The 144179-nt window shown below is 41.4% G+C and overlaps 2 protein-coding genes and 1 long non-coding RNA gene across 3 annotated transcripts; 2 read left to right on the top strand and 1 right to left on the bottom strand.

Annotated features, from left to right (window-relative positions):
* Nucleotides 1–53243: 53243 nt before the first annotated feature.
* LOC108583251 lies at nucleotides 53244–55842 on the bottom strand. Its single transcript, XR_001897662.3, has 2 exons — nucleotides 55673–55842; nucleotides 53244–54580 (listed from the first exon to the last, which is right to left on the bottom strand). It is a non-coding gene; the product is annotated as an uncharacterized LOC108583251 (long non-coding RNA).
* Nucleotides 55843–55859: 17 nt separating this feature from the next.
* LOC110741910 (cyclin-Y-like protein 2) lies at nucleotides 55860–74071 on the top strand. The gene is made up of 2 exons (XM_021930948.1): nucleotides 55860–56475; nucleotides 73600–74071. The coding sequence occupies exons 1-2, from the start codon at nucleotides 56265–56267 to the stop codon at nucleotides 73710–73712; spliced, it is 324 nt and encodes a 107-aa protein (XP_021786640.1). The 5' UTR covers nucleotides 55860–56264; the 3' UTR covers nucleotides 73713–74071.
* Nucleotides 74072–75872: 1801 nt separating this feature from the next.
* On the top strand, nucleotides 75873–106129 carry LOC103880014 (cyclin-Y-like protein 2). The gene is made up of 9 exons (XM_021930949.2): nucleotides 75873–75895; nucleotides 80745–80845; nucleotides 83651–83686; nucleotides 86876–86927; nucleotides 87721–87840; nucleotides 92269–92435; nucleotides 102236–102398; nucleotides 103483–103816; nucleotides 103995–106129. Exons 3-8 carry the CDS (start codon nucleotides 83676–83678, stop codon nucleotides 103591–103593), a joined length of 624 nt encoding a protein of 207 aa, XP_021786641.1. The 5' UTR covers nucleotides 75873–75895; nucleotides 80745–80845; nucleotides 83651–83675; the 3' UTR covers nucleotides 103594–103816; nucleotides 103995–106129.
* Nucleotides 106130–144179: the final 38050 nt, after the last annotated feature.

Raw genomic sequence — 144179 nt, 5'->3', positions numbered from 1 at the left:
TGGCTTGAAAGGTTATGCCAACGGTCATGGGCAGCACATTTAATAAGGTACTGGAACCCAGGAATCAGGAAGAGAAAATAGTTGGGGGGAATGCCCCCACTGTTTTCTCCACCCTGGGCCACATAGGGAAAGGCAGGAGACTAAAAGAACCCTTTTGTTCTCACTTCTCTTTCTAGATTGGTAACAAATCATCTTCAGCATGCACTCTCCCAGAGTGTGTATTTTAAAGCACTGGGACTCCTCTGACCCCGAGACTCTGAAGAAAAGGCACCTCATATTCTGTTGCACAAGGCATGGCTTTCTTACCATCTTGGGAACAGACAAACTTGGCCTGCTGGGTGGAGCCTTAATTTTAATATTATCTAACAGTTAAATCTTTTCTGCTGACAGAAGGGCAAATGGAATGACATCCCCTATGTGCAAACTTTCTTTGCCCTGGAAGGCTAGACCTTTACAAGTTCTGTACAATTGATCTAGTTCTTTTAGCATCCATGGCAGGTAAGTCCAGGGAATAGTTCCCCAGAGGAAAGGAAAGTTTCAGAAGAGCAATCTAAGACAGTTATTGAATGTCCCAACCCTTCCAGTGTCCCTCCAATTGTACCATCAGCTCCTCCAGCTCCACCATCTCCAGTATATCCTGCTCTTCCTCCTTCACTTTTACCTCTGTAAGAAATGTCTGATGGGAATGGTGCCATGAGGGTTCAAGTTCCCTTCTCATTACAGAACATTAAGCAAATAAAGGGAGACTCAGGCCAATTTTCTGACAACCCTGATAGGTACATAGAAATTTTCCAAAATTTAACTCAGGTGTTTGACCTCACATAGAGGGATATTATGTTGCTGATAAGTCAGACTCTCATTGCTGCTAAAAAGCAGACTGTTCTGTAGGCAGCAGAAAAAAAAAATACAGAGTTGAGCAACATGCCTCCTATAGCTGACCAAGGAGAAAAAGAAGAGATAGGGAAGGTGGGAAAGAGGTGGGAACTCCAATCCCATTAGAAATGGAAGCAGTTCCAGTAAATAACCCTAACTGGAACATCAATAACTCAGGAGATAACGGGAAAAGGAAATACTTTTTAAGGTGCATATTAGAGGGACTATGGAAAACCAGGGCCAAATCTCTCAATTACACTAAGCTGTCCACAATAGACCAAAGACCAAATGAGAATCCCACAGCCTTTGTGGAAAGGCTGAGAGAAGCACTAATAAAACACATCTCTTTTACTCCTAATTTAGTCAAGGGACAGCTCACCCTGAAGGAGAAGTTTATTACACAGCCAGCTCATGATATTAGAAGGAAACTACAGAAGCAAGCTACAGAACAAGATAGCACCCTAAAGAACCTCCTGAGAATAGCCACTTTTGTTTTTTTTACAATAGGGATCAAGAAGAGGCCCAAGACAAAATAAAGGAAATACAAAAGAAGAACAGAGCCTCTAGTAGCAGCGTTGCAAGCTTGCAAAGTCCAGGATCCCCAAGTTGCATCCATTCGCTGTTACTGATGTAGCAAGTCAGGGCATTTTTAAAAGGAATGCCCTGGAAGCAAGACCAAGCCACTTCAACCCTGTCTAGCCTGTGACAGAGACCACTGGAGATGGATCTACCCTTGAAGACAGAGGTCACTGGGTTCAGAACCAGTTTCACAGATGGTCCAGCTGGACTGACAGGTCCTGCGGCTCAAACATCTGGTTCCGGTGACTCAGACTGCCATTACAGCATGGGAGCTCTGGGTAAATCTGGAAATTGAAGGAAGGAAGGTAAATCTCCTTCTAGATACTGAAGCCAGTCTCTCTCTTCTCCTCTCTAATCCAGGCCTCCCCTCTTCCCATAGCATGACCATAGTGGCGTCTCAGGAAAACTTCTAACCCAGTATTTTTTTCAACCCCTTAGCTGCAGATGGGGGGACCTACTATTTACACATGGCTTTCAATCATGCCTGAAAGTCCCACTCCTTTATTAGGTAGAGATATTCTAGCTCACATGGGGGCCAGGAATCACTTAATGCCCCAGGACAAATTTTTGTCTTCCCCAATGGAAGCTAACATGAATCCATAAGTGTCGGCAACTCAAGGAAAAATAGGTCGAGCAGTAACTGTTATGCCAGTACAGATCTACCTTAAGGATCCCACTTCTCTTCCTAACCAGAGACAGTATCCCCTAAGGTCAGAGGTTAGGAAAAAGCTAGAAGCCATTATTAATAACCTAAAGATGCAGGGCCTCCTCAAACCCTGTAATAGCCCCTGCAACACCCCAATATTAGGAGTGAAGAAACCCAATGGGGAATGGAGACTACTTCAGGACCTTCACCTCATTAATGAAGCTGTAGTTCCAATCCATCCAGTGGTACCTAATCTTTATATCCTGTTAACTCAAATACCTGAGGGAACTAAACGGTTTACAGTCCTAGATTTGAAGGATACCTTTTTCTGCATACTGTTACATCCTGACTCTCAATACCTGTTTGACTTCAAAGATCCAGCCAGTCCACCCAGTTAACATGGATGCTGCCTCAGGGATTTTGAGATAGTCCTTATCTGGACAGGCACTGTCAAAAGACATCTCTGAGTTCTCTCATCCTTAAGTTAGGGTGTTGCCATAAGTTGATGATATTCTGCTCTGTGCCCCAACTGAGGAAGCTTCTCTGGAAGGCAGTGAAGCTCTTTTCGACTTCTTAGCTAACAGAGGACATAAGGTTTCAAAACCCAATGCCCAGCTCTGCAAAACCTCATTGAAGTACCTAGGTTTAGTGCTGTCCAAGAGGACCAGAGCATTAGAAGAAGAAAGGATTAAGCCTATTTCCCCCTTTTCCCTCCCCCAAACCCTCCAGAAACCAGGAGGATTTTTGGGCAATATAGAATTTTGTAGACTATGGATACCTGGGTATTGTGAAGTAGCCCGTCTGTTATATAACCTCATGAAAGAAACTCAGGGAGCTAAAACTTATCTTTTAACCTGAGAACCTGAAACTCAAAAGATCTTCGACCAACTAAACCAAGCCTTGCTTAAGGCACCAACTCTCAGCTTTCCTGTAGGGAAGGCCTTCAATCTATGTATCAGAAAGGAAGGGAATGGCCCTAGGAGTTTTAACACAGGCTTGAGGACCAGTTCAACAGCCAGTGGTTTACCTAAGTAAGGAACTTGATTTGGTGGCTAAAGTATGGCCAGCATGCCTCTGGGCCATTGCTTCAGTGACTCTGATGGTCCCAGAAGCCTCCAAAGTAATCCTGGGAAATGATTTAACTGTTTACACCTCACATAACATGGCAGGACTACTGCATTCTACGGGGAGCCTTTGGCTAATAGATAGCTGACTCCTTAAATATCAAGCCCTGCTGTTAGAAGGTTCCAACATCCAATTAAAAACTTGTTCTCTCCTAAATCCAGCCACCTTCCTCCCTAAGGAAACTGGGTAACCTGAGCATGACTGTGAACAAGTTACAGTACAGACATATGCCGCCAAGGAATATCTCAGGGAAACTCCCCTAGATAACCCAGACTGGACCCTCTTCACAGATGGGAGCTCTTTGCAGAACAAGGGACCCATAAAGCAGGATATGCAGTAATCACTCTAAATGACATCATTGAAAGTGCATCTCTCCCTGCAGGCACAAGCGCTCAATTAGCTGAGCTAATAGCTCTTTCAAGAGCAATTGAATTAGGCAAAGGAAAGGTAGCTAACATTTACACTGACTCCAAGTATGCTTTCTTGGTTCTCCATGCTTATGCTGCCATTTGGAAGGAAAGGCATTTTCTTGCCACCAATGGATCTCCTATAAAATATCACCATGAAATTAACAGGTTATTACCCTCAGTTTTCTTTCCATGAGAAATAGTAGTGATGCATTGTAGGGGACATCAAAAGGGAACAGATGAAGTAGCTGAAGGAAATAGAATAGCTGATCAGGCAGCTAAATCAGCAGCAAGGAGGCCTCAAGACATCAACCTGCTTCAAAACCCTCTAATCTGAGAAGGCTCCATAAGAGAAATTAAACCTCAGTACTCCCCTCCAGAAATAGAATGGGCCACTTCTCAAGGGTATATATTTCGTCTCTCAGGATGGCCACAGTCAGATGGCTACAGTAGCCAGTGGATGGCTACTCCTTCCATTGACTGGAGACTGGCAAACTCCACTTGCCAGCCTCCAGCCAGTGGAAAATCATTTAAATTCTTCACCAAGCTTTGTACTTGGAAAAAGATAAAACTTATCAATGTGCCCAGAAATTGTTTTCAGGAGAGGACTTACTAAAAACAGTCAAACAAATTGTTAATGCTTGTGAAGTCTGTCTTAAAAATAATCCCCTGAACAGGTGACTCCTTCTTCCTCAAACTCAAAGAATAGGAAATTGTCCAGGTGAAGACTGGCAGATAGACTTCATCCACATGTCCAGGACAAAAGGCACTCAATACCTGCTGGTATGAGTAGATACCTTCACTAACTAGAAGCATTTCCATGCCATACAGAAAAAGCCTCTAAGGTAATAAATGTGTTAGTTAATTACATAACTCCCCACTTTGGTCTACCTAAGTAGCTTTAAAGTGACAATGGGCCCTTGTTTAAGGCAGGTGTCACTCAAAGGGTCTCAAAAGCACTAGTCATAGAATATCATCTCCATTGTGCTTGGAGACCCTAATCCTCAGGAAAGGAAAACTAAAGATATTATGAAGAGACATTTCAGAAAATTATCCCAAGAAACTCATCTTCCTTGGGTCACTCTTCTTCCCATGGCCTTACTATGAATAGCAAATACCCCTTCAAAATTAGGTCTTAACCCTTTTGAGATATTGTACAGATGGACTTTTTCCCCCAATAATTTTCTATTAGATTGGGAAGACTCTGAGCTAGTTAAGCATGTAACCTCTCTGGCCCACTTCCAACAGGAATTAGCAGTTAGTAAAAGCCCAACCCCAGGAAATTGGACCACCTCTAACCCAGGAGATTTGGTACTGGTAAAGGCTCTCCCTTCTCTCTCTCCCTCCCTAAGCCCAAGCTGGGAAGGGCTTTACACTGTTGTTCTTTCAACCCTCTTGGTAATAAAAGTTACAGGAATCAATGCCTGGATACATCACACTCGAGTCAAAGCCTGGAGAGCTGAGAAAACAACCCCTGACAGCCCAGATGAATATCCTGAATATCAATGTGAAGAAATAGGAGCTCTTAAGCTGAAAATCACAAAATATAAGTAACTGAGTAAGATCTACTCATCTTACTTAGTCTCACCCCTACCTCATCAAATACTTTTTGTTGTTTCTACCTCTCCTTTCAGATTTGTTGCCAAATATTAGAACTTATTTTGATGGAATTTATTTACTATGCCACTCTTGCAAGAATTGCTATACTCATACTACTACTTGCAGTAGGACTATACACTGTACCACTCTCTGGGTGAAATATCAGACAGTAATCTCAATTACTGTAGTATTTTGCTAAATTATTATTCTCATAGCAGGAATAACAGTTCCTAACAGGAAGTAAACATGAGCATTTTACTATCACTAAGTGTTAAAACTTTTTACTGGATTTAGTAATACATCACACCCTTTAGCTCCTACAATATTCACTATGGCCCATTTGTACAACAAGACTAATTGTTGGGTCTGTCCTAAGTGGTTCACTCAGTTCAATGATGCTAAGGAATCTTAAAATGACCCAGAACTCACCATCTTAAGATTTCCTTTGTTGGCTTACCTTTAACCTTTAAAGACTTATCAGGCATAAATGGGACATGGTATGGGAGCACTTTCAACTGGGTAACTAATTCCTCTCAGGAGAACATTCTGCCCCCAGTGTCAAAGAACACTTTCCCTAAAACTCCACTTCACTCCTTCAGGTTGGGAAAAGTTGGCCTAGTAACAGCAAATGCCTCCCTCTGCTTTGAAAGCAGTGGGGAAAGCCCATACTTGGGCTCAAATATTGTAACATCACACTTGTAATTGTTGGTAGTTCAAAGATGTGGGGAGGAGAGTGCAACAAGGGGGATCTAACAGAATCAGAAGCCCTAGTGGGGGGCTTTCAGAATCTAGCCTCTCCTTCTGGTTGGAAGTCCCATGATGGGAGTGACATGCTCTAAACAACCACCTTGACTATAATGTAAAGAAAAACACATGGGCCTTTTCAAACATGCCTGCTTATGGAATTCCAGATCCTTGCATGATGTTTGCTAATAGTAGTGGCTTACATATCTGTGGGCAAACTGGAGATATCTGGACTGACAGCCCTTGCCACAAGAATCATCTGAGATATTGGCCAGAATACAAAATGTCTAATTTTTTGAAACTCCATTTGTCAGGTGGACCCTTCTCACTTGGCATGTCAAATTCCAATTGGCATCATAAATGACTGTCTTAAATATGGTTATCCTTATCCCAAGGATGCCCATATTATGTGTAAAGAAGGGGAATTTCTAAGACATGAGAAAAGTCTGCCACTGTCTCTCACAAACCACAACTTGGAACCATCCCTTCAAGAAACAGGACTAGATATTCCTTGTGGCTCCTAGATACACTTAATTCTCCCAAGGCATTAGAAGGGAACTTGTATTACAGTAGCAGTAGCTCCCAACTTATTTTTAAATTCTACCGAGATGGCAGCATCGTCATGGAACATACCTAACTTAGGCTCTTTTCCAGAAACTGCTATCTCAAATACACTGGACAAAGAGATCTATCATTTCTAAGCCCTCATATGGAGATTTAACTGAAAGGGCAGATTGGAGAAGGGCATGCACATGACAATCCCAACTTGAAAAGAAACATGGATGGGAAATTCTATAGCTGGAGGCCTATTCTGGTTTACAGGCATCCCTCTCCTTGAAAGATCAATATTTAGTATCTCTATTATGATGCAACAAGAATGGAAGGTAACTATAGGTGTAATAGAGGCACAACAACAATCTATAGACTCTTCATCCTCAGTAGTAGCACAAAAGAGACAGGCCTTAGATGTCCTCACAGCTGAAGTAGGAGGTACTGGTGTGCACTTTTAAATGAAACATGCTGCTTCTGGATTAACATCTCTAGTAGAGGAAAATCTACAGGTACATAAAGATTAAATCAAAAGTATTAACAGGCTAAGAGAATATGCAGACTTCAGTCCCAGGTGGCTATAATCCCTCTTTAATAAATTCCATTCTTCTTTATGGAATTGGTTAGCTCCTATATTAAGCCCCCTCTTGCTTATATGTCCTGTATTAACATTTGAACCTGTATACTCAATACTATAACTTGAATTATTTCCTCTGAAATCAAACTCCAAATGGTGCTGCAAACAGAACCATGCAGGAACACGCCATTCTTCCAAGGACCCTTAGATCGACTCCCGGAGGAGCCCTAACTGCAGTTCTCCAATTAACACCCCTTTTCAGCAGGAAGTAACCAGAAAGAGTTGTTGCCCAAATCCCCCTAACAGCAGTCAGGGTAACATCTCCTCAGGGGCTAATATTATATGAGTTATTAAGAAATTATTTTAGGCAGATAAGATAAGGGGTCCTTGGTAAGTTTTTTTCTTAGAAGCAACTCCCAAATGTTTCTTTTCTAGCAGAAAAATGACTTGAAGGGCCAGGCCAGCAAGCTTTGATATACAAATGCCATTCATTAGAAAGTGAGTCTATCCAATATGGGGATTCCCATCCTCTTCTCCTTGTCACCATGAGTGCCAAGCATCAGCCCCCCTCTCGCCCCCACCCCTGCCCCCGCCCAGAGATCTCCGTCTGCAGAACATCATGGCGGCCTGCATTTGCATATTAAAGGGTTAGTGTGAAAGGGCCAGGTTTTTCATGGTCTACATAAATGACATGCCTGGTCAAACCAATCCCCTGGGTCGTAGTCAAATCAGACACTGCCTCCTCCAGCCTCCTAATATAACCTACTATTTTCCGCTGCTCTGGTGGTTTCCTCTCTCCACTTGGGGCCCCCCTCCCTCTGTCTCCCTACAAGGGAGTTTCTTCCTTCTTTTTTGCCTACTAAACTCTCTGCTCCTTAAAACCACTCCATGTGTGTTTGTGTCATTTTATATAAATTCGTGCAGGACAAAGGACCCTGGTGTTCCTCCAGTCATCGAAGCCGTATCATTGGGGTCAAGAAAACCTGCGTTTAAAACTCTGCTTCTGTTGTGTGACCTTAGTTAAGTAACTCATCCACTCTGGATGTTAACTTGTCTATCAAATAGATAAGCCTCAAGTTCCAGTCTTTCAGAAACAGTCTCTGAGTTTCTTTTTTATTTATTTTTAATTTTTGTGGGTACAGAGTAGGTGTATATACTTGTGGAGCATATGAGATATTTTTATACAGCATGAAAATGCATCAAAATTACATCAGGGTAAATGGGATATCCATTCCCTCAAGCATTTATTGTTTGTGTTATAAACAATCCAATTATATACTTCTAGATATTTTAAATATATGATTAATTTATTTTTGACCCTAGTCACCCTGTTGTGCTAGCAAATACTAGGTTTTTTTCTAACTACGTTTTTGTACCAATTAATCCTCCCCACTTCTCCCTCCACTCCAATACCCCTTCCAGCCTCTGGTAACCATCCTTCTACTCTCTATCTTCATGAGTTCAATCGTTTTGATTATTAGCTCCCACAAATAAGTGAGAACATGATGTTTGTCTTGAGGAACACCAACCCCACCCCTCAGTCCTTGTCCCAAACACTCAGCTCTGATCTTCCTAAACTTGCCACTTTTAGCCCACCAGGAGAGGAGGGTGACAGGCTGGGAGAAGTGGAAGGGAAAGGCAAAAGGTAGATGGCAGCAGGCAACTTGATCCTCTTTGATTCCTCTTTTGCCTGAGAGAAAAATAATGTGTCTGGTAAGACAAGGGCCAGAGGAAGAATTTGGGAGGGCAGTGGTTTCTCAGCTGCACCAAGCCAGGGATGTTCTTTGGAACTCCTTACACACAAGCCAACCCTCTCCCCAAACAGTCCTTAACCTGCTGAGGAGAAGTTGAAAAATCAAGGGACACTTTCTCTACCACTCCTAGGCACAGAGCAAGCCCTGTCTCTAGGAGTGTGTTGGGACAAAGGTCACATTTGCATGGACCCAGGCTTAACCCTCTCCTGCCAAAAAGCTAGACACATACCTCATGGAAGGCTCTCCTAGTGAGGCCTTTCCTCACCAGTCTCAAGTACTGCTCAGTTCAGGCTTTTCTCTCAGGAGGGAATGGTTCTGAGATAGGGAAATCAAATGGAATCCATGTGTCAGCCTGGAGAGGCACTCCAGTTGTCCTTGCCTGCTGCTGCACATTTAGTCTTTCCCAATGGTTACAAGACAGTTTCTGAGTTCCTGTCATTAAGAATATGACCACAGGGACTCATGTGACTGATTTGGCTGCAGTCTCTGTTCTCTGGAGCTCAGGAAGATTCTACCTGGAAAGGTTTCGATGGTCCTTGGCCTGGAGTGCAGAGGATGGACAAAGCAATTTGGGGGAGTCCCTGTTACTTAGAGCTTCGTTGTGTTTATAGCAGGCAGAGAACTAGCAAACATCTAGTTTACACTACAGATGAGAACATTGAGGTTCAGCCAGGGGAAATGACTTACCCAAGAGCATACAACATCTTTAGTAGCAGATTCAGGACTCCAACCCTAGTCTCCAATTGCTATCACGGAGTTCACTCTGCTCTACTGCACTAATCTTGGAGCCTGTATTAGTCCATTTTCACAGGACTCTAAAGAACTACCTGAGACTGGGTTAATTATAAAGAGCCTTAATTGACTCACAGTTCTGCATGGCTGGGGGGGACTCAGGAAACTTACAATCATGGCAGAAATTGAAGGGGAAGCAAGGCACTTCTTACGTGGCAGTAGAAGAAGGAAGTGCCCTCTGTCTCTACTAAAAAATACAAAAAAAAAAAAAAAATTAGCCGGGTGTGGTGGCAGGTGCCTGTAGTCCCAGCTACTCAGGAGGCTGAGGCAGGAGAATGGCGTGAACCCAGGAGGCGGAGCTTGCAGTGAGCCGAAATCGTGCCACTGCACCCCAGCCTGGGCGACAGAGCAAGACTCTGTCAAAAAAAAAAAAAAAAAAAAGAGGGAAGTGCCACACTCTTAAACCATCAGATCTCATAAGAACTCACTATCATGAGAACAGCATGGGGAAAACCACCCCCTGATCCAATTACCTCCCACCAGGACCCTCCTTTGACATGTGGGGATTACAATTCAAGATGAGATTTGGGTGGGGGACACAGGGCCAAACCATATCAGAGCCCAACCATGACAACACCTTCTCTGAAGTGTGGCCTCCTCCAGGAGGGACCATGGATTTCTGTAGATATAGGTGAACTCTGGGTAAAGGTGCCAGGGCCAAAGATCCTCATGTCTCCCCCTCTACTCTCTCTTTCCTTCCCCAGAGCCCTGCCCCAGACTTATATAAGATCAGCAGTTGCTGACAGATCCTGCTCAACCTCAGCAGGGAGTGGGTGAGGGCAAGGGCTGGAGAGGGCTTGAAGCAGACCTTTGGGATGGAGCCTGGTGAGCCAGCCTTGTGTCAGGAAGAATGTGTGGCAGCGGACGGGCAGAATGGGCAAATGGCGGTGGGGGATGTTGGCTATTTTGGCAGGTGCAGGAGCAAAACTACAGGAACATGTGCCCCATGCCATAAATGCCCATGTGGCCCTCCAGGTGCTCAGATAAGCTATTTGAAACCAGAACAGACACACAGGGAACAAGCACACAAAGTAAACCCTTTTGAAAGTCCTGATAAAGCAGAGGCCACCCAGGCATGGGATTGCAGGCTGAGAGCAGAGTTTGGGGGCAGAAGGCAACTTCCAAGACGTTCCTTAATCTGTGTGCCAGGATCTTGGAAGTCAGAGGGTAAGAGCACACCTGCAGCTGCATTTGAGCTGATACTGTGGATACAAACTCCTAAATCTATGTGGAGACAGTTTTGTCTACTAGGAAAGGTCACCCCATGACCAGGCTACTTGCTCCTTTTAATGGGCTGAGCAGTGTTGGCAGGCTGCTGGCTCTGCAGGGCTCAGTGAGAATATCTGCAGGATGAATCTTCTCCATGACCCCCAAGGCCATGTGGCAAGCCCTCCTCCCAGGGAATGGACTTAAAGTGCTACAAGAGGTCAGATACAAAGCAGAGTTTTCATTCAAAAACCTAAAACAGGAAGCTGTTTGAGCGGGGGAGAGTGAGGACTGATAAAGATCATTTCTCAATGGTTTTAAAATCAAACAATGTAAGACCATAATCTGCCAAAGCTACCAGATTATAAATCCATAGTTCAGGACCCAGGCAGTCCATTGGCTTGCACGTGGATGTCTATGCATGTGTATGTTTGTGTTCATTGCTGGCACATTGTAGGTTCAGTACGTAATGAAAATGAGAGAGGAGGAAAGCAAGTCTGGTGGCAGCCGAGCTGACTTTTCCACTTGATCTATCTCTGAATCCTCACAGCCCAGGTCCTGCTTGGCTCTGAAGGAGAAATGGTCCTCTGGACCAGGTCTTCCCCTTCCCCATGAGTCCCCTGAAACCTGCAGATCTTGCCTACTTGTGATCCGCACTCTTCTGTGTGTGGACAAAGAATGAAGTCTTGCCATTATCTGCTCCCTTCTCCAATCACTCCACCACATGTCCTGCCTTTCAAGTCCTCAAATTCTTCTCTCAATCCTGCTGCCTTGGGAACTACTGTGTTGTATCTACTGCTTCTGTCCTTGAAAGAATCCTCTGCACATGGGACTTCCATTTGCTCCACACCATTCAGGACCCCATCCCCTCCACAGTCCCTGGTGGCCTCTGAGTCCTGTGGCCTTGATTCCCCAGCCAGGCGTATCTTCCTCCATGTGGGCCTCCACACTACTAGCAGATCCACAGCAGGGCCAGCTGAAGCCACATGCCTGCCAGCCAGCATCCTGAGAAGGAGGAGATAACAGGAAAGCAAGGGGCTTGACATAGAGAGACAAATGGGGTGGGGGATGAAGTGGAGAGTGTGAAAGATGCCAGGCTGCTCAGAGAAAAATCAGGGAATCTTTAATCTCTCTTTCCCATTCTAGCCCACCAGGGCCCAGGCTTGCTTTGTGTCCTGGCCTGGAATAACCTAGAATTTAGGAATTGCTTTTCCTAAACCCTCCCTTAACTTAAGGGTGGCTTATTGTTCCTTGTAAGCTGAACAGCCCTTCAAACAGACTACAGCTTATTTGTCTGGATGCCTGGAAGAGGGATCTGGGCATCTAGAGCCCTACAGAGCCCAATGGACAAACCCCAGTAGATCCTGAGTATCATGGACTGCATGTATGAGGCTTCTACTGACTGTTCCAAGGCAGGAGCTCTGTTCAGGAAGCTATGAGACAGTCACTTAGCTAGTGAGGAAATCCAGCCACCATCCAGCAGCCACTGCTCAACACCAAAGAGTTACTCCCAGCCCATTGTGGATATCCCTGTCCTTGCAAAGTGATGTAACAAAAGTCACCTTTCAGTACAACAATCGATGGCAAGAGAAATCCAAGCTGCAGCGGCAGGAGAAATCATGTGCTGAAACAGTACTTGCAAATTTCAGGAGCCACAAGAGGACAGGCCACTTATGGGGTCACAGGGCCACTGTGACAGTAGAGCAGGTGAGCAGGTCAAAGACTGGTGAGTGGGAGTCCTGTTCTGTCTCCAGAGGGTGCTCAATGTCATCCTCCTCTAAAGAGGTCTCCCGACCCACCTGCCTACCCAGTGGCTACTACTCATCTAACTCCCAAATGAAGTCATCTTGGACACATGCTGGTCTCTTTATTAGCTGTGTCCCCAACAGGAATGAGGGCAGGGACCTCATGTGTTGGATTCACACATACAAATAAGAGGGAGCTGTGGAGCGGTGCCCCTGACATTTCCCCAGCAGCCTGCCCTCAATAGGTACCCCAGGGAGAGTGTGTAGGCATGAAGGGCCCCACCCCTGGATCTGAAGCTGCAGGAAAAGCCCCCAGTGTCCTCTCAGGCTCTTACTCCAGGGTAGTCGGGCTCCACTACCTGAGAAAGGCTTTTAGGAGCCTCTCCTAAGTCTGTGTGGGGAGAATTTTGCTTACTAAGAAAGTTTATGTGTGAGGGGGACTTTCCAAAGTTTAGAACATGACCATGTGAAGGTTATCTGCTAGAGGCTCAGAGGGAAATGTATCAGGGTCACATTGGAGGTTCTGGTGGAGCCAGAGCTGTTGAAATCACCCAAAGCTCTGGGCCGGACTGACCCCATTCCTCTGTCCTGTCCTCGATTTGTCCTTCAACTCTCAGCTGTGGAATTGGAATACTCACTAAGCTTTGGCCCTGGCAGTGGGTGAGGTTTGCTTGGGGCAGGGCCCTTAGGTCCTGGTACTCCTAACTCGGCGCAGGCACAGGGGACAAGGCACAGGAGACTCACTGGTTGGAGGTGGGCCAGCCCAGGGGCACTGGGAATCCTGCACAGATGGGGTTCTGAGGTCCTCTGTTTCCTGGACCCTGGATCTGAGACAGGAGCCCTCATCCAGAATCATGGAGCCAGGGCAGGGCTCCTGCCCCACATGCTTGTGGGGAGTAGGCAGGGCTCTGCATGTGGTCTCATCCCCTCTGGTTATGGGTAGCACCAGAGTAGTCAATCAACAGTTAGAGTTCTAATGATTGAAAGAAAAGCATTAAACTACAGTCTGAAGGGGCTGAGGGGCGACAGGCTGACTGTCTTAGGGTGGTTGGTCCTAGAGTCTCTGACAGCTCATCATTCTACAAGCTCACACAGCCCATGTGAAGAGAAGAGGAGGGACAAGTGGCTGGGAGCAGATCAGGACCTCAGTGATGGGGACATCACAGACACATGGAGGCACATGCTGAAGCTGATGAGATAGATGACCCTGGAGTTCTTGAGGGACACCGCACCTGACTCTAGAAGTGACCTGGAAGGGGTGGACATCTTCAGATAGGGTGCTGAGCCCCCATAGTGCTGATGTGCACCAGCACAGATTCCAGTATCTGCTGTGCCTGCAGTGAGACAAGGTGTCAGGGTACACCCACTCCCAGAGGCTAGGCTGGGAAGAAATTGGCTGAGTCTCACCAATATCCCTGAGCCCTAGAGGCCCTGGCCAGACAGGTCCATAGGCAGACAGGGGGCAGAGGCAATGAGACACAGGGGTGCTTCTGCAAGAGTCATGGCTCTGGCATGAGGGAGACCTCTTGAGATGCAGACTCGAAGGTCTGTCTTGGCAGGGTTTGTCACACCTGTGGGGCAAAGAGCTAGGAAAAGGAAAGGCTGGGAGAGGAAGGGGCCACTGGATAGGAAGGCAACTGATAGAGTTTGGCTTTGCCCCTACCCAAAATCTCATCTTAAATTGTAATTCCCAAAATCCCCACGTGACAAGGGAGAGACCAGGTGGAGGTAAGTGAATCATGGGTGCATTTCCCCCATGCAGTTTTCATGATAGTGAGTGAGTTCTAATGAGACCTGATTATTTTATAAGTGTTTAGGTAAGTTTCTTCTTTGGTCATTCTCCTTTCTGCCACCTTGTGAAGAAGCTGGCTTGCTTCCCCTTTGCCTTCCACCATGATTGTAAGTTTCCCGAGGCCTTCCAAGCCATGTGGAATTGAGTATATTAAAACTCTTTCCTTTATAAATTACCCAGCCTTGGGTATTTCCTTAGAGCAATGTGAGAACAGACTAATAAAGCACATTCCTTTGCATGAATGATATGCCCAGAATGGGTCAGAGCCCTGCAATCTGTTGGCTGAAGGGGCAGGGGCTCTGTAGAGCTGCAGGGAAGCAAAGTCAGCTGAGGGTTCTCCTATGTTCCTGTGTTTGGTTCAGACCAGCCTGTGTGAGCAGGTATGGGGCATTCTCGGTGGTTGGACTGTGCAATTGCAGGCACATTAGTGTGTGCACACAGGGGAGTATGTGAGGATCTCCCACCGTGCACCTGTGGCCCTCTCCCTCAGAGCCAGGCCCCTCCCTGCCCCCCAGTGTCTAGTTAGGGATCAGATTTCTTTTCCCACTGAGTCCGTTTTGGTTGCTGATTCTTCATGCCTCCTGATTGAGAGAATCAAGGTGGAGATCAGGGACTAAGGCAGGACAGTGAGGGGCTCAAGATCCCCCAGGCCCAGCCCCCATGCCCAGCGTATTCTCCCTCTTCCTGAAAGGAAGCGACCCAGACCTACCCCTTCCCTCTGCTATAATCTGACCCACAGGCCTGTCCATTGCTCCCTTACCTCCCCTGTATCTACCCCTGAAATGACTCATTGCTCTGGGGGCTGTTCCTTCTCTGCTCCAGATCATCCCACCACAAATGGGCCCAGAGTAAAAGACATCAGGGAAGAAAATGGTATCTGGGAGTCTTGATCTCCAGACTCCTGGGCCCTTTTGATCCACATGTTGAGCCTGACGTCACCACCCCTAACAGCCTCAAGATCTCCTAAAAAGAGAGCCTTCCATCCTAGGGTTTACGGCCACTTGCAGCAGCAAGGCATTTTCAGAGGCCCTGGATTGAGGATAGACTCTGCCTCACTCCTGTTACATCCAGAGTATGCTATAGACACCTGAAAAAGCTCCCTCACTGTCCCTAGGGAGCTATGTGCTCAGCTAAGGAGATGGGCTCAGAAACATGATGGTAATTCAAAGTTCTGCCAACATTACTTGACATATGAAAATGCAGAGTTTTCTAGCACTGCCATGGCCAGGATTTTGGTTTTGGAGACCTCAGAGCTAATCAGCCTGAAGATCCCTTGCAGGCCCCGAGCCCCCCACCTTCTGGCTGTAGGTCGATCTGCCAGTTCCTTCTCCAAGAGGTGGTGCTTGCTGACTATACCCATATGAGCAGTGAAGGGCTCAGTGTGAGAGGAACTCAGAAACTTAATGGATTCTGATCTCTGGGAACCAAGAACACAAAATGCTCCCTGACCCATACAGGTGAAGTGCACAGGCCATGCTCAGCACATCAGGTATCCTCCACACCTCTGGAGGTGTGCTGACCGGGAGCCTCATGTTGGCACTGCAGAATGGAAGACAGGACAGACAAGTCACAAGAGACACCCCCACCTCAGGAAGGGAGACCAGGCCTGTCCCTAGGACTGGAGGCCTAGTCCCCAGCACCAAAGAGAACATGGTCCTCCATCACAGAGTGTACTATGTTGACTTGGCCAAAGTGAAGAACTTCCAGATTCCAGGAATTTTTCTCCATTCCTGAGAAACATCCCACTCAGTAGGACATCCCCAGGATCAGAACATCTTCCACTCCTTCCTTCTCTTCTCTTCCCACATCTATCACTTTCACCTCAAAGACACCTCCTGAGTTAGGTCCTTCCTTTCCATCTTCCCCACCTAAACAATCAACATCTATCTGCTCCCCAGCCTGCCACCCAGAGCTCTTCACCAGGCTGCTTATATCTGACATAAATCTGGTCCTGTCCTTCCAGCTCTGACCCCTCAGACTGCAGAACGGGGGCCAAACTCCTTGGCACAGCACACAAGGCTCTCATCATCTGGTCCCTCCCCCTGCCCACACCCCATGCCTATGTGCCAGCCAACAGAACACCCATGCTCTTCACTGTGCCCTTCCACATGGTGTTCCTTCTATTGGAAATGCCATTCCTCCAGTTTTCCACCTGAAAACATCCCACTAGTTCTTCAAGTTCCATGTTGAATGTCAATTGCTTCATAATACCTTCCCCAGCTCTCACAGGCTGAGAGGTTGCAGCTACTCCTGAGCTCCTAACCCTGGGTTTGATATTGCTGTCCCTGCTTGAGTGGTCTGTGTGTGTTTTATGGTCTCATGTGAGTTGCTTTGGGGCACCAACTCTGCCATTCATCATTGTACTCATCCTTTTCCATCCCCACCCCAACCCCCAGGCCTAGCCTAGCACAGTCAGCTTCAGTGAATGTTTAGAGGGCAGATAAATACAGCACGAGTGGATTAAATTCCTAACACATACGTGCAACTGCTTTTCAGATCTGATATATTTTTTCCCAAAGCATGGTCCTTAAACTCCTTGCATCAATGTTACAGAGCATGGGGACCCTTATTAATCCCACAGATCCACAGGCCCCCACACAGGACCTGCTGAGGCAGAGGCTTTCCCTCCCTATGCTGTTCCTGGTCTCCCTCCTGAAAAGCTTCCTCCTCCTTCCCACCTCAAGACTAAACCCTCCTCCTTCTTTGGTGTCCCATCCAAGCCCTGCCTCCTCCAAGGAGCTCTCCCTGATCCTACTTCCCTGTACCATCTAATCCAGCTATAGTCTCTCCTATCAATCCCATCCCTCACCAGATCTGGAGCCCTGGGCAAGGAATGCATGTTCCTTTTGTGTATCATAGGATACAACCTGGCACAAGGGGCATGGGTGGCAGATACTCAGAAAACAATTTGAACAGGACCAACAGGAAAGAGCTGGGGCTTCCAGGCCCCCTGGCCCCCACCTGCAGGTTAAAGTGGTTTCTCAGTTGTCTTTCCTGGGGCTCATCTGAAGGGGCAGGAAAAGCGGTGGCTTGTGAGAGTCCTGGGGAGGTTGGTGATCCCCTCAAGCCCTCAAGTCAGGATGCTTCCTCCTCCTTGGATATCCTACCCCTTCCAACAAGCATCAACTGTGACCAAAGAAGTCTGTGGATAAGCCTTCATTAAAGACCCTTGTCTTGTCTGGTAAACATACCTGTGAAATCCCATACACTAGTCAGGGTCACAAGCCCTTCTCCAGGCTTCCTTCTAGGGAACCTGTAACTAGCTGTTTTCCTATCTGCCTCCTCACTTCCTGCCAGCCCTGTGGGGCACCGATCAACATTGGGCTTTCAGCCTTCTCGATAGGGCCTGGCACACATTAGAGACACAATGCCCAGTGAATGAATGAGTGACGCTGTGAACCAAATAATTAAGAATAAACACTAGGACAAGGCAATATGAGATTTCTCCACCCCGCATACTTTGTACTGTTGGGGCAGTGGCCTAGCAGAGAGCAGTGGGAGAGCCCTGTTGCTCTCCACCTCTCCCCCCTGCTCCTGTGCAAGCCTCCTAAGTGAGGCCAGGAACCAATGAAGGAAGGTGTAGGTCTCCTAAAGCCCAGCGCCATCCTGGCCTGTACCGTCATCTGCAGCTCTGACCTTGTCCACTACGTGGGGCTGCTCATGCTTACTGGCACCCAGTTCCTGGGTCACTAACCTACTCTCCTTTATTTAGCACAGCCTTGTCTGCTTGGGGCCACCCATGGGAACCCAAAGCCCTACTCTATCCAGAGCATTGCCCTATCTAATCCAAAGCTCCTATGCTGTGATGGGTGCCGGATTCCTCAGTTTACCTTGCAGTGGATTCAAGACAAGGGTGTGCTGTGCTCTCACCTGAAAGGAGGTGGTCCTGGGCTGGAGTATTTGAGGGAGCTACTCAGGTGCATCGAGTGGATGAAGGGGTCTGCCTCTTCCTCCTTACTGGGGATTTTCACCCAGATGGGGCAGGGGGAGCATCACACAGAGGTCTAGAGCCCAGTGGTCTCAGGCAGCTACAGACCCCACGACTCATCCCAGGAGCTGCAGAAGAAGGGGAAAGTGAGACAGTCCTCTGCCTCTCTCTCCTGCCTCCTTCACCTTCTGCAAGAGTGGTTGGTGGATGCATTTCCTTGGGGCCAGGCCACCAGGCAGAGCTTCCTAGGGGAGCTTCAGGAAAAATCTGAGGCTTCCCAAGAGTCTGCTGGAGCCCTGGAGTCCAGGCCTGGATGAGGATGTGATAGGGGGTACCAGGTCTCCCTGCCCCATGGCTGGTGCCCCTTCAAGTCCAGCAGCCTGCCCCATCTTAGTCCCTGTTCTGACCATGGCTGGAAGGAGACAGTGGGGAAGAGACTGCGAAGACCAGCCTGCCTTAGTGGGGTGGATGGGAGACAGAGAGGGAGCCAGAGACAACCTGGGTGGAAATAGGAGGGAGCCCTCCAGGGTGGGAGGTAAAAGGGTAGGAGGGAGGGGACACTGCTAACCTGGAGTGTGACTAGTGATAGGCAGGAGACCACAGTCAGAGGGCCAACACACCCTGCTCTGCAGAGGATGGCAGTTTCTTCCAAGGGAGGGCCCTTGCTGTCTGCCTCTCAGTGGTGGCTTGGCCTCCCCTGAGAGGCCGGCTGTCCTGGGCCTGGACTGCGCTGAGGCTGTGGTCCTTTTTGGAGCCAGCTTGATGTCTGGTCAGGCTCTTCTTTAGCACCGGTGGCCTTTCTCAGACACCAGTCTCCTTTATGAGCCTGGTGTGTTTTCTGAGACACTTGTCTTTTCTAGAACTGACTTCTCTGAGATGGACCTTTGCTCTCTCACTGCTGTCTTCTCCGACAATGATGCCTTTCTTGGGGCCAGTGTCTTCTCTGAGACACTTGTCTTTTCTGGAACCAGATTCTTCTCTGAGCTGTCTTTTCTGATACCACTGTCTTCTCAGATAGTTTTCTCCAAGGCTAGCACCTTCTTGGAGATGGAGGTTTCTTCTGAGACCAGTCTCTCATCCAGTGCTGTCTTCTCTAGGATGGAGGATTTCTCTGAGACTGGAGACTTCTCTGTTTTTTTCCCTCCCTCTTGGTTCCCTGCTCACCAAACTCTCCTCCTCCAGGGCCCAGGGACTCCGCTGCTCCTGGCTTTGTCTCTGGTGAGGTGGGGTCTCCAGTTCCTTCTTGGGGACTAGGAGATGCTGCATGGCCTGCCAGGGTCTCAGCTGTCCCTTCCCTCCTCTGCCTCCTGCCTCTCCCAGATGGGGGCCTATGCAGCCTTCACCACCTGCTCCCTCTGCCTCTTCTGGCAGGTTATGATAGCTTGGATGTCCTCATCCTCATCTTGGGAGGCTGGGGGCAGCGGCTTGGAAACCTCTGCTTCTTCCATGCTTGAGAGTCTGAGTAGGGAGGTGGAGTTGGAAATATAATCACAGGATATCAGAAATGGAAGGGACCTTGGGTGTACCTAACCAATGGAGATGACTTCAGGATCACCATGGGGAATACAAGAATGTCAGGCCCTGGCCTCCTCCCGACCACCACTTAAATAAGGATTATCTTTACCTACTCTACATATTGGGCTTCCAGGGGGTCATTAGAACAAAGCACTCCATGTTTTTTAAAAAAGTTAATAAACACCTAATAAGGACCAACTATTCCATGTTTAGACATAGTCAACAAAAATTAAGCAACTATATTATATGTGCCAGATCCTGTGCTAGGCATTGAGAGTCAAAAGAAATAAACACAGCTCCTGCCCCTTAGATCTTAGATCAAAACTAGAAGTATTCAGGGATTTGTCAAAGGTCTCACAGCTAATTGACAGGAGAGCTTGGAGTGAAACCGAGGGCTTCTGACGCACCATTCCACTTTCCTGTCAGTCATATGGGTACAGTTCAGACTAAGTGATAGCTACAGGTATGGCTGCGGCCTAGGCACACACCTTGTTCTCCATTCTCTGGGGGACCCAGGGAAACAACAGCATGAAAGGATTGTCAAAAACCCACAGCACTCGGCCTCCAGCAGAAGGAGATTCTTTTCCTTCCTCAACTCCCTCTTCTCCATGTGATTTCAGGCAGGTTAACTCACTTTCAAAGCCTCAGTTTTCAAATCTGCAAACAGGGCTTGCAAGGAAGTAAAATGAGACTCATCTCATGAGAGTGCCCAGCACAGTCCTGGCATGCGAGTGGCATTCAGTAAATTCTTGGCCCTTCTCTTCCTTTCCTTATAATCTCAACGTCTAGATAGCGAAACCAGTTCCAGTGTTCCTCCCCTCAGAACTAAATTACGGGGGTCAGGATTAGAGAGAGGCAGCCTGGCTAAGAGGAAGAGGTGTGCCCCAGAGCTGGACAGATCTGGATATAAACTCTGGCCCTGTTGCTTTGTAGGTATATGATCTTAGCAAATCCCCTACATATCCTTCAGCACAGTTTCCCTTTCTGTAAAATGGGTTCACAATACCTCCCTCTCAGGGATATTGTGAGAACTCAGTGAGCTACGGCCACAAAATGTCCCACAAAGTTTTGACTCATAGATGATCTCAATAGTGGCAATCATTGTTATGAAGAGGGTGGAACCTAGCTGGGCTGAGGGGTGTGGAGAAGGTGAGGAATTTGAAATTTATCTTTACATCCTTCAACCTCATTCCTTGGGCTTCAGTGCTTGACCAGCTGAACACGCTGCACGAAATCTGGGGCAGTTAATTCATCCCCACCACCCAGGATACCATGACGATGCCCTGGACCCTACCCTGACCTGAGCACTTGATGGTCTCCATCTGGCTGAGCCTGGGAGCCTCGTTCTCTGTGGTGCAGCTCTGGCTGCAGTGGCACCATCTGAGCTTCTGCTCCTCCTTATCTTCCAGAGACCACTACCAGGCAAGGCTCACGGACGGGAGGAGAAGGTCAACACAGCACAGAGAAACACAAGACCCTCCCCATTGCCTACTCCTATGGGGCTGAAAGAAGAGACCACATATCCTTCTGGCCTGCATTGAACACAAGAGGCTATCAAGTGTCTGAAATGTGGCTGGTCTGAACCGAAACATGCTGTGTGGAATACACACTGGATTCTGAATACCAGTTAAAACTCTCATTAAGAATTGTGTATACTAATTACATGGTGAAATGGTAATATTTTGGATATATTGGGGTAAGTGAGCTATCATATTAACATAATTTTACTTTTTACTTTTTTAATGTGACCACTCAAAATTTTAACATTTTAAACGTAGTTCACATTATATGTCTATTAAATCTCTACCAAAGCTGCAGGCAATTGGTTTAAACCAGGGTTTCTCCACCTCAGCATCACTGACACGTTGACAAGTTAATCCCGTGTATGAGGCTGACCTGGATTGTAGGATGTTGAGCAGCAAACTTAGCCAATATCTGCTGGGTGCCAGCAGTAGCATCCCCCAGCTGTGACAATGAAAATGCTTTCTAACATTGCTGAATGTCCCTGGGGGTCAAAATCACCTCAGATGAGAATCCCTGGGTTGGACATTACTCTGGACTTCAGGGTGGGAATGTGAGGCCTCCCTGCCTGGGGATGACTAGGAATGTGGAAGGGTGGGCATGGTTCTCCCTGAAGGAAGTAGATGAGCTTGCCAAGTGCCTCTTTCTTTTTGGTCCTGGGATTCTTAGATAATATTTCTCGGTGAACAGTCAGGGAGAGATTTCCTCAGAGTTACTCAGTTCCCCAGGGAATTTCTTAGCTTTGGGGAGGGGGAGACTTGCAAATAAAACCAATTATACCTGAAAAACCCCAATATCATCTCCCCTTTGCTTCCCAGGGGCTCTTGGGGTCTCTGTCACTTTCTAGATGAAAAGAGCTGAGTCAGAGAGCTTGACAGATGGTGATGAAAACTCGGACAACTTGTACTTGTCTGAGGAGCAAGGGGACCCCACGCACCATACTTTTGGCTCCTGCCCCAGTGACCGTTAATTCACATGGTTATCCAAGTACTCTTGTAGCCAGCCAGCCAAGCCCCACCAATTTATCCATCTACCACTCACTCACACATCTGTGTACCCAGCTACCCACCCCTTTCAATCATCCTTGTCCCACCTTCCCTACCACACACTCACCCCCTGCCCCCCAGCCCATCCTCCCTTCCAACCACCACACCTCTTCCAATCCAATCAAGGAGCAAATGCATACTTGCTGAGCAACTGTGACAAGCCAGCACCATTTCAGGAACTGCAGTGGAGGCGGGAGGGGGGGTCAAAGAACATAGCAGGGTACCTGCCCTGGAGACACTAACAATCTAGTAAGAAACAGAAGAACGTCCACCAACAACTCCCCCAACCAAAGTGCACAAGTCAGTCTGCAGAGTGAGAACACAAATGTTACAAGCCAAGATTATCCGGAGAGGCTCAAGGAAGAGATTGAACCTAGGCTGGACTCAGTGAGCAACCAGGCCTCGGATGTGGTCACTGGCAGTCCAGGCAAAGGAGAGGTACTGAGCACTCCAGGAGGCCAGAAGGTTTGTGGTTTGCTGAGGACAAGAGGCTGTACTTCCCTAGGAAGGCAAGAGAGGGCTTGAACAGGGGAGTAGCAGACTGTGAGAGTCAATCAGGTGAGCACCTCCTGGAACCCCCCTCTGTCTCCCCAGTGCTTACACCTGGGTTGGAAAAGGCCTTTTTCTTCCCTTCCAGAGTTACAGCAATGACTATAAGGCCTACTCTTGCCACTCCTGGGTGCCAAACTCTCCCTTCTCTTTGCTCTCCAGCCTCTCTTGCTGCCCACCTCTAGTTCCTACTGAGCCTCTTCCCTCCTGGATGGTATAAAATGGTGCCACAGGGAGTCTTAGAAAAGACAGTCAGGTGATCTGGTTTCTAGTCCTCCTGCCCTTGGGTAAGTCATTTCCTTTTCTCTTTTTCCATTTTCCCTCCTAAAATCAGAAGGTTCAACCACAAGACAGCTCTCATTTTTTTCTAGGTCCAGCATCACATGTATTGAGCCAATATTCACTAAATGAATACTTCTGAGCATCTACTGTGTACCAGGCATGCTTCCAGGGACTAAAATCAACAAGATCCTCCCCTTCATGGAGCACAAATCCAGAGTGGAGGAGAGTCAGACCATGAGTGAGGAAAACAAGCTCATGAACAAAATGTGCTAAGTGTCACTGGGACAACAGAACGAAGTAAGCAATGTGGGAGAGGGTGGCTGGGTGATGAAATCCTCTGAGAAACCTGATTCATGAGGGGGAGGCAGAGCCGGATCTGGCAGCTAGAGTCCCAGGAGGAGGGCACAGCGAGTACAGAGCCTGGATGTGAGGAGGTAGGTATCCAGGGGAAGAGGGTAAGTGTGGGCCAGGGAGTGGCCTTAAAGGAAGTTGGACAGGGTGGCAGGGCTAAAGCATGGGGTCTTGAAGACCAAGGAAGGACCTTGGGTTTTAATCAAAGTGTGCTAGAGAGCCCTGGAGAGTTGTACACAGAGAAGTGACAGGGTGGGATTTCTGTAGTTTCAATCTCTCTGGCTGATGTGTGGGACAAGAATGGAAAGGGCAGGGGAAAGGGGAAACAGGAGACCTGTTATGAGGCACCTGCAATTGTACAGGTGAGAACTATCATGACTTGAAGTGACAGAGAGATATGGGAAAGGGATGGATTCGGGGCACATTCTGAAGAAAGAGACACCAGGTTTGCGATTGGATTGGATGTTGGATGGGGGGTGGGTGAGGAAAGAAGAATTAAGAACGAGATTTTTGGCCTGAGCCATTCCTGGAGCTACCATCAGCAGGACGGGAAGACCAGGGGAGCAAGGAGTGCGGGGGATGTTGGGTGGTAGAGTAGAGGGGCAGGAAGGAAATAAAGACCTGTGTTTCTGGCTTGCTCCAAATGAGATGTAAGTAGTGAAAAGCAAAGGAGATCAAGATGCTGCAGTCAAGAAGCTGGAAAAATATCAAGCAAGGGCATTGGCATAGACAAAGGAGCAAGGGCCTCAGTCAAATGCTGCTGTGAGGGAGAATGAGACCAGGTGGAGCAGTGAGTACAGGGGTGCCAGGCTTCCTGGAAAGGGCAGCTTCGGTGGATGTGCCAAAGCCTGACCCAGCTGGTGAGCATGAATGGGAATGAAGAAAGGAATTAGTGATTAGCAGTACTCTTTTGAGAAGTATTACTGAGAAGAAAAGCAAATAGAAGGGGACAGTAAGTACCTAGAAGAGGATGTGAGATCACAGGATGCTTTTTTAAGTTGAGGTATAATTTATATAAATGTACAGATCTTAAGTTTTGCTTTTCTTAAAAAAAAATTAGCAAATGCAGGAGAGGAGAGAGGGGCTGAAAAGAAAGGGTGATTAAGATGTCCTGCAGTGAGGGAAACAACTGCAGCATACGGCATCTTTCTTCTCTAGTACCCAGCATGGCACCTGGCACCCAAAAAGTGCAGATCAATGTGGAAGAGCAAGGCAATGTCAATTTCAGCAGTGCAGGGCTCTTCTCCTCCCTAGGAACTACTCAACCTCTGCCTTGATACTGAAGAGCACAAAGCAGGAGAAAACTCTATGTCTTTCCCAAAGGCAATCAGTCTGTCTCTCTTCCCGGGAAGGTGAGTGCCTGCCAATCACTCTACAGGAAAGGATGTACCTTTGAAGAGGAACTTTCCGGACCCTCTTAATTCTGCCATCAGTGCAGCTCTTCCAGGTTAGAACCTCAGTCCCTCTGTCAGTCTTACCTCCACTTCCTCATGCAGAATGGCCCCAGTCAAATGTTTCTCCCCATGGCCTTCATCACGGAACTTAAGCGAGGTTCCCCCGGGCCTCTACATGACTCCTGTGGGCTCTGGGTTGTCTGTAGAATGATCATTCATCATTCATTCACTGCATACAAACTGATGATCTCTTATGAGGTAGGATTCAATGTCCCACCTCTCCTTGGTTTTCTTGTTCAAAATTAGAAATGCCAACTTCTGCTGTCTTTCATCTGATACCACATCCCCAGCCCCCACACCTCCACTTCTCTGGATGCACCCGTGTCCCTTGCACATAGTCTGGGAACAGCTCTTGCCCTCCAAAGCTGAGGGATTCATATACTGGGGAAAGTGACCTACACAGTTCAAAGCACCTCTTCCCTGAGCTGGCGGGGCTGGAGCCTCCAGGACCCCTGAATCGTGAGCAATCCAGTTTCCACATGCTGCCCTCAGCCCTTGCGGAAGTGGTCTATTTGTTTATCCTCCAGTGAAGCCTTATATGGTATCTGATCAGAGCCTGATCTCCTTGGAACTGACTCATTCCCCAGGCTGGATCTGGTCCTGAGAGGTCTCCAGGGGGCTGGGCTGTAGGAGGTGGGGCCCAGGCATCTTTTGAGTGTCCCTGAGCTTTACACCAAGACCCCACAGCTCACTCGAGGTGATGTGGCTACCACTCCTCCTGCTTGGGAATCATGGGGCCACCTTCAACCCCTGACACTGGCAAAACCTGAGTCCCTTGAGCATCACCACCCAAGCCTGGGAAGAAAAAGAAGTGGTGCTTGTATAAAGTTCTTGTATATAAGGAGAATAAGGAGAAAAAACTATCAAAAATATGGAATATATAGCAGACCTGTTTTCTGAAGATAGTTCCTGTATTTCTAAAGTGCTGGGAGGATGGAGTGCAGAAGAGAGGTGGTGGGAGAATGAGATTTGCTACAGTACACATCCATATTTGGGGCATCATGGCAAGTTCCTGTTCCCTATGCCACAGTGGTACAGTTGACAAATTCTTCAATAAAATCCACTCTCAAACATCAACTTTATAAATTATCTGAAAATATAAAATTATAAAAGAAAAAAAATCCCAAAGCATTTATTTCAAAGACAAGCTAAATAAAATTTGCTTCTGACTTACTTCAAATCTTGCATAGCAATGAGTAACTTTCTTTCCTTAGATATTCATCCTCTTTAAGCCAGGATTTAGATTACCGTAACTATATCTTATGATTAACTGAATAGCTTCATTAGCAATTTCTTCATCAGGTAATTTCATGGCTATTTTCCAAACGAAATCTATTCCTATCAACTTCAGCTTTTCTACATTCTGTTCAAAAGATAAAACAAATTATATGGCACACCAGGATCACAAAATTACAGACCATTATTTTCTGTTACATCTTGAGTCCACAACACTTCAGTTCAACATCAATCAAGGCTTCAGGACCTCAGCTATATATGAAAACACTATAATACTGATATGGACCTTGAAAACAAAAACCCACCAACCACAGAAGCACCGGCAACCTCTGTGGGAGCTAGAGTAAGTATGGAGAGTTTTCTTCATATGTCCCTAAACCCATAGTGGACATATACATCAACAGGCTATTGAAGCAAAAACACAGAAGGAATAAGGTGGGCCCCATCTTCATAACTTTTCTTCAAATGGAAATGGAGTCAGGCTAGAAACAGCTACTAATTCTTGGGGTTCAAGCTAGTTTCTCCAGAGCTCTGTTAGAAATACCAGAATGGGCCAGGTGTGGTGGGGCTCACGCCTGTGATCCCAGTACTTTGGGAGGCTAAGACCAGGAGTTCAAGACAAACCTAAGCAACAGAGCGACACCCATCTCTACAAAAATAAATAAAAACAAATAACAGGATATAGGCTTTACAAGAGCTTGTAAAACTTTTTACCACCCAAAGAAGTCAGATACTGAATAAAAGGGAGCTTGAAAGCCAGCTCTCACTTGGGTCCAAGGTGTCCAGAAACTGGGGGCCCCTGGGGAAAAGACCGCAGACACCTGTGGGCCGGCTCCGTGGGTGGCCCTGAACTTGGATGGTGGTCCCGCGGCTCCGGGAACCACGCAGACTGCTGTGCCCACTGGGGTTGGGCTCACCAGGAAGTAAGATCAGCAGAAACAGGGGCGCTCACAACTGGTGCTGGGTTCGGGTTCCTTAGGCCTCTACCCGCAGGGCCCCGTCCCTCCGGTGCCTGGTGGATGCTTCCTCAAATGCTGCTCTCCCCACGACGGGGCTGCTCTTTTGCCCAGGGACTCTGGGGTGGTCCCGGCCCCCGAGTGCGCGAGGTCGCAGGTCCCAGTACTCATGCCGGAGGCCCTGACGTGCTCGGGCTGCCCACGTGGACCTGGGTCCCCACATCTGGCTCTGTCACCGGCAGAGGGAGGGCGCCCTCCGGAGTGGGCGCCCTCTGCTGCGCTGCTGCCAACCCTGCCGCTGGAGGTCAGCTCCTCTCCCCAGTCATCCAGGCCTCAGTTCTGCCCTGCCCCGTGGCCACTCCGCTGTCCTACCCCCTGGCCACCACCAGAGGAAGACCCCTTCTTTCACAAGCTGTGCCCGAACGGTGCGGCCCTACCCGCGGGCAGCCTCCGCCCGCTGCTGCCCCAGCGCTGTCCTACCCCTGGTGGCGTCGCCGAGGCAGCCGCCACAGCGCAATGCTACCTTCTGGGCACGGAAGGAGGGACCTCTCCTTTCCCCAGCCATTCTGCCCCACTGTCCTGTTCTACCCAATAGCCGCCTACCTCTAACCATCTCGCCCCCTGGTCTCCCTGCTTCCACTACCTCCCGCCCGCTGCCTGCTGCCACAGTCCCTTCCACCGTGGCAGCCACTGCCACCGTCCAGATAGTGCAACATCCTACAGCGGTCACCTTAGCGCCCGCAAGTTCCAGCCTTGGAGGAGGACGCTGGCGGATGGCGTCAGCGCCAACTCCTCCTGCTCTGGCAGAACACAGTACAGCCCTGTGCAAAATCCACAGGCGAATCAAACGCTGGACCAGGCCCTCAGCAGGCTTTTATACCAGCTTTATGCAAATAAAGGCTCCTGGAACACGTGTTCTGATTGAATGAGAGCAAGTCTACAGGACAACTCTGATTGGATAATTAATCCAATCAGATTAGGCCCAAAGGTTCCTCCTCATCCAATCAGAACATGTGTCCTAGGAGGCTGCACTTGCGGAAGGTGGGTAAAAAGGCTGTTGAGGTGGGGCGGTCTTCTCGTTTGACACTCCTCTGGGTCTGTGTGCTCTGCTGTCCTATTCTGGCAAAAGGAGGAGGAGCTGGCCTATGTGCTGTGTGGCTTTATTGGAGGCTGGAGTCTGCAGATGGCTGCAGTGAGATGGCAGCCGCTAGGAGGGGGAGCTAGGACAACAGGAGGTTGGTTGGTGGGCGGATGGCACGGGAGGTAGTATCGCACTGCTGGAGGTGGCCTAGCTTCAGCATCAGCGGAATCGATGCAACCACACTACCAGGGGATGAGGGATGTGACTTTGGAGTTGGTGGCTGGGGGAACAGAACACTGCTGGGGCCGGGGGAGGAGGGTGGTACAGTATTGAAGCAGGTGGCGGGGCCAGGGAAAATAGGGTTCGTATTTCCAGCCAGGCGTGGGGGACAGCATGCCCATGCAGATAGCCTGGGAATGTCAGGATTCCTGCCATGGATTCCCAGGTTTGCATCCTTGCACTTTGTGTGGCCAGGACTGCCTAGGAGCCACTGGGCAGGGAGAAGCCCCATTATGGGAGAGAAGCAGGGAAGGAAGAACCCAGGGGGCATGGGAGGGTCGGGCCTTGTAGGTAGCTGCATCAAGAACCGGGAACTCGCACCTGGATGAAAAGGGGTCACCAGGTGTGCATGGCACTGAGGGACTGGTTCCCAGTTTCTGCTGCTCCTAATTCCACCACATCATAGCTCCAGTGGTTATGATAGTGTGCGTGGTGCCCTGAGCCTCAGGACCTCCACTCAAGTGCAGAAACACCGCCAGGAGCCAGGGACTGTGTTGTCCACAGCCCTCACCCCCACGGCCCCAGTTTCTACAAAGAGAGGCTGTACTTTGCAGGGTGGGTGGGCATGAGTGCGTCAGCTGAAACCTGGCCCCTTATCCTGAGTGGCCAGCATAACAAGGTGACACAACTTAGTATCACCACTCTCCTCACCCTACTCAAGTCAGATGGTCTAAGGGGCCTGACCCTGGTGGAGTGTGTTCAACCGCAGGAAGGGGCAAATGTGAGATGGTGGTGGGGTAACACCCAGGTTGGCAGTCAAGGTCTGGTGGGATGTGGAGGGTCTTCTAGGAGAAGTGGAGGGGCCATGGGGCTATGGGGTCAGGAGAGGGGTGGGTACGCCCACTCTGCACAAGCACCATAGTCCTCCAGCCAAGCCGGCCCCAGCAAGCCGGGTGCCATCCTACCCCTGTATCTGCTGTTAGGCACCAGGCGGCCTGGCACAGAGCAGGAGCCTGCCTCCTGGGGAAATCCAGCTCCCATACCTAGCCTGGCAGCTGCACACACAGAGGCCATTGACCAGTGAGCAAGTGGTTTTGGGGGAGGGTGGTCGGCCCAGCCAGCAAGATAATGAGCTGGGAGTAGAGCCACCTCTGCCTGGGCTTTAAGGTGGAGTCTTTCCAGACCTCCAGCACTCCAGGTTGCCAGCTGCCTGCTGAGGTTCTGGGTTTACTTCTTAGCCCTCAGTTTCTTCACCTGACCAGGAGGACCTATATGGCAGTGTTTAGATTATTAGACTTGTTACTTTGGGAAACCCTCAGCCTACTGACTGAATATTCACAAGTCTGAATTTGTTGCCTGTTGTCTGGGATTGACCCAAGGTCTTCTCATATGAGATGGGGATCCCAGGACCCCTGCATTTAGGATCCAACCACCAGCCTCCCTTGTGGGCCCACCTGGGCCTTTTCACTCCACTTGTGTACAAGAGCCAAACGTCCAGACCTGGTGTCCTATTGGTAGCTCTGTTTTTCTCAGTGTATGTTTGCTATAATGGCAATGATATGGCATTTCCATATAAGCTTCAGGATACGGAATGTTTCCCACCCCAGAAAGTCCCTCCCCCAGCAAGCCCTGATTCCAGCCCCCTTTGGGCTGGCTGTGCATGTGCTCAGCTTGATGAAAACAAAAATGGCCTATGCAAGCTACACTGCTGAGTGTGATCTGTGGACATGGCTTCCTGATCCTGCATCTCCTTCCCCCTCATTACTGAGGTCTATTCTGTCTCTCACTTTTCACCTGAACTGCTCCTGAAGCCAAGATGAGGAATGGGGAGGGGTTACTGAGAGGGTCTTCTCCTGGGGTAAATCTTTGCTCTGAAAAGCCTGGGCTTGCCCCACTCTGTTAACCCCTCCTCTGAGCTCCATTTCTGCCAAAGGTTGGCAAGATGCAGCCTATCCCTGTTTGATCTTGTGCCTCCTATAAGCCAAGAAATAGCTTTTTATTTTCAAATGGTAGAATTCGTCAAAAGAGTAATGATACTTAAGGACATTTTGAAGTTTTCCATGTCCAGAAGAAAACTTTCGTGGAGGTGCAGTCATGCCTGTTCTTTTACAGGGTGTCTGCAGAAAGCTCCTGTCCTGCTACAGTGGCAAAGTTGAGTCTTTGGGATGGAGATCAGTAGGAAAACCTGAAAATACTGACCTCAGGCCCTTTACGGACCATTTTTAGTTCTTGATTTGAGAGTTATATGGAGGGACTGGAGGCTTTGCACCGAATCTTTTATCACCCCCACTGCTGTAGTCTCTGCTGGTGTGTCTGTCAAGTTAGGGTGCCATGGTGCCTCCCTTGAGGGTATTGAGCTCCAGTGTGCTAGTTTTGGGGGTGCCTGCTTCATGGTTGCTCATCCCACCTACAGAGGTCCTGGACCTAATCCGGGCCAGCAGGATGAGTTGGTCATTGGAGGCTGGAGCCTGCAGGTGGCAGAGGCACTATGGAAGCTGGTGTTGCTGCAGTTTGTGGCTCTGGGGGTGGTGGCTCCGGCTCCCTGGACACCCAGGATGCATCTTTCTGAATTTGGAAACCTTCCTTAAACCTCCAGCCTCAGAACCCAGCCTGATAATCCCCAACAATCACATGTAAGTGTGCATTCAATACATGTAGTGTATTTGCAGAGTTATGGAACTATAGGCACAGTATAATTGAAGTGCATTTCCATTTACCCCAAAAAAGGTGATGCTTTGTGGCCAGTCCCTATTCCCTTCTAGCACTAGACCACTGTATGTCTCCCCTCTGTCTCCAGAGGTTTGCCTTTTCTGGACATGCCTTGCCAGTGGAATCACAGAATGTGGTCATTTGTTGCTGGTTTCTTTCTGTCAGCTTAATGTGTTTGAGTTCCATTCCTTTTGTAATGGAATTTGGTAAAGTATTATTACTTTTGTAAAGTAATAATTTTGTAAAGTATTATTACTTTATTTTGATTGACAAAAAGTATAATAAAGATATACCACCCATGTTTTTCCTTTCATTCCTTGAAATGTATTCAGGTAGTTTTCATCATGAATGTGCTGCAGTGAATCTTGGTGTGCACATAGGCTTTCATAGCTTATAGGCGCATAACTGGGAGTGGAATTGCTGTGTCAAAATAGTAGTTCCTTCTTAAACATTTTGAGAAACTGCCTCATTGTGTCTTAACTGGCTGCATTATTTTACACTCCCACCAGCAGTGTGAGATTTTCCTATTTTTCTCACTGATGACAACACTGTTGTTGTTGTTGGATTACAAGGTGTAAAGTGGTATCTCTCTGAGGTTTTGATTATAATTTCCCTAATGGATTAATATTAAATACATTTATACATACTTATTTACAATTTGTATGTATTTTGGCAATGGTAAAAATTTATATTAAAATCTCATTTTTAAAATTGTATTTTTGTCTCTTTTTATAGTTCGTATTTTTTAGTTTAAAGTTACCGTTTTAAAAAATTAGTTTAAAAAAAGTCTTAAAAAACATTTTAGTTTAAAGTTACAGTTTTAAAAAAAGTTACAGTTTTAAAAAAATGTCCTTCCCTATGCGTTTTTTGGGGGGTTGTATTTTGAATAGTATTGTTTCTTTAATTATATTTTGAGAATGTTGGTAGTGCACAGAAATGCAATTGATATTTCTATCTTGATCTCAATTGTCTGCAATATTGCTAAACTTATTACTTTGAGTGAGTTTTTAGTAAATTACTCAGGGTTATTATTATTATTATTGAGACAGTATCTCAGTCTGTTGCCAAGGCTGGAGTGCAGTAGCATGAACACAGTTCACTCCTTCCACCTCAGCCTCCAGAGTTGCTGGTTCTACAGGCATATTGCCACCCTGCCCGACTAATTTTTGTTTATTTTTTGTAGAAATGAGATCTCACTATGTTGCCCAGGCTGATCTCAAACTCTTGGACTCAAGTGATTCCCCCACTTTACCTCCCAAAGTTCAGGGGTTACAGGCATGAACCACTGTGCCTGGCTAGGACTTCTTATATATGAGATCATGTTTTGGATATGAAAAGGCAATTTTACACTTTCCTTTGGAATCTGCAGTCCTTTTCTTCATTTGTTCTTGCATGATTTTTTAAATTATACTTTAAGTTCTGGGATACATGTGCAGAATGTACAGGTTTGTTACACAGGTATACACGTGCCATGGGGTTTGCTGCACCCATCAACCCGTCATCTACGTTAGGTATTTCTCCTAATGCTATCTCTCCCTTATCCCCCCAACCCCCCAACAGGCCCTGGTGTGTGACGTTCCCCTCCTTGTGATTTTTTTTTAACAATGTCGTCAAGGACAATGTTGAACAGAAGTGGCAAAAGCGAATATTTGTGCACCTTGTTCCCAGTCTTATGTGGAAAACATTCTTTCCACTAAGTGTGATGTTTTCTGTAGGTTTTCTATATTACCTTTATCAGGCTGTGGAAATTCTCTTCAATTATTGGTTTGGTTAAAATTTTGGTTATATGTTAGGTATAGTGAATTTTTTTTCAGTGTCAATCTGATAAACACATCTTGGTCTTCCTTCACTTTTACAATATGGTATATTACATTAATTGTTTTAGCCACTTTATTGACATATAATCGGTGTACAGAAAACTGAATGTTTATTATATTCAATATGACAGGTGTGGAAAAACACTTGTGATATAGAACCACAATCAAGATAATAAATATATCTATGTTAATTGTAATGACCACAGGGCCCACACATTCAGGGACTTGAGGAATCATTTAGAAGAATAGATACAAATGGATACATCAAGTTGTTTTAGTTGCCATATAAACTATGTATCAGTGCACATTTCCTCTTGGTGTAAGGGTCCTTAATTATTTTTAAAAATTGGGTTCACTTTGCTAGTATTGAGAACTTATTTTGCCAAATTCAACAGGGGTAGTGTTCTGCAGTTTTTTCTTTTCTTCTGTGGTTTTTGTGTTACAGTAATTTTGGCCTAGCATAATTAATTGGGAAGTTTTTCCTTCTCCTTTTTTTGTATTTGTAAAGGATTGGTTATAATTGTTCATCAAAAATTGGCAAAATACACATCACTGATGCCATCGAGATTGGGAATATTCTTGGCCTGAAGATTTTTATTATTTTTATTTTAGATTCAGGGAAAACATACGCTTGTTTGTTACAAGGGTATATAGCATGATGCTGAGGTTTGGGCTTTGACTGAATGCATCACATATGCAGTGAACATCATACCCAATAGGTACTTTTTCAACCCTTGTCTCCTTCCTCTCCCCACATTTTGGAGTCTCCATTATCTTTTGATTCCCATCATTAATTCCATGAGGACCCAATATTTAGCTCCCATGTATAAGTGAGCACATGTGGTATTTGTTTTTCTTTTTCTCTGTTAATTTGCTTGGGGGAAAAGGCCTCTGACTGCATCCATATTGTGGCAAATTGCATGCATCTAGCTCTGCTATACATAATTAACACCAGAGGCCTCAATATTTTTTCTTTTGCAAAGATAGGGGATTGGATTAAATGTATCCAACGGATGTTTTTAAGCAGTTTAAATACGGAGCCAGTTAGATCACTTGTTCATTTTGCTAAAATATATTTGGGGAGAGAGAAGGAGCATTTGAGGATTTTAGGCTATGGATGGCCCCACATTCTCATCTAAATCGTCATGGGACCATCGGCTAACATTAAAGCATTTTACCCAAGAAAATGCCTACTTTCCTCACAAGAGAATATTTGCATCTGCTACAGAATTTTCTTTTATCCTTGATTATCATTTCTAGTTTTCTGGGTCCTTTAAGGCTGTTTTAAGCTTTGTGTGGACTGATAGACAAGATGTAATTTAACTCTTAGAGAATCAACCTATAGCAAATTTCAGAGGACATTTCATGTGATCCCTTGATTCCATTCCTATCCGGTGACTTCCCCTATGTGGGAAAGATTTCCAAAGATTCACCAAGCAATAATATATAACTTTCTTTTGAATTATTTTTCCTGGGATTTTTGAGCTTGAATCTTCAAGAAGAAATCATTTATATAACGTATTTTATTTAGATACTTTGTAGCTGCAATTTGGCATGCAAAACTATTTTTAACAGGTATAATTTTCTAAGTATATCAAATAGAAAATATTCACTTCTAGATACAGCATTTGTGCATATTAGAAGCTGTTTACTGAATAAAATAAAATGTATGATTCTATTTATATGGAGTACCTAGAATGGGCAAATTCATAGAGGTAAAAACAGAATAGACTTTACCGGAGGTAGAAGCGAGAGTTGTTTAGTGAGTACAGAATTTCTGTTGGGGAAGATGAAAAAGTTTGGGGCATAGGTAGTTGTGATAGGTACATAGCATTGTAATTGCATTTAATGTCACTGGATTGTACACTTACAAATGGTTAAGATGATAAATATGGCATGTATATACACAATAAAAACCTGTAACTTCTAAGACGATATATATATACACACACATATATTATACATATGTACATGTATACATATACACGTGTACATGCATCCATAGGCTTCAGATTAAATTTGCCTCTTCTCCTTAATTTATTATAGAAGGCCAAGTTAGGTAGGGAACGAAAAGTAGATTAATTTGGTCCTGGGAATTTTTTTGTTTTTGAATTTTATTTGGCTTACCACTAAGAGTAGAAACTCAATTTGAATGTGGGTGCCACTCTTCTTTATAATTCAGAAAATATTTCACTATTTTGTTTATTTGCTGTAAGGGCAAGGACTCTATTTTTTTTTCACTGTGGTACAAGAATATTTTTAGGACTGAATAGTTATAAGATGCAGAGGAAGGTAACCTTGAAGCTCAATTCTCAAATTAAAGTGTTTTGTATAAAATTTCTTACCATTTTTGTAGTGTTGACCTTAGGGAATTTTCTAAGCTCACCTATTTGGCTTCAATAAACTATAATATAATGTGCAATTTCTTTTCTTGTAGGCCAAGAAGTAGCCATGTGAACAGTTGGGATTTGCTTCCATAAAATTCTTCTCAGGTCAAACAGGTCAGAGAAGAAACTAAAAATAAATTTGTGGAAGTCAGCATTCATTTACGACTAACAAAGAAGAGGAAAATTCCAAGAGAAATAGCAAGCACAGAGCTGCTTCCTTAATAAAAATCTACCAATCTACTTCAAATTTAAACCCAGTTGTTAATTAAAAGAGACACATAAAATACATTGGCATTAAAATAACCTCAGGAAAAGGAAACCTGTTATCACCTCTCTTTTTGAACATCATTCTTGAAGTGCTAGCCCACGCAGACAGGGAGAACTGAACAATCATGTATATAGGAAAGAAAATGGAAAACTTGTCATTTTTGGATGATATAATTGTCCACCACGGAAACCCAGAATAGTCAACAGTAACTTAGAACTAGTAAGAGGTTGGTTACAATTGGATATTCATTTACAAAAGTCAGGAAGTTGGGCATGTCTTCTACCTGCAGGTCTGGGAATGCATCAACAAGGGAGGTGGAACACAGGTTCCAGCTGGGTCTTATGAAAGTGAGGAGGAAGCACGTGGGCAAGGCAGGACTCCAGAGGCACCAGAGGGCTTATGGATTCTCTTTGTTCTCCCCACCACTTTGGCTGGGGCCCAGGAGCTGAGTTCCAAGACTTGGGGAATAGTGAGCTTCTGGGGTGAAGTGGTTGATGCACCAAAACATCTTTTAAAGAACAGATAAAGAACAGAAGAGTACCTGGGAGAGCTGGCTGAAACCAGGACACAGTGGGACCATTGGAAAGGACTCTGAACCACAGCAGCAGAAGGAGATCTAGACTTGCAGGGACCCAGGCTCCACGCTAGGGACCTCGACCTTGTCCTGCAGGGAGTGGAGACCCATGAATGGATGTTAGGTGAGTTTGGTTTGCACATAGCCTTGGTATATGTTGATAGAGTTGTAACTGATGACTAATCCAGCCTCACATTTGCAGCCCACAGTCCCTTGCATATAGAAGATCATCATTCTTCTGTCCTGTGCCATGTGATTGTTACTGAGGAGGATGGAGATGACATCATCTACCATGACTTCTCCTCAGGTGAGGGCTGTGGTGAGATGCGCCCTGCCGGACCCTCCTCAGGAGACAAGGGTATTGGCAGTTATTCGTGAATGATGTAATGGTGCCACCTCTGCCACAGACTCGGCTGTCTGCCCCTGCCCTCATAGCATGACCAGGCTGTGACTACAGGTGTTAGAGCTGTAGAGAACTGGGACTGCTCTCCCGACTCTCCTAACACTGACAGCAGAGGGAGGACCCAGGCTGTCTTGCTTTTCCCAGCAGAGGCTATTGGGCTAGGCAAGTCTCTGAAGAGAGAGCAGGGCCAGCTTCTCTTATCCCCTAGCCCCCAGGGGCTTTCCAACTGCTGTGGAAGATGTGTATGAAGTACTCTCCCCACTTTCTGGGGCTCTGGCAGTCCCACAGCACACAAATAAACATGGCCTTGCTCAGAGGTGACGTTTGGTCAGAAAGTTGTGGGAATACCACTTAGGTTAATTAGAGAGACCTTGCCTGTGAAAGTAGCAGGAATGTAAATCACTCTCCTGGTGAATTAGCTCTAGATCCATGTGTTCCCATCTAACAGAAGTGTTTATTTCAGGACCCCAGTGGTAGGAAGTGTGAGTGCTGCTATACCCTGAGTCCTTACTACTATGCAGATAATGCCAGGCCTCTTTAACTAGAGTGAGTTTCGCTAATTTGAAAAATGACACTAAACAGAATTTTACCATTTTGAGTGATGGTCAATGTTTCACCAACTCTTTATTGACAGATGAAGCTGCTTTGGTGGAAGGTGCTAAAAAGCTGGGCTTTGTGCAGTGAGAACACCATACTCGGTCATCATGGAAGCAGTAAGGGGCAAACTTGTGCACATTTTAGAACAGCTACTCTCTTGACGATTGTGTATTGGACATAGCATGTCTATTGCAAGAATGATAGCTATATGTTTATTTTTCTATCTGTGAAAAAACAGAACTGTTGAAAAGTTGTTAATGTAATTATATTATTAGTGTTATTTGCATTACAATACTTGTTCGCTCTTTAAGATGCTTCCCCACACATCTTTTTGCATTGGTATGAAAATATTAGTAGCAAAGAACTTCAAAAGTCTAGTTTTCATTCTACGATAGTTGGAAAATTAATTTTGTGTTGCACATAAGGGCATATTCTATGTCTCTTATAGCCTCAGCACCTAAGATTTCTTATACAGTGAAGCCTCACAGTCCTCGGCTTCTGGCTGGCTGGCTGAGAGAGAAGAGGTCAAAGTTTAATATCTCTAAGCTATATAGGAGGGTTTTTCTTCACTAAAATAAAGGGAGGTCATGTATTTTCTGATTTTTTTTTTTTTTAGTTTTGCTCCCTATGGTCCAGAGGAAGAAACTTAGTGATAGAAAAAAGATTATATTAAGAAGAAGATCAAATAGGGACCCTTGAGATGGGCAACAGGGTAAAATGATGATGAGGACAAGCAGGGCAGGGAAGTTTGTCATGATGACCAGTTAGAAGGGCTATAATGCATTCGAAGTTCACTTCCAAGAGCTATAATAGAGTGATATTGTTTCTGACTGTTTAGTACTGTAGTCCGCTTTTGCCTTTGCTTCTGTGCAAAACCTGTGAAATATCAGACCTTGTACAAAGTGCTTATTTCTTAGCATCTGCAGTTTCTTTTCTTATGGAGTACAAAGATCAGATTGTGTTTATTTTTATTTTAACCAACAGAGGGAATTTAGCTTAGGGAAGTGTGCAAAAATAAAACAAAGTACTGATTGAGTATAATATTTCCTTTACAGAAGCTTTTTAAAAAATGAGCCCTTTCCCTCTTCCATTTGAGGCTTCTAACCTTAACTGGAGAACTTTCCATTGTATGGGTGCTGCAACGTTTATCTGCATTGAAAAAATGGAGATTGGGGGTGGTGGGCATGGACTAGTCAACCATAAGTGGGAGAGACAGACAAGAATAGCGGCTTCTGCCTCACTCACATGCCAAAGAAAGACGAGCATCTCGAGAGCCTGTTGATACCGTCCTCTTGGTGTTAGATGCCAGATTGGTACCACATTGTTATTTCATTGAAGTTTTTAGGTCATATTTCTGGGAGTAAAAAAAAAAAAATACCCTATTCATTAGGACTTGTAAATAATCATAATAAATATAATCCTATTAAACCATTAATACCAGGATGCCGTGGAACCACAAATTGTCAGATTAGATACCAGGTATTTACCAAGTATTATGATGACCTTGCTGGTCATCATAAGAGCTGAGTCCATGGATGCACGTGGGGGTGGTTAACATAGCCATGGTACCAAGAGACGTGGCTCCTGGGAGCGGAAGCCCTGCTGCTAGACAGTGGATAGTAGCACTGAGGACCTTTATGAACAAGGATCTGAGAGAAGATGAGACAGGCTGAGGAGAAAGGGAACTGATGGATCCAGAGAGAGGTGAATAAAGATGGGTGAAGGCTGGATGAAGTAGATTATTAGTTGTATTTTAGGATGCAGTGAGGAGTAAAGAGTTGTGAAGATGATTATTCAGTCATGTACTTGGTCATTCAAACACATTACTTCACTGATTATTTCTCTCATCCCAAGAGGTGAGTGCTATCACTATTCATCAGTAAGTCAAACACTTAGTGGAAGAAACTGAATTTAAATTCACATCTACTGGGCTCCAAAGGCTACATTCTTTCCACTGTGATGTGTTAGGGAAATACCAGATTAGATTAAAAATTTTGAAAGCAGGCCTGGTATGGTGGCTCACACCTGTAATGCCAGAAATTGGGAGGCAGGAGGATCACTGGAACCCAGGAGTTCAAGACCAGCCTGGGCAACGCAGTGAGACCCCATCTCTCAAAAAACAATTTTAAAATAGCTGGATGTAGTGGTGCACACGTGTAGTGCCAGCTACCTGAGAGGATCACTTGAGCCCAGGTGGTTAAGGCTGCTATGAGATGTAATTGCACCACTACATTCCAACCTGGGCAACAGAGTGAGACCGTGTCTAAAAACAAAAACAAAACCATTTGGAAACAGCATACACACCATCTGGGATTTTGTAGATGGAAATAAATTGTGATTCTTGACTTTCTAACTTGAAAGAACCCAAAGAAGAATAGCATTTTATTAACTGCCCTAAAACCAGGTTATCGTCTCTTACCTGCACCAAGATCCAAAAGCCTTTGAATTCCAAAAGTTTTGTCCTAAGTTTGGGGAATAGTCATTTGGCAGCAAAACCTAATCAGAACTAATATGAGGCTATTATAATCTTTATGAATCTCACTGCATGTGATATTCATACATTTTGCTGCAGAAAGTGGATATGTTATAGCAAACAGTGTTACCCCAGACCCTGCTTGGAACATTATGATAAATGGTCTAGAATGTGCATATACCTATATAAAATTGGAAAATTCTGAATTCAGAAGCATAACTAGCCCCAAGGTTTCTGATGGACCCATGCAGCTTTGTGTTCTTTATCTTCATTTCTTGGAGGTAGCTACACCAGCCAATTGTTAGGACAGCCATATCACAGAAGAAAAATGAGAAGCTTTTACCAGAAGAGCAAGCTATGACCCTAGAAGACTTGTCAGAAAATAGTACATGTTGCAAGAGGCTAGAGGGTGGGAAGGGGAGAGAAAGCAGAAGAGATGGGGGCAGAGAGAGACAGAGAGAAAGAGTGGGTTTATGAGTGGGAGAAAATTGTTTTGAGATTTTAATACTTTACACTTTTAATAGGTAAGAGCCTATTTATTTTTTCCTTTAGATGATACAGGAACAGACATTAGGAATCCTTAAAGTCCTGGAATTTTCTAGGCCTGTATCTCCTTTATACACTTAAAATAAAATATGTTTTAAGTGTATGAAGGAGTTTATGAAAGTTTAAGTGTATGAAAGTTTTTAAATATATCTTTTTAAAAGCTTTATCTCAGTTCATTTGTATGATTGTATGGCATGACTCAATATAGTACTTAAGCATTAAATACAGCAAACATCTCTTCAAATCTTCTTCTCCTTGGAATTTGAGATTTTTATTAAAGAAAATGAAGTAAGTTATTTTCTTTGTTTTATTTAACAGAAGTAAAGCTTCATGTGCTCCTTTTCTTTACACTTCTAGAGTTTGATGTTCTTGCATCAGCAGCTGCAGACGAGTCTGAATAGTTTAGATGTGTGATGAGGGGATTATTTTCATTGGCATTTCCCACGTCCTATGAGGTCTTTCTCCTAGCTCCATCTGAGCATGCCTCTGGAGATCTGAGAAAGTGACAAATGATGACACATGAGATTAAATTCATCTCATTAGAGGTTTGGTCCATGTAGAACAGTTCTCCTGTGCATGTGTGTAAGCATTTTCCCCAGAGCAGTTTTGAAAATTAAGACCCATACATATTTATTAAATTATTTTATTCCACTAGGATATTTACACTTTGTTATGAGAAAACGCATCTTAATTTTTTTTTTTTTTTTTTTTTTGCCTCTTTAACACTGAACAGTCAATGTTAAAATGGGATTCTGTTGCTATCTGAATTGCATCTTTTCCTGTTATTAAAGTTAGGGTAGTTTTTCTGTAACCTTTATTAAATGATTCATTAATTGTTTGCTCTGTCTGCTTTATAAACTATTGGATAAAGATCAGTACTGCATTAGCTTGTAGGAAATACCTTCCAGATCTAGTTTTTAGGTTTGCAAGTGTGAACTTTGGCTAGACAACAACCCTTGGTGTTACATATTTAACAAGAGAGATTGGGGATAGTTGATGACTGTGATAGCTCATGGAGTAGGTGGTGATGGTGTTCTGGGTATGGAGATGAGGGACGTGTTAGGCAGCTCTCCAGACTTTTTTATGCCCCATCTCTTGTTGGAGACTGTCCATTACTCTTTAGTTGCATTAACTAGGACCAATGGTTAATGGACAAGCAAGGAGGAGAAAAGGGAGTTAGATAAAATTGGGTGAATATGGATTAAAATGTGAAGATGAATATTATTATTATTATTATTATTATTATTATTATTATTATTTGAGACAGAATTTTGCTCTTGTTGCCCAAGCTGGAGTGCAATGGCGCGATCTTGGCTCACTGCAAGCTCCACCTCCTGGGTTCAAGCAATTCTCCTGCCTTAGCCTCCCAAGTAGCTGGGATTACAGGTGTGCGCCACCACGCCCAGCTAATTTTTTGTATTTTTAGTAGAAACAAGGTTTCACCATGTTACCAGGCTGGTCTCAAACTCCTGATCTCAGGTAATCTGCCTGCCTCAGCCTCCCAAAGTGCTGGGATTACAGGCATGATGTAATACCTCACCTGGCCAATGAATTTTAAATTATATGGGAGAATAAGAAATAACAGGTCATTTGTGGTTATAGTTGTGGTCCCATCTCTTTTTAGTTAATCTTTTACCTGATGCCACTTAATCTTTTTTTTTTTTTTTTTGAGATGGAGACTCACTCTGTCACCTAGGCTTAAGTGCAGTGATGTCATCTCGGCTCACTACAACCTCCTCATCCCACGTTCAAGCGATTCTCCTGCCTCTGCCTTCTGAGTAGCTGGGATTACAGGCTCCTGCCACCATGCCCACCTACTTTTTGTGTTTTTAGTAGATATGGAGTTTCACCATGTTGGCGAGGCTGGTCTTGAACTTCTGACCTCAAGTGATCCACCTGCTTTGGCCTCCCAAAGTGCTGGGATTAGAGGCATGAGCCACTGCGCCCAGCCTCACCTAATCTTGATAACACTCTTTTCAAGCAGTTGCTTTACATATTGAGAAACTAAGACATGGATTTGTTTTTTTGTTGTTGTTTTTTGTTTTTTGATAGGGAGTTTTGCTCTTGTTGCCCAGACTAGAGTGCAGTGGCGTGATCTTGGCTCACTGCAACCTCTGCCTCTTGGGTTCAAGCGATTCTCCTGCCTCAGGTTCCCAAGTAGCTGGGATTACAGGTATGCACCGCCATGCCCAGCTAGTTTTGTGTTTTTAGTAGTGATGGGGTTTCACCATGTTGGTCAGGTTGGTCTCGAGCTCCTGGCCTGAGGTGATCCACCCACCTCAGCTTCCCAAAGTACTGGGATTATAGATGTGAGCCACTATGCCTGGCCTCTCTTAATTTTAATAATGCTCTTTTCAAGCAATTGCTTTACATATTGAGAAACAAAGACATGGATTTGATATCTTTGGTAAGCGCACACAACCACTAGATAGTTGAGAGAGAATGCAGCAATTTATCCAGAGCTGAGGAAAGACTATCCTCACCCTTAGGCATTTAAAATTGATTGGGAAGCACCAAACTGAAGAGCCACAGAGATGAGTGGTCCAGGGCCTGCTGTAGTTGAGGCATATCTCAGAAGGATAACATGTTGACATAGGCATGGATTGGAATGTATAGAAAAGGAGAATGGCGAGGCTTGTGTGCACTTGAAGTCTGGAGGTTGTGCACGGAAGGATGAGTGGGAGATGAGAGGAGACCACACAAGTGGGTGGAGAGCAGTAAGAAGAATTTATGGGTGATTGGTACTAACCAAAGCCTTGGTGGGTGAGGATGGACCATGATGAAAGATGTGTGAGGAACTGTAGATGCTTTGGTGAGGAAAGGAGAGAGGAAGAGTTTATTCGTGCTGAATTGGGAATGTTCTAGATGTTTGTAATTTTTTTCCTACTCCAGTTTAAAGATGAAACAATGAGGAGCTTTTGAGTCAAGTGGATCTATACTGAATCTCCCAGTTTGCTACCTAAAGATCAAGTTACTTGATAATTCTGAGCTAAGAAAGTAAAGAAGAATACTTTTAGAGAGTAGAGCCAGAAGTCAATCACATACACAGCCAGTGCTAGAATTCTCTTTTTCTTTTTTTCCTACTGCAAATAGCTTTGCTAGTATATTTTTATGGCAGGGGAATAAATAGGTTTATGTCCATTCGATGTAAATGAAAAGACTAGGATATACACAGTTATGTTCAACTTTGAGGAAAAAGGTAGGGAAAGATAAAACTTGACCGTTTTTAGGAGTATCAGGCCACCTTTTGTTTTTATTGGTGTTTAGCTGTAGGATACACATTCTATCAACAGAGCAATGGTGGTCTTTCATTTTTTACTCTCCCAGTGACAGAGAAAGGATATAATTGTTCAAAGTCTTTCAGTGCAACTTTAACTCTACTGTAAAGGGGCTGTAAGTATTGGTGCAGTGCCATGTATAGCAGAGAGTTCTTGGCAACCACATTGTCAATCAGCTGCTTCTCCTAACTGCGGTCCTCATCATTTTCTTATTGTTTGCCCAAAGCTGAAAGGCTCTTTCAGGTAGATTGTCAAGTTGACTTAGGAGTAAAAGCCCATGGATGATAATGGTGGTTCAAGGCAGAGTGGCACAGATGGTCAGTTTCAGCCAATAGTTGTTTCAGAGACAGCAACTCAATGTGTCAGGCAAAATCCCTAGAGTATGAATTCTGATTCCAGTTTTACCAACATTGTGTTGTGACTTTGGGAAGATAAAGAATTTTGGTTGGCCTGTGGATCTTTTTTAAGAATTTTGGATCTTCTTTAAGTGCTCTGATATGTAGATATATGTTCTCTAGCCGCTATTCTTCTCAATTGTTGTGGTTTATTTTTTGTTCATCACCAAGAGCTGTGTTGTGGGTACAAGGGCAGTGTCCGACTGTGGCTGCATTATTGCTGCTCCTTTTCGTCAAGCTTTTTGTCCTGTCTGCTCCCTCGTACCCAAATCTAAATGTATTCTCTAAGGAATTTGTGAATCTTATTTTTTTTTTTTTTTTGTATTTTATGTATTCCCTAAGGAATTTGTGAATCTTATTTGTTAAATCATGATCTTATGTATTGAGGAAAATAATTATTAAGCTTATTTTATTTGACTGTCAAAAATATAAAGCTATTCTAGGATTACTGATTAGTTGAAAATCTTAGTAATCTTTACCAATTGTGGGAAGAACGGTGGTTTCATTTGAGTACAGTATGACTAGTGCTTTTAAAAATGAGGAATACATGGGGATTCTCAGGGCATTATATTTTACCCATGAAATAATTCTGTTTTTAGTAATAGTTACTTAAATTAATTTCATCTAGGTTTTTTCTCACATGATCTGTTTCTTAAACTTTTTGTTTAACATTATATTTTACACATGAAATAATTCTGTTTTTAGTAATAGCTACTTAAATTAATTTCATCTAGGTTTTGTTCTCACGTGATCTGTTTCTTAAACTTTTTGTTGATTTGACATCGAATTCTAAGTACTACAGAAAGTACAAAAGGCATAAATGTGAGTCAATGGAGAGATGAAAGCTGTAAATATATAACAGTGTACGTATGAAAACACCACAGAGGCATATTCTATTTGTATAGGGTTATTTTGTTTTTACAGGATTTGATTTTTTCCAAAATTCAAGCTAGGCTCCTCTACTTTTTATAGCATATTAGATTATCTGTGGAATCCAGTACCCTAGCCCTGTTTGTCATCATGAAAATACTCACAGGGCAATGAACTGTGTACACCCACGTGTTTCTGGGCAGAAATGGGTTGGCTGCCTACTGGGTTGTGTCTTACCTGATTAGGAGCTTTTTCAGTATCAGGAAGCAAAGTTGTACTTGAGCAATTTAGAATGTGCATTTTACCCTTTCCACCTCTGCACAAAAATATAAATGTTGGGATATGAGTTTTACAGATTTGGGTGCATGTAGGCACTGATGTTTCTCTGATGACTCTCCTGGCAACTTTGGTTCTCCCCAGTGTTGTTTTTGTTTGACTTTTATGTACAGAACAGATTTTAGTCTTGTTTGGACACATCTATACCCAACTGGTTTTCCAAAGCTCATGCCTGAGCCCAGCTGAAGTCTGTACTCCTATTTGACCACTGAGTATTCTCATGGACACTGGAAAAACAATAATACAAAGCCATGCTAAGCATGCTGGCTACCAGGTTTATTGAAAGGTTTTCCAGCCACAGTATTTCCATGTTTTTATAGGATAGCGTATTTTGTGAGACATTTTTAAAAGTATTAAAATACGTGGGGGAAACATTATGCCATCTGGATATTTTGCCACAAAAGGTAAGTGAAATGTGAAAATGCTATTTTTGACCATTGGAGTTGTACTTTCTGGTATGTTGGCTGGCTTCACAGAAGCATATTCTTCTACTGCCTGCCCCTTTCCCCTCCCACCTACTCCTCCTGTGCCCATGACAGGGACTAGATGCGTAGCCAAATCAAACGTCAATTACCTGTATAGCCCTCTGTAACTCATCATCAGTAGTGCAGAAAGAGGAGGCATCACATGTAGAATCAACTTTAGTTACTGGTCTCTTTCTTAGAAAACTCAAACAATGTCATAACTGTCATAAGAAAACTGTTTTCTTATCCCTGTCATCCTTTTGACATTGGTTGATCTATGACTTGAACAAATAATTCATGGAACCCATTGTGAGCAGGAAAGGAGTTATCTGAAAGACTTTAAACAACACTGATGTCAGCTTTTCCTGCCAGTGATGATAGCTGGAGATATGCTCAGATGCTGGCTGCTTTCTTGCCTTAGCGTGTTCTGCTGAATACACGATGCATGCACTTGTGAATACATGCACATACATGGGTGTAGCTGCTTGAAAGGCTGGATCTTTCATGGGACAGCACATTAGGCTTTTTTTTCCCAAACAAGGTCTCATAATGTCATCCAGGCTGGAGTACAGTGATGTGATTATTGCTCACCGTAGCCTCAAACTTCTGGGCTCAAGCAGTTGTCCCACCTTAATCTCCCTAGCAGCTAGGATCACAGGTACATGCCACCAAGACTGGTTATTTTCTTTTATATTTATTTTGTAAAGATGAAGTCTCCCTATGTTGTCCATGCTGATCTCAAACTCCTGAGCTCAAGGCACATTGGACATTATGTTGCTATGTTGAAACATACTTCCTGCTTCCTCGTATTGATACCTGCTTACCATACATGTACACATGGATAATGTATAGCTCCTGTATCTCTCTGCTGTGGGGAATTAACTCATGCAACTTCCTGTGCACTCTCCATCTTACAGTAGAAGTGGTTTAGTTAAAAAATAGGAGAGCTGGGTTTTTTTTTTTCAAGTTTTTTTTTTAAATTTTATTTTATTTATTATTATTATTATTATACTTTAAGTTCTAGGGTACATGTGCATAACGTGCAGGTTTGTTACATATGTATACTTCTGCCATGTTGCTGTGCTGCACCCATCAACTCGTCAGCATCTATCAACTCGTCATTTACATCAGGTGTAACTCCCAATGCAATCCTTCCCCCCTCCTCCCTCCCCCCTCCCCATGATAGGCCCCGATGTGTGATGTTCCCCTTCCCAAGTCCAAGTGATCTCATTGTTCAGTTCCCACCTGTGAGTGAGAACATGCAGTGTTTGGTTTTCTGTTCTTGTGATAGTTTGCTAAGAATGATGGTTTCCAGCTGCATCCATGTCCCTACAAAGGACACAAACTCATCCTTTTTTATGGCTGCATAGTATTCCATGGTGTATATGTGCCACATTTTCTTAATCCAGTCTGTCACTGATGGACATTTGGGTTGATTCCAAATCTTCACTATTGTGAATAGTGCCGCAATAAACATACGTGTGCATGTGTCTTTATAGCAGCATGATTTAGAATCCTTTGGGTATATACCCAGTAACGGGATGGCTGGGTCATATGGTACATCTAGTTCTAGATCCTTGAGGAATCGCCATACTGTTTTCCATAATGGTTGAACTAGTTTACAATCCCACCAACAGTGTAAAAGTGTTCCTATTTCTCCACATCCTCTCCAGCACCTGTTGTTTCCTGACTTTTTAATGATCGCCATTCTAACTGGTGTGAGATGGTATCTCATTGTGGTTTTGATTTGCATTTCTCTGATGGTCAGTGATGATGAGCATTTTTTCATGTGTCTGTTGGCTGTATGAATGTCCTCTTTTGAGAATTGTCTGTTCATATCCTTTGCCCACTTTTTGATGGGGCTGTTTGTTTTTTTCTTGTAAATTTGTTTGAGTTCTTTGTAGGTTCTGGATATTAGCCCTTTGTCAGATGAGTAGATTGCAAAAATGTTCTCCCATTCTGTAGGTTGCCTGTTCACTCTGATGGTAGTTTCTTTTGCTGTGCAGAAGCTCTTTAGTTTAATGAGATCCCATTTGTCAATTTTGGCTTTTGCTGCTGTTGCTTTTGGTGTTTTAGACATGAAGTCTTTGCCCATGCCTACGTCCTGAATGGTACTACCTAGGTTTTCCTCTAGGGTTTTTATGGTATTAGGTCTAACATTTAAGTCTCTAATCCATCTTGAATTAATATTCATATAAGGAGTAAGGAAAGGATCCAGTTTCAGCTTTCTACTTATGGCTTAGCCAATTTTCCCAGCACCATTTATTAAATAGGGAATCCTTTCCCCATTTCTTGTTTCTCTCAGGTTTGTCAAAGATCAGATGGCTGTAGATGTATGGTATTATTTCTGAGGACTCTGTTCTGTTCCATTGGTCTATATCTCTGTTTTGGTACCAGTACCATGCTGTTTTGGTTACTGTAGCCTTGTAGTAGAGTTTGAAGTCAGGTAGCGTGATGCCTCCAGCTTTGTTCTTTTGACTTAGGATTGTCTTGGAGATGCGGGCTCTTTTTTGGTTCCATATGAACTTTAAAGCAGTTTTTTCCAATTCTGTGAAGAAACTCATTGGTAGCTTGATGGGGATGGCATTGAATCTATAAATTACCTTGGGCAGTATGGCCATTTTCACGATATTGATTCTTCCTATCCATGAGCATGGTATGTTCTTCCATTTGTTTGTGTCCTCTTTGATTTCACTGAGCAGTGGTTTGTAGTTCTCCTTGAAGAGGTCCTTTACATCCCTTATAAGTTGGATTCCTAGGTATTTTATTCTCTTTAAGCAATTGTGAATGGAAGTTCATTCATGATTTGGGTCTCTGTTTGTGTGTTACTGGTGTATAAGAATGCTTGTGATTTTTGCACATTAATTTTGTATCCTGAGACTTTGCTGAAGTTGCTTATCAGCTTAAGGAGATTTTGGGCTGAGACAATGGGATTTTCTAAATATACAATCATGTCATCTGCAAACAGGGACAATTTGACTTCTTCTTTTCCTAACTGAATACCCTTGATTTCTTTCTCTTGCCTGATTGCCCTAGCCAGAACTTCCAACACTATGTTGAATAGGAGTGGTGAGAGAGGGCATCCCTGTCTTGTGCCAGTTTTCAAAGGGAATTTTTCCAGTTTTGGCCCATTTAGTATGATATTGGCTGTGGGTTTGTCATAAATAGCTCTTATTATTTTGAGATACGTTCCATCAATACCGAATTTATTCAGGGTTTTTAGCATGAAGGGCTGTTGAATTTTGTCAAAAGCCTTTTCTGCATCTATTGAGATAATCATGTGGTTCTTGTCTTTGGTTCTGTTTACATGCTGGATTATGTTTACTGATTTGCGAATGCTGAACCAGCCTTGCATCCCAGGGATGAAGTCCACTTGATCATGGTGGATAAGCTTTTTGATGTGCTGCTGAATCCGGTTTGCCAGTATTTTATTGAGGATTTTTGCATCGATGTTCATCAGGGATATTGGTCTAAAATTCTCTTTTTTTGTTGTGTCTCTGCCAGTCTTTGGTATCAGGATGATGTTGGCCTCAGAAAATGAGTTAGGGAGGATTCCCTCTTTTTCTATTGATTGGAATAGTTTCAGAAGGAATGGTACCAGCTCCTCCTTGTACCTCTGGTAGAATTCAGCTGTGAATCCATCTGGTCCTGGACTTTTTTTGGTTGGTAGGCTATTAATTATTGCCTCAATTTCAGAGCCTGCTATTGGTCTATTCAGGGATTCAACTTCTTCCTGGTTTAGTCTTGGAAGAGTGTAAGTATCCAGGAAATTATCCATTTCTTCTAGATTTTCTAGTTTATTTGCATAGAAGTGTTTATAGTATTCTCTGATGGTAGTTTGCATTTCTGTGGGGTCGGTGGTGATATCCTCTTTATCATTTTTTATTGCGTCTATTTGATTCTTCTCTCTTTTCTTCTTTATTAGTCTTGCTAGCGGTCTGTCAATTTTGTTGATCTTTTCAAAAAACCAACTCCTGGATTCATTGATTTTTTTGGAGGGTTTTTTGTGTCTCTATCTCCTTCAGTTCTGCTCTGATCTTAGTTATTTCTTGCTTTCTGCTAGCTTTTGAATGCGTTTGCTCTTGCTTCTCTAGTTCTTTTAATTGTGATGTTAGAGTGTCAATTTTAGATCTTTCCTGCTTTCTTCTCAGCACCACATAGCACTTATTCCAAAATTGACCACATAATTGGAAGTAAAGCACTCCTCAGCAAATGTACAAGAACAGAAATTATAACAATCTGTCTCTCAGACCACAGTGCAATCAAACTAGAACTCAAGACTAAGAAACTCAATCAAAACCGCTCAACTACATGGAAACGGAACAACCTGCTCCTGAATGACTACTGGGTACATAACGAAATGAAGGCAGAAATAAAGATGTTCTTTGAAACCAATGAGAACAAAGATACAACATACCAGAATCTCTGGGACACATTTAAAGCAGTGTGTAGAGAGCTGTTTTTAAATATCCTTTTGGAACTGTGTAAATGTTGAATTAAAGTGTCCTTAAAAAGCAGTGGTTTCTTTAACTTTTGAGCATGTGTGATGTCCCCTGTGAGGTAAAACATTCTACTTGCTTCCATTCACCAGTGGCTGATTTGCTGGCTTGTGCACTCTGTGACTTATGCTGTTCTCTCTGAGGATGATTATGAGGAGTGGCTGAAAGGCTATCAAGAAGCCAGCGCTACATTGAAAAATGGAGCTCAGTGGTTGGAAAAGTGTGGTCAGATCACTGAGAAGTTAAACACACACGATAGTCTTTACAGGTCCAAGAAAGACTTAAGCAGCTACCGAACAAAATCTTTGAACAGGCACCCTTATACTGTATAGTGATGTTCTCTTCTTGTTCTCTGTGTTTCTTGTTCTTTTCCTCTTCTTGTTCTGTTTCTTGTTCTTCTCCTATTCTCTTTTCTTGTTCTCTGAGACATTTCTTTGTTTGCTTTAAGAAGCACTTAATTTTCATGGCTGTCTGAAATATCTAGCCACCCTCAACTGAGAATGACAGCTTAAGAACTCTCAGTCCAAAAACAGCATCAGTGACTTTCTGGCTTTGCTTAGGATTAGGCTTAATGAGATTAGCTCACCGTGTTGAGTTACATGAGCAATCAGAATGCTGTGGGCTGATTAGACAATGTACACACTAAGCATTCTCAGACTTACTTATGCTAATAATATTTAAGCTTTGCCATTGCTACTCTGTATTGCCTACTTCATTTTGTTGTTGTTGTTATGGTGGCTCTCTTCACTCTATCCCGAGGCATTAGGTGGCTTTCTTTTATGGGAGTCCCTCAAGTCTGGGAGCTGGATTTCAACTTTTTCTGTTTTATGTCAGCAACAACTAGACCATCCATTTTCCAGTTTCTATAACTTTGAAGCCATCATCTGTTTGCTTTTTTCATTCCTTTTTTATTTTTTAATTCCTTTTAGTATTTTATGCTCAGTTTTTGTGTTTCTTATTCAATTGTTTATATTTAGTCATTTTCATGGAATTTGGGTACGAATAGAACTGAATTCAAGTGTTCATTTGCCTTGATTTAGTGAAACTATCCAAAATTACTTTCAGAATCTGAAAACAGTGATTATGTAGACTGGGCAACTTACAAAAAGAAAGAGGCTCACTGGATTTACAGTTCCACGTGGCTGGGGAGACCTCACAATCATGGCAGAAGATGAAAGGCACATCTCACATGACAACAGACAAGAAAAGAGAACTAGTGCAGTCCCCTTTTTAAAAGCATCAGATATCGTGAGACTTATTCACTATCACGAGAAAAGCACAGGAAAGACCTGCCCCCATGATTCGATTAGCTCCCACCGACTCCCTCCAATGACATGTGAGAATTCAAGATGAGATTTGGATGGGGACACAATCAAACCATATCAACATTTTACTTGCAAATTGTATTTTAAAATTATATTAAATTACTATGTTGCTAGTCAGTCACAAAACATTTAAACAAATTGCGATGCCAGAACTCATATATTGACATGCAGTGACCCCTGGAAATCAGTAGAGAAATGTATTAGAAAAAAAGTTCTGGCAAAGACCAGGCTGATTGTTGGCCTTATCACCCAACCTCAGGCATTGGTCACATTAGCTCACAGAGCTAAGAAAAATCAAGTACTAACCTTGTTACTCAAGACTTTAGGTACTATTGATTTAGATAGATAAAAGATTTATTACAAAGTTATCCTGAAGAATATATCCCTCAACCAGAGGACCCAGGAGGTTATGATAATCCCTGGAAAGCCTGACCAGCAGTAACAGTAAAAAATTACATAGGGATGTGAATGCAGAAATATTATCTCTACTGAAAATAAGTTTTATACTAGGCAAGAGTTACAGAGTAGATGTAAAACTTTAGCACACGGAGTCAAATCAGATGTATAAGTTCTATACGGTTTATGGGTTAACAATGGTAAATCCATTATGCTTATGAAAAGTGAATTAGCACAAATGATTGGGAGAGCAAATAAGTCCAGGGTTCATGATGAGTTAATTGCTAGAGCACAAAATAACCAAGACATCTCTGACTTATGATGGGAATGGGTAACAGCAGTTTGGATGAGACAATACCCAAACATCATTCCCAGGTTAATCTAAACTAAAAAATTGAAGATTTTAGAAGAAGCCATTAAAATATCTCAAGAATATGGAAGATTATTATTAATGTCTGATGGGACAGTACTTTATAGAACACCTGGGAAATTTCCCATCAAAAATGACTTTTTCAAAAGTCAAGTTATTATATCCAAGATAAATCCAATTACTCGCAACATACACATAAAATACCATACTGAGGTGGGAAATTAAAGAAAAATAAAATTAAAAAGAAAGAGAAAAGAGCTTTCCTGTAATAGGCTGACTTGTCCCAGAGGCAGCACCAGACACAGCCCAGACCCAGGAAAGGTCTTGATAATATTATCTAATGGACTCTGGAGACTCTCCCAGCACTCCCTCAACGTAGGGAGAAGAAAAACAAATTTTCCTTTGTTTTAGGGTATGAGTTTATAGATTCTTGTTCTCTGAACTAGTAACTTCAAATATTCTGTTTTATCTAAAAAGTACAGCGAAGGTCATGAGAAGCCTGAGCAGGCCTGAACTACAGCTGTCTAGCCAGCATAGTGAAGGTTATAGGATAAGCCTAGGCAAATCTAGATAACAGACATCTGGGTTGCATAGCAATGGTTATGCGCAATCCTGAGTTATGAACCTGTTACAATTTGATTAACTGTCTTTGTCCTGCCTCTGTATCCTGCTTTCACCCCACCGTAAGCTTGCTTCAAGCTAGCTACCCCCTTTTGTAAAGCGTGTATAAAAGTCAAGTGCTGTCTTTGTTTTGGGCTCAGTCTTTGGATGTGAGTCTGCTGGGCCTGAGTGCAGTCAATAAAAGATTCTCCAGTTTTAACCCGAGGTCTCTCTTGTTTTAACCCGAGGTCTCTCTTGTCCTCCTAAATCCCACAACAATATAACACTGATCTTTTGAATGCCATAAAATCTTTCTTGCCTCTAAACCAACACTTCATTCTACAGTTTAATCTTCTTTCCACTTTTTCTGTTCTCTTAGCTTAAGAAAAGATTATGACAAACTCTTTGTATGTTTTTCATATGTACTTGCAAAAGATTATACAATTTTATTGTGATTATTCTTGCTTTAGGCTGAAACTTCCTAATCTTCCCTTAGAGATTGTGGCATAGCATGCTAGTTTCCCTTTCATAGCCAATTGTTTCTTCTGCATTTATCACCCTAGCTATGTGATCATGTTTTCTGAGCTTCCGTGCAGCTTGCTATGGCTATTTGACTAAGCTTTAAGCCAGTGATTTGTGTTATGAGTAACTTGTAAAATCCTTCCTCCTTCTTCTCTTCATCTACCGAGCAATCTGGAATGAAAATAGAATAGCTGTACATCAGTAGCCCTCCTAGGTAATGCAGGCAGGAGTGATGGCAACACGGTCTGTTAACTCCTTTACTAGAAGATAAGTTTCAGAACAATAAGAATCTTGTTTATGTTGGTCAAAGCAATATCCCCAGCACTCACACAAAGTGTATGGCATGTGCTAAGGGCTCAGGTATCAAATGAGTATTGAATGAATAAATTAGTTAGTTGACTCTGGAGTCATGAGTAAACAAGGTCTCAGCTTATTTCACATAATCAAACTCCTGATTAATTCAAATCACATTACTCTATTTTTTTCTCTTTACTGCCTCAGCCTTGCCAATGTTATAGAAAGATAAGATTTTTTAAAAATGTACATCAATATTCCTTTCCATTAAAATGTTTTGAAAGCTATTTTCATAACAATGCTTTCCAATATTTTCCTGCTTAGCAAGTTTAAAATTCCAGGACTTCAGACAATATTATTCTTAACACAGAATGTAGCCACTGGATCCTGAGGATTTCACTAGATATTAGTTACTGAAACTGAACTTTCTTGAATTCTTTTCCTTCCATTGTGGCCTCCTGCATTTCAACATATCACCTATACTTGTCCTCAAACTTTATTTAAATTTTTCAACAGAATTAAATTAAATATTAATCATCACTCCTCTGTTTTTTGAAGTGATCCTTTTCTTCCTATGATAACAATTCTTCTGGGTCCTTTTCATGGCCACTTTTGTGGTTATAGGGTTTGTAAATATATTTTTTTTTTGCAAATGCGTATCATTTTCTTAATTATTTTTTACTCTTCCTCCAAAGTTGTTGCTATTTAACTCTTCATGAGAAAAATTAACTCGTGTTTTACTTTTGTTATATACTTATTTATACTTGAGCTCCTTGATTTTTGCTCACATTGCTTTTCAAGTTACTTTCCTTTTAGAGAAGACATCATTTGGTTTTCATTAGGTGTATCAAGCTTTTCTTGATAGGTGTATCAACAAGTGTAGACTTCTCTGTACATAATTTTCTTTTTCCGGAGTAGATTTTTGAAAAGTCTATTAAAATAGAGAAAAATAAAAATCTTCAAAAGAACTCTTCCTAAACCTCCCCTCTACCAGAAATATTTCTATAGTCACATAGTCCTTTCTCCCTTCTTGCTTTTGTCTGAGTCCAAAACTAATCTGTCCTTGATCTGCATTTCATGCACTTGTGCCTTCTCAGGGCCTTTTGTGTTTTTTCTTCCCTCTTGACTTCAAAAATGAGGTTTCTGTATTGGCTCTTACCCTTTAACATACAAGTATACCCACCCTTCTAAAAAATCTCAGAATAAAAAGGCTTGCTTTACAATATATCTCCTTTACTACCTCATCTCTCTTCTCAGTGAAATATTTGGGAGTACATAACCTACAATATCACTTCCTCTAAAAGCTTGACTTCCACCTTCACTTTCTGATAATCAGGCTGGGGGAATTGGGGAATATAGACTACCTGGGATCAAATCCTGGCCACCCCTGAGCAGTCATGTGACTTTGGGGAGCTTACTTCTTCATCTCAATTTCTTCTGTAAAATTTGTAAATGTGATTATTTCTGAGGGTTAAATGAGCATACCACAGTTGGAACACTGTCAGGCACTTACTGCTTGCCAGTTGTTGACTCTTCATCTTTATTGAATTAGGACTATGGTCCTAAGAGTAATAAGGACTACTTTATGGTTCTCAAGTTTGTATGAGAAAATCATGCTTAGTGCATTGTTAATCAAAGAAAGGAAATCAGAAAAACCCTGCCATGGAAGGAAGAAACATATGGGAAAAAGGGAGTTGGATAGTTTCAGTATTTCAGAGCTTGTGGGGACAAGTTAGGTCCCTATTTTATAAATAAGGAAGTGGAGGCAGGATGTGTCCTAGGATCTCATGCAAGATACACAGCAATAACTATTAAGAGTAGAACTAGGGTCCCAGTAATTGATATGGACAAAGTTGTGACAAAAATTACCCCTTGGAAGACAGGAGGGGAGTGTTTAGATACAAAAACGTTCAACAATTTAGGCATATCTAAATTCAGTGAGCAAATGAAAAATGTTCTACTTGGCAAAAAGGACTTGCTAATGGGACCCATTCTACTAACTGGGACTTCCTGCAGAACTCACAGAGGAGGATGGCTTCGAGTAACAAATCGGCCTGTGCTTTCCTTAGGACCCAAAAGCTCAGAAAGCCTATGATGAATGAAAGCCTTTGTCCCAACAGCACTGCACCAAGGGGCCAGGAAAGCAGCAGCATCCTAAGTCACAGGGTGAGGTAGCCCAGGCTGGGACACTGTGAGCTGTGGGGCAGGGCATTGTGAACAATGGGATGGGGCAGCTGGGCGGGGCATTGTGAGCCACATGCCTGGGCTCCCCCTGGGTCAGTGGGCTTCAGTCTGGAGGTGATTGCAGAAGGAGGAGCAGCTCCCTCTGTAGTCTCTTCAGGCAGTAGTTGTGTCTCTTCAGCGTTTGTTGGGTTCACAACTTATTTAAAAACCAGCTGGTCTTCACCCTCCCAGACAAGTCAGCTCACAGGAGGCGGTGGGGTGCGGGCCTTGGCCTGAGCCCCACCTGGGGCCGAGCTGTGGGGCAGGCAGGAGAGTAGCAGGCAAGACCATCTCTGCAGGTGCAGCGAAGCCCTGGCCTAGAACAGCCGATGTGAGAGGCCAAACCTTCAAGCTAAGGCACAGGTAGTGGCAGAGAGGAGTAGAGGAGCCCCATGGGGAACACACTGAACTGTTGTGTGTGCCCCAAGTGGGGCTGGCACTGGAGTCGTGTGTGGCCCTGTGAGTCTGAGATCTGTGAGGCAGCAACTGGGAACACAGCGCCAGTAGCACCAGTACCTGCTGCTGTAGAGTCTACCGAATTTGCTTTTGAAGCTGTTGAGTGTCTCCATGTACACCACATCCATGACCGAGAGATGCCAGAAGGTAAGGAGGTGATGGATGACATCTGCCCTTGGCACGCCTTTGGCTGCCACTGTCCCCAGGGTCCCCTGGGAGGTATCCTTCACATCGGCCTCCTTCATGCCTGTAGCCAGCTTTTCCAGGTCTGGGCACCAGGAACAAAGACTGGCTCTGCCTTGCATTCCCACTCCTTCGTCCTTCCCCACAGGGTCCAGTCAATTTCTTTCCTCCCTACCTAAATGCTCGTGCTGTCTCATCTCATTCTTCCAGGCTGGCATGGGACCCTCCATTTTGTGCCTCTTCCTGTTTGTGTCTCTATTTATTATCCTTTGGCATAATAAGCATTATTTGAGGCTTTTTTTTTCGTATATTCTTTCCTGTTTCTAAATAATGTCTCAAATACCCCAGCATTCCAGTACCTATCGCATTCTCTCTCTTTACCTATTCAGATGGTACCTAAATAAAGGAACCAGGTAAGTGCCCAAGTGTTCCCTTCCTTCCATTTATTAGAGTATGGAAGAAATAATACTAATACTAATACTCAGGACAATTCATACCCAAATATTTTGGAATTTCTTATTTAAATTCAAAATAGAGGTTGCCATGGTATTCTTAATAGGTTGTTTTAAGTCACCTTGATAGAAGCTGCTAGTTCCTTCTAACTATAATTTGAACACAGAAGGAAAGAAAATAGAGTGTGCTTAAAATAATTGGGAAAGATGTGAAATGTTACTGCCAGGGCTGCAGAAAAATTAGCGTGTTTTTCCCTCCAAAGGAATTTACCCATGAAGTTCTGTTTACTTTAAAATTCCCAGTTTATGCTGGGCGTGGTGGCTCATGCCTGTAATCCCAGCACTTTGGGAGGCCTAGCCAGGTGGATCACCTGAGGTCCAGAGTTTGAGACCAGCCTGGCCAGCATGAGAAAACCACGTCTCTACTAAAAATAAATAAATAAATATTAGCCAGGCATGGTGGTGGGCACCTGTAATCCCAGCTACTTGGGAGGCTGAGGCAGAAGAATCTCTTGAACCTGGGAGGCAGAGGTTACCATGAGCTGAAATGTGCCATCAGATTCTAGCCTGGGTGACAGAGCAAGACTCTGTCTCAAGAAGGAAAGAAAGAAAATTCCCAGTTTAACACAAAATGGGTCTCCAGATTTATTCTGGTGACTTAACAGACTTTGTTTACCTACTTGTTCTAAAAGAGAGGTGAGGTGGTTCATGGTCAAAAGTTTCAAAGAGATGAAACATAAGTTTAGACTTCAATTTGTAATGTAAAGATTGAAAGTTAAAATGCCAGACCTTAACTACGTGACAGTGTTTGTTGCCATGGTTCTTCCTTCCCCCTCCTGCCAGAAGCATCTTGTTCAAAGATAAGAGAGTTGGAGTTCTTCAGACTTTAAACTGCTGGGAGAGGCAGGGGGATGGGAGGAGGTAGAAGAGAGGAAACATTTGAAATTTTGCCTCTAAAATTTTGGAAAGAGATAAATCTAGGTAAAAATAATTCTGGGTAACAATATGTCTTGAATAAAAAGTCAATCTTACAAAATAGAAAACATTGTATCGTAAAGATATTTAAATCCAGTTAGTTCATTGGTTTCATTTAAATGTCAGAGATTTCATTAATTTAGAGGAAATGTCTTATAGCTCTTCTATATAAACTTTGGTTGGGCTCTTAAGTTTTTAAAAAGGTAGAATAATTAAGACTCATGATGAATGTGACTTTGTAACTGGGATGTACTATACTCACTTTTCAGGATATTTCAGAATTGTCTTAAAATAAATAAATACGTTATGTGAATTAATTGATTATACCTTTATCTGCAAAGCATGTAAGTACTTGTGTAAACTTCTGCTTTGCTTGGAGGTATAAGGTTAGACTCTGGGTGATTTTACACACAAGTTAGTAAATGGGTAGTTTGGAGTGAGAGCCCAAAATAGGCTCTCAATTTTCATTCTTTAGGATTTACAACACCTTTTTTTTTTTTTTTTTTTTTTGAGATGGAGTCTCACTCTGCTGCCAGGCTGGAGTGCAGTGGTGCGATCTCAGCTCTCTGCAACCTCCACCTCCCGGGTTCAAGCAATTCTTCTGCCTCAGCCTTCCAAGTAGCTGGGACTACAGGCGCATTGCCAACACGCCCAGCTAATTTTTGCATTTTTTAGTAGAGACAGGGTTTCGCCATGTTGGCCAGGATGGTCTCGATCTCTTGACCTCGTGATCTGCCCACCTCAGCCTCCCAAAGGGCTGGATTACAGGCATGAGCCACCTCACCTGGCCTAGAACACATTTTATGTATGTCTCATTTGACCCCTCCAAATACAGATAAGGCCTGTGTATGTTCTCCCTATATTGCTAAAGAAGAAACAAAAAGATCTTAAATGACTAGTAAGACAGCTACTAAACAGAACTAAGGTTTTTAAGTCCTCAGAATGACATGGAAATGATAGATATGCTGAATTTAGTTCTTTAGAGTTTTTAAAACTTCAGAATACATCTTATATTTTACCTGTAAAGTAGACGTCTTTTAAAATGATTTTTTAAATGATTTATTCCATTTAAAGTTCATTTTACACAACTCAAAGACAACATTTACCTCTTCATTTTTTTTTTTTTCTAAATAAAAGAGAGTCTGACTATGTTACCCATGCTAGCCTCAAACTGCTGACCTGGGCTCAGTATATTTTTCCACCACAGCCTCCTGAGTTGCTGGGACTACAGGCATCTGTCATCTTGCCTGGCCCTATCTCATGTCTATACATTTATTTCAATGGGTAAGAATAAAAGTAGAGGTAGTGAAATAGCCCAGGTTTGTCATTCAAATAAACAAGTTGATAAATTCTAAAGAATTTCTCTTGGTTACTGTGAATTGAAGCTGAGAGTGCATAGGACAGGAGAAGGTGGCAAGAGGCAGGTAAGGGACCAGGCATTAAGCATAGGGTGATAATGAGTGTTACAGCAGAATAGCTCTTAAAAAGAGTCTGAGCACAGAATTTCTCATTTTGTGTTGATTACCATGACCATTAACTTTTTATTTCAATTTGTCTTTTTAATTGTATTTGTGTGGAATTCGATAAAACAATAAGCGAATTTCAGCATTTGCCTATTAACTTTTCATAGAAACACAGAAGAACACCAAATGATAAAAGTATAGACACATTGAAAGTTTGCTTTTAAAATCTTTATCTGAGACAATTTTATATTGGTATTCCTGGAAACTGAGAAATTTCTACTTAGATGTGAAACATCTTGGTTTTTTATAATGAGGAAGTGAATTATTTCGGTTGTTTAGAAAAAAAATAGACACAAATTATGCTCTACTTTTGTCTTCTCTCCTGAAACATTTCAGAAGAACATGATTTATTTAAGCCATTTCAAAGAGCTGTTTCTAAGAACTCAGAAGTGTTTTTTACTACCTTACCTTCATAGCAGCATAGCGAATGTTGCTCAAGATAGTAACCATAACACAAAATAAGGTACTGTGATCTTATTATCCAGTTTCACTATTACTCACCAATTTTTCATACAGCCTTTTATGTTCTGACTGTAGAAACATTACTGATTTGGGGAGTAAAGGTGCTCTCCGGTGACCCATTTCTTTCCCCTACCCTGGGGGTGAGCGAAAGCAAGAATGGACAATATGAAGTGAAAAAGCCTCTGAGCAACAGACTTGTCCTCTTTTCAGTAGCTATTTTTTTTTTTTTAATTTATTTATTATTATTATACTTTAAGTTGTAGGGTACATGTGCATAACATACTCCTTTCCATTGTGTTTGATGGAAAACATACAGAAAATACAGAAAAGTAATTTGTTATACTCAGAATACTCAAAGCTAACATTCATTATGATTCTGGTATTAATTCTTTCTTAATCTTTATGCATGTGAATATAACATTTCTTCAAAAACAAGATTACTGTAGATGTGCTGCTTCCTAACTTTACCTAACATAGTGAAATAATGACATAAGTTCCTGAAACAGTGCTTGACACCTAGAGAGCACTCCAGGATGTCTTTCCATGCCTGTGCACCTGCACCCTGTTCTACCTCATGCCTTCTAATAGAATCTTGGTATACCATGGACTGGTTGGAACATTACTTATTTACCTATCATTTATGATTGGACATCTTTTATAGTAACATCATACACAGTTCCATTTTGTTTGATCCTAGGGACACAAATAAAAAATGTTCTTTGATAATTGGTGCATTGTACTTCCCTATAAAATTCAGATGTATATTTTTGTCTCAGAACATGAATCAACGGGATGAGTCATTTTGTAGTTAAGGTAGTTTAGTATTAAATGTTCCTTTGCCAAACTGAAGTTAACCATTGACTTTTCACGGGACATTAGAAATTCTCATTAAAGTTTTTGTGATTCTTGGTAGCTCTTTTGTGGTTCTTGGAAGTTCTGAATAGCTGCCCCTTTAAGAGTTCTGATGCTGTCTTAGATGACCAATCAAGAGACAGCACTAGAAGAAATCTTAGAAGATGTGGGAAAACTGGGAGAAGCTTAACTAGTTTTAGGTATGCTGAAACATATCTAATGAGCATATGTGTTCTAGATGCAGGGCAAATGGAACTACACAAGACAGACTCCCCATCCTAACTCTGAACCTTACCTTCTAGAGGGAGCTAGGGATCAATAGCACATGGATAATCAAGAATATGAGGTGGTGAAATGTTTAGAAGAAAGTAAAACAGAGCAGTAGATTGAGGAGGAGGGCAGTTTTACAGTAGGGAAGGAGGCGGACATTGGCTGCTTTCCTTAGGTGACATGTGATCAGTTCTAAAAGTGAGGGGAACCTTGTGAGGATGTGGGGAGCTTCCACACAGAGGAATAACTGCTTTTGAGGTCCTTATATGGAAGCAAACTTGGTTTGACCAAAGGACAGAAAAACACAAGGGTGGCTGCAGCAGATTGAAAGACAGGTGGTTAAGACCTTACAGAAAGACAAGGATGGCTGCAGCTGAGTGAAAGGCAGTCCAGGTGGGTTAAGACTTTGTATGCAATGTGAGTCCTGACAAAGATTATAGACTTTGTGATGAGAATCCATTGGAGGAATATAGCCCAGGAAATACTGCTAGTTCTTTAAGAAAAAGATCAGATTAGCTGCTTTGTGAGAATATGCTGGGATGCAGGTGAAGGTGGAAGCAGGTAGACCAGCTAGGAGGCTGATGGAGTGGTTCAGATGAGAGTCAACAGTGAACAGAAAAATAAGAAGGACCTAAAATAGGCTGACTTGAGGAAATTAAGTGAATCCAGAAGTAGGTAACAAAGTGATCAATAGGCAAGTCACAAAAAAAATGCAGATGATCTTTAAACACATATTAACATGTAAGAGAAAGGCAAATGAAAACTATGCTGCAGTTTCTCTCTTATTGGGAGAAATTTCAAAAACTTACCAATACATTCTTTGGTGTAGCTGTGAAGGAAGTTGTGTCCATATGTTGCTGGTGGAAATGCAAAGTGGTTCGGCTCCATGAAGAAAAACTTGACATAATCTTACAGCATTGTAAATGCATTTATTTATTTATTTTATTATACTTTAAGTTCTAGGGTACATGTGCACATGTGCAGGTTTGATACATAGGTATACATGTGCCATGTTGATTTGCTGCACTCATCAACTCATCATTTACTTAGGTATTTCTCCTAATGCTATCCGTCCCCCAGTCCCCCACCCCACAACACACCCCAGTGTGTGATGTTCCCCATCCTGTGTCCAAGTGTTCTCATTGGTCACTTCCCACCTACGAGTGAGTGATATGGTGTTTGGTTTTCTAACTTTGTGATAGGTTGCTGAGAATGATGGTTTCCAGCTTCATCCATGTCCATACAAAGAACATGAACTCATCCTTTTTTATGACTGTATTAGTATTCCATGGTGTATATGTGCCACATTTTCTTAGTCTAGTCTATCATTGATGGACATTTGGGTTGGTTCCAAATCTTTGCTATTGTGAATAGTGCTGCAATAAACATACATGTGCATATGTCTTTATAGTAGAAAGATATATAATCCTTTGGGTATATACCCAGTAATGGGATTGCTGGGTCAAATGGTATTACTAGTTCTAGATCCTTGAGGAATGGCCACCAGTGGAGGCTGCAGAACAACAAAGATTGTCTTCCACAATGGTTAAACTATTGTGGAACCTATTGGGGGTAGGTTCCCCCAATATTCTTCCATTTGTTTGTGTCCTCTTTTATTTCATTGAGCAGTGGCTTGTAGTTCTCCTTGAAGAGGTCTTTCACATCCCTTATAAGTTGGATTCCTAGGTATTCTATTCTCTTTGTAGCAGTTGTGAATGGGAATTCACTAATGATTTGGCTCTCTGTTTGTCTGTTATTGGTGTATAGGAATGCTTGTGATTTTTGCACATTGATTTTGTATCCTGAGACTTTGCTGAAGTTGCTTATCAGGTTAAGGAGATTTGGGGCTGAGATGATGAGGTTTTCTAAAGCATGTCATCTTCAAACAGGGACAATTTGACTTCCTCCTTTCCTAATTGAATACCCTTTATTTATTTCTCTTGCCTGATTGCCCTGGGCAGAACTTCCAACACTGTGTTGAATAGGAGTGGTGAGAGAGGGCATCCTTGTCTTGTGCCGGTTTTCAAAGGGAATGCTTCCAGTTTTTGCCCATTCAATATGATATTGGCTGTGGGTTTGTCATAAATAACTTTTATTATTTTGAGATACATTCCATCAATACCTAGTTTACTGAGAGTTTTTAGCACGAAGGGCTATCGAATTTTGTCAAAGGCCTTTTCTGGATCTATTGAGATAATCATGTGGTTTTTGTCATTGGTTTTGCTTATGTGATGGATTACATTTATTGATTTGCATATGTTGAACCAGCCTTGCATCCCAGGGATGAAGCCAACTTGATCGTGGTGGATAAGCTTTTAGATGTGCTGCTGGATTCAGTTTGCCAGTATTCTATTGAGGATTTTTACATCCATGTTCATGAGGGATATTGGTGTGAAATTCTCTTTTTCTGTTGTGTCTCTGCCAGGCTTTGGTATCAGGATGATGCTGGCCTCATAAAATGAGTTACAGAGGACTCCCTCCTTTTCTATTGATTGCAGTAGTTTCAGAGGAATGGTACCACCTCCTCTTTATACCTCTGGTAGAATTCGGCTGTGAATCATTATGGTCCTGGAGTTTTTTTTGGTGGTACACTATTAATTTCAGAGCCTGTTATTGGTCTATTCAGGGATTCAACTTCTTCCTGGTTTAGTCTTGGAAGGGTGTATGTGTCCAGGAATTTATCCATTTCTTCTAGATTTTCTAGTTTATTTGTGTAGAGGTGTTTATAGTATTCTCTTATGGTAGTTTGTATTTCTGTGGGATCAGTGGTGATATCCCCTTTATCATTTTTTATTGCATCTTTGATTCTTCTCTCTTTTCTTCTTTATTAGTCTTGCTAGTGATCTATCAATTTTGTTGATCTTTTCAAAAACCAACTCCTGGATTCATTGATTTTTTGAAGTGTTTTTTGTCTCTATCTCTTTCAGTTCTCCTCTGATCTTACTTATTTCTTGCCTTCTGCTAGCTTTTGAATTTGTTTGCTCTTGCTTCTCTAGTTCTTGATGTTAGAGTGTCAATTTTAGATCTTTCCTGCTTTCTCTTGTGGGCATTTAGTGCTATAAATTTCCCTCTATACACTGCTTTAAGTGTGTCCCAGATATTCTGGCACATTGTGTCTTTGTTCTCATTGGTTTCAAAGAACATCTTTATTTCTGCCTTCATTTCATTATTTCTGCCTTCATTTCGTTATTTACTCAGTAGTCATTCAGGAGCAGTTTGTTCAGTTTCCATGTAGTTGTGTGGTTTTGATTGAGTTTCTCAATCCTGAGTTCTATTTTGATTGTACTGTGCTGTGAGAGACAGTTTGTTGTGATTTCTGTTCTTTTACATTTGCTGAGGAATGCTTTACTTCCAATTATGGGGTCAATTTTAGAATAAGTGCCATGTGGTGCTGAGAAGGATGTATGTTCTGTTGATTTGTGGTGGAAAGTTCTGTAGATGTCTATTAGGTCTGCTTGGTGCAGAGCTGAGTTCAAGACCTGGATATCTTTGTTAACCTTCTATCTTGTTGATCTGTCTTATATTGACAATGGACTGTTAAAGTCTCCCATTATTATTGTGTGGGAGTCTAAGTCTCTTTGTGGGTCTCTAAGGACTTGCTTTATGAATCTGGGTGCTCCTGTATTGGGTGCATATATAGGATAGTTAGCTCATCTTGTTGAATTGATCCCTTTAACATTATGTAATGGCCTTGTTTGTCTCTTTTGATCTTTGTTGGTTTAAAGTCTGTTTTATCAGAGACTAGGATTGTAACCCTTGCTTTTTTTGCTTTTCATTTGTTTGGTAGACCTTTCTCCATCCCTTTATTTTGAGCCTTTATATGTCTCTGCATGTGAGATGGGTCTTCTGAATACAGCACACTGATGGGTCTTGACTCTTTTTCCAATTTTGGCAGTCTGTGTCTTTTAATTGGGGCATTTAGCCTATTTACATTTAAGGTTAATATTGTTACATGTGAATTTGTTCCTGTCATTATGATGCTAGCTGGTTTATTTTGCTCATTAGTTGATGCAGTTTCTTCAATGGTCTTTACAATTTGGCATATTTTTTCAGTAGGCGGTACCGGTTGATTCTTTCCATGCTTAGTGCTTCCTTCAGGAGCTCTTGTAAGGCAGGCCCAGTGGTGACAAAATCTCTCAGCATCCGCTTGTCTGTAAAGGATGTTATTTCTCCTTCACTTATGAAACTTAGTTTGGCTGGATATGAAATTCTGGGTTGAAAATTCTTTTCAAGAATGTTGAATATTGGCCCCCACTCTCTTCTGACTTGTAGGGTTTTTGCCAAGAGATCCGCTCTTAGTCTGATGGGCTTCCCTTTGTGGGTAACCCGATCTTTCTCTTGGGCTGCCCTTAACATTTTTTCCTTCATTTCAACTTTGGTGAATCTGACAATTATGTATCTTGGGGTTGCTCTTCTGGAGGAGTATCTTTGTGGTGGTCTCAGTATTTCCTGAATTTGAATGTTGGTCTGCCTTGCCAGGTTGGAGAAGTTCTCCTGGATGATATCCTAAAGAGTGTTTTCCAAGTTGGTTTCATACTCCCCATCCTTTCAGGTACATCTATCAAACATAGATTTGGTCTTTTCACATAGTCCCATATTTCTTGAAGGCTTTGTTCATTTCTTTTTACTCTTTTTCTCTAACCTTGTCTTCTCTCTTTATTTCATTAATTTGATCTTCAATCACTGATACCCTTCTGTCCTCTTGATCGAACTGGCTGTTGAAGCTTGTGCATGTGTTATGAAGTGCTCATGCCATGCTTTTCAGCTCCATCAGGTCATTTAAGGTCTTCTCTACACTGTTTATTCTAGTTAGCCATTCATCTAACCTTTTCTCAAGCTTTTCATCTTCCTTGCAATGGGTTTGAACATGCTTCTTTAGCTCAGAGAAGTTTGTTATTACTGACCTTCTGAAGCCTACTTCTGTCAACTCATCAAAGTCATTCTCCATCCAGCTTTGTTCCATTGCTGGCAAGGAGCAGCGATCCTTTGGAAGATAAGAGGCACTCTGGTTTTTAGAATGTTCAGCTTTTCTGTTCTGGTTTCTCCCCATCTTTGTGGTTTTATTTTCCGATGTTTGACACTGGTGACGTACAGGTAGAGTTTTGGTGTAGATGTCCTTTTTGTTTATATTCATACTATTCCTTTCTCTGTGTTAGTTTTCCGTGTAATAGACAGTTCTCTCAGCTTCAGGTCTGTTGGAGTTTGCTGGAGGTCCACTCCAGACGCTGTTTGCCTGGGTATCACCAGCAGAGGCTGCAGAACAGCAAATATTACAGAGCAGCAAATATTGCTGCCTAATCTTTTCTCTGGAAGCTTCATCTCAGAGGGGCACCCAGCTGTATGAGGTGTTGGTCAGCCCCTACCTGGAGGGGTCTCCAAGTTAGGCTACACAGGGGTCATGGACCCACTTGAGGAAGCAGTCTGCCCATTCTCAGAGTACAAACATCATACTGGGAGAACCACTGCTGTATTCAGAGCTATCAAATTGGGACCTTTAAGCCTGCAGAAGCTGTCTGCTGCCTTTTGTTCAGCTATGCCCTGCCCACAGAGGTGGAGTCTATAGAGGCAGTAGGCCTTGCTGAGTTGTGGTGGGCTCCGCCCAATTCGAGCTTCCAGGTCACTTGTTTACCTACTCAAGCTTCTCAATGGCAGATGCCCCTCCCCTAGCCACACTGCTGCCTTGCCATTCGATCTCAGACTGCTGTGCTAGCAGTGAGCAAGGCTCCATGGGTGTGGGACCCACTAAGCCAGGCGCGGGAGAGCATCTCCTTGTCTGCCAGTTGCTAAGACCTTGGGAAAAGCACAGTATTTGGGCAAAAGTGTCCCGTTTTTCCAGGTACAGTCTGTCATGGCTTCCCTTGGCTAGGAAAGGGAAATTCTCCAGCCCCTTGAGCTTCCCTGGTGAGGCGATGCCCCGCCCTGCTTTGGCTTGCCTTCCATGGGCTGCACCCATTGTCCAACCAGTCCCAATGAGATGAACCAGGTACCTCAGTTGGAAATGCAGAAATCACCCATCTTCTGCATCGATCACACTGGGAGCTGCAGCCTGGAGCTGTTCCTATTCTACCATCTTGGAACAGATCCCCTGTAAAAGCATTTAAATCCAGAAATTCTACTGTGAATAATTTTTCCTGAAGGTGTACCCATGAATATAAAACAATATAAACACAAAATTTTTGTTCTATTATTTTCAATAGCAAAATGTTGGAAATAACTCAAATGTCTAGAAAGGGACTGGTAAAATAAACTGATTTCATGCAGAGGAGAACTATGGAGCTGTAAAAAAGAAAGAAACTGATTTCATGCAGAGGAAAAAAGAAAGAAACTGATTTCTTGCAGAGAAAGAACCTAATTTCATGCAGAGTAAAAAAGAAAGAAACTGATTTCATGCAGAGGAGAACTATGGAGCTGTAAAAAAGAAAGAAATCTCTCTTTACTGCTATGGAGTGATTTCCAGGTTATATTATGTAAAAAAAAGCCAGGAGGGACTAGGTGCAGTCGCTCATGCCTGTAATCTCACACTTTGGGAGACCAAGGTGGGCGGATCACGAGGTTAGGATATCAAGACCATCCTGGCTAACACAGTGAAACCCTGTCTTTACTAAAAATACAAAAAATTAGCCGGACGTGGTGGCAGGCAACTATAGTGCCAGCTACTTGGTAGGCTGAGGCAAATGGTGTGAACCCAACAGGTAGAGCTTGCAGTGAGCTGAGATTGCGCCACTGTACTCCAGCCTGGGCAACACACAGCGAGACTCCATCTCAAACAAAACAAACAAAAAGCAAGGAGGAGAATGTATAGTAATATACATAAAAGAAGGCAGGGAAAATATGTACTTGCTTACTGTAAAAAAAAAAAAAAAAAAAAAAAAAAAAAAAAAACTGGAAGAGATTCTTGATCATGATGTGTGACAGTTTTTCCCTTAACTTCAGTGGGTGGACAAAGTACATATTTGCTCAGGATGTTATTTTGGCATTGGTTTTCTAGTGAATGTTAACCATTCATTTTTTGCTTTTGAGTTAATTTGTGAAAGCTTTTCTTTGTAATTTATTGTGCATTTTTTAGTATATACATTGCTTTTGCATTTCATTTGATCCTCATAAAGTTTTGAATTTGTTGATATAAGAATTATACTTGTTTTACATGTTAGGACAAGGCCTCTGAGAAGTACAAATCAGGGTTATCAAGGTTTGGATATATAAGACTTGATAAACCAAGAGTGTAAATTCTACATAAGACTAGAATTTATACAGTGACTCATATGAATTTAATTGAATACCCTTTTTATTTTACCTTCTTAACGTTTATTAAAGTAATTAGGCTTTAGAGTTAAAACTGTAACATTCAATGGTGAGAAATGAAAAGGAGGTACTTATAAACCAGAAGTGTTCTTTTTCTTTTAAAGACAGATTATTGCTGTCACACAAGCTGGAGTGCAATGGCATGATCGTAGCTCACTGCAGCCTTGAACTCCTGGGCTCAATCTATTCTCCCACCTCAGAGCATCTGAAGTAACTATGACTATGCCTGGTTAATTTTCAAAATATATTTTATAGAGATGAGGGTCTCACTGTGTTGTCCTGGCTGGTCTCAAACTCCTGGTGTCAAGCAATTCTCCCACATTGACTTCCCAAAGTGTTGGGATTACAGGCATAAGTCACCACACCTGGCCCAGAAATGTTCTTAAAAGCATAAGAAGTAGAGTTAAGTGCTCTTAAGACATATATAGGCCAGGTGCACTGGCTCACGCCTGTAATCCCAGCACTTTGGGAGACCGAGGCAGGCGGATCACAAGGTCAGGAGATCGAGACCATCCTGGCTAACACCCATCTCTACTAAAAATACAAAAATTAGCCAGGCGTGGTGGAGGGCACCTTTAGTCCCAGCTACTGGGGAGGCTGAAGCAGGAGAATGGGGTGAACCTGGGAGGCGGAGCTTGCAGTGAACCGAGATCGCTCCACTGCACTCCAGCGTAGGTGACAGTGCGAGATTATGAAAAAAAAAAATAAAAAGAAAGAAATACATAAAGGGGGAAAGTATGCTACCTAATATAAAATGTCACAGCTCAGTCATAGTCACTAAAACAGATCGAGGAGTTAAAAAGATATGGCAAGACTGAGAACTGACATGGAGGAACAGCAGTGGTTAGGAAGCCGGAGGTGGGCTTCTCCAACCTGGGAAAGCAGAATCAAAGCATGAGTAAGCCTAAGATGGGCACAGAGGAGCTCCACGTGTGCCCTCAGGTGATACAGGCAGGCCAGCTCAAGGCTATCAGGTAGATAGCATCTGAAGTGTGAAAAGTCTGGCATTAGATGAAATCTCAAACTGCATAATAATTGAGAGTCTTGGAATGTTTTTATGGGCCATAAAACTAATACCAGGTACAGTATAGGGATGATAGAGAAGGTCGGTAAATGCAGTAAGCCTTTACATAAACAGATGCCCAGCAGTTGGCTAGAAAGTGTTGATGTACTTTATTTAATTTGGATACATGAAAGTAATATGTTGAAATTAACCTCTTTCTCTGAATATTCTCCTTCTGTCAGTCAATTCTTTAATTACTGCCTTCTCCCTTTAATATTTTGACAAGAAAAATTATTTCTTGCCAGTTTACAGTTGCATTTTAACACCTTTCACCTTTAATAATGCATTTTACTTATTCTAAATTGCATACATTGTTTTGTTACGTTTTTAACATCTTTACAATTGAGATAGATCTTATGACTAATAGAATCTTAGAGAAAAACCAGTATTCAGGGTCAGTGGGTCTACAGATTCCTTCTTCTGAGGGATGTTTACATTTAGACCTGAGCATAACTTTTTTAAGTCATACATTTCCCCATCATTCTATTATGCTACCAGATTACATTGTAATTTAAATTGATAATACAAAAATGCTGGGTCTTAAAATACAGTGATAGTTATAGCCCCTAATCATGAGATCAAAAATATTTTCCTAGTTTCAAACATTTTAGGAGGTTACAAAAATAATTTTTGAAGGCATTCACATGTAAGTTGTGTAGTTATTGTGTTTTTATCCTCTGGATGTCTCTAAATCTCTACATATGCCTGTTTATGGAGTCTAATATTTTATTTAATGATTGGCCATCTTTTGTGACAATGAAAAGCGAGTAGTGTGATTTCTCAGAGTCTTCTTAGGCTCTTGGGAAAAGAGTTAATGGAGAATGCAGAAATAACAGTGTATGTGTATAAGTTTACTGTCTAATGACTCAAGTGTCCATTCTATAAAATAGCAATATGTGGTATTTGCCATCAGCAGAAATTACAAGTTATATAGAAAATTGTGGTAGGCTATAGACATAAAATGAATATTTTCTGTAAACCCCATACAAATAAACACTAGTAAATTCCTAGTGAATTCAGTACATATAGTATGTACAAATGATATGAAACTCATCAAAGTGGAAATAATATTGTTAACTATGGGAAAATGGTCAAAGTGTATAATCTAATAAACAAATACAAACTAGAGCCTCAATAGTGTTCCTCCTTCACATCAGTAGGAATTTTTTTAAGTATCCAAAGCTGAACTAGAAGCTAAAACTGGTGTGATTTGTAATCCCCTAATATGCCCATATCTTCTTTAGAAAGCAACTTAGCACTGTATATTGATTCATGAAAACAATGTCACCTTTGTTCTAGTCATTCCACTTTTGAAAATCTTTCCTAAGGATCTCTAAAAAAAGTACAAGATACTATACATGAAGGTTTTCTTCATAAGAACAAAACTTTGTAAATGCCTAAATCACCAACAATAGGGCATTGGCTAAGTAAAGTATAGGAATAACACTTGATTAGCCAATATTTTCCAAAGGGGTAGAGGTCATTTGTAAGAAAACAAAACATAAAGGGTGTACTGCTTAGAGTTATTTTATTTTATTTTTTTTTACCATGCATAAGGAAAACAAAAAGTAATGGTTGTGAGTTTTAAACAAGGCATTATTTTGGCTCTTGCAAATTTCTGTTCTTGATAAGACATTTCTTAAAGAAGTAAGCAAGAGACTTTTGACTATTCCTACCTTTAGCATAACCATCAATACTATCAATAGTGCTGACTAACCGGGTCTCTTACAGTTGCCAGTTGAAGAAAATCCACCTCACAATAGTTAAAAATGTTTATTGAAAAATTAACTTGTATAGCCAGGGAGTTAACAGGAGTCAGTGAGGCACTACTTGACCAAGGAATCAAATGGTATCCTCAGAACCTTCTCAGTTATGCTCTTTTCTGTTGATCTCTACTGAAAATACCCTTCTCTTGATGGCAGTGGAGCCACTGGCAACTCCTGGTCAGCTACCAGTCCTGTGCGTCAGTTCTTCCTTTCTCCTCTAGTTCTTGGGAAGTCCCAGATGAACTGTGATTGACTGGCCAACGCCTTGGTCAGATGCCCAGCATAAAACCTCAGGAATGGGGGTTGTTACTTGGGTGATCTTGTTTTATTTCCTGTATGTTTTCATTTCTTCTTGATTTTCATATTGAAATACACAGTAGCACGTCTTGGTTTTATGTGCGGGATATATGTGTATGGGCATAAGCCTGCTACTTTTGGAATCTTGTACATGATTTTTCTGGGCTTCCATGGAAAATTCCAAATTAAACATTATGACACAGGTACTGAAACATAATATGAATTCTGCAAACATTACTTGTTATGTTTCACACTGAAATGATAATATGTTTGCTTTTTTGATAGAAAGTAGTCATGGACTCTTCCAGAAGCTTTAGGTTAGGGACAGGTATACAAGTTTCTTTCTGTCATGTTGTGCACAAACGATTTTTATTTTTCCACGTAGCTAACATTATATCATCAGATTTTCAAATATGTGGGAAAAAGCTTGAAAATGACTTTTGTGTAAGTTTTTTGCATAAGAATAGTTTTCTCCCAATGAACTTCAAATCATGGAGAAAAAACAGATTTTTTAGCTATGTAATATTCTTGTGAGATGGCAGTATTATTAAAATGGATGATTCGGATTTCTGCTAAATCAGAAACTCCCAAATTATTTTTATACTAGATTCTAACCACTTTAGTTGGAGGGAAGAAAAGGATCCTGGGTAGATAAATTTGTGAATTGCTGAGTTGGACAGTATTCACTAATAGACTGATTAGTTTTTACTATATCACTGTGCACTTTGATTTTGTAAAAGCAAGGTATAGAGTGGATTGCAATTTGCTCACTAGACCCCTTTTTAAAAAGTAGAACAGTTATTAATATGTGATTTGGAAAATATTGCCTTAACTATTACTCTGTGTGGCTCTTCACCTAGTTTCTTACAAGATTGCTTAAGATAAGTGGGTTGAGATGGACAGTGCTGAGAAGTGTCATAGGTTTGTATTGTTTTCCTTTATTACAACTTGTATTATGTGATGACAAAGTTTGTGTAATAAAAATTCAGAATATTATTTTTAGTCTTGCTTAAATGGATTATCTCACTTTGGTGCAAGGTGGACTGTAAACAGACCTACCTTGACATACGTAGGGCCAACATTTTTTAGAAGCAGGTCTAAGTAAGATCTGTTTCAAAAGCACTCTTGATGAAGTCCCAAATGAATCATGCTGTTGGAAAGAAGTGAGATTTTAGCTTTGGAAATTTAGGGCAAAAGTTAAAAATCATTTTCTCACATGAAAATGTCCTTATAGATTAGAGCATTGAACTTTTTATATAGTCCATTTAAATCTACCTTGATGAATTGCCCCTGAATAAATCACAGCTAAGTAAATGAATTAGCCATGTTATTTTCTGAGGGATATTGGCCAAAAAACAGTTCTCTTTATTTTACCATATTTTATATATTTAAATAGTTTCTGACAGTAATTTTTCCACAGCATCACTTCCTGCTTGAGACTATTCCTAAAATGTGCTGCAAATATCAGTAGAGAGGCAAGTGATTATATTTTTATTTAATAAGTAGAAGGGGTAGATGCAGGAGGCAGATGAGGGGCAGGGTCCCTGGAGAATCTGTGACCTGCCTATGCACTGGGAGAATGGGGTGGGGTCACGGGAAGTTTGCATCTTGTGCAGTGGGGAGGAGCCTGGCCTCTTCAGCTTGTGTGTGGTGGCCTGGTATTCAGTCTGTGAGTTGGGAGCCCGCTGGAAGGATCCTCTCTCGCTTTTCTGAGATTTTTTTTTTCCTTTTTGCCAAATAAATTATATTCTACTCACCCTTCAATGTGTCCTTGAGCCTAATGTTTCTTGGTCATGTGACAAGAACCTGGTTTTAGCTGAACTAAGGAGCAGAGTTTTGCAGCAGAAGGAGCAGGGCATGTATATGACTTCTCTTTTGCATTAGATTATTTAGTTTTAGTCTCTTTGAAAGTCCTTGACATAGCTCAGTTTTATTCCATATATATACAGAGAGACTATAATTTTGCATTCCCAAGTAGAATTATTATATTTTTGCCTTTATTTCCTTCATATTTATTATTAGAAACTTTTTCCAGGACTATTTAAAGTGATTAAAATGAATATGTAGCTATTTTAAAAATCATTTTTTCAATTCACATAAATTATCACATTTTTTTTTCTCTGTAGGTAGAGCTTTGGAGCCAAACCCTTCTGATGATCCAAGGGCAAGCACAATCTTCCTGCGAAAATATCAAACAGATGGTGAGACGACATTGTTTTTCCACCAAGAAGACGACTGAAAACTCTCTGTCACAATGAGTGTATTATAGAAAGTATTTAGAGAAACTTACATTGGTTTAAATTTTTCAACTTTTCATATATTCAATTGTCCTGTTTTAATGTGTGATATACTTCAGTTGTTACTGTGTGAGTGAAAACATGTAAACTCTCTGTTCACACATTTTGCTACCTTTTAGCAATACCATTTGTCGTGATTTAAGAGTAGTCATAGATTTATCTTTATTCATAATTTTTTGTCTTTTGCCCTTTTTCTCTTGCTCCAAAGAGTTCATTTTAATGACGAATGATCTAATTTAGGCTACAGCTTGGTTTTTATTTAAACAAATAAAAAATCATTTGTTCATCAATGGGGATTGAATTTGTGATTTCAGCCTCTTCTTATACAGTGCTTTAACCATATGAGTTTATCACATCCAAGTTTATGCTACTCAAAACTTTTAAGCTATTAAACTTTTCCTGTTAATGTAATATAAATGTAAACATCCAGCACTACTGCTTATTTTTAAAATGTTATGTTAAATTCTAGTTTATTTGATTAAAAAGCCATACACAACCAAGTTTTTTAGTTGATTTCAACAGCAAAAATATAAATGAGGGTTCCATAATAATATTTGAAGTAATGCAGCACAATAAAATATGGGTTTCTAAGTGTGCTTTTATGGTTTGTGTAGATTTTGCCTGCCTTAAGTCAGTCATTTCTGGTCAGGACTTCTGTTTGTTCATTTTTGCATTGCTATAAAGACATACCTGAGTCTGGGTAATTTATTTTTAAAAAAAGTTTAATTGGCTCCTAGTTCTACAGGTTTTACTAGCATAGCTTCAACACCTGCTTCTGCTGAGGGCCTCACCAAGCTTACAATTATAATGGAAGGTAAAGGGAGAGCAAGTGGTTTCACATGAGAGAGAGAGCAAGGGAGAGGGGAAGGGGGAAGGTGCCACACTCTTAACTAGCTCTTATGTAAATTACCAGAATGAGAATTTGCTCACTATTGTGAGGATGGCACCAAGCCATTCATAAGGAATCCACCGCCATTACCCAAACACTTCCCAGGAGGCTCTGTCTCCAACATTGAGGGTCACATTCTCATATGAGATCTGGAGGGTGGGGAAATACCTAAACCATATCAGAATTGTATTTATCAGTTTCTTCCAGAGCCATGGGCTTCTCACAGAGTGTGTGGAAGCAGTGAAGGCTATTTCATGTCCCTCAAGTCTTCAGTGGTAGGAATGTTTGCCTTCAAGGCCTTCCAGCATCAAAGGAGGAGGCAGTGTAGGAAACAAACATGGCCCAAGTCCCTCTTGGAGCTTTTATTATTCTGGCCTTTGTTAGAAAAAAAAAAAAAAATGATTTCCTTTGCTGCAGATACTATGTCAAATTAAGTTTGCAAACTCATTTTAAAATTTAAATGTAAGATAGGTTACTTTCCAGTTGTGCAAAGACACATTTTTTTTGTTAGTGACATATTAGTTGATGACCAATAAGTGGTTTGAGATGCTTACAGGGATTCTGGTGCATCTACAGATTTGTACCTGGCCAGGAACTAGTTCTTAGCGCTGCTAGCTCTTAGAGTCTGGTAATTAAAGTGACCCATGTGTAAACGCAGAGTGAGAAAATACCAATGAATCGTGGCTCATATATGCAACAGTTAAACTTATTTCTTAGTTAAATTTCTCATCTGGCTTAATTTGTTATGCCCATTTTTTTGTACATGAGGGTTATTTCATTTGACTGTTATATATATTCTCTCTCTCTCTATATATATATATATTTCACCCCCATCCCTGAGACGGAGTCTTGCTCTGTCGCCCACAGCCGGAGTGCAATGGTGCAATCTTGACTCACTGCAACCTCCGCCTCCTGATTCAAGCAATTCTCCTGCCTCAGCCTCCCAAGTAGCTGGGATAACAGGCACGTGCCACCATGCCTAGTTGTGAATGTAATAGAATATCTGTTAGGACAAAAAGTAAAGCCAAGTTTTTAGATTTTACTTTATGAGATTTATTATGCCCTATAATTTAAATTATAAACAGTTGGAAATTATTTTTAAATGTAATTTTGTCTCATTTTGCATAGGGATAATCAATCAGATGCTAGCAACTATTTTATTTTGTGATATTTGTACCAGAACTTTTTTTTTTATTCTTAGTTCAAGAAAAGAGAAAGAGCAGATGCACAAACCATGTAAGTAAATAGTCACAAAGTTAAGAAATTCATAGTTTGAAGTAAAATATTTCTATCTTGATTCCTTAAAAATAAAATGGGGACTCAGTGCTATTAGCATGGAACTCTCTTTATGGACTTTGTAAATGCCGTCTATCTTTCCAAGTATCAGATTTATGCAGAAAAGTCTTTAGCTTAGTGTGTCCACCTTTTAAAGGATGTGACATGTAAGTTAAATTTTAAGAATCTGGTTGTGGTATAAAGGTCTTTATTTAATCTTAAAATAAATCAAACAACAAAATTAGAATAGCTAAGTTAATTTTCCACACTATCTATTGACTTTCTGGTATAGCAGGTAAAAGCACAGCTTTCCGGGTACACCATGATGTTATTTTTTCCCCACTGTTTTTTCCAATTGTAGCACGTTTTTTATTAAATCAGTAATATTTACATGATTCTGCTTATACCAGTATTATTTACTGCTAAATCATATGGTGTTTCAGCTGTGCATCTGCATTACGTATCCTTCATTCATTTAAATGGTTCTGATATCTGAGCACTTCTGCACTTCTCCCAGATAATCCTTCTCCTCACCTACATTAGTTTACCCAGCCAAATGCTGGATGTTAATGTAATATAAATTTAAACATCCAGTACTACTGCTTATTTTTAAAATGTTATGTCAAATCCTAGTTTATTTGATTAAAAAGCCATACACAACCATGTTTTTTAGTTGATTTCAACAGCAAGAATATAAATGAGGGTTCTAAAATAATATTATAGTAATAATAGTAAGTAGCCCTGGGCTGGTCTCTTTGCTTTCACATCCTGTAATTTTTAGCATAGAATTAATTGTCTGACTATATTCATTTGCCTGATCTCTAACAGTTATTCTTACCCCAAGTGTTGTAACATTTGTCACATGCATATCAAAAATATTCATCAGCTCAAATACATCTGTTTTATATTTCTCTTAGGGCAACTTTCCTTGGCCTTTTGTCATCCTAGTTCAATGTACAGTGGCTTTCCTAGATATGCTACATGCTTGCTTTTCTAAGCTATCTCTTGAAAGTCTTCTGAGATCTCACATAACTGCCCTCCTCTGTGAGATTCCCTGAGTCTTAGATTCTGTGTTTCCTTCTGCCTTGTTATCCTCTCTAGTTGTACTAGAGCACATTTTCCTAGGCACCTGGGAATATGTTGAGAGACCCAGCCAGTCTTAAAACCCTTCCTCGTTGATACAGAATAAAATTTTAGGTTGAAACTAAATGTTACAGTTCTAAAGGTATTTTGTAATTCTGTTCTCATTATAGTATTGTTTTTTTTTTTTTTTTTTTTTTTTGAGACGGAGTCTCGCTGTGCTCCCAGGCTGGAGTGCAGTGGCGTGATCTCGGCTCACTGCAAGCTCCGCCTCCCGGGTTCACGCCATTCTCCCGCCTCAGCCTCCCAAGTAGCTGAGTATTGTTTTTTAATCTGTTGCCATTGTGTGATACATTATTTGTAACCGGGTTTTACATATCTCTAGAAGCTTTTTAGGACCTTCTTTCTCTCTGGGATTCTGAAATTTTATAATACAGCTTGGTGTGGGGATCTTTTCCCTTTACTGGGGCTACTAAGTCTTCAGATTATCTCTTTGAGAGAATTTCTTTTCTTCTCTATTTTCTCTATTACTTTTTTGATATTCTTTTTATTCAGATGCTGGGCTGCTTAGACTCATGTATCCACACTGGTTTTTAATCCCCCCACTCCCTCCTATTTTCCAGTTTGTCTTTTCATTCTACTTCTTGGATATTTTTTACTTTATACTTTAATATTTCTCTTGTTACTCTTGTTGAGGGTATTTTTTTAAAGTTTTGCTTCTGAATTTTTACTGGTCCCATGCATTATTTTTTCCTGTTGTTTTGATCTCTCTTGTATGGTGGTCCTTGACTTTCACTGGAAGCAGGACTTCTGTTCACTAAGGAGAGTCACTGTGAGATTTTGGAAATGAAGCCAGCATTTCATCTGGGGGACTTCAGTGTATTATCTGGGGATCTTTACTCTGGGACCATTCAGTTCCTTCTGAGAAGGATCTCCCAGTTTTCTGCCTGGGATGTAAAAGCATGGCTACTTGCTTTCCAGAAGCAGAGGTGGAGTTCTGCTTCTTGATGTACAGTTTTTCCCATCTCTCAGGTTTTAGCTATGGTATCATTGAGCCCAGAAATTTCAGCTTTTATATATCCAGAGAACACACATTTAAATTCCTTGTAAGATGGAAGGACAGGTGGACTTGGGGCTCTAACCACAGATTTTCAACTGACCTCACTGGCTTTTATTTTATGTTTCAACCTACTTTCAAAGGTGCCATTTCCCTCTAAGTTGAAGTCTGCCTTGGGTTTTGGAAGACAAACTGGCTTGCTTGTTTCTGTTCCAGTCACTTCTTGTAGGCACCAAAGTTGTGCTACCATGCCAGACACCACTCCATTATCTACTTTTTATAATTCAGCATTTATTAAAAATCATCACTGTCAATCTTCTTTATTGGTCCTGCATATAACTTTTATGAGTAATTCTAATGAGATTTCAGGAGGGAGAGGGAATAAATTTATGGTCAATCTATTATATTTAACCCAAATTTATGACCTATATTTAAAGTGTAAATTATAATTTAATTCAGTATAATTAATATTAATCCAGAGAATTTAACATATATATTTATAATAAACTTATTACACTTTTCTACCAAGGCCTTTTAAAATTTTCTTTTTATTTCTGAGACAAGGTCTTACTCTTTCATTCAGGCTGAAGTGCAGTGGTGCAATCTCACCTCACGGCAACCTCCATGTCCCAGGTTCAAGTGATTCTCCCACCTCTAGTCTCCTGAGTAACTGGGATTACAGGTGCCCACCACCATACCTGGCTAAATTTTAGTAGAGACAGGGTTTCACCATGTTAGTCAGGCAGGTCTTTGACTCCTGACCTCGAGTGATCTGCCTGCCTTGACCTCTCAAAGTGCTGAGATTATAGGTGTGAGCCACTGTGGCAGGCCTTTGTTTAGTATTCCCATTCAAATTTTATACCCTGCCATATTGTTCCATTACTTCACACTATAAATGGAGCTGTTTTCATTCATGTCCAAAGTGTTGGAAATATTAAATTAAAATGTGTTCATTTTTAGCCTGATCAACATAGCAAGACTGCATGTCTACAAAAACATTAAAAAAACAAATTAGCCAGGCATGGTGGCATGTGCCTGTTGTCTTACCTACTCAGCAGACTAAGGCAGAGGATTACTTGAGCCCAGGAGTTTGAGGCTGCTGTTAGCTCTGATTGTACCATTGCACTCCAGCCTGGGCAGCAAAGTGAGACCCTGTCTCAAAAAAAAAAAAAAAAAGTTAATTCTTTAAAAACGTACCTAAAATTTGTCCTCCCAAAAAGCAGAGAGACAAAAGTAAACTCCAGAATTTTCAATGGGCTAAAACAAAAGGCAACAGGTACAATGAAAAAAAAGTCAGTATAGGAGTTCAACAGATACTGGACCTTTGATGGTGATGTTTTGGTTTTGGCTTACTAAACTATGAGGTATGATGATTTTCTAGTCTTCGTTATTCAACCTTAAGACTACTAAGTAACACCTTCCATTTTGTGTTAAAGTTTGCAAAATTTTACATTCTTGGTATTTATGCTGACTGAATGAAGATAATTTGTTCCTTTCTAGCTTTGACTACCTGAAATAATACCTATAAACAGTAAGCTGTTAGTGTCTTTGAGATAATTAAATATAGTAAGATTTATCTTCCAAATTGGAACTGATTTAATTAATTTGTCAAGCACCTGTTGAACTTTTAAACTTGTCCAAAATTCTGTGCTCAGCATCTCCAGGTAGAGAAGAAAGGACTCTCCCTTCCTTGGAAAGACCTATTTTCTTATGAGGGGAGTACTCTGTAAGAATTGGTATCATGTAACGAGTCGTGAATTAGACTGACTAGTTTACAAAAATGGAAATATTTTGTGGTGTGGTTGCTGGCAAAGGAATCTCAGAGGGTGAATGGGGTCATGCTTGCTGGGACAAAGAAAAAGAATCCTAGGCAGAGAGCAGCAGGAAAATGTGTGGCAGGAAAATGTGTACGAGCAGGTCAAATGACTTGTAGAATAAAATGAATCAACTTTTGAAAGAGTGTTATTTGTTTTTCCATTCATGAGAGTGATGCCCTGGCAGTCTTATTGAAACATGAAGTGAAAGTTAAATTCCTAGAGTTGTCTTTGTTATCTGTTTTCAGGGTGTGAGATAATATTAAAGTCAGAGTCTTTTTATCTTCCATGTAAGAAAACAGGACTAGAGAATGCTATGACTTTCTCTATTGTTGGTTATGGAGCAGCCCTGGCACACAGAGCTTCTGAATCTAAAACACTTGTTTTGTCCCACTGTCTCCTGGAAGATTACATTTAGGATTGGTAACTTAGTAATGTAGCATTAATCTTCATTCATTGCAATAAAATGTTCTTGTGCCAATATTATTTAACGCATTACAGCTTATTGTAGTAAATAAATAATAGAAAATCTCAGCTGCTTTACATTGCTTTAAAAACACTGAAATCTTAGACATTTCTCATTATTTATAAAGGAGAATTCACAATAGTCGCTTGCCAGGTCTGATGATAGGTACCATATTAAGAGTAGCCTTTTATAACCCATTTCTCAAACATCCTCTGTTGAGTTTAAGAGCCTCCAATGGGTTTCCCATGGAGTGCACATGATTCCACACTCAGTTCACGAAGTATAAGAAGTACCTTAGTACTTTGTCATTTGACATTTTAATCAATGGGAAAAAATACACTTTTATCAGTTTAACTTACTGTGATATTTTCTTCTATTTCCCTTCCCCTTCAGCTATCTACTAAGCCTTTTACTACAAAGTACAGCTCATGTTCAACCATATACTTAGATGACAGCACAGTCAGCCAGCCTCATTTTACAACCACAATAAAATCGTGAGTACAACTATGAAGTCAAGGGACACAGCCCCTTTTTCTAAAATCATCCCAGCCATCCTCAGTTATTTTAGTCATTTAATTGTCTTTTTCAGCAATCAGTCTAAGAAACTGTTGTCAACTGTATATTGATTTCTAATTCTAAATATTAATTTTCAAAAACTATTAATTTTCAGTTTCTCCTTTAACTTTAGACTTCACATTGGAAGGGAAAATTGGTTAGCAAATAATCAATCCCTGGAAAAGTGTAGTTATTTATTTGATGCTTTTTTGCCTTCTGACAATGTTGAATACAATGAGTAGGATAGGTGTCCTTTATAGGACATTCCCCTCCCCCCAAAAAAGGGGTTTTTTTATGAGTTACAGGCCTAAATCAATCAATATGTACTACTTTTGACATTAATCTTGGAAGAAGGAACAACTGTTTCTCCACTGGCATCGTAGTGTATCTGCATTTGACTTCCCTTCATTTTGCATGAACACCTCATAGGGCACAATTGAAGATGCACTTTTAGAACAACCTAAGATGAGCCTTTCAAGTTTATTTTAAAAGCAACAAAACCACCACCAGCTCTGTTGGGGTTGCCTAGAGAACATCATTATCATCGGCTTGGATTATGAGTGTTTAATTTTTAGAACACAGTTTTAGAACACAGTTTGGAAAGTGCTAATTTAGAATATTAACATCTTTATCTTTCATTTTACTTCTTTTTCTTCACAAGAGGATGGTTGTCAGTTTTACTTTTCATTCTATAAACATAGCTGCTTATAAACAATTTTGTTTCTAATGCACTAGCTTTCCTAGCCAAACCAGTTGTCAGTAACTTCTATTCTAATTAAAAGTAGGAAGTTTACACTCTATTCTAATTAAAAGTAGGAAGTTTACACTCATAATAATGCCATTTTTCTATCTCACTTCTAACAGTGGTTGAGATAAAATTGTGTTTCATCAAGAACTTGACTCAAACTCTGTCTAAAGTCTTAAGCTTTGTGACCTATTAATTAATCACTAAACTTCTGTATTCAGCCAAGTCTCTAAATCCTTGGGGGGGAAAAAAAAATTGCTGTACTTTGGCTAGAGTCCCTGGCTTCTATTCAAAAGATTGTAATATGTTAATATACAATTCAGAAGTAGTTTTAAAGATTAATCCTGCTCAAACAAGTATTAATAAATTTTATCTTTTTTCTCCATCATTCTAATTTTTAGAATTCTACTTTAAGTGTAGTTTTAATTTTCTGTCAGCAAGTTTGATAAATGATCGCCTGGTATATTCACTATTGGTAAAATAAACGTTTATTGAGCAAATTAATAGGACAAAGTGGGTTTATGAACAGATTTTGGAAAATGTTTTATACAGGTGAGTAGAGCATTGTTCTCAATGGAATGCATAGACCACATTTGCTTACTTATGCAAGTTTTCTTAAAATGTATGTCTGCAATCACATGCTTCTTCCTACCTCCACCTGTCTTTCAACTCTAGGCACTCAGAAGCCTTTTAAGAAAATAGGGATGAATGTGAGGCATTCTTATGTGGATAAAAGCATCTCAGAAGGTTCTGATTTGAACCCCAACTCAATCATTCCGAAACCCTGCTGTACATTGGAATCACTTGGGACATTTTAACAACAACCCGATGTTCAAAGTTATACACAATGCTAATTAAATCAAAATGTTTCATGTTAAAAAGAAGGCAGTTTTTAAAGCTCCTCAGTTGATTCCAATGTGTAGCAAAGTTCGAGAGCCACTGCCTGATTTGAATTTAGGACAACAAACTGCTCCTATGTGGTGGGACATTGGGCAAGTCAATTTTAAACATTGTTTTTCTTATCTATAAAATGGTGTTGGAGTAAATGTCATTTAGATCCTTGGTCCTTTTCAGCAGGTAACTTCAAATTCTGTTATTTTAAAATTATTTTAGAGATTAAAAACTTCTTGAAGCACTATAGACATAGCCATCTTAGATACTAATGTTACAAGCTTTTTAAAAAGTGCTAATATTATATAGGCCTACTGTTAAAATTCAGATTTGCCTTCCTTCAATTATTTGAGCCTCATTTTAGATGTTGTGGGCAGATGGAAAAACATAACTTACGTTTCCTGATACACAGTGTCTGTAGATAAGAATTGTGTAACATATATCTGAAGAGTTTTATTTGTTCATAAATATTTCATTTAAACTAATTGAAAGTACCTGCCCTTAATATGATACTGTGTAGTGCTATGCTGCATTATCGTTAGCACTGCTTATTTTCAGAGAGCTATGATTGATTTTGTGTGTACTTCGGTTTACTAACATTAATTACGCAAAAGTGGTTTTAAGTGATTCAATTTGGTATAAAACACTTTTATCATTAATTTTTAGGAAATAATAAAACATGGGTGGGTAGGAGATAGTTAATTTCTATCTCCTAACAACTTTAAAAGTGCAGGGCCTAACAACTTTAAAAAAGCACTAGTGTATGTCTTAAATTTAAGCATATGTACACATGGGTATAAATTGCATGGGATGAAAGGTTTTGTGGGTAGAAGAACATGTAACAGGGAAATATGTTATGATTTATATATTATAATCATCAGCAGAAACATGTCTTCTAACAGTATATTGCCTAGCATTTTGATCCTCATATTTTTGTTAAAAACCAAAAAACTAAAACAAGAATATAGTGCCCTAATGGTAGTGTTCTGAAGTAAAAGATTTAAATTTCATAGCCACTGGGATAATTTCTTCCTCCTCCCTTTTTAAAAAAGTTTTTAGACCCAACAAATGATAAAATCTACTGTTATGATTTTTTCTCTTTCTATAGTGTGGCCTTAGCAATATATTATCACATGAAGAAAAGGTGAGCTCTTTTAAAATCTTTCTTGTTATTCCAATTGATTACATTTTATAACATCAAGTTCAGTGTTAGTTCATAGCTATAGACATCATCAGCTGTATTGTGCCTACTAAAATATTGAAGCAGATTATTTGTGTTTTCTTTTACCCTTAAGACTCTTTTAAGTCCTAACTCACTGAGAATCCCAAAGAATCTGTGTTTATATACTATGTAAGAAATTAAAATCGAGATCTTTTAAAAATCTGTTTCTGGTTTAGATTTTACTACCTTAGCACTATTGATATTTTGAGCTAGATAATGCTTTGTTTTGAGGAAATAAATGCTTTATTGGTGCATTGCAGAAAGTTTAGTAGCATTGATGGCTTTTACCCACTAGATGTCAGTAGTAAGCAATAACGTAGGTTGTGACGACAAAAATATTTTCTGAGAACTATATCGTTAACATAAATAACATTTTTTAAAGAAAAATAACTTCTCTACAATAAAAAGTAGAGTAAAAAGTGTGTCACATATTGATATTATTGCAAACCTCTAAAGTTTGGTGTAATAGAAGACAGCTGTATTCTCTTCGCAATTTTTTTAGAGAAGCAATAAGATGATCAAGCTTCATGCAAATATGCAACTACCAAAAGATATATCTTTAAAGCTTTTAGATAATTGTGAGTGTTCTTTAATACTACCTCAAAACTCCACAAGTGCTCATTTCTTAGTTACAGGGGAATTTTACATATCAATACATTTATTTCATCAATACTCACTGATTTTTCTTGCACAGTAAATGGGTCTTTTCCCCATGCTTGCTTGTATAATAGTACGCATTGGTTATTTGGGAAATAATGGTTTATGTCTTGTTGTGTCAAATACTCACTTTTGTTAGTATCACCATGTCTTATTAAAAGTTCTTTAAGTACTGAGAAGCTGTCAAGTTTACAGTAGAAGAAGTGTGTTTTCCAAAGTTCTGGTTTTCAGCTTGAAAGCTTGACTATTATCATTGTGAACAGTTATTCTCTTTTTTAGTTTAGATTTGATATTAAGTTCATGGGTGTATGCGCGGTTTTGTTACCTAGGTAAACTTGTGTCATGGGGATTTGTTGTACATATTATTTCATTGCCCAGGTATTAAGCCTAGTACCCAGCAGTTATTTTTTCTGATCCTCTTCCTCTTCTCACCTTCCATCGTCCAAAAGATTTCATTTTAGTGTGTGTTGTTCCCCTCTATGTGTTAATGTGTTTCCATCATTTAGCTCTCATCAATGGGAACATGTGATATTTGGTTTTCTATTCTTGTGTTAGTTTGCTAAGGATAATGGCCTCCAGCTCCATTCATATTCTTGCAAAGGACATGATCTTGTTCTTTTTATGACTGCATAGTATTCCATGGTATATGTATACCACATTTTCTTTATCCAGTCTAACATTGATGGGCATTTATGTTGATTCTATATCTTTGCTTTTGTGAATAGTGCTACAGTAAGACTATGGGTGCATGTGACTTTATAATAGAATGATTTATATTCTTTTAGGTATATAGTCAGAAATGGGATTGGTCGGTTGAATGGTAATTCTGTCTGTAGGTCTTTGGGGAATCTCCAGACTGTCTTCCACAATGGTTGAACTAATTTACACTTTCACCAGTAGGGGAACACTTATTTTCCATGATGTAAAAGGCTCACTTTATTCATTTTTGAGAATGATAGTTGTTTTACCTTTAAGTAAAAACAACATTTTATTTAAAAAAGTGATTATTCAGTTTACATTTAAATCACCAGTTCTTTTTCTTAACACAACCATACTGCAGTAAGAAGAAGTGCTTCTTGTTAACTTTCCACTTTTTCAGAGTATTAAATAGGAAGGTCAAGATTTAATAATACCATTAATTTTTACTGCTTCATCAAAGACATTCTTAACTAAATCAGACTCTCTTTTTTAACTGTAAGGGGCTGTGGAGAATAGAATGACTACTAGTGTAATTTGGTCACCTTGATTTATGCTGAGAAACCAGCTATTTCACCCACTTGCTTTTATAAAATCATGGCAAGTGTCAAACAGTTCATATCCTTTTAAAAATTACTTTATTTTTTGTGTTTAATCAGCTTTCTCAGGCTGAATTAGTATTTTTATCAGAATAGTTTTGGCTGCTTGGGCCTCATGAAAAATGGTGTAGGGGATCTCCAGAGGTCCACAGAGCACATTGCAAGAACCATTGGTTTCTTATACAGGCAAAATGTATTCGCTGTATTAACCTCTTAAATTCATCAAAGACTGGCCTACTTCAAAATAAAAAAACAGATAAGTTTTTAATTCAAACTACTTAAATAAATATATCATGAGAATCTAATACCGAGAAAATGATAATAAAGAGAATTATACTATTATCAGTAATTGATAGTCATTATTATATTATTAATACTTTTTAATTAGTAATTATTAAGAGAAAAAGACTACAAAAATCTGAAACGCATTCACATTTATCTATTTATTTATTTATTTATTTATTTATTGAGACGGAGTCTCGTCCTGTCAGTAGGCTGGAGTGCAGTGGCACGATCTCGGCTCACTGCAACCTCCACCTCCCAGGTTCAAGTGATTCTCCTGTCTCAGCCTCCTGAGTAACTGGGACTACAGGCGCATGCCACCATGCCCAGCTGATATGTGTGTGTGTGTGTGTGTGTGTGTGTGTGTGTGTGTGTGTGTTTGTCGTAGAGATGTTTCACTGTGTTGGCTAGGATGGTCTCGATCTCCTGACCTCGTGATCTGCCCGCCTCGGCCTCCCAAAGTGCTGGGATTAAGGCGTGAGCCGCCGCACCCAGCCATATTCACTTTTATTTAAGTTCTAAATACTTTATTGCCCATTACTACTGCTTTCTAAAACATTCTTGTGTTCCAATGTCAGGTTAGAGGAGTGAAAATATAACAGGTTCATTACCATGGCCTGTTAGGAAGGGTCAGTACTTACTGGCAATTCTGACTGGTTACTGTAATAAAAGACTTCACAGGACTTGATGTGCTGAGTGGTAAGAGTCCAGGAGACCCTCTGAAGGTCAGGCTCCAAGAGAAGGATTTGTAAAACGGTTTGCCTTGGTGAAGCAAACACCAAAGCACACAGGAGGCATTATTTTACTAAACAGATATTTTACTAAGATATTAATCATTTCTGAATTAATTTCTTAAATGCCCATTTTTACTTTATAGAGATGCAGATAAATCCCTCAATATATTTGACGAGCAATTACATCCACTTGCTGTAAGTGTCACTTTTATTGAGGCCGTATGTCCTTATAGACTTGTGTTTGTTTCATGCTGAAGTCAAAGACATTTTTAAGTCTTCTTCCCCATGCCATGTTGCATCTAATCATCTTATTAAAGAAGTGTTATAAAAAGGATGTGCTGGAATAAGAAATGACCTGCAGCTCTGGTTAATTAATGAGCTAATAAGAGTAAATACATAATCCAAATAACAGAAAATGTATCTTTTAAAAAGATAATTGTCAGTAGCATCAAACGATATAAATTTTTGTAAATGCCTTTAACACATATACATGATTTCTATGAATAGAAATAAAAGAATTTAAATTTAAATAAATGGTGTGCAAATTAAAAGATGTACTTCCTCAGGTACATAATAGCCACATGTGGCTAGTGACCATTGTATTGAATAGTGCAGCCTTACAGCCTTATGGTTACAGAAAACTAAATGTGTTTTTTCAAAGTTTATTGCAGAGAAGAATGAATTATTGTAAGACTTCAAAGCCTAAAAGCAGTTTACATTTTTATAGAATTCTGTGGGAAAAAGAGTAGAAAGGAACATAAAAATTTTCTGAGCTTCAGCCCATTTTTTTCACTGAATGTTGATGAGTATTGAATCATTGTGGTATCTTAAGATCCCACTGTTCATATTTTAGAAACTAAAAAGACATCTCCCCAATCCAAATTGTTCTAAATGACACATAGGCATAAGTATGAATACTGCTGTGTTAAGAATACTTCATTTTTTTTTTTCCCAACGGATACTTATATCACATCCTTTCTTCTTTCAGCGAGGAAAGATGCCAAAGGAATACTTTGAGTGTGTTCCTGAACACAAGTTTATTTACAGATTCGTCCATGTTCTTTTTAAAGCCACAAACCTAACAGCTGAATTTGCAATAGTAACTTTGGTAAGATATTTCTTATTTATAAAATATTTTTAGAAGTTGATATTTGTATACAGGGTATGGTGCTGTTTTTAAATAAAAGTTGGCTTTTGGGCCGGACATGGTGGCTCACACCTGCAATTTCAACACTTTGGGGGAGGCTGAGGCGGGTCGATCACCTGAGGTCAGGAGTTCGAGACTAGCCTGGCCAACATGGCGAAAACCCATCTCTACTAAAATTACAAAAATTAGCCAGGTGTGGTGGTGGGTGCCTGTAATCCCAGCTACTCAGGAGGCTGAGGCAGGAGAATCGCTTGAACCCGGGAGGCAGAGGTTGCAGTGAACCAGCCTGGGTGACAGATCAAGATTCTGTCTCAAAACAAAAACAAAAACAAACAAACAAAACGTTGGCTTCTGAAATTATTATCCAAACTTTAAGAGAAACTTATGAAAGCAAAGTAAAACACACATTCGAATTGAATCATCATTATGGCTTACAGTGTTGCCATTGCATTTTTCATAATAGAACCATTGCTATTAAAAGCAACAGGAGAGATTCCTGATTTCTCCCCACACACTTCAGTGCAAATGCAGTGTGCGCACATGCAAGGCCAGCGGAGGTGTTGGGATGGGGAGCAGTAACAAAATCATCCGGTCCATGGGCAGAGACGGATTCCAGTGGAGCTCTGAGTTGAGTCTCAGGCTGCATTCCTCAGGCAGTTCTCATGCAGGCTGTGATTGAGAGCTGCTGCCCTGTCGTCTTTGTTCCTTGGGCAATGAGTCTTAATCTACCCCTGCTGATCACTTGTGCCTGCTCATGAAATTGCCCAGGAATGTGGTTCCAGTAGGCCTGGGACACAAGTTTTGCTCATTAGTCTTCCAAGCCATAGCTGTTTCCTTACATTTACATCATGCCTACAAAATTCCTATTGTAAAAATGTCATTTTGAATAATAAATTCTATTCAAATTGTTGAAATTGTTTTGCTTCTCTTCACAGCAAACCTATAGAGGAAACTCAACTGCATGGCTGGGAAGGAAAGAATACTTAGGTCAATACTTATTTACCATCCAATTAGAGTTTAGGAGAGAAGGCTTCTGATGTGCGCTTGAATCAAAGCCTTCAATGGGTGCTGGACCAGACAGAGGCCTTTTCAAGGAGCTGCAAGTCATTTGCAACTCTTAGCACATGCTGGAGGGAAGCAGGAGTGGTGCTTCCAGTTTTAGAGAGAGAGGTGATGCTGGAGGGAAAGCTGGATTGGAAAAGGGAGAGATTTGTACTCAGGCTAAGCTAGATGTGCCTTTTAGATGGCAGAGTAGCAGTGTCTAGTCATCATTTGGATATAAGGGACTAGAGCATGAATTTGAGGTAGAGATGCAGAATGAAGAGTAATAGCAACTCTTCAAATGCAGAGTAAGTGTGTAGAATAAAATTGGCCAAGCCAGGTATGGTGGGTTCATGGCTTTAGTCCCAGCTACTTGGCAGGCTGAGCTGGGGGGGATTACTTGAGCCCAGTAGTTTGAGTCCAGCCTAGGCCACATGGTGAGAACCTGTATCTTAAGAAAAGAAAAAATAAAGCCAGGTGTGGTGGCTCAGCCTTGTAATTCCAGCACTGTGGGAGACCATGACAAGAGTATTGCTTGAGCTTAGGAGTTCAAGAATAGCCTTGGCAATAAGGTGAGGCCCCATCTCTATTAAAAAAAAGAAAGAAATTAGCCAGTCATTGTGGCACATGCCTGTGGCCCCAGGTACATGATAGACTGAGGCAAGGAGATTATTTCAGCCAGGAGATGGAGAATGCAGCGAATCATGATCATGCCACTGCACTGCAGCTCGGGCAACAAAGTTAGACCCTGTCTTTAAATAGACAAAGAAAATTGACAGATGATAGATCTGTAAGGACTTATAGTGAGTAAAGGACAAGCCCCCAGAGGAGTAGCTACTAGAGTGGGAGGAGGAAAAGCAGGAGAGGATATTAAAAGACTTACAAGAGGCCATGGTCACAGTGCTGAATGCTGCTGAGAAGTGACTCATTTCATAAACACTCACTGGATGTTGACTCTATGTCACTCTTCTAAGTGCTGGGGTAGAAGGCAGAACAGGCTGAATACAGTTCTTGCCTTTATGAGCTTATGTTCTGGTGAGAGACAAGTAGTTTTTTCAGGTAGTGTCAAATAGCAGGAAGAGGAAGCAGGATGAAGGGATTCAGAGTGTTGGGGTGCTCAGTACTTTAGATAGAATGATAAGGAAGAGTCTCTCTAGGGAGCCAACATTTGAACAGTGACCTGACCAAAGAAACAAAGGGAAGGAGTGCTGTCATTACAGGCAGCAGAGACAGGAACATGTATCACATGTGTTCACAGGACAAACAGCAAGGTGACCAGTGTGGTCAGAGTGAGGAATAAGAGAAGCAGTAGAGATAAGACCACACAGGTAGGGCCACAGCTCACAGGCCCTTTTGGCTTCAGGCCATAGGAAGATGTTAAGGTTTTATTCCAGTTTGATAGGGGACTCATGTAGATCTTCAGCAGGGAAGTGAGTGCTGTAAATAAAGAGGCTAGGCTATGGTGACTGCTTTGGGGAAAGTAAGTCATGGTTGGGAGGCAGACTGGAGGCAGAGAAGAGGGCTAAAAAGCAATTAGAGTGATAGACGTGAGCAATGAGAGATTGTGGCTCATAATCAACCCAAGCAGACTACCAGTGAAGGCAGACATAACAGGCATTGGAGACAGATTGCAGAAGAGTAACTCAAAGGCAGGTACTTGGCAGATGGCAGTGTCCTGTACACGATTAGAAAAGGCTTATAGAGTTGACTGTTGGGCTGGGACTTCCAGTTTGTAAGTGTGAGGCACCAGAAACCTAGGCAAGAGACTGTTGGAAGAGTAATGTCAGTGGGGCAGGCAGTGTACATTAAGGAGAGATGGAAGATGAGGAGCTGGCATGAGTGCATGGTGCTGTGAGCACCAATGAGAGGACACAGCTGGAGTAGTGGGGAGTGAGATGGGAACAAAGGAACAGTTAGATTGGGGAAAATCGCTAGTAGAGAGGCATAAAATCTTCAAAAAGAGCTGATTGTAGGAACAGTGTTCTGCAAAAGTGGGATGGGATCAACTGCACTGAGAAGAGTTGGCATCAGTGGGGAAAAAGAATTCTGTGTCACACTGACCCAGGAGGAAAAATACCGATGAGTGAGTGTCAGCCGGTCAACAGCTTAGCAGTAAGGCAACAGGAAGTTGAGGGCCTGCTAGTGTTGTTTGAGTGCTCTCTGATTTCTATACAGAGAGCGGAGGTCCATTCTCAAAATACTTGAGAGTTTTGAGTTTGGGGGAAAGGGAGCAGAATCTCTGTAAAACATGTCATGCTCAATAGCCATTTATTTTTGAAAACAGGTGAGTTTGGAGAACACTTGTACATCTGAGCTGACAATCACAACCTTCTGACAAGAAATAAACTCGTATAAAATAAACGTTTTCCCTTTGTTTTGACATAAAGAGTTCAAGTAGCTCACAGACATACTCTTCTGCAGAGCGCCCTCTGAGGTAACACCTCCTCACAGCTCACCTTTAATCTTTACTCAGCTGTTCACTTTGCCCAATTTTTTGTAAAGCAGATGTTTGATAGATGTAAACTATCAAACATGCGCTCATTCATGAGACTGTCTCACAAACTACTCGGCAGTCTTAGAGGAATCCCAGGGATGCAGAAACTGGCAGCTGTTTCCACCTTTAAACCAACAGAATTGACTAAGTTGCAGGATGTAAGAGAGAATAAATTTTCATGAAATGATCATGAAGATGGGAAAATAGGGGCTGAGAGGAGGACCATTCTTTTATATACATGTGTTTTTTATCAAGCAACTGAATATTGGTAATGTTTTACAACCCCTTAGACCTGCACCTGCCATGCTGCTCTGCACAGCGGCCACTGGGAGGCTCTCTTGACCAGCAGTTTTTGAAGCTAGCACCACAAAAAGGGTTAGTTTTTGTGAAAAGGAGATTAACATTTGCTCACTATCACATGGGTTTTACATATTCAAGCCTGACATACCTGTAGAATTTCTATCTACCTCCCAGCTAGGAGTAAGACATTACATGTGGTAGGCACTTGAGTATTTCCTGAACAACTTTAATCTACACTGGTCCTGTGTGTATGCTGCCTTTTATGAGTGTAAAGATGATGACACTGCCTCTCTTCATGATGGCATTGGCTGACATATGCATGCATTCTTGTCCCCAAAATTGGGCTGGAAATTCCCATAGGCAGAGTAGGCAGCAGAAGTATCTGACCTATGATTGTAATGTAGTCTTTTGCTTTGCCTGACCAAGCAAAGTCTGTAGAGCGTAAGAATAAAAGACACTTTCCGGTCAAAAGCAGAAGAAATCTGTCATTCAAAAGAGTTCTTATCACAGCACTTAAAGTGAACTAAATCAATGGCCAGTGCTCTATTTTGCAGATTTACATAGAAAGACTCTTAAGTTATGCTGAGATAGACCTTTGCCCGACCAACTGGAAGAGGATTGTCATAGGAGCCATTCTTCTCACCTCCAAAGTTTGGAAAGATGTGACTATATGGAATAGGGAATACTGCAAGCTCTTTGTGAATGCTAGCATTGAAGACATGTGAGTTTCGAAGGTTTTTGTGAACTTTCTAACCATTTTCATTACCTTATTTGCTCCCATAAATTTAACACTTTAAGACATATTTTTAAAGGCTACAGTGTGCAGATAAGGAAAACACATAAAACCACATACTTCTTTCTATCCAGCTTTAGTATAAAAGTTCATATTTTTTCACTGTTAATGGGTAGGTCTTGGTGAGTTACTGTTGTAATAATCTGCTCTGCTCATAAGTATTTTTCTGGTGGTTTTTGGCAAATACTTCACAAGTGCACCACCAGAACAGCACAGTACAGTAAATATCTTTATGGCTTTTTAGAAGCTGTCTGTAAGTTCCAGTCTCTTTTTAAGGGACACATGTCTGGCTGTTGAAATAATTGACTACTCTTAAGGTCTAGGGCCTCTGGATTATGGAGAAGTTATAGCCTCAGCCTCAGTCACACATTGTATATTTGCTTTTGCTGATGTTTTCTCCTTTTGATTTAAAAGTCTGTTTTTTATAGAAACCTTGAGATGCAGAATAGTCACAGATCCCCGTGCCCTCCCCATTAGGAATGTTGCATGTGTTTAGAAATTGGGTCGATGAGTTTGAAGCTCCAGTGTTTCCCTGAGGCAGTATGCAAAAAATTGCCGGGGCATCACACAATGCCCACCACACTCAAGAGGCTCCTGAGGTACTCATGCAACCACAGCAGCAATTTGTGGGACTTGTGTTACCAAGGAGAGTGCAAGAAATCTTGCTGAGTCATGGGGTTGCTCATAGATGGTGCCAACATGATACTGAAACATGGGCTTTATGGGGGCTTTCTTCCAGTCTGGCCTTACGACTGTTGTCAAGGGAAGAGCCTTGGAGTTTGTAAGCGGGGTGAGCTAGGGAGGCATTTACAGCAAACACTCTAGCAGTGTCCACAAGACAGTGAGAATAGCTATGTGGGTGACACTTAAGAAAATATAAAAGAACCCCTGTTGCGGTCATTTAGCAGCATATGAAGATCAAGACCATGAAAGGCAGTGGCAAGAGTTTGTTTTTTTACATTTGCCCATTACTCCAGATAAGACTGTCATGTAGAATGTATATGATCACAAAGGTGGAGCCTGATGGCTAATTAGAAGTCTCTGCCAATTGCTCTTCTCATAGGAATGACAAATTGAGTAACTATCTAAATAAAAAACACCTTTTATGAACTAAAAATAGCTAAATAATTATAGTACCTGGTTTAAACTTTCTATCACTGAAAAAGGCAGTGAACAGGGTAGGAAATACAGTCTTGAGTTGCTGATGCCAGCCCTCCCTTATGTCCTAGCGGTGGCCACGTGACAAGAAGAGACTCTGCATACTTGGGAGAGGGAGAGCACAGCAGTTGTGAGAACTCAGTGCTGCATTGTCATAGCAGAAAGCAAAACTGGGCTGAACTCAGCCAGTGCCCACCCACGGATGGAACATTTCTAGTCCTAGCATGAAGGGAATCACCCATTCCAGTGGCTGAAACCTGAGTTGTGGAAAGCCTCACTGCTGTGGGATAAAGTACTCTGGGGTCCTTAATAAACTTGAAAGACTGTCTAGGCCACAAGGACTGCAACTCTTAGGCAAATCTGAGAGCAGAGCTGCGCTTGGAGCCAGTGTATTTGGGGGGCATGTGACCTAGAGAGACAGCAGCTGGTGCAGCTCAGGCAGTGCTGTACCACCCCTCCTTCAATCCTAGACAGTGTAGCTCACAACTCTGACAGAGACCTCTTTCTTCTGCTTGAGAAGAGTAAAGAGGACTTTGTCTTGCAACTTGGATACTAGCTCAGCCACAGTAGGAGGGGGCACTGGTCAGAGTCATGAGGCTCCCACTTTGGGTCCTAGCTTTTGGATAATACCTCTAGACAAACTCTGGGCCATAAGGGAACCTGCTGCCTTGAAGGGAAGGACTCAGTAAGGGCAGGATTCTTTACTTTCTGACTAAAGAACTCTTGCACCCTGAATAATCAGCAGTGGCTAAGCAGGTAGGACATGTCACGGGTCTTTAGTGAGACTCAGAGATCTGCTGGCTTCATGTGTGACCCAGCACATTCCTGGCTCTGGTGGCCATGAGGAGAGACAACTTCTGCTTGAGAAAAGCCAAGGGAAGAGTACAGAGGACTTTGTCTTGAACTTAGACACCAGAGCAGTCACAGTGGAGAAAAGCACCAAGTGGCCTGTTAGGGGTCCCTGATTCAGGCCTTGGCTCTTGGATGGAATCTCTGAGCTTACCCTGGGCCAGAGATGAGCCCACTGCCCTGAGGAGTGAGTTCCAGGCCAGGCAGTATTCACCACAAGCTGACTGAGAGCCCTCGGGCCTTAATGAACATCAGTGGTGACCTGGCAGTACACCCCATGGGATTGTGATGCTGGTGAACATGGAGACAGACTACTATGCCTGGGTAATGGGGAGGGAAGAGTGGAAAGGTGTTTGATGGTTTTAATGCCAGTTCAGTCACAGTAAAATAGAGTACCTGGTGATTTCTAAGGTTTATGACCCCAGGCCTAACCCCCAGACAGCACCTCTGAACCCATCCAGAAGCCGGGGGAACCTACTACACTTAAGCAAAGGACAGAAGGCTCTCTGGCTTCACTACCTGCTAACTGTAGAGCCTTGGGGCTTTGAGCAAAGTAGCTGGCAGCCAGGGAGTTGTTACAGTAGGGGCCTTGAACAGTCACAGTGCTATGTGGGCTTCAGATCAGACCCAGTGCTGTCCCAGTTGTAGCAGCCACAGGAGAGCTCCAGGAAGCTTTGCACAGAGAGAGAAACTCTTTTTGTTTGGGGTAAAGTAAGAGAAGAAATGAGTCTCTGGCTGCTAATGCAGAGAATTCTTCCAGATCGAATCCAAGATCACTAATGTGCTACCTCTACATATCTGCAAGAACTAATGATATTCTTCATAGACATAGAAATAGAAAAGACAATCCTAAAATTTTTATGGAACCACAAAAGACACAGAATATTCAAAGTTATTCTCAGGAAAAAACAAACAAACAAAACAGAAAGAGTCACATTGTTTGACTTCAAATAATACTCTACAACTATAGTAACCAGAACAGCATGGCACTGGCATGAAAACAGACACATAGACAATGAGACAGAAGACAGAACTCAGAAACAAATCCACATATCCACAGTGAACTCATTTTCAACAAAGATGCCAGTATATACAATGGGGAAAGGATGGTCTCTTCAATAAATGATACTGGGAAAACTGGATATCCATATGCAGAAGAATGAAACTAGTTTTTATCTTCACCTTATACAAAACTCAAATCAAAATGCATTGAATATTTAAATTTAAGACCTCAAACTATGAAACTAAAATAAAAGATTAGGAATATTCTTGAAGACATTGGACTGGAAAAAGATTTTTTAATACTCCATAAGCACATGCAACCAAAACAAAAATGGGCAAATGAAGTCACATCAAGTTAAAAAACTTATGCACAGCAAAGGAAACAACAAAGTGAAGAGACAACCCACATTCTGGGAAAAGATATTTGCAAACTATCTGTCAAGAGATTAATTACCAGAATATATGAGAAGTGCAAACAACTCTGTAAGAAAAAAACTAATAATCCAATTTTAAAATGGGCAAAAAATATGAATAGACATTTCTCAAAAGAAGACGCATTAGCTGCTGATGGCAAATGCTTCTGGTTCCTGCTTCAAGGAAGTTCTAGACAGGAAAATTACCTGAGCGCAGAAGGTCAAGCCTGTGGTGAGCTGTGATTGTGCCACTCTCCAACCTGGTGATAGAGTGAGACTCCATTTCAAAACTTTAAAAAATTACATACAAATGGCAAACAGATATATGAAAAGATACTCAGCATTATTAATCATCAGAGAAATTCAAACCAACACTACAGTGAGAGATCCATCTCACCTCACTTAGAATTACTTTTATCCAAAAGACATGCAATTAACAAATACTGGCAAGGATATGGGAAAAAGGGAAACCTCGTACACTGTTAGTGGGAATGTAAATTAGTACAACCCCTATGGAGAACAATTTGGGGGTCCTCAAAACTAAAAACAGAGCTACAATATGATCCAGCAATCCCGCTACTGGGTATATACCCAAAATAAAGGAAATAAGTATATCAAAGAGACATCTGCACTCTCATGTATGTTGCAGCACTATTTACAATAGCCAAGATTTAGAAGCGTCCCGAGTGTCCATCAACAGATGAGTGGATAAAGAAAAGGAACATGTACACAATGGAATACTATTCAGCCTTAAAAAATAATGAGATTCTGTTATTTGCAACAACAACATGGATGGAAATGGAGTATAATGAAATGGAGTATTAACTCATTATGTTAAGTGAAATAGCCCAGGCACAGAAAGACAAACTTCCCATGCTCTCACTTTTTATGGGAGTTAAATGTTGAAACAATTTTACTTGAGAGATAGACAGTAGAAGAATTGTTACCAGGGACTGGTAAAGGTAGTATGGGGGATGGGGTGTAAGAGGTAATTGTTAATGGGTACAAAAATGTATTTAGAATAAGATGTAGTATTTGATAGCACAACAGGGTGACTATAGTAATTATTTAATTGTACATTTAACAATAATGAAAAGATTATAATTTGATTATTTGTAACACAAAGGAGAAATGTGTGATGGATACTTCATTTACCTTGGTAGGATTAGTACACATCGTTGGCCTGTATCAAAATATCCAATATACCCTATGAATATATAAAGCTATAATGTATGCACAATTTTTTAAAAAGACTATCATTCAGAATTACTATACTGTATGTATACAACTGAAGTGAGGATGTTGTGACTAAGAAAAGACTAGTGACTGTTGGTTGCTGTTGAAATGGCTGTTGGTGAAAATGACCACTTTACTGATAGTATAAGCGGGTGATGATGGTGATGTTGCTAGTAGCCATTTTAGCAAAAGATGTGGCAGAAAATGAATTTGAAACAATTAGGAGTACTTTGAAAGTTGCAGACACTAAACTGACTTTGATCACTACCGTTATCAGTCTACAGAGTGATTTCTCAAAGGAAACAAAATTTGTAATTATGAACACTTAGCTCTGCTATAATTGTGGCTAAATTATTCTCAAAACTTGCAACTAAACTGGCTGGGCTCTAGTTCTAGTTACAAGGTCGAGGAATATGCAAGTTCCCACAGATGTGAGCTCCAGGAGCAGTGGTGGTAAAGGCCGGCTGTAAGAAAACCAATTCTACGCAATTCTGTTTGTGAATGCGGAAGCACCAGAAGCAATGCTCTGAAAAGGCGGCTTTTGTTCATGATCTTTGGAAATTGGAAAGCATTACAACAAAGTGTTTAATACACATTTACCTTGTCTCCCTGCTATTGATTATGCATAATAATCTTGTTTTGACTGTAAATTGGACCATTTAAAAATGAGTGTCTATCAGGTTTTTCTTTTTTTTTTTTTTAATTTATTTATTATTATCATACTTTAAGTTGTAGGGTACATGTGCATAACGTGCAGGTTTGTTACATATGTATACTTGTGCCATGTTGGTCTGCTGCACCCATCAACTCGTCATTTACATCAGGTATAACTCCCAATGCAATCCCTCCCCCCTCCCCCCTCCCCATGATAGGCCCCGGTGTGTGATGTTCCCCTTCCTGAGTCCAAGTGATCTCATTGTTCAGTTCCCACCTATGAGTGAGAACATGCAGTGTTTGGTTTTCTGTTCTTGTGATAGTTTGCTAAGAATGACGGTTTCCAGCTGCATCCATGTCCCTACAAAGGACGCAAACTCATCCTTTTTTATGGCTGCATAGTATTCCATGGTGTATATGTGCCACATTTTCTTAATCCAATCTGTCACTGATGGACATTTGGGTTGATTCCAAGTCTTTGCTATTGTGAATAGTGCTGCAATAAACATACGTGTGCATGTGTCTTTATAGCAGCATAATTTATAATCCTTTGGGTATATCCCCAGTAATGGGATGGCTGGGTCATATTAATGTGCAAAAATCACAAGCATTCTTATACACCAATAACAGACAAACACAGAGCCAAATCATGAATGAACTTCCATTCACAATTGCTTCAAAGAGAATAAAATACCTAGGAATCCAACTTACAAGGGATGTAAAGGACCTCTTCAAGGAGAACTACAAACCACTGCTCAGTGAAATCAAAGAGGACACAAACAAATGGAAGAACATACCATGCTCATGGATAGGAAGAATCAATATCATGAAAATGGCCATACTGCCCAAGGTAATTTATAGATTCAATGCCATCCCCATCAAGCTACCAATGAGTTTCTTCACAGAATTGGAAAAAACTGCTTTAAAGTTCATATGGAACCAAAAAAGAGCCCGCATCTCCAAGACAATCCTAAGTCAAAAGAACAAAGCTGGAGGCATCACGCTACCTGACTTCAAACTATACTACAAGGCTACAGTAACCAAAACAGCATGGTACTGGTACCAAAACAGAGATATAGACCAATGGAACAGAACAGAGTCCTCAGAAATAATACCACACATCTACAGCCATCTGATCTTTGACAAACCTGAGAGAAACAAGAAATGGGGAAAGGATTCCCTATTTAATAAATGGTGCTGGGAAAATTGGCTAGCCTTAAGTAGAAAGCTGAAACTGGATCCTTTCCTTACTCCTTATACGAAAATTAATTCAAGATGGATTAGAGACTTAAATGTTAGACCTAATACCATAAAAATCCTAGAGGAAAACCTAGGTAGTACCATTCAGGACATAGGCATGGGCAAAGACTTCATGTCTAAAACACCAAAAGCAACGGCAGCAAAAGCTAAAATTGACAAATGGGATCTAATTAAACTAAAGAGCTTCTGCACAGCAAAAGAAACTACCATCAGAGTGAACAGGCAACCTACAGAATGGGAGAACATTTTTGCAATCTACTCATCTGACAAAGGGCTAATATCCAGAACCTACAAAGAACTCAAACAAATTTACAAGAAAAAAACAAACAATCCCATCAAAAAGTGGGCAAAGGATATGAACAGGTTTTTCTTAAAACTCTTCAACATCTTCATGTCTTGTTGAAATATATTTTCCTTCAAAATATCAGTTAAACTGAGCAGCTGCTCTTAAGAAAATTTGCTGTACCTGTAAAGGGTATGCTATTCAGTCACTTAAAAAAATAAACAAAAAAAACTAAGAAGTTCTATATCCTGTAGGCATAATACTTATCTTCAGTAACTAAACCTCTATTAATAGGCATACTAATTTAGTAAAATATTATATTTCTAAACAGTCAAAATGTGTTCATGGAAAAATATGAGATAATATAAAAGACATAAATACAAAAGTCCTGTTTAGCTGATTATTAAAACATTGTCTGATTTACATTTCTATAGCCCTATGGTCATATGAACAGGTAATTGATGTTGGAAGTAGTTTCAGATCGGTTTTCAGTTAAACAAATGAGAAAACTACATCTCTGTGCATATTTTAACTGCTCTCCCAGAGAACATCAAACATTTGTTGACTTAGCCAGTGGATAAGATATTAAAACTTTAAAACCAAGAAACTAAATACGTTGTTCAGGTATTGATTATTTTTATACAATTAAGTCTTTACAGGGATTACTGTGAAAGTAGTTCTATATTATTTTATATTCATTTGTTTAAACATTTAACAAGAAGCCAGGTACACTGGCTGACACCTATAATTCCAGCAATTTTGGAGGCCAAGGTAAGAGGATCACTTGAGCACAGAAGTTTGAGACCAGCTTGGGCAACAAAGACCCTGTCTCTAATTGAATTTTTATTTTAAATTATCCCAGCTCAGTGGCACAAGCCTGCAGTTTCAGTGACTTGAAAGGCTTAGGTAAGTGGGTTGATTGAGCCCCGGAGTTTGAGGCTGGTGTTAGCTAGGATCATGCCACTGCACTTTAGCCTGAGTGACAGACTGAGACCATGTTTCTTTAAAAAAAAAAAAAAAAAAAATAGGTGAGGGCAGCTGTATGATCATCTGACAAAAGGCTGCTCTCAGCCTTTATCTCTCTCAGTGCCTTCAACTCATCCCCAACGTTCTGTTCTGGCCATGGGTGACAGAAGCTGAGCACCTTGGGGTTTTATTTCCAGCTCAGGAGAAACACTGAGTGTGTAAGTCCCGTGCCCTGCCAGAAGTCATATCATAAAGTGAGTTTAGTCTAGCCAAGATGTCTCTCTTTAATCTTTCTGCCTTCCAATGTTTAAAGAGTATTCCTGTCACTAGACACTAGTGACAGTTTCTCATCTTCATAATTTCAAGGTGAGTTGAAACTGGCGTGATGCCCTTTGACATAGTCTCATGCACTGAGGCAGAGGGAGGGGATTCCCTTTCCCATCAAATGTAGCTTATATATGTATTTGGGACAAATCCTTGTTGTTTTCGAGTTTTTCCTCCTCAGAAATAACAGGGTGGCTCTCCCTGGATCCATTTGTTGCCATGGCGATGTGCCCATGGCTTTTGTTGGTGCTTTTCAACTTCAGTAAGCCTCTTTCTGTTATCCTTGTGAAAATGTCTGCAAGTTCTTCAGAGCTAATAAATGGTATTCATCATTCCTGTCATCTGATCACTATTATGGGGCCTTGTGAGTGAGCATGGAATCTGAGCTGTGCACCTGCACTAAGGGAACGCTCAAGAATGAGCCCCGAGTCAGCAGCACAAATGCATAAGAGGTGGTCACCTTTCTCCTCATCCCAGACTCAGGGTGCTGGACGCAGAAGGAAGTGCAAGCAACTGTGCCTTGTTTGGACATTACCATAGGAATCCAACTGGGTAGCCTTTATTTGTTTCAAAACAGAATTTAGAGACATCCTAGTAGCTCAGAATTATATTTTTAAATGAATAGAAATAAATTTTATTAAATGACTTAACAGAAAAAACCACTACATGTTTAGTACGTGAACTAAACTTATGTAGTATTGTTTGAAGAGTATCTACAAAATTCTCACCCTAATGTTTTCTTGCAAAATAAGTGAAAATATAAAGTGCAGAGACTTTCTGTAACAAGGAACCACTGAGAAATGCAAAATATTTAAAAGTCATGTAAAATTTATATGCATTTTTGAGGATTATAAAAATAATCAGTTGGCATCAGACTTTTCATTTTAGCAACATTTATAGAATTATTTTCTAGTGGGAGTTTTCACACAGCTTTCGAAAAAAATATTAAAACTGAAAACTTCCTTGTATTTTGTAAACTACTGGGGTTCCAATTCAGTGTGCTTTTTTTATATTTATAAGGACCACCTACAGCATGTAATATCATGGGTCTTTGAGTGAAAATGAAATAAAGGCATTCTCACATTCTGTACATTCATAGGTTTTACCTCAAAAATGAGTTTTTTTCTTGTCTTCAGGTGGAACTGGAACAAGTAAAGGCATTACCACATGTTTGTATTTATAAGACTTTTCTTCACTGAACGCTTTTATGTTTTCAAAGAGAAATGACAAAAACTGAAGACTTTACCATGTTTCTTAAAATTTTGTGTTTTTCTCCATTTTAAATCCTAAAATATCTTTAAAAGCAAGTGGGAAAATTAAGTTTATTATCACATTTTTTACATTTATGCTTTTTCCCCAGTATCAGTTTTTCTAAGTTTTCAAAGAGAACTGAGAAAACTGCAGGCTTTCCCATGTTTATTACATCTATAGGGTTTCTCTTCAGTGTGTGCTTTTTCATGTGTTCTAATAGAACTAGAACATATAATTGCTTTACCACATTTCTTACATCAGAATGTTTTCAAAGATATCCCAGTGGACTAACATTGTCCTATGTTGGTTTTGTTGTGTTCCTCCTCCCACAGAAATGAGCTTGAAAGACAGTTTTTGCAGCTAATTGACTATAACATCAAAGTTTCTGGAAGTGTTTATGCCAAGTACTATTTTGATCTTCGATCCTTGGCAAAGGACAATAGCTTTCATTTGCCAATTTATCTTCTCAACAAAGAAAGAGCACAGAACCTGCAAGTAAGGCGATGAAGTCACTAAGGGGGGTTTTCTGTCAACCACCAAAGCCAACATCTGTAACTAGATTAGATTAAGTAGTGATGAGAAAAATGAAAAGCTACAAAATTAACTTACATGCTGAAGAGCTTATTACCTTTTAGTATCTTATTTCCTGTATTATTTATGGTTTATACAAGAATCCACATTATTTAAAAATTATAGATCTCTTCTGTGACTATAATTCAGAATATTTTTTAACCAAATTTAATTCATGCTTAGTGGTATTCTTTTTGAATTGCTGCCCTTTCAAATAAGCATACATGAATAATTTCTTATAATTCCATTTTAAATGATATCTGCATATATAATACACTTACCACTTTTGCCTGTTTTTTATTACTTAGTTTGCAAATTTATGTTATTTTCTATTGTATATATTACAGTGCAGCCAGTCCCATAAGTTTGTTAGGCAAAGCATTAGTGCTTAAGCCAAGAGACCTACACTTAGTCTGTATAAGGTATGAGCATCTCAGGTACTGGATGCAAGAAGTGCATGGGTTTTACTGGAAATGGTAACTTTTTGGGGGCAAAGCAATATTTATGGTTTGTGACTTCTGATTTCAGTTGTGAGCAAAGTTACAACTGAAATGGATGCATATTTAAAATTAGTACTTTCTGTGGTTCCTTGGAAGTACTTTCGAATAATATACCTTCTACCATAATTAATGTGTCAGGTTCTGCCTTTTGATGCTTTACTCGTTCGACCTCTTTGATGTTCCAGTGCACGCCAGCACACATCTGCTTCATTCAAATTTGCTTTGAGGGTATAATAACTACTGCAGATTGGGTAGAATCTGAATACATTAATAAACTATAAATTTTCCTTTGCTCCAGCAATCTAATCATAGCCCTTAAAGGAGATTACCTTAGTGAGGTGGCAGGGAGTAGCATCCCCAGAACTTGGCAGTGTGAATCTCAGCCAAAGTAGCTGTAACTGAACTATCTAAAGGAGTCTGCATGTGGGGCTTATCATCAATGGTGCTTGTTAAAAGGTTAGAGCCCTTTTAAAAATTGTACCTCTTTTCTGTTTCATTGACTTTCTTAGGCTATTTCAAGGGTGGAAGACACAAAAATCTTTTATAGTGCTACCATGAGAAGGTCCTTCAGCGCTGATAATTTCATTACTCTTCAGCGCTCTAAAGCCATTATCTCTTGAAAGAAGAAATGAGGGGCTATATCATCTGAACCCCTCATCAAAAAAGACCAGAAAATATTACTTCTCCTGCTCAACAACTAGAAAAGTCAGTATTTTCAAAAGAAGAAAGATCTTAAAGTTGAGAGACTTGTGGACAACTAGGATTGCACTCCACAGGAAAAAAATGGGATCCCTGCAGTGCAACAAGTCTCGTACACTCTTCTGTCTTGCTAAACGTAAACAGGTATAAAAATCACTCCAAAGTGAAGACTTCTTGCCCATACATAGATATTTTTTTTAGTGTGTGGACTGATAGCTGTGAACTATGTAAGGGCTTTAAAACAATAGTTTAAATTTTTAGATTTTAGACATAATTTTCTAAATTTTCTTTTCTATTTTTCTTTTCCCCAATATTGCTGCAGATGCATTTAAAATAAATGCAGTATTACTATTAAAACATGGGACTGTAACAACTCATGAAGCCACTGGAAGCAGACTGCTCATTTTCAGGTGTCAAAGGGTTCTTCCTGCCTACTCTTACCATCGGAGCTGCTCGTCACTGGCAATCATTTTAAACAAAAGCTGATGGAGGACATTTGCTGTTCCTATCTTTTGCAAGCATTACTTGCTAACATTTTAGCATGTTTGGGGTCACAAAAGAAAAACTATTAGTTATTGGTTACCTGCTTGTATTAGGGTCCATGGTGTGTTTCTTATAAACTATAATGATCCTTCTCATTTGCTGATAAATTTTCTTATTTGTTAAATAAATGTATTGAGAGATGTTTTCATAATGCCAAACCACATGATGATCCAGTGGTAATATAAAAATAATAATACGTGATGTGACCTAAAAGTTTCAGGGCAGATTGTAGCTTTAATATAGTGTGCTTAGGCCCTCCAGCGCACTGCAGCTTATGTATATATGCTATAAACCTTTATAAAATATCATTCAAAAGTTTAACTGTATTTATTTTTTCTTTTTATAAAAGATAGGGTCTTACTATGTTGCCCAGGCTAGAGTGCAATGGCTATTCAGAGGCACAATCAGGACACCACAGCCTGGAAATTCTGGCCTCAAGCAATTCTCCCATGTCAGCCTACCAAGTAGCTAGGACTGTAGGTGTAGCACCACTGCCTCTGGTTTATTTTGCAAAAATCGAACATTAAGCTTTTAACTTTTTGTTTCAGTTAATATCTGCTGTCTCTAAGAAATAGTGAAACAAAAAAATTAAAAGCTTGATATTTAAGATCCGGGCATGCCTGTAGTCCCAGCTACTTATTTAAGTGGGAGAATCACTTGAGGCCTAGCATTGGAGGCAGCAGTGCTCTATGATTGTGCCTGTAAATAGCCATTGCACTCCAGCCTTGACAACATGGTGAGACCCTATACCTTTAAAGAATTGCAAAACTAAATACATGTATAAGCAATATAATAAACTTTCCAATGATGTTTTATAAATGTTTGTAGCATTGATACTTTTACAAGTATCAAAGCTTAAAATTACACTAAGACTTTTGGAATTTTTCTATTTTTATAAAGTGCCCTCTTCTCTTTTAACGTAGTTCTTAGCAGGGCTCTTATCTACGTTGATCACCTAAAATTATTTTCCCTACATGTGATAAAGGAAGAATATGATCAGTGTTAATTTACATGTAACAGATTAGAAGGAATTGTACCCTAATAGTAGTAGGTGATTAAATATTTTATTATCCCACGTGTTAGCCTGGCTACAGGTATTATATTTCATGTCCTCCTGTTTACAAAGAAGAACTTCCATAAACCTTAGAAATCTTACTTCCTCAAAAATTACTGTTTATGGAGTTTAGAGTTTGGAGATTTAAGTATTTATTGCAGTTTTATTTTCAAATGATAAAGGCTATCTATAATTTATGTGGTTTTTATTTCTCATGTTTACATTAAAAGAAAACCTGATAAGCTGTTTTAATTAAAATGTGACCAATGTGTTTGTAACACTTGTATTTACATTATGTTACATATTTGCCTAACTTAAATGGTTTAAGTCAGTCTTGACATGTCCAAAGATATTTTGATAACTAGCTTTCACTGTTCATAAGTTGATTTGATTCATGCCTCTGTTTATGATATAATATTTGTTCTCCCTCTCTTAAGCTCTTTTCAATGTGAAGATAATTTGTTACACTTAAAATCACTGTCTGGCCACCGTACTTAGTGGCATAGTACATTAGATGGCATCTTTGAATAAATGATTATTGTGCCTGCGAGAAAAAAAAGCATGATGTGCTTATTAGGATATAAAATTATGTAAATATACAAAGAGAAAGGATTTCCAGAAATAATACAGAATTAGAACAAGAGGTGTTTGAGGTTTTTAGTTACACAGAAAAAAAAATTGGAAGTACAAAAAATAGAATTAGCGTTGCGGTACAGAGGGTGACAGATCACATAATTTGACTTTAGCACACTGTTTTCAAGCTTACATTTTAGTTAAAAATATATCAAATCAGTTAGGTTGTTTTTTAGAACTAAGAGTCTAGCCACTCAGCTTCAGTGATTCTCACTAAATCTTTAATTCTTTAGTACCTAAGGTGAAATCTTTAAATAACTCATCACTTTATGTTGATAAAGTGCTGGCTAAAATCAATGATCTCATTTAACTTAAAAGAAAATATTTATCATAAATTACTGTTTATAAGAAGTTTTGCAGCATATAATATGACAATAAGCAGAAATCCTGTCATATATGAGCGGTCGAAGTTTCAAGAAACAGTTTGGGAGAGAAGCACTGGGCATGAATTTGTAACTTCAGGAATAAGTCAGTAGAATAAAAATCACTAACATTGCTCTCCCATTTGGCTTGAATTCTAGAAGACAACACAGTCATTTTGATAACTGGGAAATTGGGTCTACTTAGGATAATAATAAAATGTCACTGAAAGCAGATAGGTTTTCTGACAAATGTTAAGGGGCATGGAAACCAAGCTGCTAGTCCAGTGGCAACTATGGCAGTTTTCTTAGAGTGTGATATCTAGGAAATATTTCAACTGTTATAATATAGCCACGAGTGAAATTTTAACTCCAGTATATTGTGAACTGAACTTTTACATCATTGCAAGGAAAAGACAGTTTTGAAATATACATTTGAACCAAGTGAAATTGCCATTCTTGTAGGTCAAAAATGGTTGTCAATGGCAATTTCATGTGGTTCATCCTAAGGTGACTGCTTAGAGCTCAGTGTTTCTGGAGAAATCTTATCCTGGCCCTTTCCCTCACATTTCCTCTTTATGTAACCTATATGCCCACATTACTAAAATCCAACAACACTAAATTCCAATTTTATCACAACTCAAGGTTCATTTTTGGCCTAGTTTTTTTACATTTCTAAATACACTATTTCTTGGTTTTAAAAAAATGCCAAAGCCAATTTTAACCAAAAATCAAATCATTCTTAGTTCTGTATTCAGCTCATTCAGTGTTTCTGGAAACTAGTTTAGCTGCAGTATGCAAGTTAGCTTGAAGTTTTCATCACCAAGGGCTTCTCCCTACGCACATTTAAGATGACCATGGCCTGACTCTTCCTTCACACAGCATTGTTGAGTATGAAACTACCTGGAAAATCACTTCACAGATGGCAGAGAAATCTCCCAGGTAAGTGCTAGTTTCTACACAGGATCTGTAGAGTACGCCCAAGTTAAGGATTAATCTAAAATCTACTCAACAGTCACTTCCAGACCTGATTGGGCCTGACATTGTGCCAGCAGGCAAAGCAAAAGATGTAAGAGCCCTTCAGTGGAGTCTGCACCCCTACAACACAAGTTTCTAAGGCAATTTCCACTCAGTTATTTTAAATGTGTTTGGCAAGTGACAGAATAGGTACTTAATGTGAAATAAATTTTAAGAATATCCGCTTGTGGTTTAGGATCTCCAGGGTGCAGGAAGAAAAACTAACTGGGAAAGTGAAATATAATAAAAATTATGAGAATCTTAAGTCCAGTGAAATAAGGTTAATACTCTTTAAAGAGGAACAAGTTAGGTGATTCTTACAACTGCTGTAAGGGAGCTAAGCAATTTTAATGTGATTAGGAAAATTCAGTAATAGTCACACAACCTAAGGTCTTTAATAAAATACCAGTAGTATCTTCTTCAAAAGACCTCCACTGATTCTCAAATTAGGCTGCTACCTTCTTGTAAGAAAAATTGCTTTGTCTTCTCCTCCTTGTCTGTTCTACAGACCCTTACCCGTCAGCCCAAGCTGGTGGCTCCTGTGTCTCCTCAGTGTGACAACTGACTCTTCCACAGGTAGAGCTTCAAGTGTTTTCTCCACCTCCTCTTTCACCAGCTGCTTCACCCAAGACCCTTAGGACCCTCTTTAAACAAAATTCTCCCAGTCTTACCCTGGCTTTTTCTGCAATGCTTGATGTTGGTCATTATGACCCACTGCCAATGCATTATTAGCACCAGGTTCCAGAGCATGCACGCTGTATGTGGCTTGCAGACTAACTGACCCCTTGTAACTCCCTTTCATCACTTATGTGAATCCTGTGTTCTCCAAAGCAGCTCTTCCCAACTTGCTGCACTTACCTATTCTCCTGACCTACTCACAACCCTCATCATGTATTCTCAATCTAGGCTGAGGTTGAGGTTGCACCCCCACCTTCCAAAACCTACTATTTCCTCTGACATTAAATTCCTTGTTCTGAAGGTAACCCCTTCCCATCTAATGGAAAGCATTGCATCTCTAACTCTAAAATCAACCTTTTATTTACACCTGCTCCATCAATTATCTTCCTTAAAATTGCACATACCTCCCCAACTCGGGGATGCAGCAGTTTTGGCTTGGTTCTCTGAATGTCTGTGTTTTCTCAAAATGTAGTCCTCAACTCCCCTGTCTCTCATCCACTGAAAGAGCTTATGAAAAATGAAGGTTTTCTAAGTGCAGTGTGGTATCCTAGATTTGATCATGGAACAGATAAAGAACTTGAGTGGGATATCTGATGAAGTAGTAACGTGTCAACACTGACTTTAGTTTTAACAAATGTGCCATGTTAATAAGATGTTCGCATTAGGGGAAAATTGGCAATGGTATTCAGAAACTCTGAGTTATTTTGGCGACTTTTTGTAAATTTACTTTTATAAAACAGTCTCTTGGGCCCCGGAACTACTGAGTCTCAATGCCTGGGGCTAAGGCCTGGGAATCTAAATTTTTAAGAGGCAACCTAAATGATTCTTATACAGCCTCAAATTTCAAATCCTCCTCTTGTCAATTCCCTTTCATTCCATGTCTGAACAGTTGCTTCTCCCTTGTTTCACCTGCCTAACTTAACCTGAGTCAATCTGTTAAATCTTCTGAATTATATGATGTAAGCACTATTATTATCTGTTTTTCCCTGAGGAGAAAGCTGAAGTAGTAGGAGCTGAGGTGTCCAGGATCACACTGCTCAGAAAATGTGGAGCTGGGACTTGAATTCCCAATCAGCCTGGTTCCCAAGTCTGTGCTCATAACCACTCTGCATCAATCCTATTTCTATTCATGGTGAGCTAAAAAGTTCTCTAAGTAAAGCGCTAAAAGCAGCATTATTACCAATAATATTGTCCTAGGCTTACCTATTTTTTTAACTTTCTAAGTCCAACCAACAGTCCCTCTGCTTCAGCATATGGACTTTGCCTCCCCTGCTTTTCCACTGGGGATGAATGAGCAATGAGAAAGCATGGGGAAGATGTGCTGACTCTAAAGTCCTGAAAATGGAAAGAACAGTTGTTCTTCTCTTAGGATTCAGCTCAACTATTACATTTTCTCATCTGCCTCTCCCAACTGCCTTATGTACCAATTGAATGAAGTTGACAGTGCCCACCCATGTCACCCACCTTGACATAGAATTCCATGCTCCCATATTGTGAATTCACCTCTTCCTGTATTTATGTTGCCTCCCCCAAACATTTTATCTCCTAATTACTCACATGGTTGTATCTCCCACATACTTATGTCTGGGATCATTGATGGAGAATGTGGACACACTAGGCATTAAAATGACGTAGCATTTGGTAGATTGGTGGCTAATCCTTATTTTGCCAAAGCAGCAATCAACAGAAGGAGATCTGACAGTATATCTCAGGCTCACTAAGCATTCTTCCAGATTTTAAGGGAGAAACCAACTCTCAATCAGTTGCTACGTTCTCATCTGGGCTCCCTGACTTTAGAGTTTGATAGCAAATTGTGGATACAACTGCTGAATTAGAAAGTTGTAGAAGTTTCTGTCCTCCAGCCGGACACACAAAAGAGCGCCGTGTCTATTCAGATGATTTCATTATACATGAAGGGCTCTTAAAGTAGAAGACAATCTCAGGAAATAACCGTTTTTTTAATGTCTGTCTTTATTTCTTCTATCAAATAATTAAGATTGACAGGAGGAAACTAGGAAATATTTTCAATTAAAACATATTTTAATTCAAAAGTTCTGCTTCTGGTGATCAGAATTTGCTTAATTTTACTTGTTTATAACATTTTTCTGCTTATATTTTAAGTACATCTGAAAAATCTGATTATAAAGTTAAAATCCACATCTCTCACCAGATATTCTTTAAAAGCAGTGTATTTTTTCACAGAAACAAGAAGAGAAAAAGACTTCCATGGCATCTTTTTACTTTCTTCACTATTGCTTTAATGCATTTTAAAATTAATCTGTATTAATTGAGAATAAAGGAACAAAAACACTTTTTGTCATAACTAGTCTTTATATTTGATTTTTTAAAAAGCGCAAACTGTTATTTTTCCTTGCTACAAAAAGAATACATACAAAAATTTTTGCAATAACAGTATGGACTGAAAATCGGAGGGGGTGCCCAAGATGGCTGAATAGGAACAGCTCCAGCCTCCAGCTCCCAGCATGAGTCACACAGAAGATGGGTGATTTTTGCATTTCCAACTAAGGTATGGGGTTCATCTCACTGGGGCTTGTCGGACACTCGATGCTGGTCTGCAGGTGCAGCCCGACCAGCGAGAGCTGAAGGTGGGTGAGGTGTCACCTCACCTGGGAAGCACAACGGGGAAGGGAATTCCTTTTCCTAGCCAATGGAAATTGAGACACACAACACCTGGAAAATCTGGTAACTCCCACCCTAATACTGTGCTTTACCAAGGGTCTTAGCAAATGGCACACCAGGAGATTATATCTCACACCTGGCCTGGAGGGTCCCACGCCCACAGAGCCTGCCTCATTGCTAGCACAGTAGTCTGAGATCTAAGTGCAAAGTGGCAGCGAGGCTGGGAGAGGGGCGCCCGCCTTTGATGATTCTTAAGTAGGTAAACAAAGCTGCAGGGAAGCTCAAACTGGGTGGAGCCCACCGCAGGACAAGGAGGCCTGCGTGCCTCTGTAGACTCCACCTCTGGGGACGGGGCATAGCTTAAAAAAAAGCAGCAGAAACCTCTGCAGATGTAAATGACCCTTTCAGACAGCATTGAAGAGAGCAGTGGGTCTCCCAGCATGGAGGTTGAGATCTGAGAATGCACAGACTGCAGGCTCAAGTGGGTCCCTGACCCTTGAGTAACCTAACTGGGAGACATCCATCACTAGGTGCAGACCAACACCTCATGCCTCACACGGCTGAGTACACCTCTGAGACGAAGTTTCCAGAGCAAGAATCAGACAGCAACACTCGCTGTTCAGCAATATTCTATCTTCTGCAGCCTCCGCTGCTGATACCCAGGAAAACAGGGTCTGGAGTGGACCTCAAGCAAACTCCAACAGACCTGCAGCTGAGGGTCCTCACTGTTAGAAGGAAAACGAACAAACAGAAAGGACACCTACACCAAAACCCCATCAGTACATCACCATCATCAAAGACCAAAGGCAGATAAAACCACAAAGATGGGGAAAAAACAGTGCAGAAAAGCTGGAAATTCAAAAAATTAGAGCACATCTCCCCCTCCAAAGGAGAACAGCTCATCACTAGCAATGGAACAAAGTTGGATGGAGAACAACTTTGATGAGTGGAGAGAAGGAGGCTTCGGCTGATCAAACTTCTCAGAGCTAAAGGAGGAACTATGTACCCAGTGCAAAGAAACTAAAAACCTGGAAAAAACAATGGATGAATGGATAACTAGAATAATCAATGCAGAGAAGACCATAAAAGAACTGATAAGAGATGAAAACCATGACACAAGAACTACATGACAAATGCACAAGCTTCAGTAACCAACTCAATCAACTGGAAGAAGGAGCATCAGTGATTGAAGATCAAATGAATGAAATGAAGCAAGAAGAGAAGAGTAGAGAAAAAAGAGTAAAAAGAAATGAACAAAGCCTCCAAGAAATATGGGATTATGTGAAAAGATCAAATCTACGTCTGATTGGTGTGCCTGAAAGTGATGGGGAAAATGGAACCAAGTTGGAAAACAGGATAACATCCAGGAGAACTACCCCAACCTAGTAAGCAAGCCAACATTCAAATTCAGCAAATACAGAGAATGCCACAAAGATACTCCTCTAGAAGAGCAACTCCAAGACACATAATTGTCAGATTCACCAAAGTTGAAATGAAGGAAAAAATGTTGAGGACAGTCAGAGAGAAAGGTCATGTTACCCACAAAGGGAAGCCCGTCAGACTAACAGTGGATCTCTTGGCAGAAACTCTACAAGTCAGAAGAGAGTGGGGGCGAATATTCAACATTCTTAAAGAAAAGAATTTTAAACGCAGAATTTCATATCCAGCCAAACTAAGTTTCATAAGTGAAGGAGAAATAAAATCCTTTACAAATAAGCAAATGCTTAGACATTTTGTCACCACCAGGCCTGCCCTACAAGAGATCCTGAAGGAAGCACTAAACATGGAAAGGAACAACCGGTACCAGCCATTGCAAAAACATGCCAAAATGTAAAGTCCATCAATGCTAGGAAGAACTGCATCAACTAGCAAGCAAAATAACCAGCTAATATCATAATGACAGGATCAAGTTCACACATAACACTATTAACCTTAATTGTAAATGGACTAAATGCTCCAATTAAAAGACACAGACTGGCAAACTGGATAAAGTGTCAAGACCCATCAGTTTGCTGTATTCAGGAGACCCATCTCACATGCAGAGACATACATAGGCTCAAAATAAAGGGATGGAGGAAGATCTACCAAGAAAATTGAAAACAAAAAAAAGCAGGGATTGCAATCCTAGTCTCTGATAAAACGGACTTTAAACCATGAAAGATCAAAAGAGACAAAGAAGGCCATTACATAATGGTAAAGGGATCAATTCAACAGGAAGAGCTAACTATCCTAAATATATATGCACCCAATACAGGAGCACCCAGATTCATAAAGCAAGTCCTTAGAGACTTACAAAGAGACTTAGACTCCCATACAATAATAATGGGAGACTTCAACAACACATTGTCAACATTAGACAGATCAATGAGACAGAAAGTTAATAAAGATACCCAGGAATTGAATTCAACTCTGCACCAAGCGGACCTAATAGACATCTACAGAACTCTCCATCCCAAATCAACAGAATATACATACTTCTCAGCACCACATCACACTTATTCCAAAATTGACCACATAGTTGGAAATAAAGGACTCCTCAGCAAATGTAAAAGAACAGAAATTATAACAAACTGTCTCTCAGACCACAGTGCAATCAAACTAGAACATAGGACTAAGAAACTCAAACAAAACTGCTCAACTACATGGAAACTGAACAACCTGCTCCCGAATGACTACTGGGTACATAACAAAGTGAAGGCAGAAATAAAGATGTTCTTTGAAACCAATGAGAACAAAGATACAACATACCAGAATCTCTGGGACACATTTAAAGCAGTGTGTAGAGGGAAATTTATAGCACTAAATGCCCACAAAAGCAGGAGAGATCTAAAATTGACACCCTAACATCACAATTAAAAGAACTAGAGAAGTAAGAGCAAACACATTCAAAAGCTAGCAGAAGGCAAGGAATAACTAAGATCAGAGCAGAACTGAAGGAGATAGAGATGCAAAAAACTCTCCAAAATATCAAAGAATCCAGGAACTGGTTTTTTGAAAAGATCAACAAAACTGATAGACCACTAGCAAGACTAATAAAGAAGAAAATAGAGAAGAATCAAATAGACGCAATAAAAAATGATAAAGGGGATATCACCACCGACCCCACAGAAATACAAACTACCATCAGAGAATACTATAATGGGTAAAAACTGGAAGCATTCTCTTAGAAAACTGGCACAAGACAGGGATGCCCTCTCTCACCACTCCTATTCAACATAGTGTTGGAAGTTCTGGCTAGGGCAATCAGGCAAGAGAAAGAAATAAAGGATATTCAGTTAGGAAAGGAGAAGTCAAATTGTCCCTGTTTGCAGATGACATGATTGTATATTTATAAAACCCCATCGTCTCAGCCAAAAAATCTCCTTAAGCTGATAAGCAACTTCAGCAAAGTCTCAGGATACAAAATTAATGTGCACAAATCACAAGTATTCTTATACACCAGTAACAGACAAACACAGAGCCAAATCATGAATGAACTCCCATTCACAATAGCTTCAAAGAGAATGAAATACCTGGGAATCCAATTTACAAGGGATGTAAAGGATCTCTTCAAGGAGAACTACAAACCACTGCTCAGCGAAATAAAAGAGGACACAAATGGAAGAACATACCATGCTCATGGATAGGAAGAATCAATATTGTGAAAATGACCATACTGCCCAAGGTAATTTATAGATTTAATGCCATCCTCATTAAGCTACCAATTACTTTCTTCACAGAATTGGAAAAAAAAAACTGCTTTAAAGTTCATATGGAACCAAAAAGACCCCTCATTGACAAGACAATCTTAAGCCAAAAGAACAAAGCTGGAGGCATCATGCTACCTGACTTCAAATTACACCACAAGGCTACAGTAACCAAAACAGCATGGTACTGGTACCAAAACAGAGATATAGACCAATGGAACAGAACAGAGCCCTCAGAAATAATACCACACATCTACAGCCACCTGATCTTTGACAAACCTGACAAAAACAAGAAATGGGGAAAGGATTCCCTATTTAATAAATCGTGCTGGGAAAATGGGCTAGCCATAAGTAGAAAGTTGAAACTGGATCCTTTCCTTACTCCTTATACGAAAATTAATTCAAGATGGATTAGAGACTTAAATGTTAGACCTTAAACCATGAAAACCCTAGAAGAAAACCTAGGTAATACCATTCAGGACATAGGCATAGGCAAAGACTTCATGTCTAAAACACCAAAAGCAACGGCAACAAAAGCCAAAATTGACAAATGGGATCTAAGTAAACTAAAGAGCTTCTTTACAGTGAAAGAAACTACCATCAGAGTGAACAGGCAACCTACAGAATGGGAGAAAATTTTTGCAACCTACTCATCTGACAGTTAATATTCAGAACCTACAAACAACTTAAACAAATTTACAAGGAAAAAACAAACAATCCCATCAAAAAGTCGGCAAAGGATATGAACAAACACTTCTCTAAAGAAGACATTCATGGCCGGGCGCGGTGGCTCAAGCCTGTAATCCCAGCACTTTGGGAGGCCGAGGCGGGTGGATCACGAGGTCAGGAGATCGAGACTATCCTGGCTAATATGGTGAAACCCCGTCTCTTATTAAAATACAAAAAATTGGGCCGGCACGGGGTGGCGTGGCGCCTGTAGTCCCAGCTACTTGGGAGGCTGATGGAGAATGGCTGAACTCCAGGAGGCGGAGCTTGCAGTGAGCCGCAGATCAGCCACTGCAATTCCAGCCTGAGACATAAGCGAGACTCGCTCAAAAAAAAAAAAAAAAAAGAAGACATTCATGCAGCCAACAGACACATGTAAAAATGCTCAATAATACTGGCCATCAGGAGAAATGCAAATCAAAACCACAATGAGATACCATCTCACACCAGTTAGAATGGCAATCATTAAAAAGTCAGGAAACAACAGGTGCTGGAGAGAATGATGGGGCTTTGGGCAAAAATTATGTCTTTCTGTTTGGTGAGCCTGGTGCCTAAAAGGGAATCTCTGAGTCCTGAAGTTTATAATAGAAATCATTCTTGTAGGAGAAAGTAGAAAAGTACCAGAGACAGTGAATGGTTTTTAGAAGTGGGACTACCCTCAGAGAAGAGAGGCAAGAGGAAGTTTTTCTGACAGGCATTAGGACTAGGACCCAGGAGGCAAGGGTCAGGATAGATAGGATAGATGGGCAAGTCTCGCTTGGGTGTTGTGACTTTCAGAGTTCTGCTCACAGCTGCAGGGTCAACCAACTTGCTGTTGGGACTCCAGAGCTGAATGGCTTTCCTCTCTGTCAACCCTTGGCTCAGCCCAGAAGTATAGGAAAAGCAGAAGCTGGTTGCAGGCAAACCAATGCTCCCAACTTGGAAGAGTCGGGGGTTGTTAGAGAGCCCCTTCCCAGAAAGCCTGACACCATTGTCTTTAGTCTGGTGGCCATGCTAGTCACTTTTCACTGGCTGACAAGTGCCTAGTATTTAGCCCCTGAATTCTAAGGAAAAATAGGACAGAATAACAAGTGAAAGGGATCCAATGGTACTCACCACTTGGCAATAGGTGATAATCTCATCCGGGTTGCCAAAATGTTTCTGGAGTTGGTTCCTTCCGGTGGATTATTGGTCTTGCTGACTTCAAGAATGAAGCCATGGACCCTCGCAGTGAGTGTTACAGTTCCTAAAGATGGTGTGTCTGGAGTTTGTTCCTTCAGATGTTCAGATGTGTCCAGAGTTTCTTCCTTCTGGTAGGTCCATGAAATCACTGACTTCAGGAGTGAAGCTGCAGACCTTCACAGTGAGTGTTACCGGTCTTACACGTGGCACATCTGGAGTTGTTTGTTCCTCCCAGTGGGTTCGTGGTCTCACTGACTTCAGGAATGAAGCCATATACCCTCATGGTGAGTGTTACAGCTCATAAAGGTAGTGCGGACCCAAAGAGTGAGTGGCAGAAAGATTTATTGTGAAGAGCTAAAGAACAAGGCTTCCACAGGGTGAAAGGGAACCCCAGTTGGTTGTCTCTGCTTGCTCGGGTGGCCAGCTTGGGTTGTCTCTGCTGGCTCAGGTGGTCAGCTTTTATTCCCTTATTTGTCCCAGCCCACATCCTGCTGATTGGTCCATTTTACAGAGTGCTGATTGGTCCATTTTACAGAGTGCTGATTGGTGCGTTTTCACAGAGTGCTGATTGATATATTTGCAATCCTTTAGCTAGACACAGAGCACTGATTGGTGCATTTACAATCCTTTAGCTAGATACAAAATTTCTCCAAGTCCCCACCCAACCCAGAAGCTCAGCTGGCTTTACCTCTCACTTCCAGTAGGGAAGAGATTGAGTTTAGATGGGAAAGGCAGCAGGTTGTGCTTGGGCAGCAAGCAGCGCCCCGTAAATCTGCATGAAAATGCTGCTCAGAATGGAAGGCACATTTCAATAATTAGCACATGCTTTAACAGCAGCTCATATCTGTCACAGAGACAAGAAATTGTAACTTCTGTGTACTGGGCCGTTGTTCATAGGTGTTGTCAGGGTTAACGAAGTACCTGCATGATCATTGGTAGCTGGAAATAATTGACGTTGTGCTCACATGTCCATAGGTCTTGCATTCCTCAGAGCTCAGAGACAGCCATGCTCATGTGAGAAAGGGCACAGCGTGTTAGTAGAGGGGAGCAAAGAGGGAGGCTGGGGGAGGAGGCTGAGGCCAAATGCTGCAAAGACATGGATAAACCTCAGGAGGCTGGACTTGCTCAGGCAGGGAGTGGGGAGATGAAGGACACTGAGGTGTGAGGGTGGCCTTTGATTTTAATCAAAAAGAAGCCCATGCTGGCATCTAACTAAGACCACAGCACCAAAGGAAGGAATGGGAAGCAGGGGAGCTAGAAAGCAGGTGTAGTCAGAGAAAGTTCTGACCCAAAGGCTTTGGGCAGATTTGAGGAATGTGAAGAAATTCGGGGATGAACAGGTTCTTTGTGGTTTAGTGGGGCAGACAGGAGGATGCATTGCCTGTCACTTGATCAGAGAGTAAAGGGGAGCAGGGTTTGGACCAAGAGAGGTTCTGCGTTGAAAACCACGTGTTTATAAATCAGGGTGAGTCCCCCTTGCTGAATCTGCCTTTTTTATCTTGGCTGATCCACAACATAGATTCCACTATGCAAATGATCATCTGGACATTGTGTGGTATTCTAAGCCAAAAAGTGACTCTGGCAGTTTCAGTCCATGAGTATCTTTTGGCAAAGTTCTAGTGTGAGAAGGAGTTACTGCGTAGCGCTGTCTGTCGGACTCAGCTCTGCAGGAAAGGCTGGAACCGCTGAGCCCATGAGGGTACACTGCTCACAGGCAGGGCTCACACGTGCTCTGCCCCCACCTCCCATGCCCAAGCAGGTCACACTGACTTTGAGGAACTTCCCTAGCCCTAACATGTTTTAAAATTTGAATCATGCTTCAAGTGACTCCTCTGAGATTGGCAGTGATGGAAAGAGTTTAAGGAAGGGAACTTGTTTATAATAGTTTTAATTGTAGAAATGACAATTGATACAGATATGTCAGGAAAACATGTTGGAATGTCCTGACCGACAATGGTGATTCTGTGAGCTTAGTTCACATTTCAAGTGCTCTGGCCTCTGACTTCTGGTGTTTTGGAACCTGTGAAACACACGAATCTATGCACACGAAAAATCCAGGCACTAAGAATTCAGCTTTGATTAGCCATAAGTGTGCTCTCTATAGAAGTGGAAAATAACATTGTAAGGAATATGTTTAATCTACAAAACCAAATACATGGTTTTAACATGGAATATGGAAATTGGTGCCACTAATTATAGTCATCCTTACCAGTTCATTGAAGTTGACTCAGCAGGCTCTGTTTCTCCCACTCTTCTCTGGCACCACATTTAATTGTTCTGTGTAGTGTAAGGTCTGCAGAATGAAACAGCACTCCTTTTCAAATAGTGTCTAATGTGAACTTCAGTGATCCAGACTGGACTCTGGAGCACCCAGCAGCCTGGGTGATAAGTTTGAAGAGTTTGTAAGGACAACGATGTCTTAAATGGGCCATGAGGAACACCGCAACTCTGTTTTTAGATGGATTTCCATGTTTCTCGTTTCTCTTCTGCAAGGGTTTTGGAGAGGTAGCATGATGCACTTCTCTGAACAAAATATTTTCTTTTTTTTTTTTTTTTTTTTTGAGACGGAGTCTCGCTCTGTCACCCAGGCTGGAGTGCAGTGGCCGGATCTCAGCTCACTGCAAGCTCCGCCCCCCGGGTTCACGCCATTCTCCTGCCTCAGCCTCCAGAGTAGCTGGGACTATAGGCGCCCGCCACCTCGCCCGGCTAGTTTTTTGTATTTTTTAGTAGAGACGGGGTTTCACCGTGTTAGCCAGGATGGTCTCGATCTCCTGACCTCATGATCCGCCCGTCTCGGCCTCCCAAAGTGCTGGGATTACAGGCGTGAGCCACCGCGCCCGGCTTGAACAAAATATTTTCATAAGTTGTGTTAATAGAGAAATTTCTTTTGGAGTTTAAGTTTCTACTTAACTTTTGTGACATATTTTTTTTCAAAAAAACAACCAAAAAACCTCATTATCTTCCTCTCCCACAATCGTAGCAGTAGAAAGGAGATAAGACAAGTCCCACGTGGACAGGTAGCTGGGTGTCCTGCAGGATAGCTAAGGTGCCCCTTTTACAAGCAGTCTTTAACATGCAGTCACACCCACAATCTCGGTGCTGGGTAATAAGAATAATTGTATTCATTACACAGTTCAATATAGGAAGCTCCAATGAACTGCTTAGTGGCAGAGAGAATTTATATTTCATTTGATTTCTCAGAACCAGGGTATTGTTGAGAAAGGCATCATATAACCACTGAGTGCTGGTTAAGGGAGGGAAGCCTCACTAAGCAGGGTTCATGTGTTCAAGCCCTGCAGTCAACAAGCATTTGTTGAGACTCTCATTCCGGAGTGGGCACCAAGACGCCTCGGGATCCCAGTGAATTCATACTTCCTGCTTCTTATATCCTTGCATTTGGTTACAGAGGTGGCACATGCTTTGTTACTGAGCCTGTTTGAAAATCAGCTCTGGTCAGACCTTCACAACCCACCTACATGGGCCCAGGACTTGGGTGTAGAGAGGAATGAAGGGTTTTGTAAAACCTTTTGCCAGTGTGGAGAATTCTCCTTTTCTCATTTTACTCTTGCATAAACAAAGATCTTTAAAACAGTTTACATCATCAGAAAGTCCTATGAGACTACCATGAGCACCTTTGCAGAAAAACAACTTAGAGGTAAATTCTGATGCTTGTCTGTAGTGTGTTAATGGTGGTCGCTGAAATGACATGTCCACGTCCTAGTCTGTGGGTGTGATCTCATTTGGAAAAAAAATGTCTTTGCAGATGTAACTGAGTTAAGGGTCTCAGGAGAGCAGATAATCTTGGATTAACTTATGGGCCCTAAATCCAGTGATAAGAGACACACAGAGAAGAGACACAGAGAGAATCAGTGAGGGCAATTGAAGGTGGAAGCAGAGACTCGAGAGAGGCTGCCCCAAGCCAAGGAGCACGTGGAGTCACCAAAATCTGAGAGAAGAAGGAAGAGCTATTTTCTAGAGCCTCAGGAGGGAGCATGGCCCTGTCAACATCTTAATTTCAGCTTCTAGTGTCTGGAGCTCTGTCAGAATGCATTTCTGTTATTGAAGCCACCTAGTGTGTAAGAATCTGTTACTGCAGCCTCAGGACACTATCGCATGGTCTCACCTTTAGGCATGGGGAAGCTTCTCTTCTTCATTCTCCTGGGCTTTAGTACACCATAGTGTGAACACAACATCTTACACTTCCTCATTATCCAACAACAGTCTCCAAGCCTGGGATTTCTGAGTCTGCAAATCACATTAGAGAGTTAGAGGATGTCAGAGCTGGAAGGGGTCTCAGTCTTCTCTTAAAGAAAAGATGTTGGGCCAGGTGTAGTGGCTTACGCCTGTAATCCCAGTACTTTGGGAGGCCAAGGCGGGTGGATCACAAGATCAGGAGATCGAGACCATCCTGGATAACACGGTGAAAGCCAGTCTCTACTAAAAATACAAAAAAAAAAAAAAAAAATTAGCCGGGCATGGTGTCGGGCACCTGTAGTCCCAGCTACTTGGGAGGCTGAGGCAGGAGAATGGCTTGAACCTGGGAGGCGGAGCTTGCAGAGAGCTGAGATCACGCCACTGCACTCCAGCCTGGGTGAAAGAGCCAGACTCCGTCTCAAAAAAAAGAAAAAAAAAATTATGTTGGACAAGCCACTCACTTGGGCCTGAATTCTAGACCTGCCCTGACACCCAGGGGCTAAGTGCTTTTCTGAGAAGCTGGTTGATGTTTTTTTGGGGTTTTTTTGTTTTTTTTTTTTTCCAGGTTGTACTAGCTTGGTCTAGACAGCTCCTAGGATCTGGTTCTAGTTGTGTCCCTCTGTAACCTCACCTTCCACTCCCACCTCCCGGCCCTCCAGCCACAGGAACTCTTCTGAACATGTTCAGATCCTGCTGTTCATATGCTTTTCTCGACACCAGGCCGAGAGAGGGACAAGGCATCCTTTAAACCCAGATCCCTGTCCACTGACCTTCCCCTGATCTTCCAGGTGGGGTCGCTCTTCCCCCACTCCCTCTGTGCATTGTACACACTGTGTGGATTCTGACCACACTCTAGGGCTACTCACAAGGCCCAGCAGACCTGCAGGGTGTGTTCCCAACCTTCCTCCTAAAGTGACCTCTCATCACTCCCACGGCAGTCCCTCAGATGCACCAGGACCCCTCCTGCCACAGGGCCTTTGCACACGCTGTGCTTTCCGTAAAGGCCTCTACTCCTCTTTGCAATGGACTTGGATTATAGTGAAAATAGTCCACATATTTGTTGGGATTATTTGTTCAATGTCTGTGCCTTCACTGAGCAGCAAGCCCTGTGGGGCATAGATTATGACTTTTTTCTCTAGTGTAGAGCCCAGAGTGTAGCAGATCTAACAAGCAAAGACTGTGGGTGACTATATGTTAAATCCGTACAGGTGATCCTCCACGACTTTAGGAGCTCCTCAAGGGTAGGGTCTTCTTAATTTTGTATCTCTAGCACTTAGAACAGAGCCTGAGATCAGGTACTATTTTGCTTACCATTCATTGACTAAATAAGTGAACTAAATTATCCTTTCCTAGAGTTTAGCTTTGTCAACTAGAAAACTTGGGAGGTAAACAAGATCAGTGTCTCTTACACTCTTTTTAAAAATGGTCATAGCTTCTTAGATGGGGCAAAGAACTCCTTTTTTTCTAAGCTAACTTGTCCCACTTACCAATAAAAAAGTGACAAGCCAAATAACAACAAATTGGATAGAAACATAATAATTTAAAATATTCGCTCATGCTTTTTTTTTTTTTTTGGCTGGCAATCCTCTTGTTCTTTTTGCCTTCCTTTTTTCTCTTCCATTCTCTCTATTAATTGTTAGATTCAAACTAGATCAGAGTTTTCCATCACCTTAGGAAAAAATTGGTGCTGCAGAAAGACAAAGAGAAAAAAGTTCTCACCTCTCAACTTCAAATTAGACTGTTGAAACCAATGGCTTGGTGTCACCAGGGGCCCTGCTAGAAGCAGACACACAGGTGAAATTGAGGAGAGTTTAATGAGTTAACGGGCTATTTACAGAGGTTTGGGCCACATTCAGGGGGACACATAGCCACTGGCACCAGAGCACCTTTACCACCCTAAGCTAGAGGAGTGAAAGGGAAGAGAAAGTGTGTTAGGCTGTCCTTGCACTGCTATAAAGAAATACCAGAGGATGGGTAATTTATAAGAAAAGAAGTTGCATGGGCTTATGGTTCTGCAGGCTGGACAAGAAGTAGAGTGGCATCTGCTTCTGGGGAGGCCCCAGGGAGCTTTTACTCATGGCGGAAGGTGAAGCAGGAGCAAGAGAGAGAAGGAGCAGGTGCCACATACTTTTAAGCAGCCAGATTTCATGAGAAGTCACTCACTATAACCAGGACAGCCCCAAGGGGATGGCACTAAGTAATTTATAATAAAAATTTTTTAAAAAACACCCCCATGATCCAATCACCTCCCAGCAGGCCCCACTCTAACACTGGGAATAACATTTCAACATGGGGTTCAGATGGGGACACAGTTCCAAACAATACCAGAAAGCCTAGCAGAAAGGACTGCTTGGCAGGAGCTGGAGCATTCAGCCAGAGACCTAGCAGGGGTGGAGCTGGGGGACGACATGCCCCTCTCCATGCTCGTCTTCCTTTAGACTCTGCTAGGCCCACCCTTGCCTAAACTCAGCCAAGACCCAGGAGGCAAGGGAGCCATGGATAAAGCCCATGCAGGGGAGCCGCCCAGAGCAGAGTGAGGGGCAAAGTGAAGGCCTCCAGAACAGATCAACGCTGGCTTCAGAGAAGGAAGCTTAGAAGGAACTCAGCAACTCATTTATGCCACAGCAATAAATGTGGAAAAAACATAAGAAGAAGTTCTCAGAGTCAGATTTCCTTCCCTCTCCCCATCTTCATCCCTCAAAACAGATAAAAACCCTTGAAACTGGAGCAAAGGACAGGCATTTGGGGCGGAAGGTAGTGGGTGGTGGGGTTGAAGGAGCCAACTGAGGGCTGTGTCATACTGAGGTAGAAGTGGAACTCGACTTTAGAGGTTAGGCTCAGACACAGGACCAAATTAAGGACTGGCTAAAATAGGGCCTGGGTGGAAGCAGCTTTCCATAAGACATGCCCATCAGTGTGCCACATCAGCTTACCATTACCATGACAACACCTGGCAGTTACCACCCCTTTCTATGGCAATGATCCAATAACCTCAAAGTTACCACACTTTTTCTATAAGTTTCTGCATAAACTACCCCTTAATCTACATGTGATTAAAAGTGGGTATAAATAGGCACGCAGAACTGCTTAGAGGTGCTGCTTCTCTCAGTGCACTGCTCATGGGGTAGTCCTGCTCTGCAGGAGCAGTCCTGGAGCTGCCACACTGTCGCTTCAGTAAAGCCACTTTCTGTTACTCTACCACTGGCTTACCCTTGAATTTCTTCCTGGGTGCAGCCAAGAACCCTCAAAAGCTGAGCCCCACTTAGGGGCTCACCTGCCCCATGTCAATATCCCCTAGACTGAGTTCCTTAAGAGTAAAGAACTGAAGCCCTAGATTAACCCCAGAAGCTGAGTGCCTGGGGAGCCTAAGGCACACTTCCAGTGGAGCTCAGGGAAGCAGCAAGTCTCCTGAGAGCCTCCAGCACCAGCAGGGTGTGTCAGCATCAGAGCTGTGGTGGAGTCTAATAAAGGCACAAGAGCCCCCCAGCCCATGTTTCCTGCAGGGCAGGAGAGCTCCCTTTAGGTTCCATGTGTTTCACCTGCATACACCCCAAGAAGGTATAGAGGTTGCTGAGACCAGAAGTCAGGGGGACCAAGGAGGTCACTCCGCAGATGTCGACATTCACAGACAATGATGCTTAAAAGCCAGAGCCCACACATGAGCTTCTTGAAGTTCTTCTGCAACTTCCCTGAGGAGGAGAGGGGAAACCTCATGCAAAGACTGAATTTACTCAGTTACTAACATGAAGTTTCAGCTCTGGTAGGGAAGGGAGGTTGAGAGAGAAACTAAGTTCATCTATAAAAACATCAAGCTGTGTTTCTTTCATGCACAGCTGAGTTGTGGCCCTGTTGAATAGACGTCTCCTCGATTGGATCAGGTGAGCCTTGAGGCAAGGCTTCAGAACTCACTTGTAAAAGCATAGAATGGACAGGTATCACAAGAGAGAGGACACTTGCCTGGCCTCCCCATCCTTTCCTCTGTCATTTAGCTTTTGTTTTGAATATAGGGTAAGTAAAAAGATTAAAAGCCCCATATGACCTTGGAACTTCATCCCTTAGATGGTAGAGAGACTCATAAAACACAACATACCTTTGAAACCATGTTACCCTCTGGCCTGTGTCACCAGGAAAAACTCTCTCATTGCTCTGCTGATCCCTGGTTGTCAGCCCACACCTTGGAATCCTAGTTTCCAGGCCATGGAAGCCGGTTGATAATAAAAAATGAATCCACTAAGTTTGCACCTGAATTTTTTCCTGCAAGCATCTAAGGAACTGACACCATCTTCTTACCAAAAAATCTATCACTTCTACTGCATTTCATCAGAGTTGCAAGGGATTACAGCTAAGTCTGTAAGGGAATAATAAAATGCAAGAAATGGAAGATCATTTAGGGCTGAGAGATGAGTTAATTCAGATAAGAAAACGAAGACCCAAGGAGAAAAAAATTATTTCCCAAAAGACCATGTTCTAAGTTAAAGACATAAATCAGGTCTCTTGATTGAAAGACCAAAGTCTTTTCTTTCTGCCATTGTGACCCCCTACACCACCACAATCCCCATCTACATCAGGAAGTTATGGCTGATGCCTTTCACATATGGACCTGAGTACTCTGTCTACCCCAGGCCCCATTCTCAGCACTGGGGGATTACATGAGGAGAAGACAGACCTGGTTGCTGCCTTTGAAGTGTTGACACCTGCTTGCATTGAACTGGATCAAGAGTACTGGCTTAGCTTATTTGGAGTGGCTGGTGTGTTCCAGAAGCCATCTTTCTTAGCAAGCTGAGACCAATCAAAGAGTTGATGCCCAAATCTCATCTGTGCAAGCATTAGAAGACACCATCAGCTTTGGACTTTCCATGTCCTGGTTAAAACCAGTAGATGATTTGTGCCTCCCTAAATAAAGCACTTCTTAGTGGTTGGAAAGATGGCTGAGGCCACCATTGGTGTAAGCGTTGTCAAGGGCATGCCTGTATGGTTGCTTGGTTCACTCCGGCTACTGTTTAGTATAATGTTTTAAAGATCTGCTGGGAGGGAGGCTTCGGGGCTAAATGATACTAAGAGTCCACCTCAGGGAAAACGCTTTGGTAGACGATGAGGACTGTGCTCTGAAAACTCAACCACTGTGATCCCCACACCCTGTGCACAGGTTTCCATGGGACCCATGAGTCCGCCACACCTGCCAGTGCAGGCAACCAGGGCTTTCCAACCCCATGCCCCAGAAAAGAGGTGCCTAGATATCAAAGCAAAGAAAGGCAGTTTGGGATTTATAGCTTCAAAAAAGTCTTTGGTTACAAAGAGTCTTGATTTGTGACACAATAAATTTTGATGCACTAAAGTCTCAAGAGGCCAGGCACGGCAGCTCAAGCTTGTCATTCCAGCACTTTGGGAGGCCAAGGTGGGAGGATGGCTTGAGGCCAGGGGTTGGAGACCAGCCTGGCCAACCTAGTGAGGCTCCATCCCTACATTTTCTTTAAAAAAATTAGTCAGGTATGGGCCCGGCGCAGTGGCTCACGCCTATAATCCTAGCACTTTGGGAGGCTGAAGCAGGCGGATCATGAGGTCAGGAGATTGAGACCATCCTGGCTAACATGGTGAAAGCCCGTCTCTACTAAAAATACAAAAAAATTAGCCTGGTGTGGTGGCGGGTGCCTGTAGTCCCAGCTACTCGGGAGGCTGAGGCAGGAGAATGGCATGAACCAGGGAGGCAGAGCTTGCAGTGAGCCGAGATTGTGCCACTGCACTCCAGCCTGGGCTACGGAGGGAGACTCCGTCTAAAAAAAAAAAAAAAAAAAAAAGTAGCCAGGTATGGTAGCATATGCCTGTAGTCCCAGCTACTCAAGAAGCTGAGGCGGGAAGATTGCTTGAACCCAGGAGTTCAAGGTTGCAATGAGCCATGATTATACAACTGCACTCCAGCCTGGGCAACAGAACTTTGTTTCTTTAAAAAAAAAAAAAAAAAAAAAAAAAGGAATCATCATCCTTTAAGAGCTTCTCCTTGCCCTTTAGATGAGACACTACTTCTACTGCATCTACAAATTCCCACATCCCCTCTCCTCAGTTTCCAACCTCATCTCTTGCACTTTCCCTCCTGCCAGCCCTCCTTCGCAAGACCTTCAGCTCGTTATACAGAAGCCTCTGCACTGCATGGGGCCTTGCACAGGCTCTTCCCTCCCCTTGGAACTCCTCCACCTGCTTCCCCTGCCTGTATTTGTCCTGGTTGATTCCTGTTTGTCTTTTCAGCCTTTTAACGTCATTTCCTCAGAGAGAGCTTTGCTGACCTTCCAGTCTAGCTTCTGGCGGTCACTGACCGCCCTCTAGTTTTCCTGCATGGTGGTTTCCAAAACTCTTAGCATGCTTCAGCACGTGTCCCTTCTGTTAAATGCTTGCCTTCCATAAGCTCGCACAGCCAGGCAGAACTTGATGGTGACTGTCTGGTTTCAGACATCTCCACCCACTGCTCCCTGAAGAAACGAACCTGAAAGAAACGGAAAAGCAGAAAGTATACATCAGTCCTATGTGGAAGAGGGCCACTGTAATGACATCTGAAGCCCCTGTGGGCCTCTCCCTACCTGGCAGGAGAAGCACACTGTGCCTCAGGGACCTCAGGGAGGAGGCGGGGTGCTAAGTATGGCTTTGGTGTGACCCTGGGATGTCACCCAGCCTTCTTGCTGGCCCATCTACAGCCTTTGCTTGCCATGGAGCCAAGTAGCTTCCCTATGCAGTAGGAACTCTTATCCTCATTTATCAGAGAAGCAAGCCACGGTGAATAATGGGCAGACCTGGAGCTGCCAGCATGATCGTGTGATTGCAAAGCTCCTTCCAATAACCCTGTGTCTTATAAATTAAGGTGATGGTGTGAGCTGTGTCCAGTACCACTGAAAAACAAAATGCCCTAGAGACAGTGCTGTCAAATGGAGCGAGAGACAGGTAGACAGACAGACAGGTAATCTCCCCTTTGCTACCACCCAGGATGTTGCTTCCTCTCAGTCCATTTCCCAAATCCTCCTCTCTCCGCACCCCATAATCTTGTCGGGGCTTACCTCTTCCCTACGCTCTGCACTTTCATTAATTTCTTACCACCTATCCCTGAGCTGCAATCTAGGACTTTGTAAGGAAAATTAATTAAAGTGAGGAGGTTCTTAAAAGGAGGTATCGACCTGCAAGTCAGCCCTTTGTGTCCGCAGAATTAATCTTCAGATTACGGGCCAAGAGGAGATATCTTTAAAACAGTGTCCAGCCAACTGGTTTTTCAGATGCGTTCATGAAGTCGCACCAGCTGTGTATGAACCTGATTGCATGTCCTGCTTACTGCCTAAGAAAAGTACATCTGACTGAGTACACATGGGAGTGCAGCTTGTTTGAAGAATCTGTTGCTATAGAAAGATAAAAAGGAAGAAAAAGATAAAATGTGTATTTTTAAAAGCATCTATTGATCTCTCTATCTATATATACACTTCTGGTCCTCAATCCTGGACAGGGTGGCTGCTGTCAGCGATGGGCAAGGATGGGTGCGAGCCACTGGAGAGCTGTTCCAGGGAGGGAGCCGAACCACTCTCTGACCTTAACCAGCCCAGGCAGCACCAGAGAAAGACTCATCCACCACTGAAATAGACAGCCCCAGTGTGCGCATTACAATAGCAGGTGAGTAAAACTGTCTGTTGTACACATGCCAATGTAGGAGCTTTACGATTATCTAGCCTAATGTGCAGATAAGGAAATTGGGGCCCTGGCAGGTACATGACTTTCTGAGTCTTGCTATGTATGGTCCATTCCCCAAACTGAAATTCAGGACCTCTGACACCCAGGCTGGGCTCTGTCTAAGACATGCTGCCATTCCTCAGAGGAGAAATTGAAAGAAGCAGCCAGGCATTTTCCTTTTTAACCCCAACACCGGGGTTCTATCTCCCCCAAACACTTTTGCAGAGAACAAAAAGAAAGATGTTGATTTACCCAGAGAGCATCTGTCACTAGTAGTAACACGCAGTTTTCACTAAGAGTTAACTATATCCAGGTGTGGTTCTTATCTTCTGACAAGTATTAGTCCATTTACGAATAAAGTGTGGGAGGCTTAGAAAGGTCAAGTGGCTTGTCTAAGCTCACAGAGAAAGTCAAAGCTGGAACCAGAATTCTGGGATTAGTCCTGTGTTACAAACAATTCTTTATTGCCTCAACAGACAAGGTGCACATTAATTTGAATTACTTGAGCTAAGCTGAATGACTTGATTCCTGTTCCTTACATTGATGAGGATGCCAGGCCTCTGCCTGACCCTTGCCAGGAGCTGGAGAGCACAGATGACAGGACAAAGAGAAGTACACGGTAGCCGAGTATAAGGAGCAAAATCTCCTGCTTAGGTCAAACAGGGGCACGGTTGTGTTCTGCCTCATCTTGAGAAAAGTTGCCTAAGCTCCGTGATCATCAATTTTCTCATATCTAAAATGGGCATAGTAGGATTAACCTCTTAGGGTTCCCAGGGATCTTGGGTTGCTCTGCACACATTTCCAGGAACATGCCAGGCACCTGGGGAGCAGTACAGCTCCTTCACAAGGTCCTCCATCATCATGAACAGATGTTAGTAATCATGACTGACACAGATGCTGCCTAAGGGATGATGATGGTGGTGATGGTGATGATGAAGGTGTGGTTACACTGCAGCTGTGACAATGGGATGACAGAGAGGATGCAGAAGAAAGAACATGGCATATGTCAGGACCATTTAGGTCAGTGGTTCCCAACTAGGAGTGATTTCACCCACAGGGGACGTTTGGCAATGTCTGGAGACACTTTCAGTTGTTCACACTGTTGAGGGAGGTGCTTTTGGAATCCAATCGTGGGGCCAGGGACATTTTTAAGCACCCTATAATGCATAAGAAAGCCCCCACAAGAAAGAATAATCCAACCAAAATGTCAGTGGGGCCTAGGATAAGAAACCCTGGTCTAGGAGGACGGGAAACCTGAACACTGGAAATGAGAGACTGAAGCTTCCAAGAGCCTTGTTGACTACTTAACATGCTCTTTCAGCCACTGCTTTGAACCACACAGGAATCTGCATCTAAAAGGAAGAGGGCAGAATCATCAACAGTCCGGAAGACTATAGTGAAGCCATTCCATGTGACCTCCTCCCTCTACTCACAAGGACTTGGGTGGGACCAGGGGAAATTGAGTGACTGGCAGGCAGGTAGCAGGAAAGGGGAATGATGAATGACGAGGGTTGCAATGTTGCAGGGCAAGTTCTGAAGTTGTCTGAGAGGTAGTGAGTGATAGAGACCTTTTTCTTGATCTCCCAGTGAAAACTTCAGTAAACACATAACTGCCACTTTTGTAAAAGGGGCTTGCATTTGGGGGCTACAAGGTTGGCACAAGGTTAGATCCGGGGGTGCCCGTGGGAGACCTGCCACAGCCAGGCTGCATGGCAACAGAGCACTCGTTTCTTCCCATGGCTGCATTGGTGCATGGCAGCCCCTGACTCAGGTCCACAGTCTGACACTGCTAGGTTCAAGGTCGGACTTCACACCTGGCCCAGATCTCCCACGGGCTATTTATTCCTATCTCCTTCAAAATGCAGCAATGTATTATACCACCTTGAAGAAGATGGGGCAGAGCAGAGGGGAGGCTAGAGGGACAATCCCAAACAGAGCCCTAAATCTACATCAGATTTTCCTTTTAACCAAAACCTACTTGGTATTCAGCAGAAATTTTGAGTCTAGTGCTTGACATAATTTAATAGTGTGCATTAATGACTATAATTTTCCCCTATAGTCGAGATACTAAGAAAATGAGAAGTGCTTCATCTACACCACACACAACAGTAACCAGGACAGACTTGGAAATGACAGCAAAGAACAAGTCTGTGAGGACCAACAGCTTTTGGGGAACTTCAGAGACACGCAGCACTCCACACAGAAAGCACATTCCACTCCAGTTGTAAGAAGGTTTATGGCTCCCTGATATTTGTTACGTACTTTTATGCTGACTACATTGCTGTGTGGTGGGTAATACCGTTCCCATTGTGCAGGTACCAAAGCTGAGGCCAGAGGGGTTAGGAGATGGTCTATGACCAAGGATAACATTAAGATGTTTTTAAGTTCAGTTTTTTTTTTTTTTTAATAGACAGAGTCTTGCTCTGTTGCCCAGGCTGGAGTGCAGTGGCACAATTACAGCTCACTGCAACCTGGAACTCCTAGGCTCAAGCAAACCTCCCTCCTCAGCCTCCTGAGTAGCTAAGACTACAGGTATGCATCAACACACCTGGCTATTTTTTTATTATTATTATTTTTTGTAGAGACAGGGTCTTGCTATATTGACCAGGCTGATCTTGAACTCTTGACCTCAAGCAATTCTTCCTCCTCAGCCTCTCAAAGTGCTGGGATTACAGATCTGAGCCACCATGCCAGGCCATAAAGTTTTATTTCAAGTCCCTAGATGTGGGATTTCATTTTTAGAGCAGCAAGTACTGTCTGAACTAAAATAGGTGGTCTTGCAACTTGCTATGGATTATGGAAATAGTTGGCATCTATATTGGTGAGGTTCTTACCAAAACTCAAACAGAAGGAATGCCATTTTGAAGAACAAATCTCAGCTTTAAGCTTCTTTCATCCATGGGTAAGCCCTACATTTTTTAAAAAAGTATAAATTTAAATAAAAGTAATTTCTTATGGTGAGAATATATTACCTATCACGAAACACAATGTCCTTCTGTATGTTAACTTACCCCGGCAAATGAAAACTTTAGTAAAAACATTTACATCTATGTCTGTCTTCTAAACTACATCTGCGTGCGTGTGTGTGTGTGTGTGTGTGTGTGTGTCTGTGTGTGTCTGTGTGTGTCTGTGTGTATTTGAGGGGTTCCTACTTTTTGATGTATAGGACTCTGAGGCCTGAATTGTTCATTGCCATAAACTGAGTTAATTCTTTTGGAAAAAACATAAATTTTGTTATTTTAGTCTTCTTTAACTTTCATGTGTTTGACTTGCCTTAATTATATATTGGTAGAATTAAATGTTTCATGATCAGAATTTAGAGTATTGCACATGAGTCCACAAGTGTTGGAAGCTTTCTCAGGTGTAGCAATGCCCATCTCCAAAAGGTCCAACTTGGTAAGCCAGTGTTTGTGCCACTATTTATGTGTTTGTTATTTCATGCTTCAAAAAATAAATTAGAACAGAACAGAAAAATAATACTAGTGACAAAAATATTGGTCCCATCTCTGTAATATAATTAAGGCCGAGATGGAATTGATCAATGAGCTGCATGCGTAAGTCTCCATCTCAAATAGAGTTTCAAATGGTTGCATTATAAAGGAAAAAAACTAGATTCAATGAAATGTGTTAAATATTGTGCCTAAAAGGCACAATGTGTTCAGATACTTTATACTAGTTTTCAGTCTCTGGCAACAGAACACATCCACCCAGCTGCCACCACAGCTAAAACTACAATACTATTTGTTTTGAGATGTCTTTTATGCATGCTTTCAAGAACTCATTATATACAAAATAGGTGTTTCTAATGTGCTTCACTCTTTCTGTGGCTTCCCAGTAGCTAAAAGCCATATTTGTAGCCCAGTTTTCATGACTGTAGAGGCCTTGAGGGCCTGAATGTCATCTCTTCCCCACTGCTCGCTCCTTTAACTGATGTTATACCCCCAACTCTATGGAACACTATTAAGCATTTTCTTTGGCTTCAATGTTTTAAAACTCAATTGTCTTTGTTCAGTATGAATTTGTGATCTGTGTCAAATCCTTGTGTTGTATAGTGAGGTGGGGAACAGGTGAATGCCTAGGGGTTGAGTAAAATGCCGAGCATGCATCAGATGCTGTGCGAGTGACCATGAATGCTGGGAGGATCCTTCTGCCCATTTTTCCATAATGGGCAGAAGTGGACAAGCAGACATTAGTGTGCAGTGAGACCACATCTACAGCCTAGATGTGCACAAGGTGACTGAAGACCTGGGAGAAGGATGTGTAAACCAGCAACTAGCCAAGGGCTCTTCAATAGCAAAACTCAAGGCATCCCTTCAGCATAGAATATCATTTATCTAAGTAGCAAAATTTTTTTTTTTTTTTGAAACAGAGTCTCGCTCTGTTGCCCAGGCTGGAGTGCAATGGCACAATCTCGGCTCACTGCAACCTCTGCCTCCCGGGTTCAAGCTATTCTCCTGCCTCAGCCTCCTGAGTAACTGGGACTACAGGCACCTGCCACCACATCCGGCTAATTTTTGTATTTTTAGTAGAAACTGGGTTTCACCATGTTGGCCAGGCTGGTCTCGAACTCCTGACCTTGTAATCTGCCCACCTTGGCCTCCCAAAGTGCCGGGATTACAGGCGTGAACCACCGTGTCTGACTCTAAGGAGTAAAAATTTTAAGTTGACTTTTGGGTCTAGTTCAGCTGACAGAGTGAGCATGTATTTATTTCTGGTAGTGGATTGAATGTGCCATTCCAAAATTCATATGTTTAAATTCTAAACCACAATATGATGGCATTAGAAGATAGGGCCTTTGGAATTTAATGATCTCATGAAGGCTTGAGTTAGATATTCCACTCTCCCTTTGATTTTTCTAAATATTGCCCACATCTTTTAATATCTGTCTCCTTATCCAAATTTGCCCAATTACATAGTTTAGGGAACCATCTGAGACAGATAAACTCTGACAGAGAGTGCAGAATTTCAAATCTAGAAATTCATACTCTTCTAAACTATTAAGAGGATAAGAAATAAGATGCATGTATATTATCTATGGTTATAAAAGTAACTAAAAGTGTAACTAAAAATAAAATTATAATATTAAGAAAATGTGTGAAGAAGAAGTGAGAGGGTCTAGAGAAGTGCAAAGAGATAAACTATTTGTCTTCCACATTAAAGTTAGGGAAAAAAAAATCTTTTATCTGAGAAATGTGAGCCCTTTCAAATTATCAGGCCTAGAGAGACATAAAACTGAGATAGCAATCATATCCTACTCCTGCTTTTGAGCTATGTATTTACCTATTGAAACGTCTTGCTATTGTTACATGCAGCTATGAATTAACCTAATAATGCCTCACCAGACACTATATTCCACACCCCACAGTATAACAATGTATAGCTGATCAGTGATCAGCTTTATTTCTGTAAACCAATGAGAATTCCTGACAGGATTTTGCACACTCCCTTTTCCCCTCTCTTTTCTTTTCCTTTAAAAACATGCCTGTAACAAAGGCCAAACAAAGCTCATATCCAAGGTTACTTGTGGTCTGAGCCTCCTGGGCAGCTTGTCCTCATTTTAGCATGCGAGCTGAAGACTCACAAGGCTCACAACTTTGGAAAGGGGACCTTTATTTCTCATAAAGGGTTGCACCCTGCAGGCTGGCCATTCCACAGGCTGAGAAGCATAGCCTCCAGCAGAAGCCCAAAGCAAGCACTTTGAGGGAGGTGTGAAGGGAACAGGAATTTATGCTGAACAGGTTGGCTAAATATACATATTTAATAAGCTATAGAAGATGTCATGAATATCTGTGAAAAGAGAAATAGGCACATGTGCAATTGAGCTTCATGCCTCTTCATGGGTCACATATTTAAAAAATGGTGATCTTGGCATGATCTTAGGATGGAGTCTTTGGCCTTCTGATGTCAAAAAGTGACACAGAGAAGGACACAAAAACTCTCACTGAGCATCCTCCACAAGTTGGCCAAAACTAGTCTAGAGTTGGTGTTCAGTTTTTAGGAAGGAAAACATTGTGAAACTGCTGAGCTGCTGTGCCAAATGTGCAGAGAGGAAAGGAGAATCCAGTGGTGGCCTCAGATGACTGGCTAAAGGCGATAGAAAAATGAGTTGGCCATTTCTTGCTTTCTAGAGCTGGTTTCTGCCTACTCCTTAGGAAGAATTCTGGTTAAAGGTTAATGAGGAAGAGACTTACTGAGCCATGTCTGACCTCCCATCCCATCACGGCCAGGAAAACTCAGTTCTTAAGGTTTATATGGGATTCTCCTGGCCAACAGTGGGATTTGTTTAGTCCACTGGGGGACTTAGGATTTTATTTTTATTTCTCGGTCTCACATAAACTGTTTAAATCTCATTCTGTGTTTTATTCTCTTCTGTTTAAGTGAATAAAAGAGAAAAAAATAGAAGAATTCATAGAATTTACATTTAGTCAGTGAGCAGCAGTGTCAATGCTTAAAAAATTATACAGTAATACTAAAAAATTCCTTTCTGCCAAGCTGTGGTTGAATTGGTAATGAATTCCTAAACGCTGGAAATGACAAGATGTGTAAAACTACCTTCTGTATTTTAAATATTTGGCTAGTCCTCTTCTCCCATAAGCTTCCTTGGTCCCAAGATTAATTTTTCTAATATGGTTGGGCCATTTCTCCAGAATATAGAATTATGTTAGCTGTCAATATCTCAGACTTGTGAAATAGTAGCATTTGAGTCTCTTGCCTGAGCATGGTTGTGAGAGGTATTCAGAGGATGCTGTGGGCATGTTTTGGTTTCCTGAGCAGGAAGTAAATTCCAGAAGGATCTCACACCTCAGTGCATTCCAAGGCACCCCTGTTGACTATTGTATAGAGGATCCCAAAACATAACAGCCACCTAAGGAAGGAAAGAAGCTCATAACAGACTGAGCTGTGTGAGGTCTGCAAAATTTATCAGGCCCAGAGAGCCATGAGCTTCGGACTTCAGTCCTTCCCGTGCACCATGCCCAGGAGTAATTGTTTGAAGACACTTTTGTTCCTGAGTAGCTGCCCAACCCATTATCTTCATGTTCCTGGAATTTATGATACAAAGAACAATGAATATCAAATTAATAACATGTTATTTTAATGTAAATTCTAGGAACTATCTTTAAAAAAAAACACTCACTTGTAACTGCCATTAATGAGAGTGTCTATTCAGGGCAACTTGAATCTATGCTCCCAGGTGGCCATCTTCAAGCTCAAATAAACTCTATACTGAATCATAATTTCTGAATCTCGTTGTTTAAGGTTGGTACACCACAACGGCCTAACATCCTCCTGTTTCATGAGCAATAGACACCATTCAAATGGCTCTTCCTCCAATCTCTAGACTCTGTTTGTACCAGCAATGTTAACTGTTGAGCAATTACTTGTTAATTAAACAATCACTGCAGTGTTATTAACTCCACACTCTGAATGACATCTTTAAGCCTCTCTAATGTGTTAAGCATGTCTAATGTATTTTTCCACTTTTGGATAACTTAAGAGACCAAAATACACCACCTCAAAATATGCCTCTTTTGCATAAGCATTATTTTGACCCAATTATTTTTGAGAAACAGCAGACACCAGAGAAACAGAGTAGAAGTTACTATTTTGCAAGAAAGACTTACTTCTAAACTGAAAATTTTCTTTCATAAGGGTGCCTTCGTTTCAGCACCAGGATGAGAAGGATGGCTTAATCACAAGAGACTCTCATCCATAGAAAAAGCACTGACTTAAATCTGCATAGCAAATTTAAATCTGCATAGCAGACTTAAATCTGCATATCATGTCTACCATGCTTTTCCTGGTCACCTCCCCAGAACTGGCCTCCCCACAGCTTCCTTTCTTTGTTTCAGATGAAGATGGTAGTAAAGCCTGAATTCTAAGTCTTTTTTTTTCAGATTTTCCCACTTTTCCTGAGTATCTCCTATGTATAAAAAAGGAATACATGTTGATAAACTTCTGGTTTATTTTGTTCTAGTAATCTTTTGTTTGTTTGTTTGTTTAACAGGGGATCCTACCTAAGACCTTAGAAGAGCAGACAAAAAATTACTTTTTCAACCCCTGCAATAATCAATTTTATTGGGATAAAGATTCATATTTATTGCAATGTCTTATCTTTATGGAAATTCAAAAAGAATTCACTCACAGAAGCAAAACTCCAAAACTATACCCAAATATTAGTGAAAATTTAATATACAATAAAAGTAACATCTCAAATTAGTGGAGAAAAAATAGAATTATTAAAAAGTAGTGTTGGAAAAACCATATAACCGTATGGAACAAGATAAAATAGAATCCATTCATCACACCCTATACCAAAAAGTTCTAAACATATCAGATATTTAAATGTAACAAAATACAACAAAATAATGTTTTAAACTTGGTAAATTTTTCTATCATCTGGAAGTGAAGAAATGTTTTCCTAACATAAAATTTTAAAACACAAGAAAATGTTTAATAAATTTAAATAAAATGTTTAAAGTCTTAGTATAATAATGTCAGAGGCATTTGAACCAATGTGACTCCATCTTGAGTAGGCTCTGGATAAAATAAGGCTGAGACCTACTGGGCTGAATTCCCATTCTTAGTCACAGGATGAGCTAGGAGGTTGGCACAAGATACAGGTCATAAAGACCTTGCTGATAAAATAGGCTGTAGTAAAGAAGCCGGCCAAATTCTACCAAAACCAAGATGGCAATGAAAGTGAGCCCTGGTCATCCTCACTGTTTGTTATACACTAGCCATAATGCATTAGCATGCTAAAGGACACTCACACCAGCACCATGACAGTTTACAGATGCCATGGCAACGTTAGGAAATTACCCTAGATGGTCCAAAAAGGGGAGGAAACCCCAGTTCCAGGAACTGCCCACCCTTTTCCTGAAAAACTCGTGCATAGCCCTCCCCTTGTTTAGCATATAATCTAGAAATAACTATAAATATCCTTAGTCCAGCAGCCCAAGCTGCTGCTCTGCCTATAGAATAGCCATTCTTTATTCCTTTACTTCCTTAATAAACTTGCTTTCACCTTACTCTATGGACTCCCCTCAAATTCTTTCCTGCTCAAGATCCAAGAACTCTCTTGGGGTCTGGATTGGGACTGCTTTCTGGGAACAATAGAAAAAATAATCTAAGTAAATAGTTAAACAGCAAAACAGAATAAATTATTTGCAAAGCATATTTAAGGCAAGGGTTAATACACCTAATACATAAAGAACTTTTTAAAATGTTGGTGCAGGGAGCCAATTACTTTATAATAGGCTAAGATTATGAAGACACATTTCACAGAAACATAAGCACAAATATCTCTTAAAAATATTTTGAAAGGTTAAACCTAACTTGTAACTTAATATTCAGATTAAAGGTGTACTGAGTTGTGTGTAACCAGACACAAAAAATCTAAAATCTTGATGACATATTCAGTTGCTGATTCTATGAGAAATAGGCCTTCTGATAAATTGGCAGTATAACTGCAACACGGTACAGTGAAGGAAAATTCAGAAATATCCATCAAAACCATGTATGTGTTTATCCTTTCAGCCAGTCATCCCACTTCTAAAGATCTAGCCCAAAGATGCACTGGGAAAGAAAAGAAAAGGAAAGGAAAGAAAAAAAAAACATGAAAAGAGGCTATTCACTGCAGCACTATTAGAAATAGCAAAAGCTCAAATGCCCACCAGAAGAAAGTTGGTTAAATCTATTTAGAGCAGAGTGCACAACACAACTGAGTACCATGCAGTTGTGAAAAAAAAAAAAGAGAGAGATATTCATACACTATATGGAGTAACCTCCAGGCTATAGTAAAAAGATTCTTAAAAAGGAAAATAATGTGTTAGTACACTATAATTTACTGAAACATAAAATTACAAAAATTTAAAAGGGGTGAAGAATACATACATATACATACACACGCACATACATATGAATGTATATGTGTGTATATATACACACATATATAAACGTATGTGCGATTTCCTTATATTAAAAAAAGAAAAGATAAAATGGTTACCGTATATGCCAACTGTATCTACAATAATGGCATGTGACTGTATTAGTCTCTTTTCATGCTGCTGATAAAGACATACCCAAGACTGGGCAATTTATACAGGAAAAAGGGCTTAATGGACTTACAGTTCCACATGGCTGGGGAGGCTTCACATTCATGGTGGAAGGCAAGGAGGAGCAAGTCATATCTTACATAGCTGTCAGCAGGCAAAGAGAGAGCTTGAGCAGGGACACTCCTCCTTATAAAACCATCAGAACTCATGAGACTTATTCACTATCATGAGAACAGCACAGAAAAAACTTGCCCCCATGATTCAATTACCTCCCATTGGGCCCCTCCCACAACACATGGGAATTCAAGATGAGATTTGGGTGGCGATACAGCCAAACCATATCATTCCCCTTCTGGCCCCTCCCAAATCTCATGTCCTCACATTTCAAAACCATGCCTTTCCAACAGTCCTCCAAAGTTTTAACTCATGTCAGCATTAACTTAAAATCCAAGTCCAAAGTGTCATGCAAGACAAGGCAAATCCCTTCCAACTATGAGCCTTTAAAATCAAACACAAGTTAGTTACTTCCAAGATTCAATGAGGGTACAGGCATTGTGTAAATATAGCCATTCCAAATGGGAGAAATTGGCTGAAACAAAGGGGCTACAGGCCCCATGCAAGTCAGAAATCCAGCAGGGCACTCAAATCTTAAAGCTCCAAAATGATCTCCTTTGACTCCATGTCTCATGTCCAGGTCACACTGATGCAAGAGGTGGGCTTCCATGGTCTTGGGCAGCTCTGCCCCTGTGGCTTTGCAGGGCATAGTTCCTCTCCTGGTTGCTTTCACGTGCTGGCATTGAGTGTCTGTGGCTTTTCCAGATGCAAGCTGTCAGTGGATCTACCATTATGGGCTCTGGTGGCCCTCTTCTCACAGATCTACTAGGTGGTTCCCAAGTAGGGACTCTTTGTGGGGGCTCTGACCCCACATTTCCCTTCTGCACTTCCCTAGCAGAGGTTTTCCATGAGGGCCTTGCCCCTACAGCAAAGTTCTGGCTGGATATCCAGGCATTTCCATATATCCTCTGAAATCAAGGTGGAGTTTCCCGAACCTCAATTCTTGACTTCTGTGCACCCACAGGCTCAACACCACTTGGATGCTGCCAAGGCTTGGGGCTTCTACCCTCTGAAGTAACAGTCTGAGCTGTACCTTGGTCTCTTTTAGTCATGGCTGGAGCGGCTAGGATGCAGGGCACCAAGTCCCTATACTGTACACAGCATGGGGACTCTGGGCTTGGCCCAGGAAACTATTTTTTCTTCCTAAACCTCCCTGCCTGTGAAGGGAGAGGCTGCCACCAAGATCTCTGACATGCACTGGAGACATTTTCCTCATTGTCTTTGGGATTAACATTAAGCTCTCCATTACTTATGCAAATGTATGCAGCCAGCTTGAATTTCTTCTCAGAAATTAAGATTTTCTTTTCTATTGCATTGTCAGGCTGCTAATTTTCCAAACTTTTATGTCTTGTTTCCCTTTCAAAACTGAATGCTTTTAACAGCACCCAAGTCACCTCTTGAATGCTTTGCTGCTTAGAAATTTCTTCCCACAGATACTCTAAATCATCTCTCTCAACTTCAAAGTTCCACAAATTTCTAGGGCAGGGGCAAAATGCTGCCAGTCTCTTTGCTAAAACATAACAAGAGTCACCTGTGCTCCAATTCTCAACAAGTTCCTCATCTCCATCTGAGACCACCTCAGCCTGATAACGATTGTCCGTATCATTATCAGCATTTTGGTCAAAGCCATTCAACAAATCTCTAGGGAGTTCCAAACTTTTCCACATTTTTCTGACTTCTTCTAAGCCCTCCACTGATCTAACCTTTGCCTGTTACCCAGTTCCAATGTCACTTTAACAATATTGGGTAACTTTTCAACAATGCCCCATTCTACTGGTACCAGTTTATTACTCCATTTTCATGCTGCTGATAAAGACATTCCTGAGACTGGAGCAATTTATACAGGAAAAAGTGTTTAATAAACTTACAGTTCCATGTGGCTGGGGAGGCCTCACAATCATTGCAGAAGGGAAAAAAGAGCAAGTCACGTCTTATGTGGATGGCAGCAGGCAAAGAGAGAGCTTGTGCAGGAACACTCCGCTTTTTAGAACTATCAGATTTCATGAGAGTTACTCACTATCGCGAGAACAGCACCAGAAAGACCTGCCCGCATGATTTAATTACCTCCCATTGGGTGCCTCCCACAACAATTGCGAATTCAAGATGAGATTTTGGTAGAGTATAGTCAAACCATGTCTTGACAAACTACCTTAAACTCAGTGGCTTAAAGAATAGCCACTGATTCCCATGTTCCCAGGCCTGTGCGTCACACCAGGTTTGTCTTCTTTCTTTGAGATGTGAGTCTGGGGTCAGGAGGGGCATCTGTGCTTTAGGCTGTGGGTCTTCAATGTAGCTGGTATAGCTCTGCTCATGTGTCTCACTTGGCGACCCAACTGAAGGACAGGGCTACTATAAATGAAACTGCCTTTGCAAAGATGATGACAGTGGGAGAAGTCTAGCACAGCTGACTCCATCTTGCTTCCAGCCTCAGAGACTGGTTGTCTTTGCTCATACCTGAGCAGAGGTCAAGGTAACAACAGAAAGAATTTAGTTTATAGTTTAACTTTGAAGGAAGGATGAAAATAGTCTTTCCCTAAAACTGATCCCTCCTTGTTTAGAGGCTGAAACCTCCTTTGTAAAATTAACAAAAGGCCACAAGATTATGGGAGAACCCTGAATTCTCCTAGTATGTAGTTGTAGTTTCTATAATTCCTTATTGCCCAGGAGTCATGTGGCCAGAGGTCACCAGATTTGTAACTTCCCTAGTTGCTCCTACAACCCTACTATTATAGAACCTAAGATTGATCTCTTGAAGTATTTTTTAGACTTTTGCATTCTGGCAACAGACAGACCCTGCCTAGACTTGTGACTCATCACTCAACCAGTCCTATAGCCCCTACCAAGAGGCAGACATAGCACCTGAGGACTGTTTCCCACACCCCTGTGATTTCACCCCCAACCAGTCAGCAGCACCCATTTCCTAGCCCCTGCCCAATAAACTATCGTTGAAAAACCCTAATCTCTGAGCCTTCAGAGAGACTAATTCAGGTAATAACTTCAGTTCTCCCATGTGGTCCACCTCATGCTAATTAAACTCTTTCTTTACTGCAACATCTCAGTGGACTAGTTTTGTCTGTGCAGCGGGCAGGAAGAACTCATCAGGCAATTACAGAAACACAGTCTTCCTCACGGTAGAGGAAGCTCCTAGAGGGGTTAATAGAAGCATGTCACACTTACTAATAGCTAGATTTAGAGCACACACAGTCACTCTGCATTCCACTGGAAAAACAAGTCACCAGGCCTGGCTGGACATTAGCAGGGTGGAGAATACAGTTATTCCATGAAGGTGGGGTAGGAGAAAGGTAAAAGGGTGAATAATTGCGTAACAACAGTATAATATAATATAAATAGGTATAAAGGGAGTAGAAAATTGAAAGCAAAATCAGTGGTCTTAATTGTAAATTCAATGATTGACATAATCTAGGAGTGGTAAACTGTGACCTGTAGGCCGAATCCACCCCACGTCCCTTTTTGTACAGCACGTGAGCTAAGAAGTTGTTTTACATGTTTAAAAGGCTTCGCAAAAAAGGAGGAAAAGGAGAAGAAACAGAGGCCATTTGTGGTTCACATGGCCTAAAATATTAACTGGATGACTCTTTACAAAACTAATGACTCCTGGCATAACTGCACACAGAGAAAATATTCTAAATGCTTTTGAACACAATGATTTGATTACATATTCCTAGTGAAATCTACCTTCTGATGAAAATAACTTTAAGAAAGAATATTAAACTTTTCAATCATCTTATTTTTGGTGTTCGCAATGGTATTATTATTATGAGAGTACTGTATATGTAATATGGAATTAAGCAAATAATCATGTAGTTTTTGGGAATTTGCATTTTTATCATTGGAGAGAAAAATATGAGATCAATAAGGTAAAGTAAAACCATATAGTCTTTGAGTTAAGAGTACCAGTATGACCTCATTTTACATTTTTTCTTAACACTTTTTTCTGGGCCCTTGAAAACAATGGAAAATCCAGTATCCTAAACAAATAGAAAGATAGCCCATGTTCCTGGTTTGAAAGACTCAGTTCTGGTTAACATGCCCTTTCTCCTCAAATTTATCCAAAATTCAATCAGTCCCATTCAAGTCAGGAATTTGCAGAAATTGATGAGTAGATTCTACAAATTGTATAAAAATGCCAAGTACCTGAAATATCCATAATACTTTTTTTAAGCAGCGAAAAAGAAAAAGTTAGAGGATTGACATATGATTTAAAGACATGTATAATATATCTTGATATAAAGCTGTATTAATCAAGAAAGGGTCATATTTGTGTAAAGAAATATAAATAAATCAATGGAACAAAATAAAGAATCCAGAAATAGATCCACATATTAATGATCCAATGATGTTCAGCCAGGTTGCTGAGGTTATGCAATGGAGAAACGATAGTCTAATGGAGAAAAGATAGTCTTAACAATAATTGGTGCCATATCCACATAGAAAACAGGAATCCTTAATCTTTACCTCACACCATATAAAAGATAACTCAATGCATCATAGACATTAATTTAAAAACTAAAATTATAAACTTCTGGAAGAAAATACAGGGAAAAAATATTTGCAACCTTGGAGTCAGACAGTTTTTTTGATAGAAAACAAAATGTATACATTTTAAAAATCTGCTTTTTGAAAGACACCTGTGATATTGGTCTTTAACCTGCTTTCCTGACATACAACTCCTTTTGAATATTAGAATCTTCAAAATGGTGTCTTTTGTTTGCTAATGAGTTGACTCATGATGCGGGGACCCTAGGTAGCTTCAGGATGTGGGCAGTTACCAGAAAGACCAAGGCAAGATTCCAGGGTCAGGACTTTCAACCGCACCCCTCAAACGCTGAGAAGAGAAGAGGAGCTGAGGGTTAAGTTCATCACCAATGGCCAATGATTTAAATTATCACGTCTACATAATGAGGCTTCCATAAAAACCCAAAAGAACAAGGTTTGGAGGCCAAGTGTGGTGGAGGCCAGGCGTGATGGAGGCCAGGTGCAGTGGCTCATGCCTGTAATCCCAGCACTTTGGGAGGCTGTGGTGGGCAGATCACCTGAGGTCAGGAATTCAAGACCTGACTGGCCAACATGGTGAAACTCTGTCCCTACTAAAACATACAAAAAAATACAAAAATTAGTCGGGTGTGTTAGCGCCCACTGGCACCTGTAATCCCAGCTACTTGGGAGGCTCAGGAAGGAGAATCGCTTGTTCCTGGGAGGCAGAGGTTGCAGTGAATGGAGATCGCGCCACTGCACTCAAACTTTGGTGACAGAGGGAGACTCTGTCTCAGAAAACAACAACAACAACAACAAAGAACAAGGTTTGGAGAGCTTCTGGAGAGCAGAACACGTGGAGGTTGCTGGAGGGCGGTGTGCCCAGGGAGAAAGTGGAAGCTCCACACCTCTTCAATACTACCTCACCCTATGTATCTCTTTCTCTTTATTCTTTGTAATATCCTTTATAATAAACTGATAAACATAAGTGTTTCGCTGACTTCCGTGAGCCACTCTAGCAAATTAATTGAACCCAAAAGGGGGATTCTGGAAGCCCTGATTTATGTAACTAGTCGTTCAGAAGTTCTGAAGGCCCAAACTTGCGACTGGTGACTGAAGGGTGCAGTGGTCCCCCTCACAGGCTCAGTGACTGAGCTCTTAACCCCATGAGATCTAAAACTGTCTCTAGGTAAACAGCATTGAATGGGAGGAGGCCCAGCTCCTGTCCGCTGCAGGCTTGATTGCTTGCTCACTGGTGGAGAGAAATTCCCACACATTTGGTCACATAAGTCTTCTGTGTTGATTATTGTGTAGGATGACAGCAAAGGAGAAACAGCTTGAGTTTTTCCACCTTCAACCCATTAAGAAAATTTAAAGGAAAGGTGCAATCTGGGAGAAAACATTCTCTAAACATTCATTTGATAAAGAACTTCTGTTAAGAATATGAGAAGAACT

This window comes from Papio anubis, unplaced genomic scaffold (assembly GCF_008728515.1).
Source record: "Papio anubis isolate 15944 unplaced genomic scaffold, Panubis1.0 scaffold26, whole genome shotgun sequence".
Taxonomy (NCBI): domain Eukaryota; kingdom Metazoa; phylum Chordata; class Mammalia; order Primates; family Cercopithecidae; genus Papio; species Papio anubis.
Note: the sequence above shows the minus strand (reverse complement) of the source record. Positions and strands in the feature narration are given on the sequence as shown.

Excerpts from the sequence above, each read along its gene's own strand:
- LOC110741910 (XM_021930948.1), top strand. The coding sequence starts at position 56,265 with ATGGGGAACACACTGAACTGTTGTGTGTGCCCCAAGTGGGGCTGGCAC. Across the intron at positions 56,476-73,599 it reads TGACCGAGAGATGCCAGAAG|GTAGAGCTTTGGAGCCAAAC; the intron begins GTAAGGAGGTGA and ends TTTTCTCTGTAG.
- LOC103880014 (XM_021930949.2), top strand. Across the intron at positions 86,928-87,720 it reads AGCAATTACATCCACTTGCT|CGAGGAAAGATGCCAAAGGA; the intron begins GTAAGTGTCACT and ends TTCTTCTTTCAG. Across the intron at positions 87,841-92,268 it reads AATTTGCAATAGTAACTTTG|ATTTACATAGAAAGACTCTT; the intron begins GTAAGATATTTC and ends TCTATTTTGCAG.